This window comes from Haliotis asinina, chromosome 3 (genome assembly GCF_037392515.1).
Source record: "Haliotis asinina isolate JCU_RB_2024 chromosome 3, JCU_Hal_asi_v2, whole genome shotgun sequence".
In the NCBI taxonomy this organism is placed as follows: Eukaryota; Metazoa; Mollusca; class Gastropoda; order Lepetellida; family Haliotidae; genus Haliotis; species Haliotis asinina.
The window spans coordinates 85,851,638-85,964,139 of NC_090282.1; the positions used below are offsets into that span (position 1 = coordinate 85,851,638).

The following is a 112,502-nucleotide window of genomic DNA, read 5'->3' on the forward strand; positions in this document are numbered from 1 at the left end:
GTGACGTCACGAACAATCCTTCTGAACATCGCGAGCCCTGACAGCCTTGTAGGCATATTATGTGACAGTGTTTACTGCTATTGTTTCATATAAACATATTCATGGAAGCTTATTGTAGAATGTAAGATAAACAGCATGTACTATAGTAACACCATATCGTATACCAGCGTTATCATTCCAAACAGCCACTTATTTATGGGAATTTAGACCTGTGAAAACAGCACATTAAACTCTCTGTCATTTACATGTAATGGTATTATATGGTAAGAAGGATGTTTACATTTCTTCTAAACATAATATTTAGCTTGATATCATCTCAATAAAAAATGATTGTATATCCAAATTTCCCATATACACTGTAAACCGGCATCAACGTTCATGTAGCCGGATTACAGACACACATGTCTTGTTTCCGTCCGCTTGAAGAAAGTATGTTGGTATATCACACAGTATTACATATCAGAATTCGAAAAGGCGTACTGAAGTTTCCAGAAATTTAGAGTGAAAGTGATTTTCCATTCATCTGAGGAAACTGTGGTTTCCGGTGCTGATTCTGTGGAGGAGTCCACGAAATTCTTTGACGTGACGTCACTGGTCACGTGGCCACCACCTTAACGAAGGCTCTCGGTATGTTGAAAACTAATGTCCAGAGTGTGGAACATCAATTTCCGCAGACTAAGAGAGTGTAATATATGTAATGTTTGTGTAGTTATGTTCAGGTGTTCACTGTGTTCAATAAAACTCGGCACGTGTATGTGTTCTCGCGCGTGCGTGTGTGCGTGTTACGAATTTTGTTACATGTGTACAAATCGCATCGCACAGGTAGAATAAGATAATTGAAAACATAATACCTATTTGAAGAGAAATGCGCATATTGAGATTCATTTATCACTGTATAGGTATGATATATTTTAACATTTGTGTAATAGGCAATGGTATTTGATTGAAAAGTGGGGAAGATCTTTCAACCAAAGAAGATATTGTAGTAGAGTACATGAGGACGATATTTTATGATCTACTGGTTAAGTTAACACTTAACGTTATGTCATTGGCTAATACATGGTGAAAAGGTGTTAATATTTGGCATAACACGCAAAGTCCTGTATAATGACTGTTGTGATGTACGAAAGGTGATCACGGCCCTCTCGTGTATTTACATCAATCATAAATAGGTTAAGATCCACATAAATCGTGTTTGTGATTGTACATTCTCAAATGTACCTGAAGAGATTCTTGAGCTTCTACAGGGTAAAGTCACATTCGACATTCCAACCTACATTCTCCGTGTTCGGTATTAAATAACTGATTGACTGTTAGCTCGCAGGGTATACGCATGGTTTGGTAGATATATAGGTTGTAAGACAGTGAAACAAGTTCATAGTTTGGTGAATGCTTTGTTTGAGATTCATGCTGAAGCGCGAATGTCGAGCCTTGTGTATCGTCCATGTATCTGGCATAGGTTCTCACACGCTTTCCCCATCCAGTGTTTAACACTCATCGAGTAAACATTCCAGTCCACAATGCCATGCCGGTGTAGAATGTGCTATTCTTCTCACATTTCACAAATACATCCAGAACAAACAAACAACTGTGAACACGTGGGCACATGCAGATGCTCCCAAAGTTTTGTTTATGGCATGATATTTCCAGCTGAAATTATATGCTATGAGATACCCAGGTCCACGTGTTATTTGTTTGTGAACATAATGATATATTACCTACAATTTTATTAATTAGTACACTTTCCAATATATTCATATCAAAAGGACTACCAGTATGAGTAAACGTTCTTATAATGTCATCCACATCACATTTAAAGATGTTTTATGCATTTCAAGGACCTTTTGTTTGGATTTAGGACCTGGGATACCGAGACAAACAAAACAAACAGGCGACGACTGCAATATTAATAATCGATTCCATTTCGAGTTGAACATCATGGGGTGTCAGAAAGGTAGGTTTTGCTGGGAGTTAGGGATGGGGTACCTGATGGACCTGAGTAGATCCTGGCCTGTACATCAGCAGGACACGCCAGCCCGGGGTTGGTCACTACCAATAAAGTACTTGTCTCTCCTGTTTCCGACCGTGCAGACTCGTGACCGTGACCACGTGACACCAACACTGAAGTACTTCCCTGTCACGGATATATATATGCATACATACAGACAGAGAGATATTCACAAGTCACGACTACACCGAAGGAGGAAATTGTCTCTTTGTTTTGCAGGAATTCAGGACTATTTAATGTTCCAAAATAGCATACAATTATACTACAAAGCATGGGTCAATTAGCTATTCGCAAATGTATATTTTTCAGAAGAATTTTATTAAACTTCTACCTTCATGTGTTTCTGCATCTAGGGCAATGATCACTGACATACATGTACACTGTAACACTGTCAGATTAGAACACACACACACACAACACACACACACACAACACACACACACACACACACACACACACGTTAAGAACATGGCGTGGCAACCATGGTAACTGTTTACGTCAATAATGATATCGTAATCAGACGGTTTGGAAATGGGGAAACTTTGAACACATATAAAAATGCTAGCATGAACTCTACATCAAGATAAGTTGAATGATCAAGTGAATGGCAGTCCGACTTCGCTTCGGAATACTGAGTTCGATTCCTAATAGGGTCTATGATGTGTTGGGCCCATTCTGTCCAAGCCACCCTCTCCCCCTGCCATGATGGAACAGATATAGTTATAACATTCTCCAACCTAGTAGATGACAACATCTGTCTGGGTTGTTACATCGTTACAATTCTGTCTACATGGCGCTAACATGCTCATTCTATTCCATTACCCCCCACCCCCCCACCCCGTTACCATGCCCCCCGATACCTCGTTGTGGTTCCACAGAACGCTCACTCACTCACTCTCACGCATGTACTCGTATCTCTACATCACGCTTTCCGTTACAAACCACAAACCAACGTCTTTCGATGTAGAGTTGCGTCCACTGGGCGATCTAATTCAGTCAGCACCAGTCAGTCAGTTGTGTCACCAAGAACGAGTGAGACCTGCATTGCGTAGATCTTCCCTTTCAGACCCGTGAGGGCCCGGGTTGGCCTCCAGTAACCCACGATTGTCGTAGGGGGTGACTAATGGGTTCGGACGATCAGGCTCGTTGACACATGTCATCGGTTCCCATTTGCGCAGATCGATGCTCATGTTGTTGATCACTGGTTTGTCTGGTTCAGACTCGATTATTTACAGACCGCCGCCACATAGTTTGAACACTGCTGAGTCACTCACTCACTCACTCTTCCACATTTTGTCCCTGTATACCGTAAAATGAGTCCACAGTGGCGGTATAGAAAACTCACTCTCAGAGTGACAAGACCTAATGGTTTGTGAGTGGTCTGTATATCCGATCTTTAAATGGGGGTGATTGTTGCCGTTCGGCTTGACGTTCACAGAAGTGGGACCCGCGAGGTATATTGCTTAAATATACAGTATTTGTGTAGTGGATATGTGTTGTAAACAAAGGCTGAAGTAGGCCACTGTTAAAAGTTGAATTATGGTTACTGGGGAAGACCCATCACAACCAACTGTTCGAATCTACATTCAGAGAGTCAAAGACAAATCCTGCTAACACCGGTCTATGTTTAGGTCGCTCATACTCAAACTGTAGCCTGCACTGAATACAAATACTTATGTATGAACGATTCCCACTGCGCTGTTCAGCAAGTATTTCCCCGTATGAGAGTAAACGGGGGAGAAGATCTATTAAGAGTTATGTTTGGCTTCATACACACCAGATTATAACATGCCAAATATTTGGCGTCTGAACCAGCTGAGTAAACCCCCTTGCGTACACCCTCCCTCTCCCCTCTCCCCCCTCCCCGCTCCCCCCTCCCCCACTGCTCAAAACATGTGCCGGAAAATGTGTCACCCATCCAGAGATGTTATTTTGAGGTACAAAATGATCACCAGCTGTGCGACTAATTTCTGTGATTTTGCAAACGCTGTATTTTGATATAAGCTATTCAATGAACGTGACAGCAAACGCCACCCCCTTGTGTTACATGTCCAATGTTTATATCTATATGTGTAAAACGATACATATGTACTAAATGACACCAATAAAATTTTACTTTCCAGAGAATCTATGCCAGGAATGTTCTGATACCTTGGAACTCGGACACTGCCGGAAACACCGATCATGAAAATTTAATTAATTCATAAGCTTACATAATACACAGTCGAGATTTAATGCTAAACAATTCGATTAAAAGTAAAAACTTATTCTATTTTAAGACTTCCTTACTCATGGAACACATTTAATTTGAGATGTACCTCTCAAATGCATGAAACCGAGCATTTTCAACATCCTGGATGATGCATTGTGACTCCTCAAGCTATTTTAGATAAACTGCGTCTTTTAATGGCTTCAGCCAGAGATTTGTGTTACATGAACTAATTGTAAAGTATTAGCTGTTTTTAAGGAGTGGAGTAGTGAGTTTGCGAGGAAAGTTTTCAATCCGATTATGTCATCATCCATGAATCTGAACGCTTTCATTTCACGTGCTGTGTCTAAAACGCTTTGTTGCTCGAGGTGTATATAGCGGAACACATTGCCATCATCACAAAGTAACACGTGTATGTAGTAATAACGTGCTTTGTGTCAAATGAAGTTTACAACAAGGAGTAAACCTTGTACAAGCAATGCATTTCAGTTCGAAAAAGCCATGGTCCTCAATTCTCCTACAAAATCACTTGTTACAGAAGTAACGAGTAATGTTACACAGTCTGATAGTCATCTGATCCAGGTCTGTTGCAGTGCTGATGGTATTGTCATAAAGATATTCTCTGTAACGGCACATTCGCCAGCACATCAAATAATGTCGTAATACAGCATAATGAAAGACGAATCTGTAAGCACCTGTGTGCGTGTGATGGAGTCCTGTGAAAGATGAACCTGTAAGTACCTCGGTTTGTGTGGCGGTGTCCTATGAAAACAGCTCTGTACTCGTGGTGTTCTGACAGACGAAGCTGAAAGCACCCCTACACGTGTTCCAGTCATCTACGAAACACGAATCTGGAAAAAATACACTCTACGTGTACATGTAATGGTGTTCCCGGAAATACAAAGTTGGAAACAGCTCCTTGCTCTGTTAGTAAAGTGCTAGAATCTTCAGGGCGTAAACTTCATGTGCCGCTTGTATGAACTTTTTAGTTGTTCGCAGTTTCAAAATAATTTCTATGAAGCCACTTCAGAAACTAATGCTCTATTTCCTTCACACTTTTCCTATGTGCCCTGACTAGGGGACCACGACGCCAAGTCATCTGTGAGCATCGTAATCCCCCATTCCAAGGATTCTTAGCCTTGTCACATCTATACAAACCGAAAATAGTCTGTACTTCAGTTCCCTCTAAAATTATTAACCACAAAATTGAACAATTTTCCTTCTTGTTGAGTTCATGACCAGATTATGTTTTCGCCATAAACTCTGATCTCAGTAAATGTTCACCCAAGCTGCGAGTGGTCGGTCTAGCAGAACACATTAGCCACCTAGATGGGGCCCACAATACAGGGGCCACAATGCCCTTCTATACACCCTATCTGAGCACAACAAAGTAAATTTGTCACATCGACACCATACTGACACCGTAGAGACAGGGACGGGTGCCATGGGCTTCGACGAAGGACTCCACATTCTTCAAGTTAAGATTGGGTTGAGTAGAAGAATTCCTGACACGTGAAACCTATTTATCACAATGTATAGAATAAAACGGTCCTTAAAAACTCCATGCTGATGATGTTTCTATATCGCGACGATGCACACAAGCGTAGCGAGTATTTAAGGTATGCTATTATGACCGCCAGGCTATCCACATGCCTCGAATATCATTACATAGAGCGAACAAAGAACGGCACTACTTGACAGGGGAAATATATTTTCACAAGCCGCTCTCTCCATACGACTTGTTGTTAGGCAAGCATGTTATTAATATTCTTTGGGCAATTTATGGCTGAAGTTATGTGGTTGTATTGTGCTTTTGAAATGTAGATTTTTCAATTGTCACCGCAAACTGGTTGTGGTAAATGAAGCCAGGGCTTTGTACTGTAATGGTGTGTCTCCCATACTGCATTTGTGATAGCCACGGGCCGTGTATCGTCAATACTGAATGTGTCATGGCCTCGGGACCTGTGTCTCTAATACTGCATGTGTGATAGTCTCGGGACTTGTATCTCTCATACTGCATGTGTGATAGCCTTGGGACTTGTATCTGTAATACTGCATGTGTGATAGCCTCGGGACTTGTATCTCTCATACTGCATGTGTGATAGCCCCGGGACTTGTATCTCTAATAGTGCATGTGTGATAGCCTCGGGACTTGTATCTTCAATACTAAATGTGTCATGGCCTCGAACCGTGTATCACCCATAGTGTATGTTTGGTAGCCTCGTTCTGTGAGGTGTTCACCAGTGTCAGCTCCGACGGGACCGTATACACCGCCGCTGTACTGACGTTTGGACGATGAGAGGCAGGGGTGAAATATGTAAAAGGAAACGGATTAAACTATTTGGTCACTTGAGTATGTTATGCATTCCAGGATTGGAAACGTTGTAATTTATATGCCTGTTTAGTACAAAAACTTGAAATGATAAGGTGGAGTGAAGATCTATACATAAAAAAGAAAAAACGACACTGATACCAAGAATGAAGCGCGTCAAAGATTAAAAGCAGGCTACTGGCCACGGGGAGTGAATACCGTTATAGGCCGCAGTTATCCATATGCGATATAAGAGAATACTGTAATTAGTTTGTTTATGTCATTCAGTCCGAGATGAAGGACTATTCACTCCCTCGTGGCAGTTTACTTCTAGCTGTTCATCCTTCAGCAGCGTAAACATGTCTATCATAACTTACAGGTTATTTCTATCTGCTTCCTCTGTGTCATTTATTGTGTTCTTCAGTACTACGTTGTGTTATGTTTTGCTCCGATGTTGGATTCATTATGTAAGCACATAAACGTCTACCTTGACACCAGGTGATTGTTTACAACACATTATGCATCTGCAGGTAAGGCCTCGGGGTTTACCAAAACAATGAATGACGAATGACGACGTATTTGCTGGTACAGGTAGTTTCTAGGCGTCATCATCTCAGTTTATAAGACAAGCAGGTTTCATAGCTTTGTTGGCAAATACTGTAAGTACAGTCACTACTCCCAATACTTTCAATACTCAAAACTGACTATGCTCCTTGCTCTCAGTACTTTCAATACTCTCAATACTGTCACTACTTTCAATAATCTATACACTCCATATACTCGATCAATGCTCTCAATACGCTCAAAACTTTCAATACTCTATACGCTCCATACACTCAATACTGTCAACCCTTAATACACTCCATATACTCAATACTGTCAACCCTCTTAATACGCTCCATTTACTCAATACTGTCAACCCTTAATACACTCCATATACTCAATACTGTCGACCCCCTTAATACACTCCATATACTCAATACTGTCAACCCTTAATACACTCCATACACTCAATACTGTCGACCCCCTTAATACACTCCAAATACTCAATACTGCCAACCCTTAATACACTCCATACACTCAATACTGTCAACCCTCTTAATACACTCCATTTACTCAATACCGCAACCCCTAATACGCTCCAAATACTCAATACTGTTAACCCTTAATACACTCCATATACTCAATACTGTCAACCCTTAATACACTCCAAATACTCAATACTGTTAACCCTCTTAATACGCTCCATATACTCAATGCTGTCAACCCTTTATACACTCAATACTGTCAACCCTCTTAATACACTCCATTTACTCAATACTGTCAATTAACCCTCTTGATATTCTCCATATACTCTATAAACTCATCGGACACCGTACTCCCTGATAACGCATTTTAACGCAATTCAGTATTCACACCGATCCCGACTGAAGTATCATGATGCAATCAAATCCAGGACCTCAATGATTGACGGGGGATAAACCACTATCAAGTGTCGAGGGTCGTTCAAGTCAAGCATCGGATTCCTTGGTGCGCCTGTTTTCTGGTGCTCATTAAATACTTCGTCCACTCCCAGTCCCAGCTGGTGACAAACAATTGGCGACAGGCAACTCGGGTATCCGAACCAGTGTCACCAATGTGTGTGTGTGTGTGTGTGTGTGCGTGCGTGCGTGCACGTTTGTGTCTCTTTGTGTGTATCAACGCTTGCATTTCCTGTGTAGTTGTGTATGAACGCTTGTGATATCAGTGTTTAGTGGTGTATGAACACTTTATTTAGTTTTTAGTTGCATATGAACGCTAGTGCTGTCAGTGCTTAGTTGTGTATGAACGCTTTAGTCAATGTTTACTTGTGTATGAACGGTTGTGCTGTCAGTGTTTAGTAGTGTATGAACGCTTGTGCTATCAGTGTTTGGTTTTGTCGTGTACTACAAATCATTAATAGCGATTTGAATCTAAAATTATTTGTTAAACAACATATATTCTAAGGTGAATAAAAATTCTAAGATGTAAAGGTGCATTTGGCAGGGTATAACTATGAGGAATCGCATTTCATTTTATGTGATTTACATTTAGGTCTAACACGAAATTCATCGGTACGTTTCCACTGCAAACAGAATATATAGATGTGTATGGACGTCTGTATCCTCAATGTGTATTTGTAATTTGTGTTCCCGATCACCTATGAGCATGTACCAGCCAAGCTCCGCATGGTACATTAAGAAAAGATTGACGTTTTGGTTTTATACGTTTTTAATGCTATCGCGACAGCTCGGAAAGTGACACCCGGAATATTATCACCGGCGTATCATCCCAGAGAATTGTCCGTCTTATCTTCACTCCATCGTGCATAAAACTCAAAACAGCGGTGGAAGTTTATTACCGAATCACTGAAACTCAGAGCCATGGTGAGCCGATGACATGGTGAGCCGATGACATGGTGAGCCGATGACATGGCACATCCAAGACAGTGGGCCAGCTTACCGCACTCACATACACCTCAGTATTACACATTAGGTCATCATCTGACCAGTGCAGATCGGCGACCATGAACTTACCCCAAGAAGGACAAGTGTGAGTTTCTAGTGTTCAGTGTCTGCAATGATCAATATCCAAAAGCATATTTTGCTCAAACAAAAGTTTGCATGTGATACTGACTTAAGCTGAAGACGCGGGTTCGATTCCATACGTGAAACCAGCCTGTGTTGGCATTGCTGGTACTCCGAGTTGTGGTAGTGTTGGAATCTGGCCTCTAGCGGTAATAATACGTTCAACTTTCCTCAAGGGTTTCCTTCACACACTAGCGGGAACTGTTCTGGAGAATGTGGTGCGATAAAAGAAAATACAAGGACATCCATGTGAATGTACAGAAACTCATTGTCATGTTTATGACGTCTTAATACATTAAGTCGCCGTCTAGGACACATTTAAAATGAATTAACAGTGTCGCCATTAAGGACATTAACACATACAATAGACAATTTTTTTACCTCGCACCAGTTACGGTTTTAGTCACGGGCTGTACATTTGTATCAATAAAGCTCTAGAACCCTTTCTTGGAGAAAACGAGTGGACTGACTCATCGTGCTTATAATAGGATGATTTCCACCAGAGCTTGAGAGTTGTGACTGTCATCATCAGATAGTTAGCGATACGTGTGTTTATGGATCACAATGAACCTGTGATGATACCAGTTGTTTGCGAAAAGGTCAGCGTATCCTGCCTCGCCGTAAAACTAAACCCTTACTGTGTCAGACTTACCTGTGGTAGCAATGGTCTGTCAATGGTCCCGGTTAGAATTGATCTGCAATATTCTGTCCTTGTCGTAAAACTAAACCCTTACTGTGTCAGACTTACCTGTGGTAGCAATGGTCTGTCAATGGTCATGGTCCCGGTTAGAATTGATCTGCAATATTCTGTCCTTGTCGTAAAACTAAACCCTTACTGTGTCAGACTTACCTGTGGTAGCAATGGTCTGTCAATGGTCCCGGTTAGAATTGATCTGCAATATTCTGTCCTTGTCGTAAGAGGTGATCATGATGTCGATGGTGACCACTGGATGGTCAGACTCGCTGACTTGGTTGATACATGTCATCGCATCCTAAGAGAGCAGATCGACGCTCATGCTGTTGATCACTGGATTGTCTGGTCCAGAGTCGATTATTTACACGACCCACGTGCAACGCAAGAAACACCCGTCTTCATGCCGTTTGCGAGTAAATGTTCGAATCTGGACCAGACAAAACGATTGGTTTTAAATCTACATGTAACATGTTATATTTGGGATCGCAGGGCCTAGTGGTTTCGTTACACTGAATTACAAACAGGATCGGAACCCATACTCTTATGTGACATTTGACCACTTTCTGAACGGCACAGTGCATCTGTTTGGAGTAACATCCACTGTTGGGGTACAGTTACACCCGATCAAGCGAGTCTAAACCACCCGATGCAGGAAGCACGGTAGGAGAATTCCTTCACAATGACATTCCTGGTATACTGCAGGATAAAGAAACATGGCAGAAACTCTTAGTCACGTGGCATTACCTGTCTCTTTGTTCACATTAAAGATAATAGCCACAGGTATGTGTGTAGTCCGTCATGCCCAAAAATACAGACAGGTATGTTAACTCGTGAACAGCCTTCGGTGGAAACATCACGGCTGTGGGTCGGTGACCGCATGTAAACAACTCTCTAAGAATGCAGGTATATATAGCTATAGCTGAATGATCACATTGACATACCAGTGATATATACCTGCATTAAGCGTATTAGACAGCGGCTGTTTATGGTCGTCACGGTACCTGCGTGACCTTAGATGACCTGCAAAACCTTGTTGGGTTTCCTGGCTGGGTCATCCTGACCTAAGACTCGTTATATAAACACTGTCATCGTTTTGAGTGGATGCAATGCACTGCTGATAAGCTACAGTAATGTAGATAGTAAATATCTGCTACGTGCACTTAAAACATAATTCGTTTCTGTCTGGAGAGTAGTACTACGGAAAGCTGTTGTTCTGTGTAGATGTTTTACTTTCAATATGAATATACACAATGATGTCAGACTTCTGTAAATACCTGACTATATACTGCTACCGGAAAGTAACAGGCATACAAGGAAGGAGGGTATGTACAAGTAACAGGCATATAAGGGAGGGAGGGCGCCATGAGGGTTCACCTTGCCGATGACGTCTCAAACTTTCGCCGGAGCCTTCATCGTCACCTGAAAAACCAACACTATATTACACACAGGGGGCGGGTGGGTTTCTGAAATACTGTCAAAGATCACCCGATCTCTGAATTCCCCTCCAGATATGAACTTCGCCTGCATTCAGATGTGTTCCACTGGGACAAATACACATCAGGATTCTATTGGACATCGCCGTTATACCCTTGGAGAGGGGTTAGTGTGGTGGTTCAAGCGTTCGCTCGTCAAGCCGAAGACCTGTGTTCGATTCCCTCATGGGTACAATATATGAAGCCAATTTCTGGTGCACCCCCACCCGCACCCCACCCCGTGATGTTGTTGGAGTATTACTGAAAGCGACGTCAAACCATATTCACTCTTACGCTGACGGCGGTAAGCCTTGAGACGTTTCCGTCTTTGTAGGCGCTACAGCGAGTCATGGAAAACCACATACATTGTATATATTGACAGCCGTGGAATAGAAGGAAATTGTATTTTACTCGATTATCCATAGTGTATTTTCAGCGAATGTTTTCGGTATATAAACACCTCGACAACGTCCGTAAGCTTGCTTTTGTTACAACTAATTGTCAAGTGTACACTTTCTTTTGCCCGGCTGCTCATGCATATCAACGCGCTAACATAACATGCAACTGATGACGGGGAACGAATAGACCATGGCTTTACAAATAAGAAGTTGTTAACTATAACATGTCATATCGGCGTGATGCACACTGGACCTGCAGGTGGCTACAACAAGATATACGGAGTGCCACATGTGTGGCCAGGTCTCACCGTCTTTACTTCTGTGTATTCTCTGATGGCACATTCTCCCCTGAAACACGGAAAGTGGGTCATTATTGCTTCTGTATGTACATGTTCACATATCAGTTGTAGATGCAGTTAGAACGAGGAAGGGGAGTTTGGTTCCAAGCTAAACAGTACATCACGTGATATCACAAACTGCGAGTGTGGACAGAAATATGCGAGGTTCACGGATGTTGTTAGGGAGTACTCACAGTTCTCTGCCCATGCCCGACTGTTTCACACCTCCAAACGACGTCTGCGGGGTCAACCAGTTGTAGCAGTTCACCCTGCAGAAAACCACGTTGGTTCATGTACCTAACGACTCATTGTAGAATGTAAAACATGTGGTAATGCAGACAATCCAGATTCGAACTGCGCTGATAGTCCTATGATAGCACAATCCCGATATACTACACTATTGTGGTCCAGCAGTTGGTAACTCCACACACACAATCGAGCCCAGATGTCCACAGTTCATGTGACATAATATCTCACACACAACACAGTTCCTGTGAGGACAGTGTGCCTTTAGTGGGAAGTTAACATTCATAATGGTCAGTGAGTATGATTACACGATGCCATTTAGAAAGTGGTCAAATGCAACATATGTCATATTTGGGATTTCACTTTCTTAGTAAAGTACAAATTCTAGTAGTCGCGTTGGCTGAGCGGGCTAGGCGGCTGACTTTGTGTGCTGGTGATTAGGTGCCTGACTCTGGGGGAGCAGGTTCGAATCCCGGATGGGACTCAACCCAAAATGTACTAGAATTGTACTTTACTAAGAAAGTGAAATCCCACATATGACATATGTTGGTCAGTGAGCACCCTCTAAATTTAGATTGCAAACGTTAATTTGACGTATGAGACGAAAGTATAAAGATGAAAAATTATATAATTGTTATATTATATCACTAATTATGTAGCCTACCACACTGTTCCGGCCTTGACCCTGCTTGTAAAGAGCATAATCTTGTCGATGTCAGAGGTGAATATTGCGGCAGCAATGCCGTAATGGGAAGAATTGGCTTTCGCGATGACTTCATCCAGAGTTTTGAATTTCATTATGCACTGTACGGGTCCAAATATCTGCTTGTCAAAACAAACAAATGATTGTCAAAGCACACATTTTTCAGGTAAATCGGGTGTCTTTCAGGGCACAATTTGCCTTATCGGTCTTTCTCGTCTGACCCCTGGTCAAAGCCAGTTTTCATGCAGTAATGTGTGCCGGTATTTGTCTTACCTCACACAGAAATGCCGTTTTCCGATTGGCTATGCGTTCCTCTATTACTTTCAATGTACCCCCACTTACAAGCCAGGTACATTTCAGTGTACCCCGTTGCCAATGACAACTCATTCGGTACTTCGTAGTAGTACTTCTTTATGTCGAATAACATTGAATCACGCATGATGCAGGGAAATTACTGCGGATGTTTCTTCGAATGCAAATTGATTGAAGGGAGATAACTCTAAATATGTTTTTCTTGTGTCGTCTTCAAAATCTAGCGATGGCGATGAAAAGATTTGCCTCGCATTCCAATAAATAAATTTTGACATAACGCTCATTTACTGTCCCTGTGACTTAACTAGAGCGGCAAGTACACCGCGGAGACTTCACTAAGATAATACCTGCCAGAAAAACAGCAAAATGCAAGATTCTAATTGTTTGATTCACATAGTTTGACTGAAACATACGATACGAAAACCATGCTTCAAACAGTTCAAAATTAACACTGAGGTGTTCAGTAAGATAAATACGTTGTTCACTGGTCTCTCAGGGCCCGTGGGCTGATGTTTGTTTATGTTCCCCTCCCACTACTGTACCCGTCTACGGGTCGGGCATCGCCTGTGGGTTGCAGTCTTGTACATTTATTTAAGTGGTGCCTGTAGTTGAACTATTGTCAACCCTCAGCTAAAGGATCCCGGAGTACGGTGACACGCGTCAACCAAGCAGAACCCGATCAACCTGGTTTTATGACGTTGCTTGGTATGTTTAGAACAATGGTTCAAAATCACCCAGGTTAGTCACTGACTACACACCTCATCTCTGCCAATGCTCATGTCCTCTGTGACGTCGCTGAAGACGGTCGGTTTGATGAAGTAGCCCCTGTCGCCGTGACGCTGTCCCCCACAGAGAAGCGTGGCACCTTCCCTGACGCCGGAGTCTATGATATCCAGGATCTTCTTAAACTGCGCTTCGTCTAACTGTGACAGAAACACGAATAACACTAGTTTCAAGTTTTGAAGAGGTACCAGTCCTTAGTCTTGAAATATGTACAAATAGTATATGCTGCTTATTGATACACGCATTGATAATTGGAAAGCTGTAGTTTACATTTTGTATTTATGACTTGAGAAGTAGGTCAGTTTTTATAAATGTAGACAACTAATTACTGTCGAAGCAGATCGGCGCCGCTTGATGTCGTTGTTGGGCGTATAGGAAGAAAAATGTCACGGTCAAATTATCAATCCAATATATGGTATGGAAAGAAATAGGTGCGACAACATAACGAGACATTTGTTATGTGAAACATTTCTACCATCAGCCACGTCCATGAGGTCACCGAGCTTACTTGTGTCCATCGATCGATGGCCACGTCCAGGAGGTCACCGAGCTTACTTGTGTCCATCGATCGATGGCCACGTCCAGGAGGTCACCGAGCTTACTTGTGTCCATCGATCGATGGCCACGTCCATGAGGTCACCGAGCTTACTTGTGTCCATCAATCGATGGCCACGTCCAGGAAGTCACCGAGCTTACTTGTGTCCATCGATCGATGGCCACGTCCAGGAGGTCACCGAGCTTACTTGTGTCCATCGATCGATGGCCACGTCCAGGAGGTCACCGAGCTTACTTGTGTCCATCGATCGATGGCCACGTCCAGGAGGCCCATATGTTACCAGGTTACTTATGTTCTTCGATTTGTGGCCACGTCCCTGAGATCCACAACTACCCAGGTTTACCTGTGGTCCAGATTCTGTGGCGGGATCCATGGGGTCTCCAACTATCCTTGTGTTGGCTCTGTTCACACTCCGCTGCACGAATTCGTCATAGATGTCTTCTTGTACATACGTCCTTGACCCCGCCATACAGCACTGGCCGGCGTTGAAGAACAGAGCGTGGTGGCATTTCTCAATGGCATAGTCCACTGTTAAAACAGAAGAGATATCACTGCTATACTGGTGTCGGTGGAAGTGGAAAGTACACTGTTGGGATTTTCCAAGTTCCTATTGAATTTGCAAAGTTGGCCGAGGACTGCATCTTGTCTATTCATCACCTGAATAGTTTATGGATATTTTACTTGACCTGCAGATTCACAGGCCTGTGTCACGTGTGACAGCGCACTGCAGATGTTGTCTACTGAATATCTCGCCTGAATGACTAACTCACTATCCTAGCTGCTTGTCTAAACGTCCGTCTAGACACATCTCAGTATTAACTGAGCCCTGATTCGAACCCTTCAGGGGATATCGTGGACATGACTGGTCGTCGGGTGCAACAAAGAATCCTCCTGTACAGAACCTGGCTCAGCTGGAAGCTGCTTTATACGAGGAATGGCATTGACTGCCATTTCAGTTGAACAGAAGGCTGCCATCATGGTCTCCCAGAGAAGTTTTATGTACGTGTTGAAAACCTCATTTCATTGATACAGGGGATACTTAAAGTTCCATGTGTGTAGCTACCCTTGTGTCTGTTTGATACTCTATGTTCTATACATAAATCTACTCACTATCCGAGTCTTCAAACACTACTATCGGGCTCTTGCCTCCAAGCTCAAGATTTAGACGCTTCAGGTTGGACTGTGCACCCATCGTCATCACTTGGCGACCAACCTGATGAAGGAAGTCATTGGGTTCTAGGGCTGTACAAATCTAATTCACTTGACAAATAAACATGGGAAGGATTGAAACTGACACAGCCAGTGCAATGTCAATATCTGTTTGCATGTAATTACTGCTTATCTTTGATACATTAGCGCTATTGATCATTATTTCTTTATATTCAAATGGTGAATATGTATTTGTTTCTTTTTTCAAGTACACTTTAAAAATACAAATATTTAGAAAGATTTAATGGATATTATTCAAACAAAATGATCATTTTCCATTTCCCATTTTATGCATGAACAGTTGGTCACCTCACGACAGGGCGTGACATACCATGACTGTGTCTGGGACGAGAGGAGTTGGTCACCTCACGACAGGGCGTGACATACCATGACTGTGTCAGGGACGAGAGGAGTTGGTCACCTCACGACAGGGCGTGACATACCATGACTGTGTCAGGGACGAGAGGAGTCGGTCACCTCACGACAGGGCGTGACATACCATGACTGTGTCAGGGACGAGAGGAGTTGGTCACCTCACGACAGGGCGTGACATACCATGACTGTGTCTGGGACGAGAGGACTTGGTCATGGCAGTACGGGTTCGAAGCCGGGTCATTGTGACTCGTCAGTTAGTCATTGATCTATTCTCACCTCAACAGATCCCGTGAAGCACACCTTGCTGATGTCGGGGTGGGAGGCGATGGCGGCACCCGCGGTGGGACCGAACCCAGGGACGATGTTGACGACGCCAGGCGGGAATCCAGCCTGCAGAGCGAAGGTCAAATCTTTATATGTGTGTGTGCGTGCGCGCGCGCGCGTGCGCGTGTGTATGTTTATCTTACCTAACATATAAATGTTGTTTTCTGATTGACTATGCGCTTTTCTATTATTTTCATTGTGCTCCACTTACAAGCGAGGTACATTCCATTGTGCCCCACTTACAAGCGAGGTACATTTCATTGTGCCCCACTTACAAGCGAGGTACATTTCATGTTTCCCTACCCCTTCGGGGCTAAATATAGTAAGCTAAACATGCAAAGGGGACACAAGATAGAGAGCACAGATTCCAGTCCCATCAATATCTGTGCAGACTCAGGTGGGACGATGTGTTTGTCTCTGATTAGCTTAGTGAATTAAACGTTTGAAGTTCATCCGATTGTCCAGGGTCCGATTCCCAATATGGCTACGATATGTGAAACTGTATGGGGCGGTGACACTTGGTCCATCTCAATTATTTACAGATCGCCGCCAAATAGCTGGAATATTAACTCACTCACTCGCTCCATGACATGTTTCTAGCAGTCACATGTATCGCTGTCTAACTACAAACGTTTAAGTCGGTAGCGATTGTGCACAACACATTTAACTACTATGTGACAATTCTTGTCAATCAAACATATTTAAGTTGTATTCAGTGTTTCATGAGTAAATACAATCAGTATTTATATTAGCTCCTGTGCGTCCTCTCTGCGAGAGATAATCAGTTTTGATACACACCATGATAGTCATATGTATTACCTCCTTGATAAGAGACGCTACGTATAACGCTGACAACGGCGTCTGTTCCGCCGGCTTCAGCACGACCGTGTTTCCACACGCCAGCGCGGGGGCTATTTTGTATACCATCATTGGTACAGGGAAGTTCCACTGAAAACAATACAAGATCCACTTGAAATCTTTCCTCCTTCTAATTAATTTAGACGCATTGTGTCCTTAGTCGCATTGGCTTCATGACTGACACAATGCAAGAGTGTTTAGTGACTATTTTGTAACGTCTTAACGCCTTATATACTAGGCACATAAAGAAACTGCGCATTAAAAATTAATCTAAATTTATCAAACCTGTGTAGACACACGGCACAAAGGGATTTATTCTCATTAGTGACATGAATACAATATGCATGGACGCGCCACGTTCCGTGACGTCAGTGGCTTCGTCCTTGAGACGTGCAATACGTTGTTGCACGTGCATTCCGGGAAAGTGAAACAAAGCAAATGAATGCCACACAATTCTGTCATTTTATAAAGCTCAACCCCTGCCCTTGCGATCGTTCAAAACATTTAATGGCTATTGAAACGCATAGCATGCCAAGGCTAACGTCTGCACAACGTCATGAGACCATTGGGGTGATCTTGGGGGAGTGTCTCAGTATTTCTTCACCAGTGAGACGCTACCAGAACACTGATGACGTCATCGATCGGCCTCGTTCTGGACGTCCACGTGTAACAACGCCAAGACAGGACAGATGGATAAGGGTGACCCATCTTCGTTACAGGTTTCAGACTGCAGTGATGACTGACCGGACCATCGCCGTATTCAACCCAACACAGTTCGACAACCTTTACGTCATACACGGGATCAGACCACGACGTCCGCCATACGACCTATCCTGACACAACGTCATCGACAAGCTCGCCGATTATGATGCCGAAATCATGTCCACAGACCTTTGGTTTGATGGAAAAGTCCAGGTTTAACATTTTCCATAGTGATGGACGTCAGTGTGCTTATAGACGCGTGGGAGAACGTTATTCACAGGCCTGTGTCTTGGAGAGGAAGGTTAAATGTAAAGGTAAAGGTTATATGTACTTTTGACATTGTTATCATACTTATCAACTGCGATAATATTTTGACAGGTTATATGTCACCTGGCTGAAAGTACTGATTTACCGGTATGATCTGCCCCACAACGCCAACTGGTTCATGTCGTGTGTAACAGAAGTATTCCCCATCTGGAAGATAAACAGTTAACGTTGACACGTCATTATATAAACATGTGTACACATGACAACCACGAAATCTGTCATGAAGGGTGGGGCGATCGTCTCAGTCCCACGGTATTAGGTTAGTTTGTTGTTTAACGCCGCACTCAGCAATATTCCAGCTATATGGCGGCGGTCTGTAAATAATCGCGTCTGGACCAGACAAACCAGTGATCAACAACATGTGGATCGGTCTAAGCAACTAGGATACTTAGACATGTGTCAACCATGTCTGCGAGTCTGACCACCCGATCCCGTTCGTCGCCTCTTACGACAAGCATAGTCGCCTTTTATGGCAAGCATGGGCTGCTGAAGACTACTTGTTACCCTAATGTCCACAGGTGCGTGGCATTGTAAGGCATTGTAAGGCCATACGGGAGATCAGAGGAAAGCGGCTGTTCCATTGCTAACGTATAACAAATGCATTTACTTTGCAACTTCAATTCAACAAGTGTGTACAATATATTTTAAGGCAAAGACATAAGCACACGGAATTGTATTTATGATTTGGACGTGATTTCCACACGTGTAACGCGACAGCGTCGATTTATAAAAACAGAGACAAATATCGGCATTAAATGTACTAATAGATTGTTTGTATAACACATTTTAAGGGTCAAGTGATAGGAGTACCGAAGGATGGAAAGATCAAGTAAGTTTGGACAACACAACGATGCTTCAACAAAGTTAACCCTGTCAAAGTCGACAGGCGCTTAACAGATATTCCTGACAAGCAAGCTTATAACACTTCCTCATGTTACAGCATGGTGTAGGGTAAGCGAAATATCTACTGTCCTACATTCCGACTAATTATGGATGTACTGCTCTTGCTGATGACATTCACTGTTATTTGACAGGGGACCAAGGTGCCTTACCTATGGGGATCGTTTTGCCAGAAATCTTGTCTGCAAACCCTGCAAAATACCGTAGTACCCTCACACTGCTCAAGACGTCGACAAAGAAGGCCTCGCGGTATGTCTTGCCGCTGTTGACCACCTCCAAGCTCTGACAAGGGTATCAAGCGGCGAAAGATAAATAACAATAAGTCAAACAATGAAAGATGAAGCTGTGTGTTCAACCATTTAGTGGAACAATAATTATATACTCACGTATTCCATTAGGATTTCATGACGTTTATGGCACCATCATCTTAACACGTCATCGAGACACGTATACAGCTGACACGCTGCACAAGGTGGCATTAGATCTACGTTAGATATCAAGATAGGGCACTTACAGCAATATATGCTGCATCCCGCTCTAGAAGTTCCGCCAGTTTATCTAGGAGGCGACCTCTCTTGCTGGCGTCCATGGTCTGCCATGGGGATCCGAACTCTAACGCGCCTTTAGCTGCAGCAACAGCTTTGTCAACATCGGCCTATGAAACATCAACTACAACATGTATCACTAATCTCCAAATCCTCGACAAATGTGTTTAATATTATAACTGAAGCTAGATTTCTTATTAAGCTAAGGACCCGTGTTTGAAACTAGGTTGGCAAGTTTTGACACCCTGCCGAATACGTGGTGGGATTATGAGACACGAAACTTCAGATTCTTGGTCCTACAGCTCGTCCACATGGCCAGATATGTCCTGGCACGTGTCACACTCCCTCGTTCATAGACAACATTTCCGAACTTTACAGTGCTCAAATGTGATATATACGTACATAAACCGCCATTGCTCAAATGTGATATATACGTACATAAACCGCCATTGCTCATACGTATATATACGTACTGAAACCGCCACTGAGCATCATTAAAGTGGTGCCCGCTGTAGGGAGATTCCAAGCATGGACATTGATAACAAGATTTAAAATGCGTAGGTGCATTTACAATGCCTTTTTCACGTGACTTAAAATGTTGTCTCAATGCGAGGATGTCTCAAAGTCCTGATACGCTGACTAGGCAACACCCTGCTACACCGAGTGAGTGAGTTTAGCTTTACTCAGCAGTATTTCAGCTATATTGCGGCGGTCTGTAAATAATCGAGTCTGGACAACCCAGTGATTAACAGTATGAGCATTGGTTTGTGTAGTTGGGTACCGATGACGTGTCAACCACCTCGTATACTGTCATGGTAAGGATCCCATCTGTACTAAGGATACTGTCTGTGAGATGACGTCACGCCCTGCAACACTGACATAGTAAGGATGTCATCTGTAGGGTGACTGCCTACTCAATTTCGCATGTACCACGTAAGCTTTTAAACAAAAGGAAAATCAGATCACTTTCTCTCCCTCCTCTATGTCGACAATCTTCTCCTCCGTTGCCGGGTTAGTTACTGAGAATAACTTGCCGCTGGCTGAGCTGACAAATTCATTGTTGATGAATATCTGGAAATATAAAGAGAACACATTTTTCAGGTCCTGTTAACAAGTCTCATACATTGTGTTGTTGACCTTCGGTGTATGCTTTTTATAAACCTACTCTACAACACATTGCGTACGTTAATTCTTTGTTCAACAAAGTAGTAAAGGGGAGATAAAACAAATTTGAAAACAAAATGAATAGAACAGAATACATTGGGCGAACCTTTTGCTCAGAAGCGAAAAAGTGCAAAAAGGTTACAAATGCGACGTGACCATGTTAGGTCCGATGGATGGGTCACGTGCCTGTGCCACGTGTGAATACAGTCACATGGAGTGACACAGAGAACAAGATTTAAACCGCTCATGTTGTAGATTTTATTACTGCTTCCGACTAGAGGGTCGCTCATGCCCTGGTGGGAAGTCATGACGCTTGGACTAGAGGGCCGCTCATAGCATGTTGGCTACATTTTGGCACCATTACTTGTCGGCCGTCCATGCCCTGGTGGGAAGTCATGACGCTTGGACTAGAGGGCCGCTCATAGCATGTTGGCCACATTTTGGCACCATTACTTGTCGGCCGTCCATGCCCTGGTGGGAAGTCATGACGCTTGGACTAGAGGGCCGCTCATAGCATGTTGGCCACATTTTGGCACCATTACTTGTCGGCCGTTCATGCCCAGGTGGGAAGTCATGACGCTTGGACTAGAGGGCCGCTCATAGCATGTTGGCCACATTTTGGCACCATTACTTGTCGGCCGTTCATGCCCTGGTGGGCGTGTTACGATGCCTGGACCTTTGAGTCTTTCATACCCGGGTGGACGAATCTTGTTACATTTTCTAGTCAGCCAGTGGTGTCCGGGGGGCAGAGGTTACAGGTGTACATCGGTGACATCATAAGATCCGTTTCCAAGACTATGCCTTGGAGATAGGGTTGACATGGTCTTGGAGACAGTGTTGACATAGTCTTGGAGATAGGGTTAACATAGTCTTGGAGACAGGGTTGACATAGTCTTGGAGATAGGGTTGACATCGCTTAAGAAATGGGGTTGTCACCGCCTTGGAAACAAGACATCATTATATTCCGCTACTGCAATCGTTGGTAAACCCCGATAGATCGATCAGCTAATCTGTGTCCAATTAATCGGGTACTTTAAGAATGGCCAGCGTTTGACTAAACCACGTAAAATGTAAACACTCCTGACATAGGAAGACCTGAGAGAACCATCCAAGGAGTAATAAACATCATAGGGATCACAACACGACGCAGCGACCCGACCCCGAAACTTTCCAAACAGGATGAAAATAGCTCACATTTCGGTAACAATAGACGGTCTGTATTACAATGGAACATTAAAATTTTATGGCATGTGTGGCTTTAACTCTATTGTCTTTTTCAAGTCATTGTACACTGTGTGTTTTAAGGAGGCATTTATAACAGATGTTGCCTGCGTAAACTGGCCACCTGAATATGAAATATATTGTGTCCCAGCAGTGAATCTGGTCAAACTCAGCGGCAGGTTGCCGTCCGCTTGTATGCGAGTGCTGGTGGTGGGCTGTGGCAGAGATTTAAAGCCTATGGGTCTGTCGAATATGCACATCGACCAGCTCGTCCCAGACCCCTTAATAGTCCGAAATGATTAACACTGCGTCACGTAACTTAAAGCAGCAAAATCATCATACAGAACACTGCACACTAACACTGTAAACATATCCAGGAGCACTATTCGTTGTCGTTTAAGAACAACTCCGCTGTCCACCACTAACACCACGTCACAGACAGGTGAGTTTGAGATGGAGTCGACATCATGGCCGAATCATCGTCTGTGGTGTCGTACGCTGTTTACAAATGGAAGCACCATGGCAGCATGGGCCTAAATCTGGCCATGTGACGTTTCATGCCATTAAGAACTGAACTGGATAAGTTCAAAGGTCACATGTTACAGATCCAGGTGCGGTAGAATACATACACGGATCGTAAATAACATGACTGTACCAGAATATCACAGAATACAAGCCAGTCACATCTTAACATTTACAATGACACTTTGAAAATATCTTGGTTTACAAACATAACTTGGCAATGCACAATTACGATGAAGCACACACATCTATATGACTCCGAACACGATCACAGGACAGATCATTACTACTTGTCTATATTGGCTACACATATATTATCTACAAGAAGTTCCGTGTGCATACGCAGGGTTCCGTATGTATCACGTACCTTAGTAAATGTGATGTGAGGGTTCCGTATGTATCACGTACCTTAGTAAATGTGATGTGAGGGTTCCGTATGTATCACGTACCTTAGTAAATGTGATGTGAGGGTTCCATATGTATCACGTACCTTTTAAATGTGATGTGAGGGTTCCGTACAGTATCACGTACCTTACTAACTATGATGTGAGGGTTCCATATGTATCACGTACCTTAGTGAATGCGATGTGAGGGTTCCGTATGGCTGCAGCTGGGGGTTGTGGCAGAGACATCCTGCACTTGGAGCGGATCATACTACTGACGGCAGTACACCAGAGCGCTCACTTCAACACGTCCTTTGAAGGTCTGACATTTCCATAAATTATAATACCCAAGTATTCCACGCGCTATGTAACACTCCTCGAGGAACCTCGACGGATCTCTTCAGCTATCATCTTGCATTCGGAATGAATGAAGTATCATCATTTGCTCCAGGTACGAAATTTACAAGTCAGATATGAAACTGTCTCTAGTCGCTTTTGCAAAGGACTCGTAATTACCACTAGAACTGGTTCCTGTGTACCTGGCAGTGATGACGCCGTCGCAATAAGGTTGATGGAGGGGCGGGGAGAGAGAGAAGGGGAGTGTATGTGTGTGTGAGGGGGGAGCTGAGGACATGGTTGGGGGACCACCTTTTACTTCCCGGCATAGCTTCTGACACGCTGGAGAAATAAAACTCGTGACCCTTATACGAGAACTGAACTTTCTGAGCTAACTGGCCAGATTTCCAGATTGTTCCATATTTTGCCCTTCCTATTATTTCGTGAGCATTAATCAGCAGTGGGTCTGTCACTTTCTGACAGAACAACGGAACTTCATCATGTATTCTTAACACAGCTTGGCGGAAACTGGGACAGGGGCTCATCTCGTACGTAACGTATCTCGTGGAACTACTAGGGAAACAGCGGGGAGATAAAGGTTATAACATTAGTGAGTGAGTTGGTTAGATGTGACGTACATCTAGATACACTGGAAGTATGGTGAGCTATGAACATGTCATTATTTCGTAAATTGTCATAACATTTTGTCAGCATGCTGAACATCTATTGAAGATGATTTTATTAATTTCAGTGCGTCATAAATTAACATGTGAGGACGGTTTGTGATGACCCTCGAGAACTCGAGACGGTAGTTGTTTAACGTGGAGTGTCCTTTTACGGGAGCAGCAAGGTCCTTTACCCTGTCAATACAAGCCGCTGTCATAAATATATACCATTCAAAACAACAGGGGATATTGGATTTACACGATTGACGAAAAGCAAATAATGAAACCAAGGAGGAAATCGATGATGAAGAGAAGATATGGGAAAATGTGACTATTTATTCCATTCCTCTGAAAATGTTTCATCATTCCTTTTTCACAAATGTATTGGAATTGGCTAGTGGTGTGCTCGCAAAATGGAGGAGCCCCTACTTCTGTGAGTGGTACTTGTGTTCAGGAACTAGCACATACTGCAGCAGATACAGTATATGCAATGGAATTCTAAGAACATCCTAAGAAGAAACGGGTGGATGACAGTCAGTCTGAAGTCTCAGCTCTGTGTGAGCAGATGGATCTCACCTAATTCAACTCTGCGAGTTTTTTGCAGAACTTAAAGATCACATATACGGTAATAGGGTACAAATGCAAAATCACTTGCTGACATCGTTATAAATGAAACCCTGTCATTAAAACTGCTCATTTCGATCTTTAATTACCTTAAATCGACCTTTTTGTCAAAAGTGCACAATTCTCAGCCGCAAACGAAATTTCAACCAATCAGAGCGGCGCGTCTCCGTGACGTAATAGTGGGTATAGAAATGAGGGTCTGTGCAGTATTCATCTACATTTCAGGGGTTAAACTATTTCGTCTACAGGTTTGTACAAACCTGAAATCGCGAAAGCTGTTGAGAAAAATGAAAGCTATATGTTCTCACAATTTACTATCACTTAGTTTTGTCTCCTGCTTTGCTTAGTTTTCGAGTTACAACCCTTGTTTTCACAGACGATTCTGTCAAAATCACTCAGGTGTCGCTAGGTTGTAATCCGTGTTAGGTGATACAAACCTACACGTTATTTGTTATCATTCACTTGATGCTCAGTTAATGAATTTATAACAGATATAATTAGTGGCAACGCCACTTAGATTACCCGACAAAGGACCCCGTTTGGCATTTCTTTTGTCTGGATCGATCAAAGGATTAACACGCTGATTGATTAATTAGTTTTATGGGGATTTAAATGAGGGATTTGTCAAAAGGTGGTGTTTATGTATGTACATTTACTAATCTATACTGAATACACTCTGTCGTGTCTGTTTGTATATGAAACAACACCCTTCTTTCAAAGGATTAACCGCCAATACATTGATTGCTCATTATTGGCTAACTAAATAACTTTTTAAAAAGAATGACGCACATTATGCAATTAGTTGCCAGGTGTGCTATCTTGGGTAGCCAAAGAAACTATACAGCCATGTGAAAAACCTGAAACGATGCATCACGTTTTCGTATATTAGACTGTTAAAAGACACATCACTTGGGAAATCTGCAGATGAATTATAGATCACTTGTTTTTGTGGGTATTGATGGATACATTCCTCGAAGAAGGTAATAGCCTGACATTGCTCCTATAACGTTAATTGTAATATTTGCATTTTTGTTTTTAATAAGTTGTCGAAGCTTTCAACAGAATCGCTGTTTCCGTCGTTAAGTGTAATGATGCAGACGACATACACTAGGGTGTGCGTGCGATTTATGATTCTTACAGGAAAACTATGAAATGTCTACATACTACATTCCTGTTATACATTCGCAGATCGCTTCTTTTTATTAAGTTTCAAAATGCATACAAGTATGATTATAAAGTAATTAGGATTATGAGACCAAGTATAAAGACGTATATTGACAAGTGTCTACATACTGGTGAGTGAACGTTACAAACCAAGTAAATTTAAGTCTTTGAATGTCATTTAGAAGTGAAAATACATAAGAATGAAGATTTTTATGGATATCAACTTCTTTATGAGAGAACACAACGTTTCGGAGTTAATGCTTACTCCTTCATCAGGTGATTGAGAAAGGGATACAGAGGTGTATTTATATGTACAGGTAAAACAATAACAAAGTAACAAGTGGAATGAGTTAACGAAAGCTAGTATAAACAAGCACTGATAGGAAGCCGATAGTTAAGATAACAATGATGGAAGCCAATGGTAATGCATTACAGTTGATTGGATATGTTTACATAACATGATTACATAACATGATTGGGGATAAGGGTGGAAGCCAATGGTGATACATTACGCATGATAGGATGATGTACATAACACACGATAGGGGGTGAGCATGTTTACATGAGGATTGGTGATGTACAAACACAAGTATGTACTCGGGTAGATAGGCTATACATGAATTACATAGATAGAATGTACACAGGTAGATGAGATTAATTTATCAATAAGTCCCAGGCACTTGGTAGGTACACTCCTTGGTCGCGGTTGATGGCTGGTTTCTGTCTCCGGATCTCGATGGCCTCTTGCAGTTTCCTTTGGCGCCAGTTGTTGTTGTTGGTAGATAGTATCCTAGTGTCCTCCCATCGAATTGAGTGTTCAGGGTTCTTGAGTATGTGTTCAGAGATGGCCGATTTCTGGTCGAGTTTCCTGACTGAGGTCTGATGTTCCTTCATTCTGGTGTTGATTGGTCTCAGCGTTTCTCCAATGTATAGGTCGCCACAGTTGCAAGGGATCTGGTAGATGCATCCTCTTCTACAACACCGCCCAGTTCCTCACACGTCTCCTCGCTCCACTTGGCAAAGATGGCAAGTCCTACATCAGCGACTCTTCATCCTTTGTCAACCAGCTGAAAGAATCCAACCCCACAGGCACCATGGTCAGCTACGACGTCGTGGACCTCTTCACCAACATCCCACTAGAAGAAGCCCTGGACATCCTTCGCAGCAAGTTAGCCAACCGGATAGATGACTTGGACACCCAGCTCACCATAGACAGCATCATCAACCTCGCCCGCAGCTGCTTTGACACCTCCTACTTCACATTCAATGGTAAGATATACAAGCAGATCCACGGTCTCCCCATGGGCTCACCTCTTTCTCCTCTCATTACAGAAATCTTCATGACCTCCTTCGAGGAAGCAGCCCTCTCCACAGCTCCGTTCCAGCCCCTCTGTTGGTACCGCAAAGTCGACGACACCTTCACCACCATCGCCTATGACAACGACCCCAATGAGCTCCTCAACCACCTCAACGACCAACATCCAAGAATCAAGTTCACCATGGAGACTGAGACCAACCAACACCTGCCCTTCCTTGATGTATCCCTCCACACCACAGACGATGGACTTACAACCTCAGTTTACCGCAAGCCGACGCACACCGACCAGTACATCCACTACAACTCCTGCCACCACCCTCAGATCAAGCAAGCTATCATCGCCACCCTTACCACACGTGCCAAAGCCCTCTGCCACCCCGATGCCCTAAACAATGAACTGGACCACCTCAGAAAGACATTCACCACACTCAACGGTTACCCTCCCCAGCTCGTCACAGCCACCATCAACAAGACCCTTAAGGACCGAGAACCCCGCCCCAAACCTTCTCCATCACCCATCAGAGTAACCATACCCTACCTTGGCCCCATCAGTCATCAAATATCACGCCTCATCAAGACCAAAGCCAGCATCGATGTCACCTTCTCCAGTGGCAAGACCATCAAGACCTACCTAAAAGCCAACGGTAAAGGACCCAGCTGTGAACACCCTAACCCGAGAGGATGCATCTACCAGATCCCTTGCAACTGTGGCGACCTATACATTGGAGAAACGCTGAGACCAATCAACACCAGAATGAAGGAACATCAGACCTCAGTCAGGAAACTCGACCAGAAATCGGCCATCTCTGAACACATACTCAAGAACCCTGAACACTCAATTCGATGGGAGGACACTAGGATACTATCTACCAACAACAACAACTGGCGCCAAAGGAAACTGCAAGAGGCCATCGAGATCCGGAGACAGAAACCAGCCATCAACCGCGACCAAGGAGTGTACCTACCAAGTGCCTGGGACTTATTGATAAATTAATCTCATCTACCTGTGTACATTCTATCTATGTAATTCATGTATAGCCTATCTACCCGAGTACATACTTGTGTTTGTACATCACCAATCCTCATGTAAACATGCTCACCCCCTATCGTGTGTTATGTACATCATCCTATCATGCGTAATGTATCACCATTGGCTTCCACCCTTATCCCCAATCATGTTATGTAATCATGTTATGTAAACATATCCAATCAACTGTAATGCATTACCATTGGCTTCCATCATTGTTATCTTAACTATCGGCTTCCTATCAGTGCTTGTTTATACTAGCTTTCGTTAACTCATTCCACCTGTTACTTTGTTATTGTTTTACCTGTACATATAAATACACCTCTGTATCCCTTTCTCAATCACCTGATGAAGGAGTAAGCATTAACTCCGAAACGTTGTGTTCTCTCATAAAGAAGTTGATATCCATAAAAATCTTCATTCTCAAGTAAATTTAGCAAGTGAAGAAATTTATCGCGCAGTATTTTCACTTCGACCCCGCCCTCGCTTAGGTTATTTTACAGGTTGTGTGATGCAAACTCCTTTTGGTAAGGATTCAAATACATATTTATGTAGTTTTGATTTTCTAACGTGATGAGAACAAACCATACATAATCTCATTAGTTCAAATGGATTTGACTTGACGATTTTCAAAAATGGCGGCGCCCTGTCTTGGGGATGAATGCTATTTAAGTTTGTTTTCACCGACTTACAAAAGGACAATTACTTTCTACTGGTAGTATAATATGTATTTTATTGATGGACAATAGGATTTTACATGACATTGCTTATTACATAACAATTTCACTCTTGGAAGTGAGGTGGAGGTCAATATATTCGACCCCCACCTTGCTTCCTTGGAAGAAGTCCTTACGTTAAAAGTTTTGTCATGCAAAATGCTTTTGGCCATGATTCAAATGCATATTTAACTACCAATAAAAGTAGTTACACGTTACAAACCAAGTAAATTTAGCAAGTGAAGAAATTTATCGCGCAGTATTTTCACTTCGACCCCGCCCTCGCTTAGGTTATTTTATAGGTTGTGTCATGCAAACTCCTTTTGGTAAGGATTCAAATACATATTTATGTAGTTTTGATTTTCTAACTTGAACAAATCATAATCTCAATAACTCTAACGGACTTTAGCCCGTGACTTCAGGATTTTCAAAAATGGCGGCGCCCTGTCTGAGGATGAATGCTATTTAATTATAAGTTTGTTTTCACGACTTACAAAATCAAAATTACTTTCTACTGGTAGTAAAATATGTATTTTATTGATGGACATTAGGATTTTACATGACATTGCTTATAACAAAACAATTTCACTCTTGGAATCGGTCAATATAAGGGGTCAATATAATATTACTTACGATAATATTGTCACTTCGACCACAACCTCGTTTCCGAGGAAGAAAGCATTATATCCATGCAAAATACTTTTGGTCAGCAATGTGTAGTAAGCAGACTTAATTTTATAAACTCCGTGAAACCTAAACACCTTTTTCTATCCTGGAAGCGTGGTAGGGGGCGAACCATCCGATTTAGTATACACCACAGGCTTCCACAAAGCTCACTTCGCACACACTAACAACCAATTTAAGCACAAACTACGGAGTCTGGTGGAAATCTGTGCATAGTGACACCATCACCCGACCCCAAGGAACAACACAACCATTCGGCATGTCCTTGGTGACGTCGAGAAATCAGCAAAATGACGGGCTTCCTACACATTTTCTATACATTCAACTGGAAACCGTTCCTTCTATGACGTCACTGTAGGGCTCTGGCGACAGAGTTACGTAACCTGTCTGCGGTTTCGTTTGCGGGCGAGAGAGAAGCAGACGGCTTTTTAGCAACTTTTAAGCGCTTGGTATTAATTAACCACAAGTTTTTTTAAAAAAATAAATGGTGTTTCGTTTATGACTAACCAAAAGTCTTTCATATGCAGTGATAAAAAGAGTACGAAAATATTGAGTTTAGTGGTCCTTACAGAACTACGAAAAAAAACATGTTATCAAACTAGCATAGAAGTGTGACAGTTCGCTATTTGTAACGAGGGATGGGTACAAAGAAATGGACAGCCAGGTGTGCAAGAAAGCATGGTGACAGCACAGGTTAATGAATCAATGACTTTGTCGGCATCTGTGCACGTGCTTCTCCAACATTCTCATTTTTAGGACATAAAATGTGGAAAAAAAACCCAGAGTTGGTCTGATGTTTTGATTATTATCAGCGTTTCATTGGGAATTTGATGTTTCTTTCTGTTCTATTTAGAATGCAATTCACCGGTTTGCTTTTCGGTCAGACGCACTGTAAGAGAGTAAGGAGTTCAGTGACGGGGGAAAGAGGATCAGCAAACCCTCTCCTATACTGAAGGAGCTGATACTAGGTACCTGCTCATCCTGCAAGTGGACTCACAACACCACATTAACGGTGTCACCCTTGTCGTTCCCAGTTGGCGTGCTTTAACTGCTGGAGACCTATGAATTGCCATTAGGGCTAACATGGTGCTGATCAGCAGCTTATGATATTGCCGAATTGCAGAATGGCTGACGCATTGCTGTCTTATCGTGCATTCAGAGGATGCGACACTGGGGTACTTGGATGAAATGCACACTTTGACTGCTGACACTACAGTAACAGGAGCAATTACGTCCATACCCCTGGCACAGGCATGGACCAGGAACAGTTACCTCCATACCCCTGGCACAGGCATATACCAGGAGCAGTTACCTCCATACCCCTGGCACAGGCATGGACCAGGAGCAGTTACCTCCATACCCCTGGTACAGGCATGGACCAGGAACAGTTACCTCCATACCCCTGGCACAGGCATGGACCAGGAGCAGTTACCTCCATACCCCTGGCACAGGCATGGACCAGAAACTTCGGTGATCACTGGATTGTTTAGTAGTTAGCACTACCAAACCACGGCGGAACCTATTGTGTGACACAGCATTTACTTAATCAGCGGTAAAGTACATAGATTTAGAGATAGACCATTACAATTTTTATCAACGTCCTTGGATAATGTGTGTCCTGGCGGCTGAGCTTTTCGATGTCGTCCGATCGCGACAGTAACTGAAATCTGATCTGCATGTGATGTATAAAACATCCTGTCCAGGATAGAGAACTCAGCTTCAGTGAGTCTTCAGCGATGTATAATATTTCTACTCTAACCCCGCCAGGCAACCACAGTACTGCCTATTAATGCCGTGCTCTTATGAGATATACTAAGCATTCAAATATTTGTAATCCCATCAAACCGAATCAGTTCCACAATCTCTCCAGTGAAGACATACCTGTACATACTTCACCATGACGGCTGTCTGTTTGATTTGGACTTAAGATGAGCATATCATGTTCAGATCCTCACTACAAGAAGTGTTTGTGGTGGAACAGTACAATGCAATACTAGCCCCTACACAACGAGGTGAGTGAGTGAGTTTAATTTTATGCCCGGTACGAGAGGAACAGTTAGTGTTTTGGTTGAGACAGATCGTCACTGGTGGATGCAGCCCAACCACAGTTGTTGTGGGGAAGCCAGTCTCCCAGTTGTGTCAGCAACTCCAGGCACCAATGAAGGTCTCAGGCACACGACTTTTCCCACCGTGTCACTCTCCCTCCGCCACATGTGTGAGTGAGTGAATTTGGTTTTACGCCGCTTTATATATTCCAGAAATATCAGGGCGGTGGACAACAGAAATGGGCTTAACACATTGTACACTTTCGCGACATCGAACCTGGGTCTTCGGAGTGACAAGCGAACGCTGTGACCACTACGCTTCCCCATCGCCCCCTCCGCCTTATGAATACATAACAACACAATACAACCTCTCAGACTTGGGCAAAACAGGCGGAACACCCAAAGTTAATTCTGCAAACAGTCAACACCGGACACGCCATTAATAATTGTGAACGTTTTACTGGTTTGAGTAGAATACAACATGTACAACTACAACGTCATTCATACATCCCAAGATGCTGCTATGGATATCAATGCCTTGAACACGAGTTGCTCTTTATTCCATACAAACATAGCCGACAGAAACATCAGTACACTACCAATCTGGCTGAATCACATTTCATTATAAGGGCACAAAATCATATTCTCATGTTAATCTCAATTTCATTTTTGTTGATTTCATCTCAGGAGGAATATTCCGCTTGCTTTCATGAATCCAAGTGATGCAAGCAGCGCCCCGGAGGATGACGTTTTTTCCTACAACTACGTTACAGAAGATCATCACGAGACTTCGAAGGAAAGTATGTGCACAGGTTGGGAATATGGCCACTGAGTAATGGATGTAGACAGATTGTGTAGTGCTAATTAATCAAGTGTGCACAGATCGAGTTCTCCCTGACGTTATCATAGTTGCAGTTTAACGAGACTCAAGAGTTTGTTTCTCATTACAATACACCTAATGCCCTGAACTGTAAAGATGTGGAGGGATTACAGTAGATCATGGTGTTGACAAACTACCCCTTGAGCGTCTGACATCTTCGACACCTCACATCTTCGACGACGTCTTCACTGTAACCTGTAACACATCAGCATGTTGTAACACGTCAGCATGTTGTAACACGTCAGCATGTTGTAACACGTTGTAACACATCAGCACGTTGTAACACGTCAGCATGTTGTAACACATCAGCATGTTGTAACACGTCAGCATGTTGTAACACGTCAGCATGTTGTAACACGTCAGCACGTTGTAACACGTCAGCATGTTGTAACACGTCAGCATGTTGTAACACGTCAGCACGTTGTAACACGTCAGCATGTTGTAACACGTCAACAGGTTGTAACACATCAGCATGTTGTAACACGTCAGCATGTTGTAACACGTCAGCATGTTGTAACACTGAGAGCAGTTTCAGTCTCTTCCTATTCTATGAGCTTGCTCGGTGTCCATGTCAAACAGCAACGATAACGGTTCTACACACCTTTTCGTCTTTCTCACAACAGATAGTTTTTTCCACAATTATGAATCCACATTTGCACTGTGATTTACCACCAAATCGACTTGCCGAAATATAGAAACTAATAGCTTTATGTTCTTATTTAATCTACGAGAACATGGGGCAGACATCATGGACTGACTTGTTACATCAGAAGACTTTTTGCATCATCAGGCTGTCATATTACATTGCTTTGAAGGGTCACAGCCTCAACCAGTGGGTACAATACACAAGCAGGAAAACAAAAAGTAAGCCTACCGTTTTCACTTCCGTGTATTCGTGGAGAGCGTATTCACCCCTGAAACAGAAGGAACCTATTTACACCAGAGTACCAGAGGTTCAGAAGCTCGCCTTTAAATACTATGGCATGCTAAACCTACATGGATGAGAATCTCCTACACCACCCAGTGTACAGAAGCCCCGCACCCCAGCACCTGTACCTGTGTGTGATTCAAGTATGTGTGCTGGAAAGTTAAGCAAAGGGGAATAGCTGTGAATAAGCTACAAGTCACCTGGATGCTTTTCATGTGATGCTCGGAAGTGACTCATCGTTTCGTATTCACCCCTCATGTGATACTGAGACCGATTGTCTTTCAGTCAGCGGTACAAAACACAAAATGTTTTGGACGGGCTAACAAAATGGCCACAGTGTCAGAAGGGGCGGATCCCTACTCCTTCCCATCCCTAACCTTACCTTTGGACTTTATGATATACGAGTACCCCCATCCATTCTCCAAAATCCTGGATCCGACCCCAGTCTAAGTAAACGTATCCTCATTAATTTTCGTTACACTCCACCACTGAGTCCAACAAAACCTTATGGGAGGTCGCATCAGGTAACCTTTGTGCACATTCGCCCATACCTTTTGAGCTTTTTATCTCGAAAAGGTTCGTACCCGAACGATTCCGAATGCTATTTAGCGTACGCTCGCTTCCGGGTGATGCACACGGCTTACGTACAACCATGACAACGGTGAGTAAACAGTCGCTGAAAATAGTGTTTTTGGCAATATTCAAGGATGTTATCTTGCGAAAATATTAGCTAATGGTAACCATGTCAACAGAAACCCAAAAGCGCATATACTGCTGGTCAAATAACCGTGTTTTATGCGGATTTTTGTTTGTGGAGAGATCTGTGTCAGTGACCTGAATATTTCGAAAGTCCCTCCGATCCCTAAATAATAGCCGTTGTCTGGTTGGTTAAATCTATTTAACTGTCTCGCTATTGATTGACCGGTCATTGGTCGCTCAAAGATTACCAGACTTGACCTTCTACTAGGTTTTGTTAGACTCAGTAGTGGAGTGTAACGAAATACACCGAGACTAAGTTTACTTAGACTGGATCCGACCCTGACCAGGGAAGTTTCAACTGCCATCATGATAAACCAGTTCACCAGGGTTCGGTGAACTTCGCACATGATCAACATCAGTGAGAGAGACGCCGATGACTATGATATGCAGCTTTACGTCAACTCACAGTTCCCTGCCGAACCCGGACTGCTTGAAGCCCCCGAACGGTGCCTGTGCGGTCAGCCAGTTGTAACAGTTCACCCTGTAATGATGACCATAGTTGGTTATTTTCCGTGTTAACACCACCAAGAAATACCCAGGTTGCGTAACGGATGCTGTACACAACGTGTCCGTTTGACGTATTTTACAGCGACTTCGATGAATTCACAAATACACGGCGAGAATGGATTTCCCTGTCCCAGTCCCTGTATCATGTTATTTCCCCTCCCCACCGGCCACATTTGTAGTGCATAAGTTTTAGATGAAGACGAGATTTTCCTCAGGTTCCAAACTCCCAACATACTCTCACTCATTTTCAGTTCACATGGATTTACTTGTTACAATGACAGTTATGTATATTATATAGCGTTTGCCTAGTATTTCACATATATAGACATGTTGTTTCATGATAATGGTATTCAACATATCTGAGAGGAAGAAACAGATGAAATGATTTATTTAACGTGCATGTCTCCTGTATCAAGTTATCGGCAGACATACCAGACGGTACCGGCCTTGACCCTGCTAGTAAAGGCCATGACCTTGTCGAGGTCCTTGGAGAAAACGGAGGCAGCCAGACCGTACTGTGACTTGTTGGCTCTTTCTATGGCTTCCTCCATCGTCTTGAACTTGAAGATACACTGGACCGGTCCGAATATCTGGATGATTGGACAGCAATGTTGAAAACTTATCGTGTTTGGCTGTTTGCATTGGAAAGAGTTCCTTCCCTTCCCCCATATTCTCTCTTCCGCAGATAAACAGAGGTAATACGGTGTGATTCAACCCTATATATTGTTCTTAAGTTTGGGTCTTTCAGTTATTTTTGTGAGTCCTCTAGTAACTGTTCTGTTCGGTTTTGTTAGTAATTCTAGTGTGTATCAATACATAAACGATATTTGGGATGGGGGAACGGGAGGAACTCTTAGCTCTGCAGTTTCTAATTATCGGATATTTTAAGCTTATAAATTCAGCAAAGTACAATTCAGAGTTGTACATGTATATGATCGCAAATATGTTCGTTGTATGGACCCGACACATGTCAAAACATTGATTAGGGAACAGTCTCGTTTCCTGTTTACTCGGTTCCGCCCTACTGCGCAACGTAGTGCGATAATCAGTCCTGAGGTTTTAGACTATGTCATTTATATTATATTTATTATTCAGCATGATTTGATATGTTCAAGCACTTGTATATTGCAATACTACGCTCTTTCTAATCCTAGCAAACACCTCGTACAGCGTGCTCATTCGTACAGAGATCTGACAAACGGAAACCTGGAAATCTCAAAACGATGCTCTCCCGCTAGAAAGGTTTGGCGCTCTGGTACAGACGTCAACCCTAATACAGAAGTACGTTGAAGAAGCGCAAAAAACACATAACAGGTGTAACCAGTGACACAGATGCATTTTACGACCTCACGAAACAGGGCATAGTTTCATAGTTAGGGTATGCTGCCTTAACCTCGACATAGAGAATAGAATTAGTTATTAGTAGGTCATTGTCTGGACAGGTTAATGAGACTTTTGTTTCGGTGTGTAATACCAACCTCCTCTCTGCCAATGAGCATGTCCTCTGTGACGTCAGAGAAGACAGTTGGTTGGATGAAGAACCCCTTGTCCCCATGACGTTTCCCGCCACACTGCAGCTTGGCGCCATCCTTCACCCCACTCTCGATCATGGACAGAATCTTGTTAAACTGAGCCTCATCAATCTAACATAAAATCAGAAATACTGTTACTGCCACATCACTGGATGAATGTATAGAACATGGTCATGTAGCCACGAATTGTACAATAAAGTGGATTGATGGGGGGCCTCGCAAAAACAAGCTTGGCCAAAACAGTAGACTGAGAGTCATAGCACAAACGAAATTCAGAAGCCTGTATTGCCCGTAATATCTTCTCATTCGAATTCTTGCTAATACCTTGCTAAGTGCCTGATGACTTGGAGTGGCGTTTCCTTACATAATTACAATATATCCTGCAGATCATGATCGTCCAGTGTGGATAAAGAAAGAATGGAATGAAAGACAATCACCTGAGGTCCGGATTCGGTGGAGTCGTCCAGCGGACTTCCCACTTTCCTGGCCTGGGCTCTGGCCACACTCCGCTTGACGAACTCGTCATAGATGTCCTCCTGGACGTACGTCCTTGACCCTGCCGCACAGCACTGGCCCATGTTGAAGAACAACGCCATGTGAGACATCTCCACGGCGTAGTCCACTAAAACAGAGAAAGGGCTGACTGAATGGCACACAATCACTGGGTCTGGGAGATCCGTAATCCATTCATTTAATAATGTAGAATATTTGTAATTCGGACATCAGGCTTAAAGCGCACAAATCTATCACCTGTGACAACAGAGTGAATGAGTGAGTGAGTTTATCTTTATCCAATCTGTATGGCGGGAGTCTGTAAATAATCTAGTCTGGATCAAACAATCAACATGACTATCGATCTGCGCAACTGGGAACCGGTAACGTGTCAACCAAGTCAGCGAGCCTAACCTCCGATACCGTTAGTCAGTTCCTACGACAAGCATCAGTTCTAACCCAGATCTTCACGAGGCGGAGACAGGGAAATGGGTCATGGGGATAACACAGGCACACAAAGAGACCGAAAGTGGAATTTCCAGTGATTGCAGGGATGTTAAACCCAGTACTTACAGTCGGCATCAGCGAACACCACATTTGGACTCTTGCCTCCCAGCTCCAGTGAAACGCGCTTGAGATTTGATTGAGCCGCTAGTGTCATCACCACCCTTCCGATCTTCGCACAACAAACATAGCATACAACAGACATGGAAACGTCAAAATATAGCAGCATGCTGATCTCGTTTTCACAAATCACTCATTGAGTGAGAATGTGTTCAACGCAGATGTGGACAGTATTACGACGATGAAACATCACGACAGTTTATATAGTGTGTATATTGTTGACAGGAAGACTGTGATGTTTAATAGTTTACCACGTCAGTAAAATATACCAACGGGCAAAAGAAACTTTCTGTTGCAATATGTATGATAATTTCAACATGTCAAATGCAAATTGTTCCATCGCTATTGCCTCAAACATGAGTTTGATTACCACAAACAACAGCCCCCAAACGCACCTCTTGACCACTTTGGACGAAAAACAACAAAACGCACGCATTGTGCATGTAAGGGTGCAAGGCACATGCATGTACAGTATAAAACCACCCCACAGTGGCGAGCAAATCGCACTTCAACATAAAAACACATAACAATGCCAAGGTTAACTCCAGAAGAGCGAGAGAGGGTCATCGGAATGCTGCGGTTGGGCGCCACTTCGGGTAACGTTGCAAGTTCCAATGTTCTGTCGTTACCGCTAGGAACCTTCGTCGGCGTTATCAACAGACTGGCCAGACCCAAGACAGACAGGCCAAGGGTGACAACTACGCAGGAAGATCGCCATCTGAGACTATCGCAACTGAAAAACCGCTACCTGATGGTGACGTCATCAGCGGCAACTGCTCTCGGTCACCCAGTCAGTCGACGGACGGTAGCAAGAAGACTACGTGCCCATGGTATCCGGGCCTACCGACCGTAGCGAGGAATGCTGCTGACTGACAGACATTGTCATCTGCGGGGGCAGTGGGCCGAGTTCTGTTTTCTGACTAAAGCAGATCTACAGGCGATGGAAGGGCTCGACTATACAAAAGAAGAGGCGAAAGGACAGCTCGCTGCTGCGTCCAGGAAGCAGAGACGTATGATGAGGACAGCGTTATGGTTTGGGGCGACATTTGCACTGACCAAAAGACAGACTTGGTGGTCATCAACACTAATCTGACTGACCAGCAATACATTGACCAGGTTCTTCGATCGGCAGCTCTGCCATTCCTTCAACAACAACGACAGGGGATATTGTTCCACCAGGACAACGCTCGACCATACATTACTGTAGTTGTGCTGAACTTCTTTCATGTCAACAACATTAAAGTCCTTCCGTGACCTGCACGCCCTCCTGACATGATGCTCATTGAGCACGTGCGGGATCACCTCGATCGACAGATTCGACAAAGACAGAACCGACCATCTACAGTTCAACAAATGGTTCACGCACTTGTCGAAGAATGGAGGCGTATACCGGCTGACGTCATCAGATGCTTTACAACTTCAATGAGAAGAAGTGTGTCTGTGTGTATTCAAGCCAGAGATGGACACATTCGCTATTAGTGACTTCAAATCCCAGATTGCTGTGTTTGGACCGTCTGACCGTGAAATTTCTATTTTGACCTCATGTCGACCAAAATGTGTTTAATAAGTCTCTGTTAAAGCTAAAAGTTTTGAACTGAACATGCGCCTATGTCATTTCTCAACAAACTACAACATTCAAATTTCACATTGTTCTTGTCGTTTTTTAAAGCTATCAAATTGTACCAGGGGAAAGTTTCTTTTGCCCGTCAGTTTATACAAACAGGATGCTGGCAAACAGAATCGAGATCATCATCAGAGCTGGCTTGGGATTCCAACCCATCATCAGTGGATCGGGGCATATATATGAGATCATCTACAACATGCCTGTAATAAGGTGACTGGGGTGATCGAATGCATTACTCATCTCACAATAAAGCAATGCAGTTAGTGAAGTCTGTATACAGCCGTACACCTACCTCTGTCGACCCCGTGAATGCCACCTTGTCGATGTCCGGGTGGGAGGCGACGGCAGCCCCGGCGGTGGGGCCATATCCTGGCACAATATTGACTACACCAGGAGGGAACCCAGCCTGGAAACAATGTCAAGAATAACATAATAAAACAATGCTGTTTACACGGAAGTTCAGCATGTTACAGGGTTCGTATCGAGTTGGAGTACGAATGCAGTGTCTGAACAAATATATAAACTTCATGTTCAACAGTAATTAGCTTCATGGTCAGTAATCTGTTTGCTTAAGTACTGGTCAAGGTAAATAGAAATAGAGAGATGAGCTGCGTTACCTCTTTAACAAGAGACGCTATGTAGAGCGCCGACAGGGGCGTCTGTTCCGCCGGCTTCATGACGACGGTGTTCCCACATGCCAGGGCTGGCGCCAACTTCCAGATCAACATGGGCACGGGGAAGTTCCACTAAAACAAACAGATCGATATCTTAGGAACCAAAGTGGCGATGCTACACCTTGGCTTGTTCATGACACCAGGTCGTGTTTGCATATTGCAATGGGAATCTTCAATCAGCATGTTCTTTCGCTGTGACGATCCATGAGGCGACCAATGGGGTAAGGCTTACTGGTTTGGTTGATGTATGTTATCATATACCATTGATAGGTACTCATGATGTCAGTCACTGGATTGTCTGGTCCACACCCAATTACTCAAAGATCGCCGCCACACACCTTGCATAATGCTATGTTTAACATTCGTTTGATGTGAAAACGTCTTGCTTAAAGTAGGATTAATATATGTGAACTTTGGATCTTATTTCAACATTATACATTGATGTTTATAACTGTTTTATTAAGTATCAAGTGACTCATTAAGCAAGAATTATAGAAAAAGTACATTTACATGAGGAATTCCTGCATCCTTTCTGAATACGCAAACCTGTGCTATTTCCGAACCTAGGTCCCCAGTCCCCAAGAACAATCATTATTCCGTTATCTCTTCAGGGTATTAGATACACGCTGAAACGGTGACTGGCCTTGGAGATATAATGTCATGAGAAAAAGTGAATGAAACATTCTGAACCTGCCGAGCAACCCACCGGAATGATCTGTCCGCACACTCCCACCGGCTCATGTCGGGTGTAGCAGAAGTAGGACCCATCTGAAACACGAACAGTAGACTGACTAGAGGACATGACAACTGAATATAGGACTTATACGAGTAGACGATTAGAAGAGATGACGGCGACGGGTCCATATCAAGGCAGTAGCAGTGAAGCTATGTCTCTGGAAGTAGAACTATAGACAGACTAGAAAACATGAAGACTGAATAAAGAACTTACAAGCAGGCTTTAAGACCATCGTCCTGTGACTAAATGGGCCAGCTACTTCACGTAAATTTGTGTAACAACAAGCATTATACTTCACAAAGGTTCACTTAATAACTTAATCTACAAAAGTGGATAACAGTCACTTATTGGCACTAACAGTTAAAACTATTGTGGACTTGAGCTTGACTCTGAAGCATTTACACCAACTTCTTTGACTCTTGCTGTGCCCACAGCAGCCATACCTTAATAACCCCTGTTCACCACATATAGTTAAAATGCAATTTCATGAAATGACAGAAGTATATTGATTGACTGTTGTTACAGAGAATAACGCGAAATGGCGGACCCTCTTGTTTCAGTGAGTTTCAGAATTGTTTCAGTCAACTACGAAATGACTGATTTCACTGTCTCATTGGAACATATATACGTGAAGCCTGTTGCAACTATTACCATGTCAGCTCGCAAAGTGAAGTGTTTTGTAGACTGTAGACAGAATAAATGTACAGTTGTCTCTGTAGTTTGTAATCAATGACAGCCGCCTGACGCCACATCCATCTCCAGCACAGAGATAGATAGAAGTGTTTTCAGTTTGTTTGGACAGAGCTTGACAGCCGGTCAGACTGGTGGGCAGGTTCTCATACGGTGTATACTCATGTAACGACTAAGTAATGTTATATAAAGTAAGTACAACCCTAAACGCATAATTCATTATAAGTTGTTCACTAGTCACAAGGGGGGACACGGGTTGAAGTACAGCGTATTTACCTTACCGAACACCTCAATATTAATTTTGTTTATTAATTAGTGTTTGATGCATAGGATATGAGATCGTACACTTCTGCCAACTTGTTTGAATCAAACGATTCGAGTCTTGCATCTTGCATCTTGCATTTTCACCGCGGTGGAATTCCCCTTCCAAATGTTCACGGGGACTACACTTGAACGTTTCGTCAAAATGTATTTATTGGAATGCGAAGAAACAAGAAAAACAAATTATTTCCCTTACAAAGATTTGCATTCGCAAAACATCGATAATTTCCGTGTATCATCCGTGATTCAATGTTTTTTGAGATAAAGAAGTACTACCACGAAGCACCGAATAAGTTGCCACTGGCAGCGGGGTACATAGCAATGTACCTAACTTGTGGGGTATATCGAAAATAATAGAAGAGCGCTTAGCCAGTCATAAAACATCATTTATGTGTGAGGTATAAAATGTAAAATGTTATATAAAAATAAAATGGCATTTTTCTCTTATCAGAAAATTAATTCAGCGCCAAAGATATAAAAACGAAATTATTGAATATAACAGACCGTTAATAATACTGTTATACTTTGAGATAATACGCTGATCAAGGCATTGTGTTGTTAAGCCATGCTACATAGTTTACACTAATCCAACCGAATACACATATCTGAATACATTTCTATGGAATTAGCACTAGCATATCACGCTATTGTCATTGATTAAATTATTTAAATAAGTTTCTTCAAAACTTCATATATTCAAACGATCTATGTGTTTCAATATATACTCTTAAAAAAGTAGGGGATAATACAAATACAAATGCAAATACAAATAGAGTATGTTCACAGATGAGGAACGTATCGCCTAAATGGAACCACAGAGCTGCACGTGCGAAACGTGTCAAATCTGACACCATATGAAAGGGTTCATGCAAACTGTTGCTTGCTGGTTTACCCTATCCAAGTTTGCTTTCCTTTGCTTTAGTGTGTTACGTTACATTTGCAATGAGACGTATTCCACGTGATGAACGTCTGCGTGCTGTTGGCATGCTTTAGATTGGTTCTACACAGCAAGCAGTAGCCAGCATGCATGCTTAATGTGTCGCAGTCGGTGATCAGCAGACTGTGGAACCGGTACCAACAAACACACAATGTTGATGATCGACCTCGTTCAGGTCGTTCTAGAGCCACTACACAAGCCCCGGATCGATACATTCGTACACAGGTCCTGCGAAATCAAGCACAACCGGCCATTCAGGTTTCGGTAAACTTGCATCAAGTTACAGGAATTCGAGTTACACCCCAAACGATTTGAAATCGGCTACATACAGCCCCTCTGCATGCGCAGCGTCCGCGTGATGTGCCTCCATTAATCCGCCAGCACGTGGCAAACAGGCGTCAATGGTATAGGCAGCGTAGAAAAGGAATTTCATCTTTCAACATGGTAATGCTCGTGCCCACCTCGCTCGTGTCGTGAATACTACCTCCAGCGTCACCTTATTGTCCGTATGCCTTGGCCAGACATGAGTCCTGAACTTTCCCCTATAGAACGTCAATCGACAACACTGCAAGAAGTGGCCGCGGTTCTGCAAGAGGAGTGGGACAGATTTCCCCAAATCGTCCTTGGACGGTTGATTAGGAGCATGCCACGACGATCTGCTGAATGCCTGTGGATTGGTGGAGCAATTACTCATTATTGAGACAAAAATCATAAACGTCCATTTCCACTTTTGAGAGTGTATCTCTTTGCGAGTGAACTGAGCCGTCAGATAAGCTGCCCATATGACCTGTTTATGTTCATGTGTAGGCAACTGGTCTGTTATTAACATACACTGGTTACCTCTAATAAGAACAGCAGTGCATTTCTGCAGTTTTGTATTGTTTCTGAATATCCCCTACTTTTTGGGAAGATTATATGTCCAAAACGCATCGACATTCTATCCTCTGTCTATGTAATGTGTTCAGCAAACAATTCGGGTATCCTCCTTATCAGAAACCCCCCTCCGGCCACGACCCTTAACTCTCAACGCTATCAACACCTCCCTACCTCAGCTGATCGTACGTAGGTACATGTGCGATGTCCCTGTGCATAAAAACCTGCCTGATATGGTTAGTCAGGCAGACCGCCCAAAGACACCACCCAAACTGGGAAACCAGATCATCGACAGAAGTCCACGGATTGTGCGGCTAGTCGAGGTGTGGGCAAAAACTTTCGTCTCACCAACGACTACGTCGACGATGAAATATCGCCGTCCGACTTCTGAATGTGTACAAGTGACAGAGAGGGTCTCAACATCGGGAATACTGGTCACTCGGTCCCGATGTGCATTCAACCATTATACCACAACCATAATATTATATGACTGCTGCTGTCTTCAACACACACGTTGACTCTTGTCTTCCCTCAGTCAACCATCCTGAACTACCATCCGAGAGCACCTTCAACGGACGCCCTTGGACAGGTGGTGGAGAATCAGGGTAGCATGAGTTTGCTGTGATGCAAGCACGAGTCCCCTACCCTAACTCGCAGCAAAGCAACCGGTAGTTCAGAGATGGTGGGAGATAAGAGCAGCGTCTGGTAACAATAGGTGGTTTGTATTGGGAAACAGATGTTGATCTAGTATTACAAGGTAATTTACCGTTAGGCCATGCCAGCGATACTGGACACACATACACAGGGATATTAATCATGCACCATCCACGTACTTAAACATCACCTGCTCGAACTTAAATTTAAATAATCGCCTTAGTATTCTGACAGTGCGTAATTAATACACTTGAGTGTATACTAACATATTTTCCACTTTGCGAAGTAGATAATCAAATAATTAAATAAAGCTCCACCTGAACTGAGTCGCTGTGTGTAGTGAAAACTCATAAATGCGACGTTCCAGCTGACATCGTACAGATTACACATCACTGGGTAGTCGTGTCTGGCTGAAACATCTGTACCATTCTTAACCCACTGGCTACGATCATAGTTAAGAATTCCGAGGGCTACGAACGTTTGGGGAATAAGGGCCCGGTTATTAAGTACATGTATTAAATCCTCTTACATAATTATGCACATGAAACAATGGGCACTTTCGTCAGTTTGCAGTTGTAAGATGTTTCACCGTTTAGACTTTGTGAACTTCACGACAATGTCATTGACATAATCATCAAGTGATCTGATCCTTCGACCTCAATTCAGTCAAACGTATTCTCCTGTCGCCATGTGATATCTCATCACAGGGAGTTGGAGAACACTATGAGCGCTTCGATCGTAAAACACCAGTCAGTACTGGTGGCTATCAAAGAATTTGTGAATGGCAGACGTATTTATCGATGTGTCGACTCTGGTGATGCTTAAAATATCTGTCCTATGAATACGGAATACATTCGTTCAGTTAGGGTAAAACAGATTTCTAAAACATCTCTGTAAAAGGCATTTGTCGCGTTAACAGTGATCAGATAATGAATGAAATCTTCAGTATGATTAAAAGTCATAGATTCAACCAACTTACCTATTGGTATGGTTTTTCCACATATCTTGTCGGCCGCCCCAGCGTAGTAGCGCAGGATGTTGACGCAGCTCCCAGTGTCGATGAAGAATGCCTCCTTGTACGGCTTGCCGTTGTCCAGAACGTCAAGACTCTACGAAACAATTCAGGGGAATATACCACTTGAGACCTCTTAGAGGATTTTCTCATATGACTCTAGTTGTGGTTGTCAGTTGAAGAGCAGCATATTTATCGCATGACTACAGTTTATCTTTCTTTTGGACAGTTTATATACCAGAGCAGACGTGAACGTATCGATCATCATTGTACATTCTCTTTCACAGCGTTAATCATCAGTGAGTGAGTGAGTGAGTGAGTGAGTTTAGTTTTACGCCACACTCAGCAATATTCCAGCTATACGGCGGCGGTCTGTAAATAATCCAGTCTGGACAAGACAATCGACAGATCAACAACATGAGCATCGATCTGCGTAACTGAGAACCGGTGACACGTGTCAACTAAGTCAGCAAGCCTGACCACCCGATCCCCTTAGTCGCCTCTTACGACAAGCACATTCGCCTTTTATGGCAAGCATGGGTTGCTGAAGGCCTACTCTACCCCGGGACCTTCACGGGTCGTTAATTATCAGAGGTAGAGTATGAGTTGTTCTGCTCACGGCGATGTAAGCTATGTCTCTCTGGAGCAAATCTGCCAACTTCAGCAGAAGGCGCCCTCTCCCACTTGCGTCCATCTTCTGCCATGATGACCCAAATTCCAACGCTTTCCTTGCAGCGGCAACAGCTTTGTCGACGTCGGCCTACAGAAAAGACACGAGGAGCTGTGGTAACTAGGGGCTGTTCCTCCTGATCTACATTATTGTCGGCGCTGGTGTGTAATGCCATGTAGAGATAATGACAGACGGGCAATCAGAGGATTGGATAATATTTTGGGAATTCGGACCCTGTTCATGGCAGTTCAATGGTTTCTATTCCTGGTATCTTTTGAAGCTCATTGTGATTTTAGATATACTTTATGATTTCAAACTATTCCATGATGTAAATATGACCTGGCGCTAGAACTCACTTTGTCACCTTCCTGCACGTCCACTATCTTCTCCCCCGTCGACGGATTTATAGTCGGGAACGATTTACCGCTGACGGAGTTGACAAACTCATTGTTGATAAAAATCTATAAAAGAGATGTCAATGATCATTAAATACACAGCATAAGGATCCAATCAGTATTTAATCCGGGTTGTCATAGGGTAGCAAGCTAAGGCCACGACTTTTATATTATCATCGATACATAACACACTGCTCAACGTTTCATATGGATACCCATTTGCTTGTTGCTACTGTAGAAGACAAGGAACAAATATACGGAATGTTTTCCCAAAGTTCCTCAACAGTCACCATCAGCTGACATCTGGATGCTCAAACAGTCCCTTCCAAATGTAGTCTCATATCAAATAAATATCAGCATGTGCCTTCATCTAAACACGCACGCACGCACACACACACACGCACACACACACTCTCACACACGCACTCACTCACTCACACACATACATTTAGTATATATCGATGTATTACATATAAAATATATATTCTCTCTGTGCTCGCTAACAACTCGATCATGGTGTCTTAGGAATGACTAAGCATTATTGTCAGATCATTCTTGCTGTTACTATCATTTAGTGAGACGTATTGATTAAATGTCCTTTATAAGTGATTTAAGTAGTTAGGCCATGCATGTACATGCATCTGGGCGCTAATCCGAGAGGTTGTCACAGTTAGAGCTGGCTGCACCTATACGACTCAGCGGAACGGAGTAACAACATGTTTTCTGTCACTGCATGTAGGCCGTTTGTCTGTCCAAAGTTTATCTGTCCCAAGTTATCTGTCCTCAGTTTATCCTGGGTTCAAATAGACTCGGACCGCTGTTGACCACCTACCAGAGACCATAAATATAAATACTTCATAATATGGTCTCTGTTGTCATTGAAGCACTGGACACAAGGGACGGTAGACACAGCTGGCTGCCTACAGCGCGGTGTGCTCAGAGGGGCGGCGATACTAGGAGGGGCGGGGATACTCGGAGGGGCTGGGGTACTCGGAGGGGTCGGGGAAACTTATCCCCTTCTGTAATGGTCAGCGCTGGAACATCAAAACTACCTCTCCTCCAGGGAATTTGTGTCGCTGCCTCCAAGACAAACAACACACTAACTATCAGGAATAATCGTTATTGTTCTGAAAGGATATTGACTAACCGCAGCAGCACCGAGTCAGCGTTGACGCTCGTGAAGCCATTACTAGCATTAGACAGTCACCGTGACAGTGATATCCATAGGCCGATTGTTCAATGTCAGTCCAAGCAGCAGCGGTTGATAACATGATAACAGACCACTTACCTGTGTGCATTTCACTTCCGGGTCCTTGATGGGCGGGATAGGTGGAGTTGGTAACGCCATGTTGATGTGCGCTCCGACTGAAGGCCCTCGAAGATTATAGCTTTAAATATACGCTGGGTCACGTGACAGCTGACGCTCGCGCTCGGGTTCATTCAGCCGACGGCCCAGATTTCGCACTTGGAGATGCGCCAATAAATTTCGCAATAGGGGCTTACTGAGGGAAAATCCAGGAAAATTCATGGACTGATACTGGGAAGGCGCATGTATTGGTTGTACCACATAGGAGGGCAAATGTATTGAAAGTACAATATGGGTAGGCGCTTGTCTTAATGGTGCAACATGAGAAGGCAAATGTAGTGATAGTACAAACATGGGAAAGCAAATGTAATGATAGTATATAGAAAGACTAATGTATTGATAGTACAATGTGGGAAGGCAAATGTAGTGATAGTACAAACATGGGAAAGCAAATGTAATGATAGTATATAGATAGACTAATGTATTGATAGTACAATGTGGGAAGGCAAATGCATTGATAGTACAACATGGGAACGTGCATGTTTTGAAAGTACAGCATGGAGGGTTTATGTACACACGGTACAACATGGAAAGAGTGAGCGAGTTTAGTTTTACGCCGCACTCAGTAATATTCCAGCTATATGGCGGCGGTCTGTAAATAATCGAGTCTGTTCAAGACAATCCAGTGATCAACAACATGAGCATCGATCCGCGCACATGGGAACCGATGACATGTGTCAGCTAAGTCAGCCAGCCTGATCACCCGATCCCCTTAGTCGCCTCTTACGACAAGCGTAGTCACCTTTTATGGTAAGCGTGGGTTGCTGAAGGTCTATTCTACCCCGAGACCTTCACGGGTAAAACAACATGGAAAGATATTTTCGGACTTACCAATTCAATATAATTAAGTATACATCCTTAACAACTGGATTATCATCGGGGGTCAACAATAGTTTCAGTTTTGCGAAAGTCGGCCATTTACTGTTTTGTAATAAACTAGGATAAATTGGGATCTTATGTTGTCAAACAACAGTAAGTAGTGGAACTCGTCGGCTATCGCCGGTGAATTACAATGATTGCATTTCCTGTTTATGATCTATTTCCAGTATCTATTATCTGTTGGTAAATGATGATACAACGTCCAAACTGACATAATGGGCCAAAACACGAAGGTATAGCCAAAATCAATCAAACGTCGGCAGAGGTTTGAACACTTTCTAATAATGACGTTTTGGAACTTTTATTAATACCTTCCCTCCATGTTTGTATATAATGATCTTTAAGAGTTGATTATACCATAGAGACAAGCCACTGTTTACAAATAGAACCAGGGTTATGTAATACATATGTTAAGCCACAACTGTTTAAAGTATATGCTTGTTTATGTCAGGTATCCACACATGATATAATCGAAATTTACGGTGCTGTCTAAATTTGAAGAGTTGAAGAAGGGGCGATGATCTATGATACTGGAAAACTGCTGTTTGTAAATTACACCCAAAATGCGCATATCCTTTCAATTACTGTTATATTCACAAGGAAACGACTCAGTTGACCCTAATCCCTGAAGTTAGGAGAACCAAACATGAGAAATTTAAAGTGAATTCTTTTTAAAAATTTGCAGTATTTTAATGACCCCGTATTTCGCTCCAACATAAGGCAATAAACAGATGATATCAAAATACCGGACATGCAGACTGATTACAGTATCAAGTGCCAAACTGAGGTTCCTGATTTCTTCAGTAGTGCGAACACGGCATTATTAGAGATTAATTGTGAAATTAAATCTCCATCTGCGGTGGAAGTTAGGTTCAATAATTATTTCAACTTACCGTCAAACTGAAAAGACAGTTTAGATTTATTACCGACACCCATTCCAGATATAATAATCATAGTTTATGCCATGTTAACACTTGAGTTTCCATGTTAAACATCAAGGGAATTCAGGAGTCCTTTCTGGGTTTCGTCTAGAAATATCGCATTATCTGAATCTGCACCCGTGTTCAAAAATCCTAAAACACTCTATCGTTGGACAGCGTCCTGAAAAATCATTATCAGAACTGTTTATATGGAGAGAGCACAGGTAAGATTAACGCAGCTACATGACAATGTTCATTACAGTTGTATAGGTCGGCACTATTCTGAACAAAATGAAAGTTATAGGCTGCTTGTGAGTCACATGAGGCGTGAATGTTTGGCAGGGTTCCGTTCCACAAATCTACCTTGGCGACAGTTTATAGGTGATCCTACGTCCCTGTTTACGTGTGGGTGTAAAGGACACCACGGCGCTGAGCTCTTTTTGTAGGACGCGACCCAGAACTTGATAAAGGTGTTACAGTGGCGCAGTGGTCGCGATGATCAAGAAAAGAACCAGTCCAGGTGTAGGTACTGGTCGGCACAAGAGTCTGGAGGTTTGGAAGAGGGTGAAAATTTGCTGATCATTAATAATCAATGTATTTCTATTTTGCGATAAAATGAGAGCAATTGATACGTGTCTCATGTCTCTCGTCCCAGTTTTTGACACCTCCTTCGTATGTATCTGTATGAGAAGTGTGACCTGCCAACGGCGGGTTTAAAGTCTAATTTGAAAAAGGCTTTGTAATGGAAGTGTCCAGTGGTGGCTGTAGCACCTGTGATGGACAGTTGTATGACGAGGTCTCCCGAGATTCCTTCCTGGATAAATAACACGACAATGTAGAGTGTACTGGATGAGGCAGTAAGTTTTTGTAGGGTGGCATGTTTGTGCTATGTGCTAAAGAGATGAGAAGTGGATGACACTTCATTGGATAGAGGGGTTTGATTCAACGGAAAGTGAAGTAGAAGTGAAGAAGGAGGTAGGGGATGGATTTTCTCCCTATAGGTGTGTGTGTCACTGTTGTGCCTTAATTTAGAGTGTGTGTGAGAGGGGGCGATTGAGTGAATGGTTAATCAAGTTTGTTCAGGTAAGTGCGTGGGGAATTGTGAATTTGTGAGTGACTGATCGAATGTATAGGTATTTGGGTAGGTGAAACTACTTCTCCTAACCCAGTGAAGTAAAGACAATTTAGGACAGCGGTCGTCAACAACTGCCTACACTGCCTGAGACGATGGCATCACCAGCACACGTAGTGCCATCATCTCCCGTTTTTCAGACTCCAACCCTACTTCCGCCAATCTGTCGGAGTATATGCCGCTTCACTGCCTCCATTGATTTTTGTGGTTGTCGATGGTCGATGTGGAGATCTGCAGGCAATCTCCCCCCAACGAGGGAATCACCATAGCGCACTGATTGCGCATTCACCGATATCGAACCTCACCGTAGGCACTCACAGCTATGATGGCACTGTGCATATTCATAGAAAATAACCAAACGTTCCAATAGAAACAACAGTATTTTGGACATTTTGGTAACCATAACAGACATGTGCCAGTTTAACTACAATGCATTAAAGGTAGAAGCTGGGGGGCGGATGCCGGATCTAAGTTGTTAACCCAATAAGGCATATACATCATAAAGTATAACGAATAGCCATCAAATCCTCACTCATGCACAGCATGCGCACTCCTTGCCAACCAGTCCATGTTTAGTCCTGAATGCCTACATCTGGCACGGTGGCAAGAAGTACCATCTTTAGCAGCACTTTTATATGACCTGAGTTGGAACCATAGACACTGCCCCGTCACATTCTCTCTCTACTATACACAGTGGTATGTCTGGAGGATGAGCACTGTAGGCTCCACACCAAGTGATACTCTGGTTACGTCACACTAGTCTGACAAACGCAACACTGGTCCTATCTGTATACGGTGTAAGTGTATTGTCAAAGCTACACTGTGCTATATGACGACGACCAGCACAAACACTCTTGACCTGACAATCCAGTGATTGTCTCAGCTGGAGTAGGCTGACATGTTGCAACATGTCACACGGAGCCCGATGTGTGGATTACAACCACAACCATTGCTAGGAACAAAGATCCATAGCAGAGTCCACATGATCAAACCATGTATTCTGCTCTCTGTATGTTGAACTTGCATTAGAGAGAGTGCGTTTTGCTCAGTTACCATCACATGTTATTTCATGACTGGCAGCACTGGCTGAAAGAAGATGTCCAGAAAATCGGCTGTCTTTGTTTGAGTTGTTACAAGCTGTTGTATGTCGTTGTGCAAAAATGGTTTCATCTGGCTAATGTTGTTTTGGAAGCATTATTCATGTCCATCACGCCTAATGTGAACAATGTAGCAGCAAGTATCTGTGAAGTTTCCCCGGCCAGAAGTAACGACTGTGTTCACATCAGTCATGCACTGCCAGCAATGGGCATATCGCACGTTCTGATGGCGAGCCCAAGCCCTTCGCGACAGTGATGGCTGTAAAAATGGTACTAGGATATATTCGTGACATCAAATAAACTAAAACCATACATAATACCCCGATATACTGGTTCTGATGGAAGGCCTGTGTTAAAGGTCAATACTGATGCAAATGGTCAGGTGTGTTCGCAACTGATCCATACCATGTTTAATACGTCAACTGACGCATACAGTTACACTTGAACAGGCGCGACGGATGCTGGTGGAAATAATCCAATTCATCACTATCTTCAGGTTTGTGATAGAGAGACGTACACCAGACTCATGATACACCGAGCAAATGGACGGACCCATGATACACCGAGCAAATGGACAGACCCACCGAGCAAATGGAGAGACCCATGATACACCGAGCAAATGGACAGAACCATGATACACCGAGCAAATGGACAGACCCATGATACACCGAGCAAATGGACGAACCCATCATACACCGAGCAAATGGACAGACCCATGATACACCGAGCAAATGGACAGGACCATGATACACCGAGCAAATGGACAGACCCATGATACACCGAGCAAATGGACAGAACCATGATACACCGAGCAAATGGACAGATCCATGATACACCGAGCAAATGGACGAACCCATGATACACCGAGAAAATGGACAGACCCATGATACACCGAGCAAATGGACGGACCCATGATACACCGAGCAAATGGACACACCCATGATACACCGAGCAAATGGACAGATCCATGATACACCGAGCAAATGGACGGACCCATGATACACCGAGCAAATGGACGGACCCATGATACACCGAGCAAATGGACAGATCCATGATACACCGAACAAATGGACAGACCCATGATACACCGAGCAAATGGACAGACCCATGATACACATGGCAAAGGGCCGACTCATGACAAAATGGGCAAGGACAGACCCATGACACACAGAACAATGGATGGACAAACATCAGGCACATCAGGCACACATACACACAAGGCACACATTACACAGACACACAATACACACATAAGGCATACAATACACACATGCACAGGGAACACCAAACACATGCACAGGGCACACAATAGATGCACAGGGCACACAATACATGCATGCATAGGATACACAATACACAGGGCACACAATACATGCATGCATAGAATACACAATACACTGGGCACACAATACATGCACAGGGCACACAACGCACAGATATAGGGCACACAATACATACATACATGCATGCATAGGGCACACCATGCACACATACAGGGCACACAATACATACATGCATGCACAGGGCACACAACGCACACACTAGGCACAAAATACATACATACACAGGGCAAACAATACATACATGTACAGGGCACAATATACAAGCCTCACAATGAACACATGCACAGGACATACAATACACACATGCATTGGGCACACAATATGCACACATACACAGGGCAAACAATACACAAACTATACACACATATATGGAACACATAACACACACACTGGGCAATACACACATGCACTAGGCACACAATACATAAATGTATAGGGCACAATACACAAGACACAAAAAGCACACACACCCTGGGCACACAATACATCCATGTACAGGGCACACAATACACACATACACAGGGCACACAATACATCCATGTACAGGGCACACAATACACACAGAGGGCACACAATACATCCATGTACAGGGCACACAATACACACATACACGGGGCACACAATACATACATGTACAGGGCACAATACACAAGGTACACAATGCACACATGCACAGGGCATACAATATGCACACACACAGGGCACACAATACACACATACACAGGGCACACAATACATACATGTACAGGGCACAATACACAAGGCACACAATGCACACATGCACAGGGCATACAATATGCACACACACACAGGGCACACAATACACACATACACAGGGCACACAATACATACATGTACAGGGCAAAATACACAAGGCACACAATGCACACATGCACAGGGCATACAATATGCACACACACATGGTAAACAATTCACACATACACAATATGCACAAACATGGCACACAATACACACATGCACAGGGCATACAATACACACACACACACAGGGCACACAATACACACACACACACACATACACAATGCACACAATATGCACACACACAGGGCACCCAACACAAACACTTGGCACACAATACACACACATACACAATGCACACAATATGCACACACACAGGGCACACAATACACACACACAGAGGGCACTGCATACACACACTGAGGGCACACAATACACACACACACAGAGGGCACACAATACACACACACACACAGGGCACACAATACATAGTCAGTAAAGAGTAGGTAATATAACAACAGCACTGATGCAAACTGATTTATTACTTTAAAACAAAATCAAAAACAATGTATGAAGAGATCAAAAGATCCTTGTTCAAATCTAAAACAAAGGTTGATTACAATTCCAAAAGCATCCCTGACAAGATCTGAACATAAATAAAGCCCAAATAAACTCACTAACCCTAGATACTGTTGCTGAATACTCATCTCACAGGCCACAGTGTGTTACGCGTGATTGATGTTTCACAAATGGCACCAGTATATATTGTGAACAAAAGAATATTTTTGCCTAATGCAATTTTAGTGTTAGCTGGGATGTTCATCCAGAACTTCACACAAAACAATTTAACGGAACACAAACAGAATAATTTCAAAATGAACAGTATTCCATATTTTTGAAAGGAATAGATCATGTACTTTTCCAACAATCATAAACTGTTTTCTGAAACAAAATTGTGCAAGTAATAAAATCTCAATCAAATGTTGATGATGTTTGGTAATACTGAACAGTAAGTAATAATTGCGAGCCAAATGCTGGAAATGAACAAAGTGTAATATATGTCATCTTTGGTTAGCAGATCACTTATACAAAATAAGCACCAACTGAATAATGATTGTCTGAATATCAATCATTTAAGTACATTTAAACACATAGGTCTCTGCGCCACATATACAGCAGTAAAACTGATAGATTGAGGCTGAATAAATTTATGCTGGTCAGTTACTCTATATAAGAGTAATTTCAATCATATCTATAATATGTTTCACACAATGCCATGGGCAGGCAGCCACCAGCTGTGTCAAACATTTCCATGCTGTCTAGGTGTAGACTAGAGATAATTGAGTAGTTTGCTTGAGTCCATGTTAATTAGACAAACACATGCAGAGTTTAACAAGGTTCAGTAATTGCTTGTGGTCATTTAATTTGGTATTGCTAGTTGCACAGCTGACATGCTCTTTTGGCTAGAGTAGCATCCATTATAACACATTGTCTGTGTGTCCTGTTGTAATATGGAGGTGGCACAGATATTGTTCAGTTCTCTTAACACAAATTTAACAAACAGCTGATTGGACATCAGTAGTATGTTGGTTTCTGATTATTCTTAGAATCATACACGGGAAGAATCCTTCTCAGCATCAGCATCTTAGGAGTTCTTCTGGGGAACCTTGACCACCACCTGTTGAACAACAATATATCGGTATCAGCAGATTGTACAAGCAATAATACCCAGGTGACATAACGACAATCTGAGTGCAACATTATCACAGATTCCCTAAGGAGATGCTAAGTTAGAGATTTAGTGTTTTCCTGTTATGTTATCCTTCATTAAAGCAGAGTGTGATACATGCATGCCATCACAAAGATATCATGACTGTTATGAGCCATCAAACAATATGCTGACAGAAATGCAATCAGTCTGTTTGTTCCCATACAATGAGACTGAGCTGCTACATAACATCATCCCTCGAGACTTAATACTCAATGGAACATCTTCTCCAAGTATGAGTTCATAGGATTCCAATTAAGGTGTGGATGTCTTGCTTTCATAAAATATACAAGGCAATAGTTCTGGATGTAGGTTTGTTCTTCAAATCAGAGTCTTTCACGAGTTGGTCATTCAAGAGAAAGCTATTCTGGTGTGGGTGTGGTGGAGATGCAAACCAACTCTGGGAACAAAGCTAAGGCGCGGAATGTGCTCAGGGTATTCACAATGGATATGTCAGACATTGGGCAGTTGGACAATTTTGGCACATCACCATATACAACATGAGAGTGGGTTTTATGTAAGTAGATTCATGTCTCATGCATGGCAAACTATCAGCCAAAAACCTTTCTCTCTCACCCTACAGGCACTTCATTCATGACCAACAAAGCAGATTTTCTAAATATTACCTCTATAGTCAGTTGCTCCTTTTTGACTGTCATCATAATCAGTTAGGTTCATGATCACAATGATCACAAGATTCCCGTTTCACTTGTCTTCTAATCATTACATGTAGTTCTGCGAGTCTCCCTAATAGGTTTATGTCAAAGAGTAGACAAACTGGGAGTAATCAGCTATACAGGTACAGTACATTATTAAGTATAGAAATGCTCTATTTTAAGTTCATTTTCATGAGTAGTCAAATTGAGAGTAGTCAAATTGGGAGTGGTCAAACTGGGAGTAATCAAACTGAGAGTAGTCATGATGGGAAGATACCATCAACTGTCTCTTTCAACTGAGGTCCTTTTCATTGCCAACTATCTAAATAGTTTTATATGAATGCCATTTGGAGCTTTGTCCCCATGCACCAAACCATTACCTCTACCTTCATCACTGATGCAAGGGGGTAGTGTTCCCTGAATTATTCACAATGACTATTCCTTGACAGATCATTTGAATAATGTACCTGTATTATGTCATTGTCACTAATGTAAACTGTAATAACAAATGTGCTTATTAAAATACAACTCACATTTTTCACTTCGATGTACTGTTGAAGGCCATATTCACCCCTGAAGAGAAAAATAAGATAAATACAAACACATGTACACTGAAAACTGGTACAATAATCTCAGACGCTCTGCAATCAAACTGTAGTCTTGTTTCAACTTTGGTGACAGAAGCCAAACACAACTGTGGCTATGACAGACAAATTGCAAATCTATTTCAACCCACTGATAATTATTCCAGTGTTTATGTTTGTAAACATGCACAGAAAATGACATAATTCTCTAGTAATAAAATATTACCACCAAAATGAACATATTGAACCATATGAGGCAGAGCTAGTACTTACATCTCTCTCCCAAGGCCGGACATCTTGAAGCCTCCAAATGGCGCTTGTGCATTTACAGCCAAATAGCAGTTGACCCTGTAAAGGGGAGATAATCCTTCAATCCCTGATATATTTTACTAAATTTGTATCACATTTACACATTGAGAACAATCTTATTAAAATCTAAATATTTTAGATATTTAAATACTTACCTTACCATAGGTCTTATGCATATTACCTCAAGCTTCGCTAGAAGAGATCAGACAGTCGTTGATTCGCCATTCCCTAGATGGCTACCTCATGTAATCTACGAATGTAGTCACGGAAGTGACGTGATCTCCCCACTCGCGCAAGCGCGAACAATCCAAAAATCACTTTTACTGGCAACAGGAAGGTCCGAAGAGTCCAGAGTGGGGAGGAGCATCCAGCGTTGGGAGGGAGTCACCGCCCTATGGTAAGGTAAGTATTTAAATATCTAAAATATTTAGATTTTAATAAATTTTTAACTTACCTTACCATAGGTCTTATGCATATGGCTTCGACAGATGGATGGTGGTGTGGACTCCGGAGGACCATCCCTCAGCAACCAGTGCACATGCATTAGGAGAACCTGGGAGACCAATGCCAACAGTCACAGGACAAACCTGGAAGCAGGGCAAAGAGTAACCCAAGGGAACTCCAAAGAAAAACCGACGCACCCTGAGGGTGAGGTTAATCTTAAGACCAACGGTAAGTAACAGTGTTATTACCTAATGGGCGGACGTCCGGGTAAGTTGCTGGGCAACCACCAACGGACTGAAAGACTGTAGTCCCTCCATGTCCTCAACTGCCAAGTCCCTCAGGTAGTGGGAAGCGAAGGCAGTAGACGACGACTTCCAAAAGCAGCCTTCCATAGTTTGTGGCATTGTGCAATTTCTATGGAGGGCCATGGTAGATGCCAACGCTCTAATCTCGTGTGGGCTGTCTGCCACCGGATGAGGTAGACGCTTGGCATCAAAAGCCGCCAGGATCGTAGATCGAAGCCATCAGGCGACTGTGTTCCTGTTCACCTCCCCTTGCAGATAGTCGAAAGCGGGATGAACAGTCTTTTAGGGGAACGTCTCTTAGAAGCCAACTTCCGGATGTAACATCTGAGGGCTCAAACGAGACACAGCAGCTCCCCCTCCATGTCCTCAACTGCCAAGTCCCTCAGGTAGTTGGAAGCGAAGGCAGTAGACGACGACTCCCAAAAGCAGCCTTCCATAGTTTGTGGCACTGTGCAATTTCTATGGAGGGCCATGGTAGATGCCAACGCTCTGATCTCGTGTGGGATGTTTGCCACTGGATGAGGTAGACGCTTGGCATCAAAAGCCGCTAGGATCGTAGATCGAAGCCATCAGGCGACTGTGTTCCTGTTCACCTCCCCTTTGCAGGTAGTCGAAAGCGGGATGAACAGTCTTTTAGGGGAACGTCTCTTAGAAGCCAACTACCGGATGTAACATCTGAGGGCTCTAACGAGACACAGCAGCTCCTCTTCCAAGTCATGTTGTCCCAAGACTGCAGATGACAGAGGAATGGAGAACAGTCTGTCTGGCTGTCCAGGGAGCTGATTCTTGGCCACAAAATCTCACAGGAGACCCAAGTGGGCTGGTCCATGCCTCGACTGATCCAAGCGAACCTGCGTGACGTCCAGGGCATGAATTCCACTAGCTCTATCAGCAGTAGCGCTAACACTAGAATGAAGACCGTCCTTTTTTTTTTTGAGACAAATACACGAAGGAGGCTTCCTCTAAAGGCTTATACGGAGGTCCTCTAAGATGTTGTAGGACGATGTTGAGGTCCCAAACTAGAGGACGAAGCTTAACTTTCCGGTCCTCCAATTTGCAGGCCTTGAGTAGCGCAATAAGATCTGGTACCTTGGAAATCTGTTTATCTGCTTTAATCGAATAGAGTTCAAAACCGACAGATAAGTCCCCAAGGTACTGCCTCTAAGATGCTTGCAGTTATGCAGGAACAGGAGGAAGTTCGCTAAATACTGTGGAGAAGCTGTCATAAGGTCTTGCGATCTTTGAGCGCAAAAACTCTCAAATGAGCGCCACTTGTCGTCATATAAGGACCTAGTGGACATTCGACGCGTACAAGCTAGGACGCTTGCCGCGCACGAGGAGTAGCCCTTAACTCTTATTGCCTTCTGCAGATGACCCAACTGTGAAGATGAAATCTCAGTGGGTCCGGATGCAGCTGCCGACTGTGCGGATGTCGAAGCAGACGTAACTAATCTGGGAGCTGGTACGACTCTCCGCTGGCGAGATGACGCAGGTCGGGGAACCATGGCCTGGCTGGCCACCAAGGTGCGACCAAAAGCAGTCGCAGGATCGTGTCGATCGCCCACGCCTGCAGGTCCATAAAGTGACTGAGTGGAAACCCTGTGCTCCAGGGTGATTAATTTCGCCACTTGAGATGAGTACCCCTTGGCCCTCAAGACTATCACAGATGGTCCAGGCGCAAAGATGAAACCGTGACGGATCCAGGTGCAGTGTCCAATTGTGAGGATGGTACAACAATTGGTCCCACTCTGGAAGCCGATATTTGAAACGTCTCTCGACACAACATATTCTCTGTTGGAGATAGACATAGGGGGCGAGATAAGGCGTCTGCCATGAAGATGCAGGCTCCTGGTGTGTGAGATGCTTTTATATGGAGGATCAGACTCGACCACGTCGAAGGGTAGAAACGACAAGTGTAGTAGAGGTCGTGGTCTCCTTGACCCTTGTTTACCTAGAGGGCTACTATTGAGTTGACCGAATGGATCATCAGTAGCTTGTCTCTCGGTGCTGTCAGCCAATAATAGACATGCATCACCGCTTATCTTCAACTGGGTGATGTGAAGAGATAGAGCTCCACTCCCCCAGAATCCTGCTGCAACCTCCTTGACTAGATAGGCACTCAATCCTGGTAGAGACGTGTCAACCTAAAGATGGTTGTTGAATGACGGCTCTAATATGCAAGTTCCAAACATTGACCAGCGAGTCTACCACTGGTGTGGAGTCAAGACGTCCAAAGTCGTAAACCTGTCTTGAAATCATGATCAAGAAAACGCTGTCATAGACGTAATAGTAGACGTCTACGTCTGATCATATCCTAAGGTGACGTGAGCAAATCGAGTAGACATTATCACTGACATAGTGATAACGGACAGAGTACAGCTTGCTTTTAACATCGCCTTGAACTTCGACCCCCGAACCTGGGACGGCGATGTGATGAATCAACTCCCGCGGAGTTAGTTAGTCATCCAAGCTGACTTAATAGCCTGATAATGAAGTCCACCCCTCTCAAGATAATCTTGTATGCCGTAAAGATGCGTCATACTTCGACTTCAGAATAACCACGCTGTTCATTATGAATGTGTTGACATTTCAAGGAAGTCTATTTATAGCTGGCTGTCTGTCCGATCAGAAACTGCCATACATCGCTGCACGCCTCCTGATAGGCAGCGTTGAGACTACTGTTAGAGGATCTCTATGCCGAGTAGAGAAATCCAATGCCGCTGTAGACTGCTAGTCTAGAGTGTAACGACATCTTTCCATCGTAAATGACTAAGTCACTGCAGACAACTTCCTTACACTAGAATAATAACAACACATTCTGCGCAGGGCGTTGTCCCTCGATGACCAATCAGATCGTAGATGTAACGTCCTGGGATCCTTTGCAGGGCGTTGTCTCTCGGGGACCAATCAAAATGTAGACGTGACGTCACCGGTGTAGCAGGTAACTAATCACCATGAAATCTTGATACGGTGATACCCTGCTAGCCTGTAGGCTTAACAGTAACCATGCTGTATGGCGAGCACGTGTCTAAAGGAGTAAAGCGCGCGAAAACCCTTCCGCCGCTTGAAACGGACGTAGACAAATTGCTTTCCAAGTACATGTGTTGGAATTTTCCCCGAAGATAAATGCTGCCCTCTCTATAATAAGAGGTGTAGTTAGGCGTGGCACTTTGTAGTTGTCTCGAAAAATCTTCGTGACACAATGCGTAAAGCACGTGAAAGAAAACTTTCTCCGCTTGAAGTATATGTAGACAAATTGTAAAGTAAGGATCTTCGAGGATGCAGCCAGTCCCTCCAAAGGACACCCAGTCTCACGCCTACCAGCAGAGGAATATCTGGTACGGTGATCAATCCTCGAGGCGTTGTCTTCAGACAAGTCCATCGCCGTCGCCGAGGTAGCTGACACCAGAGCAGACAACGGTTTAAGCATCCGCTTGAGTTCAGTCTCAATGGTCACCCGCTTAGAATCCTGCACTCTGTAAGAGAGCTGCGAGGAGCCCAATAACCGCTACATAGATTCAACCAAGACCGCCACGCTGTCCGCGAAAACCAGGCTGTGTATCTTGTAATCTGACTTCTTGGATTTACACACTTAGAAATTCGGATTAGATGACAATTTTTCAAAGACCGCATCTAATACAGCCACGGCGTCCGCCACCATAGGATCAGGCGGGATGAGTAACTCCGGCGATAAATGAAGTGCTGCAGGGTTGTTGGAATTAGCTGAAGGTGAAGGGCAGTACGGTAACCTGTCAGCAATCCACTCGAAGACGACTGATAAGGGTAGTTAAGTGCCATCACCATCGCCGTCGCCTCCTGCCTCCTCGTCGAAGTCCGGGCCAAAAACCTGTTCTTCCAGGTCCTCATAGGAAACGGAATTCGAATCACGCCGCGACGTAGGAGACCAAGTCGATGCATGAGCAGCAGATTCCTTGGACGAGATCCAAGGTGGTTCCGGCGACCGCAAACGCCGAGTTCTAGAGGAGCGTCGAGGTGATATGGACTGGGAGCGCAAGCACCGTCTTCACCTGGTAGTAAAGCGAGAGTCCTCATTCAAAGGGCGTAGCGGGGACCGAGAGCGCCGACAAAGACTACTGTGGAGGGTACAGGATCACCGACTCCCAGGGAACCTGGAGCGCGATCTGCGCCGAGAGCGCTCTGCCTCCAAGCGCCGAGCGCGCCCTTCATCCAACTGTCGATGTAAAACCTTTTCCCTGGACAACGTATGCAACACCCTGGGTATACGGTAAGGCGCAGGCGCTGGCGCTGGCATAGGGTCCGGCGTCGGCATAGGCGCTGGCGTAGGTATAGGCACTAGCGCAAGCACAGCCTCTGGCGCTGGCGTAGACAGACGCTGGCGTAGGCATAGGCATAGGCACTGGCGCAAGCACAGGCGCTGGCGCTGGCGTAGACATAGGCGCTGGCGTAGGCATAGGCGCTGGCGTAGTCACTAGCGCAAGCACAGCCTCTGGCGCTGGCGTAGACATAGGTGCTGGCGTAGGCATAGGCACTGGCGTAGACATAGGCCCTGGCGTAGACATAGGTATAGACACAAACACAGGCGCTGGCATAGACGCTGGCGTAAGCAAAGGCGCTGGTGTTGGCATAGGCGCTGGTGTCGAGATGTCAAGACGCTGGCATCGCAGCAGCACCGGGCGTCAGGAGAGAGCGCAGGAACCTCTGGACTTCCGGATGAGACAAGGCATCTGGATGAAAACAGATCCACGATGGAATCCGAGCGAGGTGGTTCCGGGGACAAGCGTACAGGCGTCACAGACGAACGCCCCATCCCAGGCGTCGGCACAGGCGTTGAAGGCGGTTGTAAGTCAGGGTCGTCCGGCAGAGATCCCAACGACGACTCTCGAAATCCGCCACCAATAACACCTCGCAGTACTGGCAGTGTCCGTCAAAAGAGCAGGCTAGAGACGCACAATCCGGGCACCAAGGGTGGGGATATTCGCCGATTCCTGCCCCAAGCAGATAGTGCAAAACTGGGGAGATATACACAGTTAAGTGCAACAAACAAACGTAACAATGCGTTGAAACCAACGCAGGAGGTAGAAAAAAACACCCCTATACCAGAAATGCAGCACCAACGCACCCCCACTATAAAGTAGGCACGCCCGTAAGCTCGTGACAGCGAAGGGCAAACAACCAAAACGGTTGCCTGCGTACATCGCAACGTGGCACGAAAAAACATATAAATGCAGTGAAACCTGGCAAAAATACTAATCGACATGGAAAACCACATGGAGGGAGAAAACCAGCAAGATATAATACCCCCACGGACGCCATGCCGCACTCACACACGACGCGGGCGAACCCACCCCGAAGTGAGAGAAAAAATAACACGAGGTAGCAAAGTAAGTGCAGTTAAAAGATAACTTACCTTAACACGCACACCTAAGGGATACAAACCATACCTACCCCTGAGGAAACAACTTTATTGAACCACAAAGTAGGTAAACTAAGCGAACCAAAAACGTCCGAACAGACGAACGCTAGAAGTAAAAGTGATTTTTGGATTGTTCGCGCTTGCGCGAGTGGGGAGATCACGTCACTTCCGTGACTACATTCGTAGATTACATGAGGTAGCCATCTAGGGAATGGCGAATCAACGACTGTCTGATCTCTTCTAGCGAAGCTTGAGGTAATATGCATAAGACCTATGGTAAGGTAAGTTAAAAATAATAATAACTACCAAATAGCACGTACCAAAGTGAAGGGCATCTTGAACAAAAGGGCATTGGTTATATAAATGTTACGTTTTCAGTATCAACAAACTGTATAGCTTAAATTTCAGTCAACAATATTGCCCAAAGGGGAAGGTACCTACTACATCACACTGTGAATGATGTAATACCCACAACCCAGAACTTGTAGAACGTAACTGTCCACCTCTACAGTCAGCTTTGATCATCAGCAGTGATTATTGTGATTTGAAACCTCTGACTTACAAAGCAATATTTCAGATTCATATTGGAATCTGACAATCACCCATGTACAAGCATTCCAACCAATCGTGTATCAGAGAAAAGTGGCCTGCTTACCACACAGTTCCAGCCTTGATTCCATTAGCAAATGCCAAGGCCTTGTTCAGATCATTGGTGAAGATGGCTGCTCCAAGACCATAGGCTGTGTCATTGGCACGTTCCAACACTTCTTCCAAGGTTTTGAATTTGATTAGTTGCTGAACAGGTCCAAAGATCTGAATATCAGGAAAGAATAAATCCCATAATTAAGCATAAATACAGTTTGACTTTTTGAAGTCAATGGTAAAATCGAGATCCTAATAAATTATGCACAAGCAACAAATACGAAAGGGGTTAGTCTTGGTGCCATTGAAGATGGTGAATGAGTTGTGTTGTCATGGAGATGAATCAGAGGCTGATTACATGCACGTTAGTTAGGTTAATCTCAGTCTGTTTATCTCATCAACTACGTACAAGTTATGTACACAATTCTCTCATGAAACAAATCATTTCTGAATGAAATTGTGTTTTTCAAAAATTTATCTTTAAAAAATGTTAAAAAGTCATCAACATATTCAGTAAGTTTAAGAAAGCTCTGTATCCAGTTGTTTTGTATCATAACTGACTCATTTCTCGTTCCACGCTTTGCCACCCACATAAAAGCTCCTTTCTGACTGACCTCCTCCCTGGCTATCCTCATGTTGTCCGTGACGTTGGAGAAGACTGTGGGCTCCACGAAGTAGCCCTTGTCTCCATGCCTGGCACCTCCAATCTCACACGTGGCTCCCTCGTCCTTCCCACTCTGGATCAGCTCAAGGATCTTGCCGAGCTGCTCATTGTCAATCTGAATCAATCAAGATTGACCATCATCATTGAGTGAGTGAGTTTAGTAATGCCACACTCAGCAATATACCACCTATATGGCGACGGTCTGTAAATAGTCAAGTCTGGACCAGACAATCCAGTGATCAAGTGAGCATCGATCTGTGCAATTTGGAACCAATGACACGTGTCAACCAAGTTAGCAAGAATGGCCACCCAATCCTGTTAGTTGCCTCCTACGGCAAAAGTAGTCACCTTTTATGGCAAGCATGGGTTGCTAAAGTCCTATCCTACCCCGAACCTTCAAGGGTCGGCCATCATGAACATCATCATCATGCCATACCTACACCATCACCTAAAAGCATCACTCCATGTTTTGAAGAATGGCTGTAAAAATCAATATATAATGCAATATTTTCCTTCATTCACGAGTCATCAGTTTTTGAATGGGCTGACATCAAGTTGAGTGAGGATGATCACAGACTGGCCTTGTTTTATTGTACTTTGTACAATGCCAATTAGTCCTACCTGAGGGCCATTCTTGGTGTTTGGGTCAAAGGGATCACCAACACTTCGTTTTTTGGCTGCCTCCACACTGCGTTTCACAAATTCATCATAGATTTCCTCTTGCACAAACGTCCTTGACCCTGCAATGCAGCACTGGCCCATGTTGGTCATCACGGCCTCGTGTGCCCAGGCAGATGCAATGTCCACTGTAAGTAGAAGTCAAGAAGTTAGAGAGTGAGTTTCATTTCACCCAAATTTTCAGAAATTTTCCAGCAAGATCATGGCAGCAGACACCAGAAATGTACTTTACACATTGTTCCCATGTGGGGGAATTGAAGACAGGTCGTAGGCGTGCCAAGCAAATGCTCTAACCACTAGGCTAGGGATGGAAGAAAAAAGTTTTTTTCAGTTAATATAAGAATGAGTGAGTGAGTGAGTGAGTGAGTGAGTGAGTGAGTGAATGAATGAATGAATGATGCAGTTTTAGCCCTATTATTGAGTAGGAAATCAAACTTGGGTCTCCAGCATGGGAAACAAAACCTTTGACTGACAGGTTATTTCACAGTTTGTCTGGGTGTTAATGTTTGATAGTGTAGTAAGTAGCATCCAAAAATGATCGGGTTAAAGGAGCTAACATTGAGCATGTACATTCAAATTTAGAGTTATGTCCCTTGATGCAATAGCTCAAGCTCAAATTTCCTTAAATGTTAAGTCTCCAACCCTCACCTCCACTCACTCACTCTCACACAGCCTTCCTGTTTTTGAGGATATTCCTATTATTAATGATCCATCCAAACTTGCTAATGCATAATTACAGTGGTTTAACTCAAGGTTTCCAAATCTCAGCTGACAGCTGTACTCACAGTCAGAGTCAGCAAAGATGACATTGGGACTCTTTCCTCCTAGCTCCAATGTGGTCCTCTTGAGGTTTGTGCCGGCAGCAGCTGCCATGATTACCTTGCCGATCTGAACAGCAGACATGTGGGAAAAGGTTACTAATCTACTCATACAGTCCATATTTGATTTTCATCATACACTTCCTTTATGATGAGAGGCCATTAAAATATTTCACACACAAATAAGACAATTTTTGCAAAGGGGGGGGGGGAGACATTCATACACAGTAACTCACTGATTTGTTGAGAAGGTGCTGAAAATTTGACAGACATGTCAATGATCAAGATCACTTTACCACAAAAAGAACACATTTTTTCCAAACATATAAAACATGTATGAAAGTATTATCTAGGCTCAATTTAAGAGATGCAAGCCAGACTAATCACTAGGTTGCACTGTGTAATACTGGGTTGCACCAGTGCAAGTAACAAAGCACTAAATCCTGATTATTCATATTGCAAATTATCAGTGTCTGTGACTACTTGTGTGTACCAACAGTGATCCACAGATCAGCACCTTGCCCCATACACTCACCTCTGTTGATCCTGTGAAGGCCACCTTGTTGATGTCTGGATGCTCCGAGATGGCAGCACCAGCTGTAGGACCATACCCAGGGACAATACTCACAACACCCGTTGGGAACCCGGCCTGGAACATACATCACATCATTCATATTCTCACATGGAGCATATCACACAGCTCACTGACTTATTGTAAAATATATTCAAAATCTTTCCTATGTTCATCTTAAGTTAAAACTTGACACATGTTTACAGTGTGATCCATGATCAAATAGTCTGTTGTTCTACACCTGACGTTTTACCTACACTATGGTTGACAACTAAGTAAACCTACGTGGACTTGATAATCCAGTGACCAACACTATGAGCAACTATTCACACCACCTGTCCATATCACCTCACATTAGATCACAATACAACATTTATCTGGAGCCCTGCAGGAGCGCTGTCCAGTAACAGACACAGCCTAAGAATATGTGCACCTCAGTCACTGAATAAAGGGAGGTAACAACATTCGCCTAGTTAGTGAATAGAAGCAAGGATAGTCAATATCGGTTTTTATATCTTAATTACAGGAAGTAATCCATCTGTACGCTACATATCTGTATCTCTGCCTTCTAGAGACTGCTTTTGGAGTCCTCAAAATTTGGCTTGTCCTCAGTTATATACAGCAATCAATACAAACCCTCTTGATACAGTGAGCATGTGTTTGGTAATGACCATTTAACTTTCCTACTGATGTGCAAGTGAACAACTAGTATGGTTTTATGTCTTTTTAGTCAGCAGGGGTTCAAAAATCTGATGCCCGATGCCCAGAACAAGTCAGGTTTCATTTCAGGCAATCAAATAATGGTATCTTTCTTGTCCGTGGACTAGTAGACAATTTCAACTTACAGTTTCAAACTGCAAATAAACTTGGATTTCATTTCATATCTGCTCATAATGTAGCTATTGCATTTTGCAATAATAGTAATTTAGAGCTTTCATCTTTTTAAATGTATCAATCTTCGATAAATAGTCCAGTAAACATTAACATTAAACATTGTGTCATAAAATCAGGACAAGTGGAAAATTAGTCAGGACAAAGAAATATTTGAACCCCTGGTCAGCAACAGTCAAACGTTTCCTGATAAAGCATGACACAGTTTGTGAAGGACAAGCACATGATAAATCTAACAATGAACAGGATTGATCTACGAGTTTCTTACTTCTCTGAAGAGAGATCCCAGATAGAGTGCTGTCAGGGGGGTCTGTTCTGCGGGCTTCACGACAATGACGTTCCCGGCACAGAGGGCAGGGGCGATCTTCCAGCAGAACATGGTGATTGGGTAGTTCCACTGGTGTCCACATGGAGAGGAGAAAACACACACAGATGAACCATCAGGCTGTAGGGTGTCACAGCTCAGGCAGCAGAGACGCTACACAACTGTCAACCACTGTTCTGAGTGTCTTGTATACAGTAAATGAGTGAGTGTGTTTAGTTATACAATATTCCAGCGACATGGAGCTGTTATTATTGGTTTAAAAAAGATTCACTTGGTTTTCCAACTTCCAAATACGTAAATAACAGTTCATGTCATAAAATGTGATTTAACACACAGATTTCTTTACACAAATAACCAGAAGAAAAGTCCTCCACAACAAAATACCTACAGGAATAATCTGTCCACAAATGCCAACTGGTTCATGGCGGGTGTAGCAAAAGTAGTCTCCATCTGGAACACATACAGTGATTAGTGAGGACACCAGCAGCTCCAGACACAGATACAGGGATCTTTGAGGACATCAGCAGCTCCAGACACAAGTGCGGAAGAGTCCTCGAGCATAGCAAATATAACAGCTTCATCATATGAAGTAACTGGACACACAGTTGTAAGAGAAGTATTTGCTAGTTGCTAGTTTTATACCACAAACATCAATATTCCCATCATATAATGGCAGTACATCAATAACTGTGTCTAGTGTGGTGTGATGTGATCTGGCATGATGTGATGTGCCCTGATGTGACCTGGTGTGATGTGATGTGCCCTGATGTGATCTGGAGAGATGTGAAATGGTGTGATGTAAACTGTTTGAGTAAACCTTGTTCATTACTGCATTTCACGTCATTTGGAAAGCAACAACAGCAAGGGACATCTCTGTGTACTCACCCACTGGGATGGTCTTGCCCTGTATCTTGTCTGCCCAGCCAGCATAGTATCGGATCACATTGATGCCAAATAAGATGTCTCCTACTGAGCCCTGGAATGGCTTGCCATTGTCCAGTGTCTCTAAGCTCTGTATTGGAGATTGTATCACAGTCATACAGGGGAACAAGGGATCATGGACCAGTAATAGCAAACTTTGAACAAGGAGACACTTACACCCAGGTATGAGAAATCAAGTGATTGCTACACCCAATCTCTGGTCAACACAGTGAGGTAAGTAAGTCTGTTAACCATGTCATAACCAACATGACCCTACTCCAGTATGTAAACATGTTCATGTTTTCACCGTCATAAGAAGAAGCAAAGGCACATGAAACACACATAAAATATCCACCCAAATACAAAACTATGGGTCCACAGCATAGGGACAAAATATCAGTGTCTGGACAAATACCAGTTCAATTTTTCAAATGGTTTGTCATAAATTCAGACAGTTTACATGGTTTAATCTGATCATTGTGAGAGGCTGATATTTGGTCTCAGGTTTTCAACAAGTTGTTGCGTACATCTTCCAGTGGGGATTATTGTCTGTCTGGCTCAAAAGCAGACTGATGAATTGTAATCCAACTCAAAAACTATTAAACACAGCATACTCAATGAAATGCTGGTCATACCAACTCTGTGAGTTTTTTTCAGAATTCTTGTACTTAAAATAAACAAGAGTCATCACAAAATGACATATCCCCCCAGCCCCCACATATCTGAAAGGACAAATCTTCCGACAGTTACTTATTGTGTTTCTAGATCGAGTCTGAATTGTTTCCATGGAATTTATCAAAAATATAAATGACATATATCTGTAATCAGAAAAAGTCACCATTTCAAGACCTGTCTCATATATCTGCCAAGATATTTAGAAAGATATGGAATGGTTTTCGCGTTGTGCTCCGGAAACGAAGTCAGCAACGTGTTCTTGGAACCGAGAAAATAATACGTCATAGAAACCTTTAAATAGCAAAAGGCACCATTTTGGGGTCTGCCACACATATCTACCACGTAACATTGACAGATATTAAAAAGTTTTTGAGTTCTGCTCCGGAAATGAAACACGCCTCTCACTTTTGAGACTAAGTACGAAACACTTCCATGGAAAAAACTAAAAAATCACAAAAACCTGTAAGTAGCAAAAGGCACCACTTTAGGTTCCGATTGATATATCTACCAAGTTTTTAGAAAAAACAAGAGTCATCAGAAGATGACATATCCCCCAGCCCCCACATGATTGAAAGGACAAATCAGCTCGCAGTTACTCACTGGCTTTTTTTGTTTGAATTGTTTCCATGGAATTCATGAAAATTATAAATACTATATATCTGTAATCAGCAAAGTCATAATTTCAAGATCTGTCTCTCATATCTGCCAAGATCTGTTGAAAGATATGAAATGATTTTCGAGTTGTGCTCTGGGAAAGAAGCCCATCCCTCCATTTTGAGACAGTCCGAAATGTTTCCATGGAAACCAAGAAAATAATACATCACAAAAACCTTCAAAGGGCACCACTTTGGGGTCTGCCACACATATCTGCCAAGTTTTACTCACAGATATTAAGAAGTTTTAGAGTTCTGCTCTGGAAATGAAACACACCTCTCCCTTTTCAGACTAAGTTCAAAACGTTTCCATGGAGACCAAGAAAATAATAGTGAGTGAGTGAGTGAGTTTAGTTTTACGCCGCACTCAGCAATATTACAGCTATATGGCGGCGGTCTGTAAATAATCGACTCTGGACCAGACAATCCAGTGATCAACAACATGAGCATCAATCTGCGCAATTGGGAACCGATGACATGCGTCAACCAAGTCAGGGAGCCTGACCACCCGACCCCGTTAGTCGCCTCTTACGACAAGCTGAGTCGCCTTTTATGGCAAGCATGGGTTGCTGAAGGCCTATTCTACCCCGGGACCTTCACGGGTCCAAGAAAATAATAAATCACAAGATCCTGTACACAGCAAAATGCACCACTATAGGTTCTGACTGATATATCTACCAAGTTTTGCAGAAAAATATTGAATGGGTTTTGAGTTCTGCTCCGGAAACGAAGCTCATCCCTCCATTTTGAGAGTAAGTCTGAAACGTTTCCATGGAAAACGAGAAAATAATAATTCATGAAAACCTGTAAATAGCAAAAGGCACCATTTCAAGTACTGACTGATGTATCTACCAAGTTTTGCAAAAAAGTACTGAACGGCTTTTGAGTTCTGCTCTGGAAACGAAGCCCGTCCCACCATTTGACTAACACCAAAATGTTCCATGGAAAACAAAAAAAAATAAAAATGCCAAAACTCTGTAAATAGTTAAAGGCACAACTATAGGTTGAGATCATTATATATATCAAGTTTGGTCTAAAAAAATTGAACGGTTTCTGAGTTATGCTCCGCAAACAAAATGATTACGGTCGGATGAGGCGTCAACTATATCCCACCGCATTACATGTGTGTTTAACAATCCATCATTAAAATATTCTCACAATTCACTGTTTGTTATGAGGCAGGAGTGCAAAGAAAGGATGGAGACAACACATGATAGGTTAATGAAAAAACAACATTCTCGGCACTTGTGCACATGCTTCTCTAGTATAATGTTTTTATAATGATCAGTGTTATATTTAGTATGCTATGTTTGATAGTTTTCAAGTTAGATTGCAATTCATCGGTCTGCTTTTGAGTCAAACAGACTCTTTACTAAAGTAATGTAAACAAAGCTACAAAAATGTTTTTTGGCATTCATTCTATTACAACATATATAGGAAAGTGTGTCATACCATATACGATATATCGCATAAATCAAGCCTTACCTATCCTAACCAACAGTTGTTTGGAAGATTGTTATCAGATTTACCTGGTTTATCCTTAAAAGATCAGAAAACTAAAAAAATCAGCAATTTACACAGTTGTATGAAACAGACCATAACATGACCGGAGTCACAGAGATTTTCAAGCATTGCATGTGAAGGGGTCATCTCATAAGGTAGTTGATCACTGTACAAAAATACCAAACGCCATGCATACATAAATAATTTTAGGAGATGAGAGTGCTTGGGGAACTGTAACAGAGCGGTATACTGTTGACATTGGATGTTATAGATAAGTGTAGCAGTAAGGAAATGTAATGCTTTGTTTAGTTTAGAATTATACGTATTTCCATTGTTTTGTGTTGTGCTGGCATATATTGAATTTACTTATAGATTAATGACAGAAAAAGAACCGACGTGTTCACATATCACATTGTGTTGGTCAAGCTACATTAAGGTGACCACTTCAGATGTAGTGTTGACTTGGAGTGCTAGGTGTCATCATCAGTACTTGTGTCATCAGCTGAATCATCCCGTGAGGTACTGGACTGGTTTTTAGCTGTGTTTTATGTTCTGTAACCACTGCACCTTGGTTTCTGATTGTTTGTAAGGCACATTACAGGAAATAAGATATTCCTACATATGTGCTTTAGGCTACTCATGGTGGGAGTAATGGTTCCAGGAACCTGTATGTTATGGTAACTGGCGTTATCCATAATAATGACGCTGGGTTTGTCTAGGCAGGACAACAGTTGGTTTTCAAACCAGTCCAAGAATAACCCACCATTCATTTCATGGTGATAATCTCTTCTATGTACTTTGCATACAAAATCACACACCTCTATCAAACCCTTGTCAGAGATGTCTGTGTGAAGGATGACCAGACGGCAGTGCAGATGCGTTGGCGTTATCTGATGGTACTACATACAATCAGTTGAGTGCTTTTTGTTCACCCATGTTTTGTCAAGATAAATGCACTGAAAACCTTGGTTTCGATATTCCTCAATGGACTTTAGATACCATGCCCGCATCGACACAATGGAATATTTTTCTCTGAAGACATGTCTATCATCCCCGCGTTTTGCATATTTGAATCCCTACTAGTGTAACAGCTGATGTTGGACATGATACGTTCATGATGTCTTTTATTTCCTCTAGTATATTGGCACAGGTTGGAGGTATTTTCCGTTCATACAACTTCAGGACAGGTTGTCGAATAACACTTTTATCAAAACTATCCAGCTTGTGTTTCTTACCTGGCTTATTATTGGTTATTGGTTTTGAGACGACCCCCACCATAAATTTCTTATGACAAGCTCAGTGCACAAGTAGCCCTATAGTACACCTTATCATAGCTAACAAATGGTTTCCCTCTGTCTCTTTCAATGACGTTATGAACAAGCTTCTCTGTGTTGCTGTCCATGTTGCTGATGCAGTGTTTGCATCATCTGATGGCAAAGTGTATACCCCCAGATTACTCCTAGGCCAAATGTAGAGATATCATGAAAATCAGGTAATATGATACACCCAGCCTTATCACCCATACGGCATATCTTGACCATGTTGAACACCAGTGCTTGTCACCACACATTAGACAATGTGATCAATTCTCAAGCAGTTTGTTTATGAACATGTGGACACTGTTTCAACAGTGGACTGAACCCAGTTAGTTTTTAGTAACCTGATACCTCCTGTTGCTAGTTCCTCATCAACAAGAATTTTTGGCGGGTGGGAGGTGTCATACTAATTACTGAATAACACGTTTACTGCTGCTGAGAGATCCTAAAAGATAGGGACTTTTCTAGCATTTGGCCTAGGACTAAGATACCACGTGCACGCGATTGTGTTATATAGAGCCTACACACCTAACACACAAAATAATTTATTTACTACTCATTTTTGAGGCCTCAATAATGCAGACACAGCGATAACCATTTTTGAAGCATTGTTTACAGTACTCTAGACTCAAAGTGTTACAAGTCTGTGTCAAGGGTTCACATCACTGACAACTGCACTGGATCCAGAATAGCTGTTGGGACACCTTAAGTCAGAATTCTTTTTACAATTTGCACACAAGAGTACTTCAGTCTAAACTCCCCAACAAATCCTCTGGGAAGGAAAACAAAGCGTATGGTATAAAACCATGATGCAGTCAAACTCACAAACATGTGGGAGACATGATCAGTAGTGGGGGGACAAGAGTATTGGTCAATACACCAATAAAGTCATGACTATTGGTCTAGAGAGGTGCAGTGTACAAATAGGTGGTAACTTACAGCCAGGTATGAGATGTCCCTCTCGATAAGGTCGGCCAGCTTCCACAGCAGCTTGCCACGGCGGCTTGCATCCATGCGACGCCATACGGACCCCGGCTTGAAGGCTGCTTTAGCAGATTCTACAGCAATGTCCACATCTGCCTGTAGGGACAAGAAACTGCTTTAACATGGCAGCTGTAGTGTTGCCGCTGTAACAGGACAGCTACAGTATCTATGGTGGGCTGACTACATGAAATAATCAAAGATTGATCACAACACCCAATGACCAGCAATCAATCATATTTTTTCTTACTCAAACACAAACATTTTGGGAACACCTGTTTGCTTTAACAACATTTTTCACAGGGTTGGTTTTGTCTGTTACATTTCATAAGGACTACAACTAAGTACAAGCTCATTCCAAGTCATGGTAGAATTTATCCTAAAGACACCATTAAATCTGAACAAATTTCCAACACCAGTTGTGTCGCTGTTGTAACAAAAGAGCTGTGGTACTAATGCTATGACTGTAACATGACAGCAATAGTCTTGCTGCTGTAACAGGCCTGCTGTAATACTGGTGATGTAACATGGCAGCTGTAATACTGGTGATGTAACATGGCAGCTGTAATACTGGTGATGTAACATGGTAGCTGTAATACTGGTGATGTAACATGGCTGCTGTAATACTGGTGATGTAACATGGCAGTTGTAATACTGGTGATGTAACATGGCAGCTGTAATACTGGTGATGTAACATGGCAGCTGTAATACCGGTGATGTAACATGGCAGCTGTGTTGTATCTGCTCTAGCTTGGCTGATGTTGAAAGCTAATGCAATGTTTTCATTTAACTGTCACTGCAATTCCATGAATGTTCTGGCACATAAGTACATGTGTATAGTGTATCACAAACCTTGTCCCCTTCTTGGACATCCGTAATCTTCTCTCCTGTAGTGGGGTTGAAGGTGGGAAATGTTTTTCCACTGGCAGAGTTCACAAACTCATTGTTGATGAAGATCTGGAAAATATGAAATTACAAGGACTCACTACAGGAACTTGATGGAGGACGTTGTATAATATCACAGTGGCCAATGTTCTCGTTGTGTCAGGTCAGTCTGTACATCATGAAATATGGAAAAGATCACCAGTTTAGTTAAGGCACATATCCTCCACATAATTACCAGTGTTTAACACTAACTAACACTTACTAAAATCTAATGATCTGCGCACAATATTATCTCAAAAAGCAGGGTATTTTGTGTCTAGATCTGGAGACATATCAGGCGTCACTGTTATTAGGTGATTTAGTTGTATGTATTCATCTAAGCATGCAAAAAATAAAACAGTTAACCTCCAATACTATTGGTAAAGCATTTGTTTGTTCATATAAGCTCAGTGAAGCTGGTAAGATCTTTTGATGTGGGTTTGTTCGTGGACTTCTGTTTGGGTGAGGTACACGTTGACTACTGGCAAATAATAATAAGTTGAGCACCAATCTGACAACTGCCCTGGATTAGCAAGCATGAGCACTGCCACTGGCACTTGCCATTGTGATAGAAGGGGCCCCATGTGGTCCACGATCAAGAGTACTACAAAGGGTGTAGTGTGTGGCCTGTCCGGGCAAACTCCTACACGCAGAATCAATGTCACCGTCATACACTACACATGCACCAGCCTCCATCTGTTCTACTTTTCAGAAACCAAATGGGTTTGCTCACTGGCGTGCATCACCTACTTCCAGTGTTCACGAATAGAATACATTAGGATATCAACATTGGTCAAAAGTTTAATGCCATGTCGCCAGTTTTGGTCTAATGTGTAATGTTGATACTCCTGCATTGTTTCAAATTTTACTGTATTTACTAAGTCAGACTTACAGTTGAGCAAAAGAAATATCATGCTGAATAATCCCAGTATCTTTATTTGAAATTCATGTCCATAAACCTGAATGATAATCAGTAAAATAAACAATAGCAGGGGTTGAAAAATCCCATCGCCTGACACCCGGGGCAAGTCAGTTTTCATTTGGGGCAATCAAGTAACGATATCTTACTTGTCTATGGGCTACTAGATAGTTTCCATATATGGTTTCAAACTGCAAATAAACTTGGATTTCATTTCATATCTGCTCAAAGTGTAGCTAATAAATTTCACAATAATGATAAAGCAGAGTTATCTCACTTCGCTATTTATCACTCTTAATTATGTAATGAAATCTGGGCAAATGGAAAATTAGGATAACTTACTTTCTTCAAGTCACTTACCCTGAGGCAAGTGGCTTTATAAAACATTTTGAACCCCTGAATAGTTCACTCTCTTGCAATTAAACATATTAAAGATCTGAAGTAATGTAAATTGTGGATTGATTACAAGAAACAAACATGCTTGTGAATGCTTTTTACTATTGCTTGCAGTTATTTACAGCTTTCAATATCTGGAAATGTGTTCAATTTATGTCTGTCTGAGGACAAGATAGTGTTTCTGAAAACACATCCTCAGTATCTCCAGGGTATACATTCCAATAAGTCTCCACTATACCCTGGACGCATCTACGGCTTTGCCCGATATTTTTATTACCTCCCTTTGCTGACTCCGCCTTCTCACAGTAGCCAATCAGCTAGGCTGCTGTTATAACCGAGCTTCCCTATGTCAACAACGGCATCTGTCACAACTGCGAAGGTTCGCGATTCAGATTTTAGGGAAATCATACAAACTGACAGGTCAGAAACTTTAAAACAACGTATGCAAGAACTACTAAATCTTCCAGAGAACCTCTACATGTTCTTTTTTGTTGCCAAGTTTAATCCGTTAGATAATTTAAAAAGCGAAAGTGAGTTATGATTGGTTCGCTCAACTTCCCAGTGTAGACATCTGACTGGATAAAAAGACAGCCACTGGAGGTAATAAATTTATCTGGCAGAGCCATAGATGCATCCAGGGTATAGTGGAAACTTATCGGAACTTATACCTTGGAGATATCGAGGATGTTGAAAACATGGCTTTGACTAAAATGTTCGTTACTTTTACGGTGGTTTGTATTTAGTGGTTAGAAAATTAGTAAATTTTGTTTCCTCCTCCAATAAACAACACTTATGTTTAAAGATTGAACTCTGATGGTAGCTGCAAGTATTTGTCAATTCATGGCATTTTGGTTCATGTGTTTACTTATATCCTAAAGTTAACCTTGATAAAGTTTGTTCAATATTAGCATATTCAGTATGCTGTATTCTACACTGTATTTGCTGGGAACGAGCTAGTCCACCTCGTAAGATCACAGTTACCATGTAACAGAAACATGCCTCCTAACTCTGTAATGACTACATAGCATGTAGTGTTTTTATTGACATAGTGGGGTTATCCTGTGTAATGATGAACATTTCGGTTTCAATATTTTCTTAGTGTTCACCTGTTTTGTAAGCTTGTGAAAATTTCAAAGTTTTCATTCTTGTTGAATTCACGTTGGGTTTAGACAGCCAAATATGCTACTTTTGCAAAATATATGAATTCACACAAATATAACTTAACTAATTTTTATAAATTTTTGAGAGGTATTTGCACACCATTTTTGAGAATGAGCATTGTAATAAATGTGTTTGTGTAATGTAATCATGTAATTGTGGGTTAAAGTGTTTAAATCACTCCCACCTATGCAATGTTTACTTATCTGAGATACATGTCTGTGATAAAGTGTAACTATCATCACTACTATGATTTGTATAATGTAGTTCACAGAACTCTGTGATCTGACTAACCAACATCTTGCAGTGAATTGTTCATACATTATTTTATGTCTAATGTTGCAGTGTGACTTTTGTTGTCCAGTTCTTGTACATGGAGTGAGTGAGTTTAGTTTTACGCCGATTTTTCACAATATTCCAGCCACATCACAGTGGGGGACACCAGAAAATGGGCTTCACCCATTGCACCCATGTGGGGAATCGAACCCGGGCCTTCGGCGTGACGAGCGAACGCAGTAACCACTAGGCTACCCCACCGCCCCTCTTGTACAAGGAGGCTATATTAACTATGTGTGTTGGTTTGAGAGATGGTCACAGTGACATGAGGAAACACATCAAGGAAAACACAGAAAGACATGCATTCCACACTATTACATAAAAAACTAATAAATAAAATGGCTTGAAAGCCATTCCAAGTTAAACTAAATTTTTTAACTGCCCCTAACAGTGGATGCCTGAGTCATAGCGCCCCAAGTTATCTGTGGGTTATCGATGAATCTCAGACCACCTCAAGTCAGCTGCAGAAAGTGGGACACAGGTGCACAGTACAATTAAGCTGATTGTACTGCGCTAAATATGTTTCCAAGTTGCAGAGACATTTTAGTACAACTTTACTTAAGGCATTTGCCCTGTGGGTGACAGTTCCGCCTGTACCCCCATCCCAATCAAAAGCCAAAATTACAAACTGACATTACTGACAAATGAAATTACAAAATTGCATTCAGTAAACTAGAGCAGGTACAAAAAACAATACATGAACTTACCTTTCAGTGTTGGACTATTACATCGGGGAAGTTTGAAGTATTTTATGTCAAAAGAGGGGGCTACGGGCGGGACTCTTTCCGCCCTGTGGCTGCATACTTAAAATTAGAATCTAGAAAGTAGTAACCTGACCTATATTTCGATGACATACCACGGTCCTTCAGTTCCAACCTTTATTGCCAAGTTGCATTTCTTACGCCAAGTTGCAGGCCTCAGTTCCGCCTGCATAAATAACAGTCTGTCTGCTTGTTACAGCATTTAGCCCTCCTGAATATCAAGTTGGACTTCATGTTTATGACATGCCGTCGTTTTGAAGCCGTGCCTGACTTGCCTGATCCCGTTATAACCGGCAGCCGCTAACAACATGATGGCATTGATGTGTATTTTGTTTCCGCTGCAACATCACATGTCAAGCCCAAAATTTGCCTCGTTCTGCATCAAATGGACACGTCATGTCAGGAGAAACAACTGTCTTGTTAAAACAAACGTTAGTTTTACCTGTGTGAACTTCACTTCGGGATTGCGGATTGCTTCTGGCTGAATATCTGCCATCGTTGTTTTCTTCTCCTGTCTTCGCCGTCACCGCCTTCTTTGTGAACTATGGCATACAGTAATCATGTGACAGACCACGTGGTCAGCGCAAATTGTTACAAGGCCGCCTGGGAAAAGCCAAGTCATCCATCCCCAGGCCTGTCGAAATGCCAAAGTGCCATGGCGACCTTCACAAACGTCAAACGTCATGTCAACCAAGTCATGTCCTGATTTACTAATACTGAATAAGTTGCAACAAATGATTTATCTGGGACTAATTATTACTTTACTCCGGTGCTATATTACAGTTATTTTTGTTACAAACAATTCAAGAATTATTACTTCAAAAGCAATGTCTTAATGACAACAAATACAACACTAACGTATGTGTACGTGTCATACCAGTTTTGTTAAAATAATTATCTGTGGATGTTTTATTATTTAGGTACTCGACCGTTCGTGCTCGTAAAAGAATTAATTAAAAAAATAGATGTATAGTACATGTAGTTCCATCCTTCGAAGAGGCAAGTCTAGATATAGCAAGTTCAGACAGGACCCCACTGTTATTTATTATTTTTTTAGAAATTATAATTACAACTTTTATTACTTTCAGATAGACAAGTCTTGGTGTGTGAGTGCAAGACATTCGTAGCTATTCCATTGTCCCATGTCTCTGGTCGATGTTCATGACGTCAGTCACTGTGGATGGTACGGATGCTGATTATGTAATGGTGCATTTAATGGTGTGTGTGTGTGTGTGTGTGAGTGTGTGTGTGTGTGAGAGAGAGAGAGAGAGAGAGAGAGAGAGAGAGAGAGAGAGGTGTGTGTGTGTGTGTGTTTGGGGGTGGGGAAGGGTGGGGGGTGATTAATACTACCAGTTTCAACTTTTAATACATACATGCGCTGTTTTCACATTTAGTAAGAAATTACAGATATCCTCAGTTGTTTAAGAGATATCTGTGCTTCATTTAAAGACATCAGTGCTATAAAGATTTCTGTAAATAATTGAATTACTGATATTTCAAAATGTTATAGAGATATCAAGAACATATTTCGCGATGTTTCTAAATGTGTAAAAAGCATCTGTAAAACAATTACAATCGTAGTTTAAATGATTGCTTTAGAAATTAATTCATGATATCTTCAATTCAGTTGAAGATAAAGTCAATTCATGACATCTCTATTTTCATTCAAGATATCTTTAAAACAACTGAAGATATCTTATAATTTCTTTATAACAGTGAAAATGGCTTGCCATAATTTTCATGTCAAAGAGATAGTGTCCCGTAAATCCTCGAAGAGTGTGCATCTTTTTCTTGAGGTAAGGATTCCTGGGAAGGAATTTTTACACTAACGCCTTATACGTTGTCACGTTCTGCGAGTCACCGTGACACATGTTGTATGGATTGTGACACACATACGACTGTTGTCTAGACCCCGCGTTTGTTTGATATGGGGTAACGTTATTTTTCGGGGCATTATCATGTGCAGAAGCCCGATGTCATAGTATGATATATAAGCCACTCTTTCCCACACGGGCGAGGAGATCACGTATAACATCTTTTTGATATTCGCGCAGTGTGCACTTGAGTGATTATCGGTGTTGACTGGTCAGCTAAGCAGGGAAGAAATATGATGAGTTACGGAACTACTTTTCATGAATCAAGTTCAATAACAGCAATTTTTCCGTTTCATTGATGAATAGAACGTGCTGTACTCACACATTCCAAGATTTATAAAAGAAAATATAAAAGTTACGGAATATGAATACTCTTTTTATTACATATTATTTGGCACTAAAATTGCGTTATAAATAGAGAATGTCACTCACGTGTCATCAACAGAAGTTGATAACGTTACAAAGATATTACCTTTTTACCTTTATCAACAAGTGTTAATGTGATTGATATCAGATAAACACGAAGGTGAGATTCTATTTTATCATCCAAAATCATTCTTCATTAGTTTCATTATATCTGTAGAATTAACATCCCTGAACACAGTACTGCCATTAGATTTGCAGCAATGTCATAGTATTGTGACGTCATCAATTTCATGACGTCATAACATTGTCTGGGCTTTATACAAAACCTACTGTCAATAGAGACTACAACACGAGGTCTCATTACATACGAATTATACTAAACGAGTGTCCTTCCTATGGTCACGAGTTTCGTGTTGTTCTTATGTAATGAGACCTCGTGTGGTATTTTATTTATTGCCCACGTTTCACATGCATTAATATGACAAAATAGCGTATTTTTGTATTTTTATGGTTTCTAACCGAAACCGGTTTCAGAAAGACGTTGCGTTACTGTTCTACACTTTTGCATGACGTCCCTGTAATGACGTCTCCACGTCTGATCCCTTGGTAACCGACGTTGCGATAGCCTCGAACAGTCTCCTACAGTAAACTACCCCGTTCCTGGGTTTGCAGTTGCTTTAGTCCTCTAACATAATCGTAGAAGCATTACGTATATGTTTTTCAATGTCTCAGTTCAATTCACATTCAATGCATATAAGTTATAGAATGAATGAATTCACGTGTTTGTTATGAATGGAAACGAAGTTCAGTTACAACGTGACGTAATTGAGAGGTTGTCGGTTATCCGATCAAATCGTTAGAATCTCAGGTCAAGTCGATACGACACAAGTCAACGCGACACGACACGGGTCAACGCGACACGACACTTGTGTGACGTACGAGATTAGTATGCAACTACCCGTATGTTGACCACGTGGGTAATGAAAAAACAATATCCCTATGAGATATCATCTGATTTCATACAAGCAATATCTCATGTGGAACGCAGTTTTGGATGATAAATAATGGTCTTTGTGTATCAGGGCTGCGTCAGTCACCCACGGACAACAGAAGCTACTTTTGTTGTTCTTCAATAGCCGACGTTTTATTGGAGGTGTGTATAGGTGAAACAATAACCCTGAAACAATCAGGTGTACAATATATAGTTGCTTCAGTAACCAATCACTGTGTACAAAATGCCTTCCATTTGAGATACAGTATATGGTGCAAGTATACATGTGTATAAACAATACTTAAACCTACCAGGTGTGTGGGTCTAGGTTTATTTCACACCTGGGGACGCTGTTGTCTCTGTATGAAATGCTTGTCTGTAGAGAAAATAATAATAATGTGTACAGACATGCTAATAACGAACGTATATAAAGAATCCCAGCAATGATACAGTATTCAAGCATACAAATTTGACTGTAGATGAGCAAGACATAGAACAATGCAAAAGTATGATCTCATTCATTCATTCATTCATTCATTCACTCATTCATTCATGCTCATTTGCATTCACCCATTTATGATTACGAAGCTATACTTGTGTTCATCCGTTTATCAAATGGTTGACCTGCCTTTTATTAATCATATTATCAATATTACATTAGAATGAATGCAGAGTGTTTAGTGGCCCATTTACACCAATAAAAACATCAAATTCACAGTACTATGCATTTGAGAGTAGCAAACACTTATACAACTACTACATATGTCCAAATATGATATTGCGTGAACACAAAGTAAATAAAATAGCCATATTTCTTGCGATCCAAGGACTTTATCCAAAGATATGTACCAGAGAACCAACATGGCATATCAACAACACTGACGATTGAATGTGGAGTGACCACAAACATTGTAATACACAAAGGTGTAAACCTTAGCTGACTGCCCAATCTGGCTATTAAGACAAAAGGAATTAAGTGGGAAAGGTCTTGTGTTATTGTGTTGTGTGGTGAACATGCGATAAGCATGCTCAGTGAACTGGCTGTGAGTTAAAGGGAGACTGGGTAATAGGATAAGTAATATGACTGAAACTATGCAATTACTTTCCAAGTGTAGCAGAGCGTGGAGTCATACCACAGCTGACATCCTTAACTTGTCAGCTTGCTGACGGGGTTAATTTAACCTCCTTGGGCATGTGGACAAGGCGGCCGACTTCGGATCGGAAGGTCCGTCGTTCGAATCCCAGCACGGGACTCGGAAATTTTGTGGCGCTACACAAGCATTTATTTACATCAATTCTAATCATTGCACAACAAGTTAAAGTATACAAAATGTGTTACTGACACATTTGCAAAATCAATAACCTTATAAAAACCCAAGAAAACCATCGTCTGCATATTGTTTGTAAACAAACATGGCCGCCATTAGACTAACCCCGCTCCCAAAAAATGTCTCATCCAGACCCTCTCTGACAAATCATTTCCGAGTATAAACATGTTCAATCGATAAGCAGATATGTTTTAATTAATGAGAAACAACATCAGACCGTAAATAAATTGTTGTCAAACTCTTGTAACTCTACCAATCACTCATCCCCTGCCTCAGACTGCCAACCATGACGTCACAATTTTTGTCACAAGACGTAAATCTTTCTGTAGGTACATTGTTCTCAGGTCCAGTTTATGGTGGTATATTCCACTTCAAAATCTCGAATGACTTATCTGTCAGCTGACCTCCTGCTCCAAAGAGGTGTATTCTTCCCACTGACACTGACAGGTTTTTGGCAAAGTGTGTTTTAACACGACACCGTCACCTGTCATTAGACGACACACGTCAGTTATGAATGAACGATGTTCCAGCGCATGTAATATATTTACATCAAATAACGTTACAGCTGTTACTTATAAACTTCAATGATATAGCATTAAAAGATCATATACATCACATCGGCAATATTTCAACCATATCGAGAACATGGAACTCTGAAGTGGAATATATGTATATCATTAAAAACACTGTCGAAGGAGAAGTAAAACAAATAGAATATCACAATTAGAATTAAAACTAGCGCCGAAAGTCAAAACTAATATCACTATCTGGACAATCGAATGTAAAAACTGGCTACAGATTGCCAACAACTGAAGGTAGATCACCATACCACTGGGACTTTCAGTACATTGCTTCCTGCATGGACCCTGGCTGGATTTACACCATCCCTTCAGGTATTAGTAATTTAGATACATCTAGCCAAATCTCAAAACTGCACATATACTACGATTAAAAACAGTGGACTTGGAATGTTTTCTGACTTACGTACCCTCTCAGGAGGACAATAGGTTTTCGGTACTTTAACCCCCTTCGATGACACAGCCACTAACAATCTTAGTTACTTATTCAAACTTCCAGTCATCTATCCACAATTCCCATAACAAATCTAATTCTTTTAAAAATGGAATAATTAAATGAGAACTGTTACTGTTAAAAAGATCCTGATATGCCTGACTGTGATTCTTTCATCACAAGGGATGCAAAACGGAGGACCTTCACCTTTCAATAGATATTTCTGAGTATATCTTGTGTGGCCAGTACGACATCGTCGCATGATGACCTCTTCAAATCTGGACTGGTAACCCAGGTAGGTATGTATCAGCAATGCAAGGTTTTATATTTGTACCTACTTTGGAGTCCCACTTCTTCTGCATCAGATCACGGATATAAGATGGTAGTTTCATAAGATGGTAGTTTCACAATCAGTGTAAGGAATAAGAAGTGGTGTCGCAGATTTGTTGAGTGCTGCCTTGTCAGCAAGATTGGCTATCGTATTCCCAGAAATGCCGATGTAGCTAGATAACCAACAAAAGACGATGTCGTATCGGCCAGCAGTATGATCATTATACAATTAAACAATCTCTAGTAAAAGTGGATGCTTACATCAAAAGTGTTTAAAGGCCTGAAGCTAAGAACGTGAGTCTGAATAGATTATATTTTGATTATGTTTAGGGTGTCTTTGAACATATTTTTGGGCTGTTAATGTGGCATTCACTTCCGCTGTAAAAATAGAGCTGTTATCGGGCATGCGGGACGATATTGTTCTGGATCCAATGACAGTGGCACATGCTACAGCGCCACCATCCGTAGATCCATCTGTAAATAAGGATTAATATGTATTACATCTATAGTACGTAATTGACTAAATTCCTGTTTATATTGCAGTTCATTAGATTCTGATTTTTTAAATGTGGTCAATGTTAAGTCCACTTGGGGCCTAACCATATTCGTAACTACTCGTGTCATTCCGGCATTTCTTCACGGAAAGAGACGAGTAGTTACGAATGGGCCTAACCAATTTCCGGGGAGGAGAGGAAAGAAGACGGAAAGAGCTATTATATCAGGGAGCCTATATAGAGAGGGGAGTGGAAACTCCTCGAAAAACCGCTGAACGTATGTCTCGCTTTGTCACGTGACCAGTGGAGACAATATGGCGGCAGCTTAGTATTAAAGATTGAGCTCGGTTCATTTTCAACAGCTGATTACATTCGCTGAGTGTTGTGACAACTCGGATCCTACACGTAGAACATAAGTCACCTGTTCTGTTACTTCAGTTCTAGTCACATATTTGTAATTAGTGTCAGTATAAGAAAGTATGTTTGTAGTAAAGTTTCAAGTCGGCATCTTGTAACTCTCTGGCTTCAGTTATCGGTACACAGCGAAGACAGACTGAGTTTCGTCAATAAAAGCTTCTTTCACACATTCCTTTATGTTTTAGCAGGAAATTATACCTTTAGTTGAAAGGTATCTGCAAGCAATAGTGATAGTTTTGTGACTTAAAAACATGTTGGGGTTTAATTGGGGTGTGTGAAAAATGTGGCAGATCGCCGATCTGATCTGATGCGCCATTGAAATACTACACGCCGTTGTTTGAAGTGTGTCTAGATATTGCTCAACACCGTCTTTCACATACACCTTTAATTTTTATGAGGGGAATTTACCATCAGGCGAAAGGTGTTTGCTGGTAATAGTGATAGTTTCATAATCTAAAATAAATTGTTAGGACGTACTTGAGGTGTGTGAAATATGTGCCATCTCGCCGACCTGATCCGATCCGCCATTGAAATATTGCACGGCGTTGTTTGAGTGCTTTTGTTTCAGCTTCAAAACCTTCATTCACATACACCTTTAATTTCCATTAGGGGAACATACCATCTAGTGAAAGGTGTTTGGAAGTAATAGTGCTAATTTTATAATTTTAAAAAAATCGGTAGGGTGTTTTTGAGGTGTTGAAAAATGTGCCATCTCGCGGATCTGTTCTGATCCGCCATTGAAATAGTATAACTTTGAGTGTTTCTAGTTATTGCTCCAAAACCTCTTTCACATGCACCTTAAATATTTATGAGGGGAATATACAATGACCCGAAAGGTGTTTGCAGGTAATATTTATAATTTGATAATCTAAACATATTGTTAGGATTTATTTGAGGTGTGTGAAAAACGTGTAATCTCGCTGATCTGTTCTGATCCGCCATTGAAATACTACACAGCATTTTTTGAGTGTTTCTAGTTATTGCTCAAAAAACTTCTTTCACACACACCTTTAATTTCTGTTAGGGAAAAAAGTACCATCTGGTGAGAGGTGTTTGGAAGTAATAGTGATGATTTTATGAATTAAAAAAATAATTGGTAGGGTGTATACATTCACAAGTATTTCATGTGTGTGAAAAATATGACATATCGTTGATCTGATCTGATCACTCATTACTACAAGCCAATGTTTGAATGTGTTTAGTCGTCCTAAAATTCATTTCTTTCAAATACACTTCTAAGTATTGAGGGGAATATTCTATCTGGTGAAAGTGTGAGGTATGACATATCTGATCTGTTCTAATCTGCCATGGATGCCTTTGATGCTTGAATGTTTTAGTTCTGAAACTATTGTTGATATTTGACAAAACTGCAAAGGACTTTTTAACGCTTTGTGATGGTTTTAAACTTTCTGTTTTTTTAGGGGGGAGTGACTGTGTCAGTTGACATTCTGTCAGTATCCATGCAATTGCGCACATGCAGGAAGACATCTGGTCATCTTCATTAACTGCCCTCTTAAAAAAAATAATTTCGACTTTGCCACGACCGTCCATTTGTCCATTATAGACTGAGTGTCTGTAAGAATGAGAGTGACTGAATCTACAACTCATTAACATGTGCTTAACTTTCCAAACTGTATTCCTGAAGGAAAAAGAAATAAAAATGTGTTCCTCCCTCGTCACATTTTTTCTATCAAAAATTAAAAATCAAAGTCTTACTCGTCACTTTTGAAAAGAATGTGCCTGAGAAACATATTTTTATGCAGCCTAAGCATTCCACACAAACAGAAAACCACTGAAACATAATGAGACATTTTAATTGTGTAACAGGTCATTTCAAATACATATAATATCATAATAACCTTTAGTTTGCCATTTGGCCATCAGGGCTTGCTGCCACTTGCAGTCTTTAAAGTCTGCATACCCATTTTGTTGAAATCAAACCAATAAAAACAAAATAGTCTTCATTGTAGAGAGTTTCACAGTCCCTACAAAATCCATTAGTGAAGTGTATGGAGCACAGAGAAGTTTACATTAGTTATAGACTGCTGACATTCCTATGCGGCACTGAATATATAATACTATGAGGTGAAACTGGAAGTTATCCTAACATGAGGGATCAAGGATAATTCCTGAACATTAATACAAATTATGGGCACGATGCTAGTTGAAAAGAAATGAGATCTAATTGACAGAAGATCACATGGGCCTGCAGATAACTGAAACTGTTGGCCTGATACATTAACAACCGACGCTGGGCCTCTGGGCTGGCGATCGTTTCGAACGCTGTATCAAAATTGTCACATAAACAGAGAGTCTTTGAACATTAATCCACACATGCATCATTCGGCGACAGGCAGTGTAACCAGCTTGTTGTGACAACATTCAGGGGAGCCTACTCCAATTTACCGAGTATTACTCCGGGAGATGCTGATAGTTTCCGACAGTAAACTGGTTGAAATACTGTTAAGCGCAGCCGATTTGCGCTGAGAACAAACCAAGTCGACGTGTGCAGTGGAGCATGACGAGGCACACGTTAATTAGTACAAATGGTAAGGAAAGCTAGCGAGTGACCAATCCCTGTTATAGAGTATCCCTGATTATATCCAGCTCAATGCCGGCAGCAGAAATACGCGATTTCATTCTTAAATCAAGATGCGGAACAAGAAAAGGTTTCTTATTGTATATAAATCCTCATAGAGAAGATTGAAGACACGGTTATATGAAGAGTTTAACTCACTGGAATACAGTTTTGTTATGTACTGGATCAGAGACCATATAATATAATCTATTATATGGTCTCTGACTGGATCTATTTACCTTTATGCTAAAATGTGCGACAAACAAAATACTGCCTCGTGGAACAGCCCTATACTGATTGTAATGATCAGACAGGGTAGAACCCACGTAAACTTGGAATTGTCTGTTGGTTATAAATTCAGGCATGTAAATCTCTTAAAATGCCATATTTCCAGGTTGTGTCATGGGAGTTTTCAAGATAAAAAAGATGGACACAGCATGTTGTCTATTAATAAGAAGGTTTTTAATAAATGATTCCAAACGCACTGTGTGATCGCCATGAAAAAATTCCCTGATGTCCAAATATCATCAAAATATATAAGATCGTCTCTAAACAGGATTGTGGTAGGTGCTTCAGGAGTTGGTAATGTATGTTATCAGCCCCTGTAGCTGTGTCATGAGCTTGATCAAGAGCAGTATGAATTTCATGAGGAGACCAACTTTCATTATGATCTTCCCCATTATCTGACTTGATGTGACGCCGTATGGATGACGTCAAAGTGCTTTAACGTTATGACGTCAAAATGTTAATATCGCATCAGACCTTGCTTGACAAAAGTGAAAACTAGTAAATTGTTTGAACTCAGACTTTGCGGGCGTTTTTGCATCGCGTTTTTTTTCAACTTTATAGGTCGAATTGGCAATTTTATGATTTGCTTCGGTAAGTGCATACCGAAAGGTATCAGAATCTACAAAGTTGTGTTTTACGTTGCATGTGACCTTTAAACTTCACACATGTGCATGTTCGTCGTGACATTGTCTTGTGAATCTATCTCCGGCTGATATGTGTTATGTTCATTTCAAGATAGTGTATGGCAGTCACTTCATCGAGCACCATAACATTTCAATATATATTCTTCAGAGAAAGTAGGGGATAATGAACTTTCAGTTTGGATAGGAAGTGTAAACGGTAACAATCGTTTCAAGGACAGACATCTTGTGAACACACCACCCAAACCTAAACACAACGCATGACATGCACCCGCACAATGCAGTAGCCCCATACAGTCTTTCAAAAGTGACTACATTCCAAATGACTATGGTTGTAAGAAAGTGCAAATGGTGATGCACTGTCAGAACATTCAATAATATCATATCAACATTGATTTACTCCGATAAATCTCCTTAATATTTTTATTCGTAACTACAAAAAGTGAAATTCCCTACTTCTTTTAATAGTATATACTAGTATATACTATTGTGGACAAAATAACATTGATTTTAAATTTAAAGTTAGACACAGTCTTAGTGAACAGAACCTGTGAACAAATTTGAGATGATTGTATAATTACTGACGGAAAAAGAAACAAATGAAGACACAACTCGGACAGGGAATCAAGATACACCAGTTCACATCAATTTATTATAGGGACTGGTAAACCATCATCTCTGATCGAGCGGACCTAGTCTCCTCATTTTTGGCGGTGGACGAAATCGACGATCGTCTTCTGTGGACGGATTTTTGGTGGACGAATGGTCTTTGGACGAAATGTACGGTGGACGAACCGACCGGACACCACTGACACTCTGGAATCAATTCTTTGGATGGCGACACGCGAAGATGCAGGACAGAATAGGTCTTCAGCAACACATGCTTACCATAAAAGGCGATCATACTTGTCGTAAAGGGCGACTAGCGGGATCGGGTGGTCAGGCTCGCTGACTTGGTTGACACATGCCATCGTTTCCCAGTTGCGCAGATCGATGCTCATGTTAGTGATCACTGGATTGTTTCATCTAGACTCGATTCTCTGCAAACCACCGCCATATAGCTTGAATATTGCTGAGTGCGACGTAACACTAAATTAACTCACTCACTTTAGATAGCATGGATGGATCACCTGGATGTGGTTGTACGTCTTCCTGACGTTGACGGCCGGTCCGAGACAAATCATTCGCGTTCTCATTATAGTGAAAACATCTCAGTGGCGATAAGATCTTGTTTCGCTGGACACCAAATGTGTGGCCACTTGATTTTGGGCCATTGGTTCCAGTCTCCAGCATACCCACGGCGCGGAGACGTTAATTTTCGGCAAGTAAGCTAGGTTTAGGGTGGGGGAGTGCATGGGTGCTTTTGTCCTGAAAGTTCATTAAATGACCATTGAAACTCTCATGAAAATGAAGTGTACATCCCCCACCCCCATCCTCAATAGTGTGACCCAAACACCCCATTTCCCTTTTCTTTGTATCCCTGCCTTCCCTTCGATACCTCAGTATTATTGATAAGCACATTCATAGACGTGCTAGACGTGCTTATCGCAAGTCACGTGACGGCACATGAACACACGCTGTTGACGAGCCAAGATGTCTGCTTCTCTGTGCCGTGTGCTCAAAGCTCGAACTGTATTCAACGCTCTAAAACAACACAGAGCATGCATGTCAGCAGCCCCAGACCCTATCAGACAACCGGATATTAAATATGCTAAGGTAAGATGACAGGTGAAATTGTACCATTTGTATAACTAAATTAAGTTCGTTCCGAAACTTGGCGAAACCCCACAGCCAGTGTTGGTTCAGTTCAGCGTTGTGCTTTGTTACTGCAGCATGTTACGGAGCATATAAGTATGTCAGTGCGTCCTCGTTAGGCGAATGCATGAGAATAAGCACAACGTCAAATAAAGAATTTGATACATTTTGCTCACACCTATTTTAGACAAGTGCTCTCTGAATTATTTCACATTGGACAGAGTGACGGCCCTTGTATATGTTTTCTATAAACTTACATTCCCTTTCCGCATTTGTATACTCTCTTCCAGTATTAACCAATCAGGAAGATATTTCACATGGGAACAAGGCCACTATAGACTAGTGCATGCTTTCAGTGTTAGCGAGGTACTAAGATTGGATTGGAACCTTTATGCTAGAAAATGGCTAGATAATTCTTCATTAAAGGAAATCATTGGAGTTTTGTCTTTTGGAGGTAGACATGCTTACTCTTAATCAGTTAATACAAATGATTAATTCTAAAAGCAATACATTGTCCACACTGTTGTTAAAATCAGAAAAAGATGTTGCTTGTGACGCAAGGATACTCATTAGGGTACTGTATGTATCCACTGACGTCATTGTACTACAGGGTTTTACCTGGACACTAACATTACAAGGGGGTCAGAGAACGTCAGACTAGTTGTTTCAAGGGTAATAACAGCAAGGCCCTGTGAATTAATGAATTGGTGTAAGGTAGTGAATCTCTTTCAGATCAATGTTCCTCACCATCTGTCAAATACTTATGGTTCAATTTGGCAGGAGGAGATGTTAGAGTCCATCTGAAAACATGTTTAGTTCCAAATTCTGTTTGGGGCAGTTGTATATTGAACACATGTCGATATCTCACATGTGTGTCTATCTCCTATTTCTTCCTTCATTTTGGAAAAATAACTGATTCTGATAGGCTAGTCTTAACTTTCAGTTTCAAACACTTTTTTTCAATTCTGATCAAAACAACTGATTTGATACATTACCACAGACGGTAATGTACTACTTTCTTGTTCACCATTGTCATAAGGCTGGGCAGTCAATTCCAGTGTGAATTCGGCTTAGTTAATTGTACTGGAGCATGTACCTGGAAGCACATGATTTACAATTGACACCTCTTTCCAGCTGTTCATAAACAATGAATTTGTGGATGCTGCCAGTGGGAAAACATTCCAGACCATCAACCCAGCCACAGGGGAGGCCATTTGTGATGTTGCCGAGGGTGACAAGGTAAGACAGCCTTGTCAAGACAAGTCTGAAAATTAAGTATTGTTAAAGGCCATGTTCCACAAAGCAGTATTTACTCTGAAATGATTGTATCTTCCTTGCATTAGCATAGGCTTGGGACAATTTTCATGATTGTAGTGTTAAGACTGCTTGTTGAAGAGTGCTTGTTCAACATGACTCACTGCTCCATTTAGATCCTTTTAAATGAGGTCTTGTTACTGAGTATATTCAAGTTGTGCAATCATTCATTTGTAATCATTAATTTAGAACAAAACTATGTTGGATCCTTTGCATTAGTGCAGCAAACTCCAAAGGCAGTAACCTCCCTCACATACTTAATTTGAATAACAATGCCTCCATGCATTAGACAGACACAGTTGTATTTGCGTAAATCTGGGTCAAGCCACATTCTGTTTGTGATCAACCAGCACATGGGTTTATCAGGCTGCTTATTGAAGTAACCTTTCTATAGTTGAACTGAACTATGACTGAATAGCGAACAAAATATTGAGAATTATAAGAACTACTTAATGAATGTGACATGTTGTACACAGTGTTTGAAAAACAAATAGAAATGCACATCCTGTCCATTCAATTTGCCCACAATTACCTGTAGGCCTGACCAATTCTGTTTCCTGTTTTACAGATCTGGCAGTCATATTTTATTCGAGAGTAAGAAGAAAAAAATATATTAATTTTCCCTGCTCAGAGTGTTACTGTGATATGTGTGAAATACCAATGAAACCAGTGTGAAACCTAAACTCACTCAGCCCACTTTTTTAGTACATGTAAACAAACCAACAAAGTGAACATAAAACTGTATTTTGGTGTGTTGTGACAGAATTGTTGCACATCATTAACAGACATTTACCACTTAGAACTGGAATAATGCACTTGCTAACTTGATGAGGAATGATTAGACAGATGCATAGGCACGCTAGAAACTGGGACAGCACATGATGTTGCAAACATCTTTGGTGTCGTGTCGCCAGATTGTGACCAGCAGGGCATAGTATTGGTAGCAGCCATTGAGTCAAACAGTTTGGTAGAATGAGCTGCAAGAACTTGGCAGTGTTCTGTCTGAAGAGTGCAATTTGTTTGCAACCATTCAGACACTGTCTTGGGAACATGACATGAAGTGCCATGCTGTGATTGCAAGACATGTACCATGTACACTACTGTGATTTCCCTTTATGGCAAATGAATTTGTCTTGGAGATATTTTGATGTTTCGGTTTTGGTCAGATACTTTGACGTATTATTTGTCACATTATGGTTGAGGCATTGATCGGCACATGGCAACAGACTCCCTTAAACATGTAATTATGAAATATTGTCTTTGAATATTTCATCAGAACACATAAATTTACACATTTCCTGTAATCCTTTGCAAACTAAGAAAATACGAATGTAGCAATAATGTGTAATATACCTTGGCAATGAGGTTTCTGTTGAATAATGAAACTATATAATTGATAGGGCATGATACCCTGTTTTCTGCTAGAAATCAAAATTAAGTGGGGTGTGGTTAGGATACAAGCTGATACCTGATGAGGTCACCTTGCGTGTTCTAATGCTCTAAGTGTGACCTTGTTACCATGTTTGCTTAAACTGATAGCTCAAGTCAAGGTTAGTGATAAGATGATTCTAGTTTTAGGATAGTTGCTGTGTCATGCTCCCCCTTGTGAATGTTACACTGGGATTTTTTCCATGATCACCACTTGGTAAAAGGAAGCCTTTTAGGTGACAGGCGTGTTTAGGGATACTGATTTGCTACCCCATAGTTTTACTCCTGTTGCCAGACAGGGCAGAAGCTTCTATAATAATAGCTGATATCATTGTGAGGAGCTTCTGTTACAGTCATTGTCCCAGCCTTGTTTGCCCATGTGTTTACACAAAAGCTGAAATGGAAATAGACAGGAACAGTGTAATAAAAGTTGTAGTTTGTCATGTGAAAGGCCTGTCTTATGTTGGGCTTGATTCCCCACAAGGATACAATATGTGAAACCCACTGCTGGTGGCCCCCACTGTGATATTCTGGGAATGTTGGTGAGAGTAATGTAACATCCAAAATCACTGACTACATAAAAAATCACTGGCTACATCCAAAATCATGGACTCACTAACAGAGCTAAAAATTTATGACTTCTGGAAAGCAAACTTGTCATTAGTCGCAGCACAGCAACTCATTAAAGTGCAAAAATGTGTTACACTGTTATCTTTTTTTAGAAGACACTGGCCATGTTGTAATTATATTTTGATGATTATCATAGGTTATATCTATTACTCTTTGTCTATCATGACTGTGTCTGATGAGATACCAACATGTTCATGCATGATTGCATACAGTGAACATTGCTGTGTTTTGTTTCTTGTGACATGCAGCACTTAGCAATGTTCCAGCTTAGTGGCAGCACTCAGCAATGTTCCAGCTTAGTGGCAGCAACATTGCCGTGTTGTTTTGTTTCTTGTGACATGCAGCACTCAGCAATGTTCCAGCTTAGTGGCAGCAACAATGCCGTGTTGTTTTGTTTCATGTGACATGCAGCACTCAGCAATGCTCCAGCTTAGTGGCAGCAACATTGCCGTGTTGTTTTGTTTCTTGTGACAAGCAGCACTCAGCAATGCTCCAGCTTAGTGGCAGCAACATTGCCGTGTTGTTTTGTTTCTTGTGACATGCAGCACTCAGCAATGCTCCAGCTTAGTGGCAGCAACATTGCCGTGTTGTTTTGTTTCTTGTGACATGCAGCACTCAGCAATGCTCCAGCCATATGGCAGCAACATTGCCATGTTGTTTTGTTTCTTGTGACATGCAGCACTCAGCAATGCTCCAGCTTAGTGGCAGCAACATTGCCGTGTTGTTTTGTTTCTTGTGACATGCAGCACTCAGCAATGCTCCAGCTTAGTGGCAGCAACATTGCCGTGTTGTTTTGTTTCTTGTGACGTGCAGCACTCAGCAATGCTCCAGCCATATGGCAGCAACATTGCCGTGTTGTTTTGTTTCTTGTGACATGCAGCACTCAGCAATGCTCCAGCTTAGTGGCAGCAACATTGCCGTGTTGTTTTGTTTCATGTGACATGCAGCACTCAGCATTGCTCCAGCCATATGGCTGCGACATTGCTGTGTTTGTTTTGTTTCTAATGAAGCACAACACTCAGCAATGCTCCAGCTATATGGCAGCAACATTTCTGTAATAATGTGTAAGTGATAGAGATGTATTAATCATGACGGTATACACAGTAAAATTTCCTCACTTTACTGTGATGATCATAATTTGTGTACAATTGTGTGTGGGTTTCAAAATGCAGATATGAATACTGAAAAGTTTATTAGCTATACAGTGAAGTTATTGTGGTTTTTCATAAGCTGAATATTCACTTGTGTATACTAAATGCACCTTGTGTACTTCAAACAATACCAGTTAATATCAAGAAGTCTGTGTTGTTGATGATAAAATGAATAGCCCTTTTTATACATAGAAAGAGCAGAAATTGGTTTCCTTGATAAGGCCAGGCCAATTTTCTTTCTCATTTTATGGATTTCTTTCCTCAGAAAACCTAAAGGCAGGAGAGAACAGAAGAATCACGAGTTGGAGAAATATTCCTTCTAAATACTAAAAGTATTTACTTGTGGCAATTTATAAAGTGCATATGGGGCAAAAAACAATCTAAAAACATTTTCTTGTGTGTATACATGTTTGGCCAGTACAGATATTAGGATTATTTGTTGTGTGTGAAAAATTATGTTTTATTGTGTTTCTTATTCTTGAAAATACATTACTGGCAGATCCATTAAACAAGAAATAAAATTAGCCCGTCCGAATGGTGTTTGTTAAGATGACCCGTTATAACCCAGCACAGGTACCACACTAATCTTGTTTGGCATGTTGGGACAGAAATGAAGGGTAGCTAGATTCTTTGTCTATTGGTATCTTTTGAATCACATAGTAGAGCTAACACAGTACCAGAAAGATGAATGTGTAACTCTTTATACACCAGGTGTGTGAGGGCACCTGTTTTATCTGGTCTTTATGCTTGATATCTAAGTGTTGAGCCCAGCATAAATACATACCAGCTTTCATTAGAGAACTCTAAGTACACATATTATACATTCTTGACAGAATTGACCTTATTGTTAAACGATAGGACTGGGAAGGGAACTGGAGTGGAATATTGTCCCTGCCGACTGCAAGGCCATAAGGGTCCACCTGATGAGTCATGACACAAACAAAATATCTGCGAACTTTGCATACAAATGTACAGCTTAGGCAAAGTTTAATTTTGACAAGTTTGATGTTTTGACAGATAAATGCTTTTTACCCCCCCCAACCCTTGTTTTCAATAGATTCTGTTTGAAGATTGCACTAGTTATATACAATATGTTTACTTGAACTCAGGCTGACGTTGACAGAGCAGTGCAAGCAGCAAGGGAGGCATTTCGTCTTGGTTCCCCATGGCGACGACTTGATGCATCAGAAAGGGGGCGCTTGTTGAACCGTCTTGCCGATCTCATCGAGAGAGATGCTGGATATATCGCGGTGGGTAGCGAGCTTAGCTGATTATTGAAATGGACTTTCATTCTTGAAGTTATAAGTATCAAATATATGTTGGGTTGTCTGAATGTTGAGTTATACAATTGTTTGTATCATGTGAAATTAAAACCTTTTTGATAATGTTGTATGTGAAGTTTTAATATGTCTACCCATAATGACAGTCACTTGAGACACTCGACAATGGAAAGCCCTACCAAGTGGCCTTTGCTGCGGATCTCCAACTTGTACAGAAGTGCTACAGGTAGGATTCAATCTTTACCCGGAGTCAGACATATTGTTGTGGTAATAAATTATGCTATTAATCCGATAAGGAAACTGGTTTCTACAAAATTTTCAAACCAAGCAACTATGTTGAAGTTGTGTTGTGTATCTTGAAGTATTGATTGGCTTGTCACAGTCAGTGAGTACTGCTTCATGACCATCAGCATGTTACTTGGAGTTAGATGACTAAAGTATTCAGAACCACATTACATTCGGGCTTTCTGCTTACTGTGCCTGCATCAGAAGACTGAAGCCCTTTTCAACTGAGCCATAACCAGCCACTTGATCTATGTGCCAGGACTCTTGATAAGTGTATTTTGCTGGATATATGCTCATGCTTGCAGAAAATACTGTTAAGGGTGCTAAGTATATGAGCAGACTTTGAATTCTGAGTTTCTTTCCGAAGCCAAAGCTTGTGCATGGACATGTTATTTCTGAGAGGAGTTTGTCGGTGAATCCCTTCAGTAAATAACGACCCGTGAAGATCGAGGGAGAATAGGCATTCAGTAACCTATGCTTCCCGTGAAAAGCGACTAACGGGATCGAGTAGTCAGGCTTGCTTACTTGGTTCAAACATTTCGTCATTACCCAAATGCACAGATTGGTGCTGTTGATGACTGGATTATCTGGTCCAGACTCAGTGATTTACAGACTGACCATATAGCTGGAACATTGCTGAATGCAATACTAAACTCACTCACTCAGTAAATCACATTGACTGTTATTTGCTGCAACACTGACCACATCCACACAACTGCTTTCCATTTGTGGCCAACAGCATGATCATTGGTGTGTGGAAACTCCATAACCACCTCTGGAAACTACTACAGCTTATGTCCTCATTTATGTGTACCATTGTCAAGATCAGCGATACCAAAATCTCCATGGCTATTAGTCATGGCTGACTTGACCAGTTACTGTTAGCATATGCATTGTCCCCACCTGGGTTCCCTCCTGTGTAGTCTTTATAGTGCAGTCACTTGGACAGACATCTCTTATCATCCCTATAATTACTCCATAATGTCAGCTGATGGCTGCTCAGTCGCTTGATACGCTCTCATAAAAAGGCCATTGTAGTTCTTCTCCATGCACATTCTCTTTATGCCTCATTTGTCACTTATTAATTTGTCATACCTGCTGATGTTGACTTTAACCTGCCAGAGCAGACATATGAGAAGGACCCTTGTTAATGGAGATTTTTAAACTCGACGGGCCATAGCCATCAGACCACCCCCCCCCCCAAAAAAAAACAAACAAACAAACAAAAAAACAAACAAGTCATAGAAAAAGATGATTCCATCTTTTGTGATACAGAAAACTGAACATATGCAACTTTGAGTCAGAAATAGGATTTGGTGTTAACTTGGTCAACGACCCTCTAATGAACTAGGTTCCCAGTACCCCTAGGTCAGAAACTGGGTCCCCAGTACCCCAAGACATTAACTATGTACCATTACCCCCAAGGCATTAACTAGGTCCCTTGTACCACCAGGGTGTTAACTTGGTCCCCGTAGGCATTAACTAGGTCCCTTGTACCACCAGGGTGTTAACTAGGTCCCCGTAGGCATTAACTAGGTCCCTTGTACCACCAGGGTGTTAACTAGGTCCCCGTAGGCATTAACTAGGTCCCTTGTACCACCAGGGTGTTAACTTGGTCCCCATATACACACAACTAATGAATTTGGTCGCCATGTACACCCAGCTAATGAACTTGGTCCCCATATACACACAACTAATGAATTTGGTCGCCATGTACACCCAGCTAATGAACTTGGTCCCCAGTACCCATAGATCATATACTAGGCCCCCAGTACCCTAAGCCAATAACTAGGACTCAGTACTTCCAAGGCATTACTAGGTCCCTGGTGCCTGTAGGTCACTTTTCCCCCAGGGCATTAACTAGGTCCTCGTAACCCCTACAAATTACTCTGTGTCTGGTACCCCTAGGTCATTCACTAAGTCCCAGTGCCCCAGTACCCCAAGGCCTATCACTCAAATACCTCTACGTAAGTCTAATGATGTCCTATCTATAACTTGCCTTTGTTGCAGGTACTATGCAGGCTGGGCCAACAAGTACCACGGGAAGACTATTCCCATTGGTGAGTATCCTACAGTCCGAAAATTGTTGGCGTCCTTTGAATGCGTTTTTCATCATTTCGCAAATTTTGGAAGTGATGTGTCAGCAAATTTGTCCAGTGTTAGTACTGCTTGTTCTTTCTTTGGTAAAGTTGGCAGGGTCTCAGGTGTTTTAGATGATAGATAGTAAAGTTTATTTTCTTAAACAGTAGTCAATCTATTGTGTAAATAGCTCTGTCCTCCATAGCAGTGTTGGAAGGCCGGCTTGATACAAAGCTTTCATGGCTTCTTGTTACCTTTATATACATGGGTACAGTACGTGAGAGCCATTCGTGATGTTCACCTTACAGCTGATCATACACATAATCAGGTTGATGTAGCTGACATACGATTGTTTGTATGATATCCAGATGGAGATTTCTTCACCTACACCCGGCATGAACCTGTTGGAGTTTGTGGGCAGATCATTCCAGTGAGTTGCAGTCACAACTACTTGATGTTATCAATCTGGGTTGTTCTATATTTTAATCAACAGATTGTCAGTCTCTTGCCCTTCCTTTATCCTTTTAATATCTTAGGCTGACATCTACTGACACACTTTGAAGACATGTAATCAGCACTTTCTCACGTATCAGACATAATCGACATTTATTCTCCATCCCAAGTCAAACTTGTATCGAAAATCAGTCAAACAGGAACAGTTTTATGATTAAGATTAATTGTCTTTTGCCTATATTTACTGAACAGTTTGATTTTGATTTTTTTTGGTCAGTTTTTCCAATTATTACTGAAAGAATGAAAAGATGTGTTGATGTGGTTGATCTGGTGAAGATCTTTAAGCCATGACACAGGTTCCCTATGACACGAAAGGCATTGCCATCACTGACCATGGTTTCAACCGCTGATTTTCCTGGTACCTGTTGAGAAGTATATATCACTTATATCATAATTTTACAGCAGGGTAGGGGGTGGTACGGTTTCAAAGAAGACCCATGCCTGCTGGGGCATGAACTGTCGACATGGTCAAACTGAAATGCATAATGTGACTAGAAAACAGACTCGTTTTTTTGCATTAATTTCATGATTTACAGTATTTAAGAATGATACTGTATTTACACAAATAAATAAAATATAATAATATGAATAAAAAAATATTGATAAATCACACATTATACAGATTTACAGTTGAATAAAAAGATAACTTCTTTGAGAGGCAATTTAGAAGTTGCATTAGTACATCAACCTTGTTAATTGTATATACTCGGCAAGCAGTAATCTATATATTCTCCATGTTTCAAATTATAGTATCACTTACTTGATAATGGTATTAGTGCCTACTCCAAAATATTACACTTATTACCATAAAGAGGTTAACTATCCACAGAACGTGTTTTTTCTGCGAATAAAAAGTTGTGAGTTGCGTGATGTAAACTCACAGGATTCAGCCTTATTACCCTACTGAGTTTCTCTACATATTCTGTGTTGACGAACACCTGATTATTTCATATAACTGATCTGTCATGACTGTAATTAATCTGTCATGTCACATGAGTAAATAGTGTGAATTATTACAATCCTCAACCGGTACAGCATGGGGGTGATACACTGAGTAAGTGTGTCTGTTCCAGTGGAATTTCCCACTACTGATGCAAGCATGGAAGCTGGGCCCAGCGCTAGCGATGGGCAACGTGGTGGTGATGAAGACTGCCGAACAGACACCTCTGTCAGCACTGTATGTGGCTCAACTAGCTAAAGAGGTAGACAAGCCATTATTCAAACACTATCACAACTCTGTTATGTTGTATCCCTGAAGTAATTGTTACTTGACTAGATAGATTAAATATCTATAGTTCAGTCCTATCCAGCGAAACAACTATTGATTCAGTGAAATGTGCAAGTCCATTTGATCAGCCTGCTATTTAGAGTTGTTTTCCTTGGTTATGTCTGAATACTGTCACTGTGGGTTTGATTTGTCCTGCTGTCAGCACATCTGTTGTAGATTTTTTTAAGATTGTTTTGTGTTCTAGGCCTACGTCACTAATATGCATCAAACATTTTTCTCAAGGACATTTAAGCAAGTGATTTACACTGTGCAATGTTCAGTAAATGGTATTCTGCTTGTGTTAATGCGCATTATCAAAGAGGGGAGTTGCTGGTCAGACACATTGTCATTGTACTGGGATAATCGGTGTTCATACTTTCCTCCACTTGGTGGCCATGCTGCTATTTGAGTTCTACAGGACATGTTGTCTACGGAGGTAGCTGTGATGTACACTAAGTCACTTATGAGGATGACATTCTCCCCAGCTATCTGGAATGAACACACACCTTGTTCTCCAGTGTAGATATATGTTCCTGTCTTGTGCAGGCTGGCTTCCCTCCTGGGGTGATCAACATCGTGTCTGGGTATGGACCAACAGCTGGAGCAGCCATTGCAGAGCACATGGATGTGGACAAAGTGGCCTTCACTGGGTCCACAGAGGTGAGCAGAAGGAAACGGGGTGTGATGCTTGTGTTGATTGTGTTCCTTTGAATTTGATCTGATGACATTTTCTGTTTTTAAGTAATATTGTTATGAATATACATGTATGTAAAATAAAACTCATTTGAAATTTATCGTTAAAATGTTTATGAATGCAGACTTGATCTCGTCAGTATATGGCGCAGACAAGAACAATCCCATTATGATTACATGATGCCATGTAGGAAGTGGTCAAATGCAACATATGTCATATTTGGGATTTTACTTCCTAAGTAAAGTAGAAATTCTAGTACTTTTTTGGTGGAGTCCCATCCGGGATTCGAACCCGCACCCTCAGAGTCAGGCACCTAATCGCCAGCACACAAAGTCAGCCACCTAGCCCGCTCAGCTGTGGCGTACTGAGGGAGTGAAATCCCAAATATGACGTATGTTGCATTTTACCACTTCCTAAATGGCATCGTGTAATCATAGCTTTCGGCCGTGGGAGCCGTGCCAATTCACACTCATCAGAGGGGTACGCAAAGTAGGCAGTCTAGACTACCAGTTGTCCGACTTTCACCTGGAAGTTGTGCTGGCTGAGCAGGCTAGGCGGCTGACTTTGTGTGCTGGCGATTAGGTGCCTGACTCTGAGGGTGTGGGTTCGAATCCCGGATGGGACTCCACCAAAAAAGTACTAGAATTTGTACTTTACTAAGAAAGTGAAATCCCCAATATGACATATGCTGAATCCCATTATGATGTAAAGCTCAACATCTAACGACCTGTGAAGGCTCCAGGGTAGAATAGGCCTTCAGCAATCCATGCTTGCCATAAAAAGCGACTATGCTTCTCGTAAGAGGCAACTACTGGGATCGGGTGGTCAGACTCGCAGACTTGGTTGACACGTCGTCGGTTCCCAATTACGTAGATCGATGCTCATGTTGCACTGGATTGTCTGGTCCAGACTTGATTATTTACAGACTGCCGTCATATAGCTGGAATATTGCTGAGTGGGGCGTAAAACTAAACTCATTCTCTCACTCACTCACTCAACATCTAACTTGATCACATGCAGCGTAAAACACAACTTTGCAGATTATGATACCTTTCTGTATGCACTTTCTGAAACAGATCATCAAAAATGCCAATTCAACCTATAAAGTTGAAAAGTAATGTGATGAAAAAAAGCCTGGGATATCGGAGTTCAGACGATTCACTAATTTTCCCCCAGTGCCTCGGGAAAAAGTAGTTTCAACAGCTATGCCGCGCTGCACTCATAACGCATGGGCAGTGAATAGGTTTGCGGAGCTTGAAACAGTATGCCTGCCTGTAGTATGAGGTTGTGGGCAGTAGTCTAATCTTGGTTGTGTACACAAACAGATAAATAATGTACTCGTTCATAAAAAGACCCATGTTGATTGTGATGTCACAGAGAAAGCTCAATGTCTGGTTTATTCACACCTATATGCCTGCCTGTCTGTCTACAAATGACAATATGCAAAGCACAACTTCAATCATTGACCTCATGCAATTTAAAATTAACAGCAATGGGGCTTATAAGCTGTAAACAAAGAGCCGGCTAAGTGTATCGGCAAATGAACCAGTGGCCAATGAAAAAGCTGCATTACATTTGAGTGCACACCCACCGGCTCTGAATGGGTTCGGTATTGCGACTGCTTCGTTTCAAGGGAGGTAAACCCAAGTACAAAATACTGCACTTTTGATCTGCGATTATACGTTTATGGTTTTATCTGTTTTTTCTTTTTCAGCAATGCATTTTATATATCATGAATAAGTGATAATTGTGTTTTAATTATGTTTGATTTTTTGGTTGCATGTGAGCTTTAACACGTCATGACGTTAAGCCCAACTCAACGTCTAACTTAACACAACCGCATGCACTAAATGATTGAAGGAAACAGCACTGGATGTTACACATGTGACACATGTATTTCTCACTGACCCACTTTCAGACATCTTTTCAAAAGTTTGATGCAGATGAGCTACAGACCTTTTAGTTGTAATTGTATAGCTGGGTTGGTTATCAAGAGTGTTTTTCATGTTCTTGTAATGTAAGAAATGTTGAGGTGTGTCACATGATGTAGCCTTTATCAGTGGTATCTGTTGTGTGTACAGCTTGGGATTCTTTAATAACCTTAGACGACACAAGCACCTTGTCTGTACATGTAGACCTGTTCTATGGTGTCAGCGCTCTTCATGGGTGCATGACAGCTGACTTACCATGGGCAAGAAAGATTTGACATCAGTGTTTCAAAATACTGAATGAATGAAGATATTTTTGTATTTTAGTGACAATTTAAAAGCAACATTTGAGAAGGTTGGGTTGAAATTGAAGTGTTTTTGTCACAGGTAAACAAGAAAAACAAGTTAAACTTTGTCCATAAGTAGCACAACATTAGATATTTATAAGTATGATGACTGAATTAGTACTGTCAGTTGATTTTCCGAGTCTTAGAGTCCTTTGGTGAATCACATCATCCCAGATTGATATGACATGTTGTGACATAACCAGCATACTATTTGAAAGTATGGTAGACCCCACTCACCCAGTCATTACCAACCTCCATAACTGTCATTCATCTGAACACTGGCTGACCCGTGAAGGTCCTGGTTATAACTGATCGTCAGTAACTCATGTTTGTCATAAGAGGTGACCGATGGAATAGATAGGAGGTCAGAATCGCTACCTTAGTTTACACATGTCATTGGTTCCCATTTGCGCACATCAATGCTTGTGATGTTCATCACTGGATTGTCTGGTCCAGACTCGATTATTTACAAATGGCTACCCTACAGCTGGACTATTGTTGAGTGCAGCATGAAACTTAACTTACTCACTCACCAAACACTGACCAGGTGTAGGATTGACATCTTCCACAAGTTCATTTTTATCATTATCATTATGTCAGTATTGTTATGAGTCTTATTTTGTAGTTGTGTGACCGATGCTCATAACATTGTTATATGTCTTTACATTAATATCTTTGCTGTTGTCATGTTTATTTTTCTCTGATTGGCCCAGTTACTTTCCTTCCATGCATGATGTTTTGATCGTCCTTGGCCTGCATTCGCTGTACAGCTCGGTGCAGCTGGTGCTGAATGAATGGCTGCTCAAGCGTAAACTGCTTACCTGTAAACTCAGATCTCCTGTAAACTTATCTCCTGTAAACTTTACTAACGTGGGCTACATAGAGTCCTACCCATTATTTATTTTTAACTGTGCCCTGAGCCCCTAGAGCTACCCCAGACATTGTTCCAGATAATGTTTTGTATCATTTATACAAGTGAGTAATCGCCATCACTGTGACTTACAGTGTTGTTTACATTAGAATAGGTCATTGTAAAATTTGCATTTTTTTAACCTCAAACGCTCACTCGGTGAACCTGCAACCTGAACCTTGTGACTAATATGAGATGACTTTACACAAAATTTTGAATATATTATTTCACTCCAGCCTTTTTTTGTGTAAGTGCAAATTCTTATTTTAAGATTTTAGTTTTTTTCAAGATTTACAGGAATTGATAAATTGTAACTTAGAAAAGTCTGTTCAGCCAGTAATCTGACAACTATTGTTTGGAATGTTTTGATATTTGGGAACCACCTTTGTTTAAAGAAAAAGTCCAGTGCATTTTTTGATTGTTGTATTGTAGTCCTAACATGAATTAGAATAATTTAACCATATTACTTACATAAATTTATTCAACTGAAACTACTTTTTAGAATGTTTTGACACAAGATGACAACTCTGTGCAGTGCAGTGCAATACTGGGCTCCATTTTTCTCATTTTTGAAAGAAAGTTGCATCAATATATATAGTTTGAACTTAAACCCAAGGAAGTTTTTGTCAGGTAGTAACATGAACATATTTGAAAGGATTGTTTTCAAACTTGACTCACCTGCCACATCTGTATGAATGTAGAGTTATGTTTTGACATTTCTTACATTACAAGAACATGAAAAACACTCTTGATAACCAACCCATTTACTATGAACTATCTCAAATTAAATCACTTGAATGTAAGGATGAAGTTCAACCAATAGTTTGATGGACAAATCATTTAATGGACTGTTTTCAGATTTGGGTAGTGCCGTTTTTGTTTGTAGGAAAGGTGCAGTGCAAAGTGTTATCCTTTCTCACATTTTCTGGCTGGTTCCTTAATGTGTTGGTAGAGCCTGATTTAAACCATCTTAGTGATTCAGCCCAGATGATAATGATGAGTCCCATTGATGCCATGGCAATAGACAACTGAAGTTTGACGCTCAGTGTCTGTTATATTGCTATTTGATATAAAACAAACATGGACCGACCGTCTTTGTGTCATGTTCTTTCTGGTTTGTCTTCTCAATAGCACAAGAAACAGTGAAGATATATTCCTGAGACAAAGGATTAATAGTTAAGATCTTTATTGGTCTTGATATTCACTGGTGAAGTGCATCGAATGAGTTGCACTTTTGGATTAAAAATGTGAGAAGATTAGTGAAATCATCAGTCCACTCCTGCTTATCAGTCCTCATGTTGTGCACATTCTGCAACCAGTCTTCTCATTTGTCACTCTGTTGTGTACAAACGAGAAAGCAGTGATGTTGGTTGTTGATAGGAGTGTGTTGTCAGTCCTGCCAAAAATAGTCACACAATTTAGCAAGGATGGAATCACTCAGTTTTGGGCTATTGACAGTAACAACATTATGCAGTAAAGGATGACTTGACCTTACATTAGCTAGTCTTTTGTCACTGTTGACAAGTTACACTTGCATCTGACTGTTTGAACCTGTGAAGGTCCTGGGGTAGAATAGGCCTTCAGCAACCCATGCTTGCCATAAAAGGTGACTATGCTTTTCGTAAGAGGCGACTAACGGGATCGGGTGGTCAGACTAGCTGACTTGGTTGACACATGTCATCGGTTCCCCATTGCACAGATCGATGCTCATGTTGTTTATCACTGGATTGTCTGGTCCAGACTCGATTATTTACAGACCGTCGCCATATAGCTGGAATATTGCTAAGTGTGACGTAAAACTAAACTCACTCACTCACTCACTCTGACTGTTTGAGTACTGTTGACAGCTGGTGTCACTGGGAGTCACTGATTTAGGTGATTGATAAACATGTAATTAGTTACTGGCACTTTCGTCCATGAGGAATTTATTACCAATATTATTTTTGTTAGTTTGTACATAGTTATGAACTTGATGTTAAATGACGATAATTTTCTTCCTCAGTCTATGTTCTTTATAAATGTTTGCTGCTGCAATGGTAAGAGATCACCCTTGTTTTTGTTACCTCTAGGTTGGGAAACTCATCCCACAGATGGCAGGTCGCTCGAACCTGAAGAAGGTTACCCTTGAACTTGGTGGCAAGTCTCCAAACATCATCCTGGCTGATGCTAATAGTGAGTGCTCTCTCTTGGTGTTTCACCCTCAAGGTTGTAGATTTGTCAGCATCATACACCTCCTAATGATCCTGAGATTGATCTGTAATCTTGCACATTTCAGTGTAAACTGTTGAAGTGACTCCTTGAGGTTCATGGTATTAATTCTTTGTCTCCTTGTGTCTAGTGGATGAAGCCGTGGAACAGGCCCACTTCAGCCTCTTCTTCAATCAGGGTCAGTGCTGCTGTGCAGGGTCAAGGACGTTCGTGGAGGAGAAAGTCTATGATGAGTTTGTTGAACGGAGCGTGGAGCGAGCGAAGAACAGAGTTGTTGGCAACCCCTTCGATAATGTTGAACAAGGTCCTCAGGTAAATCCCTCCAATAATGATGAACAAGTGCCCAAGGTAAATTGACCAAAGACCCAAGGTAAACCCCTTTGGTAATGTTGAAGAAGGGTCTCCATTAATGCACCAGGAATAATGTTGAAGGACCCCAGATAAGGCCCTTCAATGATGATAAACGGGGCCCATGGTAAACCCTTCAATAATGAACATGAGCCCGGGGTAAACCCTTCAATAAAGATGAACAAGGGACGCAGGTAAACCCCTTTGATAAGAATCATTGCATTGATGAGCCACTGGTGCAGGTGTTGAGCCTTGCTTGCATGTCCTGCATGTCTCAGGTGACTTGTTATGGGTGGATGAAAAACAGTAAGCCCTGCTGTATCTTGTATATCTGACTGTTTCAGGTGGATGAAGAACAGTAAGCCCTGCTGATGTCTGTATGTCTGACTGTTTCAGGTGGATGAGGAGCAGATGGGGAAGATCCTGAGTCTCATTGACAGTGGAAAGAAGGAGGGAGCCAAACTTTGTGCCGGGGGCAACCGGGTTGGTGATCGGGGCTACTATGTGCAGCCAACTGTCTTCACGGATGTGAAAGACAACATGAGAATAGCCAGAGAAGAGGTACGTTTAGAAGACATGGTCAATGTTGTGGTTGTCTGTTTTCACCATTCACATAAAACATATTTCATGACAAGGTCGCAAATTATATTATCCTGTAATATTTCAGTTGTGCTTGTATTTTTCCTTGTAAAGATGTTGAGTCATTACTAACCTAGGTGCCATTGTACAAAGTGATCTTACTGCTAGGGGACTGTTATTTTTTACTAGGGGAGCGTGACAATGGTTATGATGTAGAAGTATGTGCAATGTGAATGACACCCCGCCTCTAAAATTTATGCACAAAGTAAGTGTATGAAATCAATATCATCTCCGCTCTCCTCCTCCTCCTTCAGTAATGCTCAGTTCACTGATTTGTCTCCCAGGACTTGTCCTATACAGATTGTAGTTCATGCTTTCTATTACTTTGTGGTGGCCAGATCTTCGGACCAGTGATGCAGATCCTGAAATTCAAGAATGTGGACGAGCTGATTGAGCGCGCCAACAACACAGAGTACGGTTTGGCTGCAGGAGTGATGTCCCAAGACATCGACAAGGTCATGTACATCGCCAACAGTCTGAGAGCAGGAACTGTCTGGTAAGGGCATGGAGTGAGATAGTCAGTGATTCAGCTGAAGTAGGAACACCTGAAAATACCTGAGTGTGCCCTCTGGACCATTTCAGTTACAAAAGAAAATGATATAGGTATATAAATATGTAAGACACGTTTCCATACCCAAGACTGGACATTGTTTAATTGGACAATTTTAAATGAATTGTATTCTCCAGTATAGAAGGTTGTGCCTTTTGCTGTTTACATAATTTCGGCATTTTTAGTTTCTTTTTTTCTCCAAGTCTAACAACGTTCAGATGGTATGTGCAAATGTTATCGTTCACTATTTGGTAAGCTGTGTTCTGACTGGTAAATTCAAAAGGTTATCATACTCGACTTTGTACTTGGGCTTGATAGACTCAGTATAGGAGATCAGAGTCTGCGGCCAGTGCAGAGAAAATTTTGTAAGTCCTGCAGAACCTTACATATTAGCTGTTGTCTGATTGGTTATACAGGGGCAGCTGTCTTACCCCGGAACCTAAATAACTAAATAACTTGCATATAGGCTAACTAATTCGGACTTCGTGTAACTCTGATTTCGGTCTGAAATGTCCGCAATTCAAGGTAATTTATTATGAAAACATTGCTAATTAACTCAGACTAGAGGGACTGCCTGAGACGGAAGTGCTTTATAGTTACCCGATTACCGACTTCAAACGGATTATCAGGTGTGATGATAACCAATTAACAAAAGGAATTAACAAAGCAGTTCAGCAAGCTGACACGACTCACTCGGTGTCAGTTTGATGGTGTGTGATGCTACGAAAAATCAAGTATTTTGCTCAGACCCACGATGACAGGATGCTGCAATGTGCTTTGTCGTTAGAAACAGTTGTGCAAAACTTTGTACAGAATTGGCGGTTTGCACAACACAAACAAACCGACCTGAGGGACTATTTCCACAAATAAAGCATGTAAAGGAGTGTAGTTAATGATACTGAAATTATGTTTACTTAGATGATAAGGTCACATTGTAGAATGTGATGGGCCCTAGACTATGAATATTCCTGGTTGTTAGGTTGGAAACACCTTGATGTCTTCTCAAGGAGAACTGACAGAAATTCTGTCAGTATGGGTGGGGGGAAGTACTTCACCTGATTTATTTTTGCCTTTCGGTGTGCACTTACCCCCAAAAATCATCAAAATTGCCAAGTCAACCTATAGAATTGAAATATAAAAACCATGATTCACTAATTTTCTCCCAGCGCCGGGGGAAAAAAGTAGTGATGCTGCACTGTGCTCATAACACATGCACAGATAATAGGTTCACGAAGCTTGAAACAGTATGCCTGCCAAAGAATTAGGTCATGAGCAGAAATGTACACAAATCAGTAAATTATCTACTTGTTACATAAAAAAACATGTTGATTGTGATAGGCAGACTCTGACACAGAGAAAACTCAATGTCAGGTTTATTGACACCTATAATACCTATATGACAATATGCAGTGCAGAACTTCAGTCATTGACTACATGCAATTTGAAATTAACACCTAACTGGCTTATATGCCATAAACAAGGAGCCAGCTACGCGTATTGGCAGATGAACTATTTCCAGTGAATAGGCTTCGTTTGGGGGAGGTAAACCCAAGTACAAAACATTGCACTTTTGATTTTCGATTATACACTTATGATTTTGTTTATTTGTATTTTCTTAATCATCAAAGCATTTTATATATCGTGAATATGTGATAACTCAGTCTTAATTATGTTTGATTTTTTGGTTGTGTGTGACCTTTAACTAAGTGTTAATCCAAAATAAATCATCTGTTACATATTTCCACTTTCTAAATGGCATTGTGTAAACATGCTAATTTGCATGAAAAGAAATCATACTATTACAGTACTTTCTCATGAGGGAAGGTGATACCTGGAAAGATATTTGTTAGCATATGAACACTTGTAACTAAGTGTGAATTACATTGTTACGCAGTGTCAATGCTGTTTCATGTGTTAGAATGTGATCATTGTAGCAATGAGTCACATTGTTCAAGCATTGTCAATGTTGTGTTGTGTGTAAGAATGTGATCATTGTAACAGTGAGTCACATTGTTCAAGCATTGTCAATGTTGTGTCAAGTATAAGAATGTGGTCTTTGTAACAGTGAGACATTATTCATGCAGGGTCAACTGTTTTGATGTGTTCGATGCTGGAGCACCATTTGGTGGCTACAAGATGTCTGGAAATGGACGTGAACTCGGGGAGTACAGTCTTGAACTATACACAGAAGTGAAAACGGTAAGCTTCTGCTGGATCTGTTTCGCTTACTGTTCCATCAGTGATGGTAGAACTGTTGGAATCACTGGCTGGTTACACTGTATGGTCAGGAGAAGGCTTTTTTTTGTAAACTGAACAACACGTTTTTTATGGTTCAAGCTGTCGAGTAATGCTGCCCAACTACCTCCCCCTAGAAACTTCTTGTATAATTCAGGTATCTCATTCGGGAAAGAAAGCTCTGGAACAGACTATGACAATGTTAAAAGTGCTAAAACTGTCATTTTGCTATGTGTATAAGTTTGACATGTGTTAATGCATCCTGCAGTTGAAAGGTTGTGTTTTCGTTTAGTCTCACCTTTGATGATGTCTCCCTTAATGGGTTTAGGTATGGGAGGGAAGTAATAAGACAATATGAAGTTGACCTATGGTGTAATTGTTAAATGCATCTTGTCAGCCAGCATTGAGTGAGTGAGTTTGGTTTTAGTCCACTTCTAACAATATTCCGGCAATTTCCAGGTAGGGAAGACCAGAAATAGGAATCACACATTGTACCCACAGACCACAATGAGTGTACAGTGTGGCCCATGCATGTGGACTATGTTTGTACTGTTACCTCAACCGTAGTACCCCACTCCATTAATAATTGAACTTGTATGCAAAACTGTTTGATAGTCTTCCAGTGTTCGATATTGAAATAACAAGCAATAGTTACTGATGTGTACCGGGTAGATATGGTTGGGTACAGGGTAGCTACGGTTGGGTACAGGGTAGCTACGGTTGGGTACAGGGTATTCATTCCCATTTAGCATAGTGACATATGATAGACTATTCACAATTTGGAGCTTTTTTGAAATTCATTGTTTTCATTTGGACATGGACAAGTTGATGTAGCTGCATGATTAAGGGGAGATAATTCTGTGCTCCCTGCTGTTATGCAAGGTTACATAGTTGCAGGATGCTCCAGGTATGATGTAAATTTGTCAGTGTCAGACCCAGTTCTGTAATGAAACCACAAGGAGTTGGGGAGGGGGGAGGTGCGCACAGTTGGTGGGCATTGTCCAGATAATTTTTATTACTTATTGATTTTATTTCAGCAGCTTTTTCTACATGTCTACAGCATTGTTTGCATTATCACAGAGTGCATGTTGACAGTTTCCAATTGTATCATCGTATCTTGCAGGTCACCATGAAGCTGTTGCAGAAGAACTCCTAAATGTTAGAAGGTACAGACGGACATGTCTACTTCCATATCCCCGCTCTCTTGTAGAGTGGACTTTGCCAGGCATTGTTATGAGGCTTCCCGTTAAGTACAATGAGGCTTCAGGATCAGATCATTTTACTATCATCATAACAATATATCTTGTATTTAACTGAATCTTAACACCTTTAATTTGTTTTGTAAAACATGTATTTGTGACAGGGTATTTTTATTAGATGTGTGGTGTCTGGTGATCCCAATTCTTAAATGAGATGTGTAACTAAAGGAAAACGGATACAACCTCCAGTAATAAATAATGCCTTTGTGTTAACATTGGTCCAGGTGAACAAGTTAATTTTTTATAAATTTTGTTTCAATACCTCAGATTTCATGTTCGCGTGGGCGATTTTCCCCGAAATCCAAGGCTACATACATGTTGTCTTTATGTTGTATGACACAAGGATTAGACTGTGTCGACAGAGAGCATTTAGTATTCATATGTCATGTTTCACAGATTCTAGATCTAGATATTGGAAGGTATCTGATGTTATGGAAGGATGAAGAGTATCCTGGATTGGTGAAGTTGTTGCTGTTTCTGCAAAAAAATATTTTATGTACTAAATCGTCACACTGTTTCACAGGTTGTCTGTTTAGTGTAACAGCCTCAGATAGTGCTAGTGTTAAGGATACTATATATTTTATACGATCTTGTTGATAAGTGGAACATTGCAGCAATATGTGCACACTGTATTTGTAATAAAAAATAATGCTAACATAACAATCATCTGGTTCTGTTTTTTTGTTTTGTTTTTGCCATTTTGTAAGCAAAAAAATTTTGGCACAGTGACATGGTGACAAGTCTGTGAACCTGCAGCTTCATCATATGCAGGATGCATGCTACGCACAATCTACACTACACAATCGCTCGTTTTTTCAGTTAAACTGAATTTTTGATATATCTCTTATTTGTGTTTTGAGACATTTGTTGATGTAAAAAATATTTGTTACTACAGCTACAAAATTATTTGGAGTTCATGTTGTCAGAACAGGGAAGTCGGCCACTTACGACCTGGCTGTAATGTTCAGCCTATCCCCAGAATATCACCCACTTGTTTTCCTTGCTCAGATATTCCTCGCATTTGGCTGTGAGATAACTGTAATATTTCTCACTGTGTTGTGAAACAATTCAGTTGCTCACTCATAACAGAATCACCAGCTTGTCCAAAAACAGATCTTCTCGAGTTCCAAATGTTCACCTGTTTTATAGTCATTGTAAGCTGGGAATAAGTCATTGCAAACACACAAACCAGAGCAACATGGGTTGAGGTGACCAGTATCTC

The 112,502-nt window shown here is 41.8% G+C and overlaps 4 protein-coding genes across 5 annotated transcripts; 1 reads left to right on the plus strand and 3 right to left on the minus strand.

Moving 5' to 3' along the window:
• Window positions 1-11,039: 11,039 nt before the first annotated feature.
• On the minus strand, window positions 11,040-23,730 carry LOC137278661 (retinal dehydrogenase 2-like). Of its 2 annotated transcripts, none has more exons than XM_067811163.1 (14): window positions 23,356-23,730; window positions 20,843-20,947; window positions 19,846-19,986; window positions 19,484-19,613; window positions 18,517-18,578; window positions 17,364-17,492; window positions 16,497-16,610; window positions 15,747-15,849; window positions 14,980-15,164; window positions 14,056-14,220; window positions 12,947-13,104; window positions 12,231-12,305; window positions 12,007-12,046; window positions 11,040-11,247 (listed from the first exon to the last, which is right to left on the minus strand). In XM_067811163.1, exons 1-14 carry the CDS (start codon window positions 23,434-23,436, stop codon window positions 11,218-11,220), a joined length of 1,518 nt encoding a protein of 505 aa, XP_067667264.1. In that variant the 5' UTR covers window positions 23,437-23,730; the 3' UTR covers window positions 11,040-11,217. The 2 variants fall into 2 exon arrangements, with proteins under 2 accessions (XP_067667264.1, XP_067667266.1); XM_067811165.1 differs by lacking the exon at window positions 23,356-23,730 and adding an exon at window positions 23,151-23,175.
• An 8,454-nt stretch (window positions 23,731-32,184) lies between these two features.
• LOC137278662 (aldehyde dehydrogenase, mitochondrial-like) lies at window positions 32,185-47,555 on the minus strand. Its single transcript, XM_067811166.1, has 14 exons — window positions 47,342-47,555; window positions 46,015-46,119; window positions 45,608-45,748; window positions 44,956-45,085; window positions 40,472-40,533; window positions 39,709-39,837; window positions 39,384-39,497; window positions 37,417-37,519; window positions 36,789-36,973; window positions 36,298-36,462; window positions 35,252-35,409; window positions 34,719-34,793; window positions 33,500-33,539; window positions 32,185-32,820 (listed from the first exon to the last, which is right to left on the minus strand). The coding sequence occupies exons 1-14, from the start codon at window positions 47,399-47,401 to the stop codon at window positions 32,791-32,793; spliced, it is 1,497 nt and encodes a 498-aa protein (XP_067667267.1). The 5' UTR covers window positions 47,402-47,555; the 3' UTR covers window positions 32,185-32,790.
• A 6,516-nt stretch (window positions 47,556-54,071) lies between these two features.
• On the minus strand, window positions 54,072-78,821 carry LOC137278663 (retinal dehydrogenase 2-like). Its single transcript, XM_067811167.1, has 14 exons — window positions 78,585-78,821; window positions 74,501-74,605; window positions 73,607-73,747; window positions 68,485-68,611; window positions 67,988-68,049; window positions 67,543-67,671; window positions 66,348-66,461; window positions 65,780-65,882; window positions 64,938-65,122; window positions 64,267-64,431; window positions 63,666-63,823; window positions 56,831-56,905; window positions 56,507-56,546; window positions 54,072-55,227 (listed from the first exon to the last, which is right to left on the minus strand). The coding sequence occupies exons 1-14, from the start codon at window positions 78,636-78,638 to the stop codon at window positions 55,195-55,197; spliced, it is 1,491 nt and encodes a 496-aa protein (XP_067667268.1). The 5' UTR covers window positions 78,639-78,821; the 3' UTR covers window positions 54,072-55,194.
• Window positions 78,822-89,741: 10,920 nt separating this feature from the next.
• Window positions 89,742-111,943, plus strand: LOC137278664 (aldehyde dehydrogenase, mitochondrial-like). The gene is made up of 14 exons (XM_067811168.1): window positions 89,742-90,176; window positions 91,350-91,454; window positions 95,848-95,988; window positions 96,165-96,244; window positions 98,314-98,363; window positions 98,751-98,812; window positions 99,969-100,097; window positions 100,709-100,822; window positions 106,111-106,213; window positions 106,380-106,561; window positions 106,994-107,158; window positions 107,575-107,732; window positions 109,871-109,985; window positions 111,145-111,943. Exons 1-14 carry the CDS (start codon window positions 90,054-90,056, stop codon window positions 111,175-111,177), a joined length of 1,560 nt encoding a protein of 519 aa, XP_067667269.1. The 5' UTR covers window positions 89,742-90,053; the 3' UTR covers window positions 111,178-111,943.
• The last annotated feature ends 559 nt before the right edge of the window (window positions 111,944-112,502 follow it).

Coding starts and splice junctions, on each gene's coding strand:
- LOC137278661 (XM_067811163.1), bottom strand. CDS start 23,436: ATGATCCGCTCCAAGTGCAGGATGTCTCTGCCACAACCCCCAGCTGCA. Junction 15,165..15,746: donor AGTGTTTGAAGACTCGGATA/GTGAGTAGATTT, acceptor CTGTTTTAACAG/TGGACTATGCCATTGAGAAA. Junction 12,306..12,946: donor GTCAAGGCCGGAACAGTGTG/GTAGGCTACATA, acceptor GGTTTTCTGCAG/GGTGAACTGCTACAACTGGT.
- LOC137278663 (XM_067811167.1), bottom strand. CDS start 78,638: ATGGCAGATATTCAGCCAGAAGCAATCCGCAATCCCGAAGTGAAGTTC. Junction 73,748..74,500: donor ATGTCCAAGAAGGGGACAAG/GTTTGTGATACA, acceptor TTGTCCCTACAG/GCAGATGTGGACATTGCTGT. Junction 68,612..73,606: donor GGGACATCTCATACCTGGCT/GTAAGTTACCAC, acceptor TCTCCAATACAG/AGCTTAGAGACACTGGACAA.
- LOC137278664 (XM_067811168.1), top strand. CDS start 90,054: ATGTCTGCTTCTCTGTGCCGTGTGCTCAAAGCTCGAACTGTATTCAAC. Junction 91,455..95,847: donor ATGTTGCCGAGGGTGACAAG/GTAAGACAGCCT, acceptor ACTTGAACTCAG/GCTGACGTTGACAGAGCAGT. Junction 107,733..109,870: donor CTGAGAGCAGGAACTGTCTG/GTAAGGGCATGG, acceptor TTATTCATGCAG/GGTCAACTGTTTTGATGTGT.
- LOC137278662 (XM_067811166.1), bottom strand. CDS start 47,401: ATGGCGTTACCAACTCCACCTATCCCGCCCATCAAGGACCCGGAAGTG. Junction 34,794..35,251: donor GTCAAGGCCGGTACCGTCTG/GTATGTCTGCCG, acceptor TCATCATTACAG/GGTGAACTGTTACAACTGGC. Junction 32,821..33,499: donor AATACACGGAAGTGAAAACG/GTAGGCTTACTT, acceptor GATGTGTTACAG/GTTACAGTGAAGACGTCGTC.